The sequence below is a fragment of the Miscanthus floridulus genome, chromosome 4 (genome assembly GCF_019320115.1).
Source record: "Miscanthus floridulus cultivar M001 chromosome 4, ASM1932011v1, whole genome shotgun sequence".
Classification (NCBI taxonomy): domain Eukaryota; kingdom Viridiplantae; phylum Streptophyta; class Magnoliopsida; order Poales; family Poaceae; genus Miscanthus; species Miscanthus floridulus.
The window spans coordinates 102,589,463-102,733,641 of record NC_089583.1 but is presented as its reverse complement, the minus strand read 5'-3'; the positions used below and the strand labels follow the sequence as shown (position 1 = coordinate 102,733,641).

General features: G+C 43.3%; 7 protein-coding genes and 1 pseudogene across 9 annotated transcripts; 4 read left to right on the top strand and 4 right to left on the bottom strand.

The window, feature by feature from the left end:
- Positions 1–29,806: 29,806 nt before the first annotated feature.
- LOC136550187 (uncharacterized) lies at positions 29,807–34,331 on the bottom strand. Its single transcript, XM_066541675.1, has 8 exons — positions 33,759–34,331; positions 33,035–33,174; positions 32,727–32,826; positions 32,524–32,622; positions 32,074–32,421; positions 31,481–31,573; positions 31,197–31,403; positions 29,807–30,210 (listed from the first exon to the last, which is right to left on the bottom strand). The coding sequence occupies exons 1-8, from the start codon at positions 34,167–34,169 to the stop codon at positions 29,944–29,946; spliced, it is 1,665 nt and encodes a 554-aa protein (XP_066397772.1). The 5' UTR covers positions 34,170–34,331; the 3' UTR covers positions 29,807–29,943.
- A 12,574-nt stretch (positions 34,332–46,905) lies between these two features.
- LOC136552386 (pentatricopeptide repeat-containing protein At2g15980) lies at positions 46,906–52,065 on the top strand. 2 transcript variants are annotated; one of them, XM_066543933.1, is made up of 3 exons: positions 46,906–48,513; positions 51,475–51,625; positions 51,748–52,065. In XM_066543933.1, exon 1 carries the CDS (start codon positions 47,047–47,049, stop codon positions 48,436–48,438), a length of 1,392 nt encoding a protein of 463 aa, XP_066400030.1. In that variant the 5' UTR covers positions 46,906–47,046; the 3' UTR covers positions 48,439–48,513; positions 51,475–51,625; positions 51,748–52,065. The 2 variants fall into 2 exon arrangements, with proteins under 2 accessions (XP_066400030.1, XP_066400031.1); XM_066543934.1 differs by having other exon boundaries at positions 51,454–51,625.
- Positions 52,066–55,690: 3,625 nt separating this feature from the next.
- LOC136552385 (probable (S)-ureidoglycine aminohydrolase) lies at positions 55,691–61,231 on the top strand. Its single transcript, XM_066543932.1, has 13 exons — positions 55,691–55,890; positions 56,030–56,170; positions 56,955–57,042; positions 57,128–57,204; positions 57,614–57,653; positions 57,882–57,948; positions 58,861–58,946; positions 59,486–59,567; positions 59,849–59,905; positions 60,142–60,180; positions 60,316–60,386; positions 60,758–60,811; positions 60,903–61,231. The coding sequence occupies exons 1-13, from the start codon at positions 55,827–55,829 to the stop codon at positions 60,973–60,975; spliced, it is 939 nt and encodes a 312-aa protein (XP_066400029.1). The 5' UTR covers positions 55,691–55,826; the 3' UTR covers positions 60,976–61,231.
- A 2,377-nt stretch (positions 61,232–63,608) lies between these two features.
- LOC136550186 (putative casein kinase II subunit beta-4) lies at positions 63,609–67,153 on the top strand. 2 transcript variants are annotated; one of them, XM_066541674.1, is made up of 5 exons: positions 63,609–64,032; positions 64,721–64,939; positions 66,162–66,271; positions 66,354–66,516; positions 66,877–67,153. In XM_066541674.1, exons 1-5 carry the CDS (start codon positions 63,831–63,833, stop codon positions 67,005–67,007), a joined length of 825 nt encoding a protein of 274 aa, XP_066397771.1. In that variant the 5' UTR covers positions 63,609–63,830; the 3' UTR covers positions 67,008–67,153. The 2 variants fall into 2 exon arrangements, with proteins under 2 accessions (XP_066397771.1, XP_066397770.1); XM_066541673.1 differs by having other exon boundaries at positions 63,613–64,032; positions 66,354–66,519.
- A 3,766-nt stretch (positions 67,154–70,919) lies between these two features.
- On the bottom strand, positions 70,920–73,694 carry LOC136552384 (ATP synthase subunit delta', mitochondrial-like). Its single transcript, XM_066543931.1, has 2 exons — positions 73,260–73,694; positions 70,920–71,603 (listed from the first exon to the last, which is right to left on the bottom strand). Exons 1-2 carry the CDS (start codon positions 73,524–73,526, stop codon positions 71,259–71,261), a joined length of 612 nt encoding a protein of 203 aa, XP_066400028.1. The 5' UTR covers positions 73,527–73,694; the 3' UTR covers positions 70,920–71,258.
- A 6,364-nt stretch (positions 73,695–80,058) lies between these two features.
- LOC136550185 (regulator of nonsense transcripts 1 homolog) lies at positions 80,059–93,324 on the bottom strand. Its single transcript, XM_066541672.1, is given in 29 exon segments — positions 80,059–80,234; positions 80,338–80,454; positions 80,456–80,467; positions 80,596–80,667; positions 80,745–80,807; positions 80,880–81,253; positions 81,337–81,439; positions 81,525–81,599; positions 81,729–81,863; positions 82,613–82,690; positions 82,772–82,870; positions 82,977–83,090; positions 83,185–83,340; positions 87,341–87,469; positions 87,531–87,602; positions 87,691–87,833; positions 87,949–88,015; positions 88,090–88,161; positions 88,492–88,563; positions 88,649–88,771; positions 89,043–89,151; positions 89,476–89,594; positions 89,673–89,723; positions 89,801–89,896; positions 90,032–90,124; positions 90,210–90,260; positions 90,397–90,567; positions 90,665–90,916; positions 92,586–93,324. Coding segments are annotated over 29 exon segments (3,753 nt in total). The 5' UTR covers positions 93,177–93,324; the 3' UTR covers positions 80,059–80,090.
- A 1,941-nt stretch (positions 93,325–95,265) lies between these two features.
- Positions 95,266–98,951, bottom strand: LOC136552383 (ras-related protein RABH1b). Its single transcript, XM_066543929.1, has 6 exons — positions 98,547–98,951; positions 97,507–97,577; positions 97,331–97,419; positions 97,029–97,140; positions 96,027–96,117; positions 95,266–95,823 (listed from the first exon to the last, which is right to left on the bottom strand). Exons 1-6 carry the CDS (start codon positions 98,661–98,663, stop codon positions 95,677–95,679), a joined length of 627 nt encoding a protein of 208 aa, XP_066400026.1. The 5' UTR covers positions 98,664–98,951; the 3' UTR covers positions 95,266–95,676.
- Positions 98,952–132,788: 33,837 nt separating this feature from the next.
- Positions 132,789–144,179, top strand: part of LOC136550184 (NAD-dependent malic enzyme 62 kDa isoform, mitochondrial-like) — a 12,175-nt pseudogene continuing 784 nt past the window's right edge.

Here is a 144,179-nt window from a genome sequence, read left to right as displayed (position 1 = left end):
CTAAGAAATCGAGGGTAATACAAACTTCCCAAGGCTCTTCCACAAGATGGAAGCTCTTGGGCAATGCCTAGCTGGCTAGGGGCAAAGGTCCAAGAGTAATAGACACAAATCCAACTGGCTAAATGAAGAAATCGAGTGCTCAAGCTTGCCAAAGTGATGCTCTCACTCAATCCACTCTCCTTTCACTCAAAACCCTAGGGGAATCAAAGATTGGAGCAAAGGGTAGAGGAATGGGGAGTCTTGAATGCTTGGGGGCTATTTTGGACAAAGGTTGGTGAGTAGTGAATGAGTCAGTCCTGGTTAGAAAAGAGGAGAGGGACTATTTATACTCATAGTAGAAATCTAACCATTCAGATCTATGTCGGGAGTTTCGACACAGATCATGGGACTTCTGACCACCAAAGGAAACACTGTTCATGCAAAGTCATTACAAACACATCAACATCAGAACTTTTGATGTGCATGGTCTGCAGGGCAACTAGGTGACTAGGTGTTGGGACTCCTGACTTGAGTTGGGACTTTCGACAGTCAGGACTCCCAATGTATGTCGGCACTTCTGACAGGCGCAGTCAGCCAACTAGCTAAGTCTAGGTGTTGGGACTCTCGACTTGGGTTGGGACTTTTGACTGTTGGGATTTCTAACTCATGTCGGGACTTCCGACGGCCTGTAGTCACCGCACAGGCTAAGTGACTAGGGTGTCATGACTTCTGGCGTTAGTCATGACTTCTGATGGTCAGGGAGTTCCAGCTTACAGTCGTGACTTCTGACACCAAAAGTCACCAATAACTATTCTACATGCTCATGAAGTGCTAGAGTGTCTCTCTTTGATTTTAATTTTATACTTGAGCACTCTATCTTCCTTAGACCAATTAAGTTTGCATCCCTCTTTATAGTACGACATACCTAAACTCAAAAGGATAAAATGTAAACTTTGAAGATCCGCTTTGAGTTTGATGTCTTTTTCAACTTCAAGAATTGAGGGACACCATTTCATCTTTATCAACTCTTTAAATCTTTCATGGGACTAATTGCTATGACATATCTCATTAAGATCACATTAGTCCATAATTTGGATGTCATCAATACACCAAAACCCACATAGGGGGCAAATGCACTTTCAATCTTCCCCTTTTTGATAATTGATGACAACCAACTTAGGCTTTTATAAGAATGAAAGAATTTAAAGTTTTTGAAACCCTAAAAATTTATGAAGAGCTCCCCCTTGATGTATGCAAGAAATTAAATTTCAATGAGAATCATCTGTACATGATTTGCATACATCAAAACAAAAGCTCCCCCTAAATTTTGCAATCCAGTGGGGTGCAACAAGTGTATGTGAACATATATATATCCATGAAAAAGAGATGCAATATGACAAGTTATATTCACACAACAAGTGAAAAAGAATATGATGACCAAGATCTTAAAGTAGGAACTTGAAGCAATACGTGGCCATCCAAAATAAAACATTCATCATCCCAAGTAGAGACAAGCACAAGCTAATAGATAGATAAACATAACTTGTCCTACAATCATCCATCACAAACACATATATAGTTGTCCATCACATACTTGCCATCAAATGACATAGTCCAAACAAGCTAAAAAGTTTTAAAGTCTCAAAACTAGATGACCAACTAACTTATTACATGATACATCAAAGCCTAACACTCCCCCTTTGTCAACAAGTGCCAAAAGGGGTAGGCCGTGTGAAAGAAACGACTACTCATCCTCGTAGTGCTTATCATCATCATGGTCACCATCATCACCACCACCATCATTGTCGTCATCATCATCTTCATCGATGTAGTCCTCGTCCTCTGTAGTGGCCTTGCTCTTGCCATGAGGGTGAGAAGCAGCATCATCCACATATGCTACACATGCCTCATCATAAAGAGCCAAAGGATCACGTGGAGGTACAAATGGCGGTGGAGGAGAAGACTCAATACTAGCCCACTGCTCCAAACTGATAGAGCCTCTCTTGCATGTCATGCTCACGTTGAGCACTAGCACAACACTGTCCAAACATGTAGGTCATGAGGAACTTGAACTTGTTGGGCTTCTTACCAGAGGAGGAAGAAGAGAGTGGCTCAGCACTAGAAGAGTGAGAAGTAGTAGGAGAAGCACCATAGCGAGAGCGAGAGCCTGAAGGACCTTTGCCTATGGCCTTTGGCTACATCAGCTTTCTTCTTCAGTTCCCTTGCAGTTGTGATAGAAGTCTTGTTGGAAATCTTGAAGAGCTTGTGCTGGGAATCTATGGGCAACTAGATGCCTAATACTTTCCCAATCACATGCATGATGTAGGGGGCATAGGGAAGGTGCCTCACAAGATCCTCACTAGCATCATGTATCTTATTCAAATGTATCGACTGATGGAGAACTGCTCAAAATCATCAACAAAGCGCTGAAGCACCTTCTTAGAGACACTGCCATGCTTCGGATACAAAATCTGTCATAGGATGTTGTTCAGAACATAGTAGTAGAGCTTCAAATACATGGTCTATCCATCAGCTAGATATCCATCAAGGTACATGTGCTGATACTCCTCCAAAGCCACATCCTCATACTCAGTAAGCTCAGGTGCAGTGCGATCGATGTGACCCAAACAAAGAAGGCGAGAGAAGGTAATGAAATCCACCTTGTAGTGCTTGCCTTTTGTGGTCCAATGGATAATGCCAGTGGCACCAGTAGGGTCTTGTCATGGTGATAGGAAGGATAAAACTGACAGATGATCTCATTGTTCCAATGCTTCTAAAACTCTATCAGGTAGGATAGCCCTATTGCAGTGAATATCACGAACCATCTGCTCCAGCTCAGGCTCCTTGAACAGACCAATGGAATAAGCATCAATAACCTTCATCTGAATGACTGGTGGCTCCCTCTTCTTCAGAAACTTGTTGTAGAGAATGGACTCATAGTCATCAAAGTGAAAAGGATGCCAGAAATGGTACTCAAGGTGGAGATCCTTCTCTTCTTTAGCATACAAATTTCTGCCTCTCATGGACCTGATGTCCTAGACCCGGTGATGGTAGTCAACTGGTAGGGGAGGTGTCCAACCAGCCCTAAGGATTAGGAGCCATCATGGGCTCCCGCATGACTAGCAGATCTCCCATGAAAGCAATGAGCTCACTGACGAAGCCTGAGGCCATGACACGGGGTGTGAATTGGCAGAATAGCAATGGTGCGGCCAACATGCTCAAGAGCTTCTTCTTCATCATCAACAATGGGGTCATCACCAACATAGGCATGAGCTTGATGAGAAGAAGCTACAACAGATGATCCTTGACCATCACAAGTGATAGGCAGCATGGGAACCTTCAGCACCAGTATAGGGACACACTGCCTTGGTGCGGCCAGTCGGCTTGGCTACAGTGACACAGTCTTGGTTGCGCTTGGACCTGCTTTTCTTGGCAGCACAAGGGACTACCACCATCCATGGCTGCAAAAAACACGAAGCAAAACTAAGAGAAAAGGCAGAGAGAAAGCAACGAACATATAGACATGGAGTAGCATGAATTGATGGGTGACCTCGATGTCAGAAGTCATAGGCCAGAGCCAAAAGTCCCGATAGTCGGGACTTCCGACGAGGGGGGGACTCCCAACGCGTGAGGTCACGAATCCATTCACAATATGCCACATTGAGATAGCATCCACACAAGGAAGGTAGAGGAGGAGAAATAGAAGGAGAAAGGAGGAAAAAACCAAGGTACATTGGAGTTAGGGTACATGACAACATGGTTGTACCTTGAACAAGGGAAGGAGATGTAGAAAAACAAAATATGTAGGCCACAAGCAAATCGTCTAACATGAGCACCTCCATGAATGGAATCCCCACCATCGAGCCGAGGAAGAAGAGCAAAGCACGGGCAGTGGAGAGGGGCTGGAGAGGCTAGGAGTGCCGACAGGACCCCTAGTGGCACAGCCAGAAGGGATGGGGGCTAGAGTTCTCGGTGGCCAAGGGATGGGCTAGAGCTCCTGGTAGGGCATGATGTGGTGGCACGAGGAGGTGGCATGAGGGGGTGGCTATAGGGTGATGGGAGTGTAGGGAGGGAAGGGGGGAGAAATGACTGTGGTGAAATGGGCAGGGCTAGGTGAAAACAGAATTTTAACCCTAGGTCAAAGACGTGGCGTGGTTAAAAGGGACGATCAAAATGGTCGACTCAGATCTGCGTTGGGACTCTCGGTGTTGGGCTAGGACTTTTGGTGATTGGGAGTCCCAGCACGAGCCATGACTTTTGGCCATTGGGAGTTGCGACCTACGTTGGGACTTCTGACATAGGAAAACTGAAAAACTCCCAAACTTGAACTCACTACACTATGTAGGGCAAAAATATGATGGACACTAACATTTTCACAAGTGACTATATTTCATTCAACCATCACAAAGCAATAGTCACTCATGAAAATTATAAAATAGATTTTGAAAGTGTCACACAATATTTTCTCAATTCTTTTCTTCTAACTAGATCAAACAAAGTATGTGCAAGACATCAAGCCACGTTACAAGAATCAATGATATTTAGCTCACTCCTCAAAGCACAAAATCTTGACTCATCTAGGGGCTTTGTGAAGATATGGACTAGTTCCTTTTCGATGCTCATATGGTGAATTGCGATATCTCCTTTAGGCTTCATGGTCTCTCAAAAAGTGATGCCGGATGTCTATGTGCTTTGTTTGAGAGTGGTTTACAGGGTTGTTTGCCAATTTAATGGCACTCTCGATGCGGTAGTTGCTTGTCGTGCTAAACTATACTGGTAAGGTGATCTCTCCAAGTGGTTTGGATGCCCTGCTAGGTACCACACCCTAGAAAGAGGAGTCCAAGAGTGTGAGATCTGTTATCCCAAGGCCCAACTCCTTTAGGGCTCTAGCGAAGAGGAGATTCAGAGCGCTCCCATCGTCGATGAGCACTTTTCTAAAAAGCACTTTCTAGATGGTTACGTCGAGGACGAGGGGGAATCAGCCCTGTGTAGGGGATATCTGCCCACTAGGTCGGCCTTACTGAAGGTGATGGGGATCTCGGACCATGGGCGATAGCTAGGGTTGGCGGCAGTGACTTCTGAAGTGACGGCGAGCACCCATCGGGTGGCTAGCTTCCGTTCTCTTCTGCTCTTGGTGGAGGCAAGGCCCCTAAAGATGGTGGCGACCACCTTGTCATGGTCCTAGAAGGCATTGCCATTGACCCTAGGTGGTCAGCGGCCTCTAGCTCCATCATTGACATTGTTGTCCAACTTCTTGTCCTGGAACTCCTTAGCCAAACTGAGGCAGTTTTTCATCTTGTGCTTGGCGTTCTTATAGAGAGGGCACGGGCTATCGAGGATCTTCTTGTGCTGCTCATCATAGTTGTGCTTGGCGCAAGGTTCATTGATGGCAGCGACAATGTGGTCTGGCCGATGGTGGTGATTTTGACCAGTCTTGGGTCCTTCTGGCTGTTCACGGCCACTATCACGATGGTAAATGTGGTCGTTGTGGTGGTGGTCGTTGTGGCTGCGGTCGTCGGGGCGGTCATCGTAGCAACATGTTGGGTGATGAGTGCCTGCATCCACATTGAAGTGCACCTTGGCTTCCATGGCGTCGGTGTACTAGTTAGCGGTTGTGATCATCTTGCCGATCCCAGTGGGTGGCTTGCGGTTGAACTTGGAGCAAAGCTCGTGGTGATGGAGTCCTCAGATGAAGGCGGTGATGACCTCAACTTCCATGATGTTTGGAATAGAATTCCTCATCTCGAGAAAACATCGGATGTAGCTATGGAGGAGCTCGGATGGCTTCTGGTTGATGTGGTTGAGATCATGCTTGCTTCCCGGTCATGTACATGTAGCCATATAATTATCGGTGAAGACTTTTTTCAACTCTTCCTTAGATCCGATGGAGTCTAGGGCAAGGCTAGTGAACTAGTTCATGACTATTGGCGTGAGCATGATGGGAAGATAGTTCGCCATGACACTGGTGTCTCCTCTAGTGGCATGAACAGCAGTGGCATAAGCCTGTAACCACTATGTTGGATTCATCCTCCCCTCGTAGGGCTCGACCCTAGTGATTTTGAAACCACGGGGCCACTGAAGTGTTCGAAGCACCCTTGTGAATGTCGGGGGGCCCTCGGGGTTGATGATGTTGTCGTCTACTAGCGTTGCCATCGGCGAATGGCTTGAGAGCTGAGTCCATGTTATCGTACTCTTGCTCATACTCCTAGCGGTGGCATACTTCATCTTCATGGTGACCAAAGCAGCAGTTCGTCGATACATCATCGTGCATCTCAGGAGATTGTTGAGGTGCCTCGGATGTCCTAGTCGACCTCCTGGTCATGTTGGCAATGATGTTTAGCAGTGGTTGCACCTATCTCGACCCTAGAGGGGTTGCCTGTCGTCACGGTGCTGGTCGATGAAGTGACTTTGGCGGCGATCGGTTCTTGTGGCGACTGATCGGCAAATCGAAGTGGTGGAATATGAAGGTCTCTGATCCTGGTGGATCTCATTGACCTGGCAGTGCGCCGCTTTAAGCATGGCAGTGACCTTGGTGAGCTTGGGCATCTGCGTGAAGGGTTATGAGGATGCTACGCTAGCCAGAAAACAAAAATTTTGACCTCATAAACCAGGATCTACTGCTAGTTATAGATCATGGGATTACCACTAGACGCGTAGGTGCAGCAAAAGCGACTCAATGTAGTCGAATGCATCATAGCAGTGCCATGTAGTTGCGAGGTCATCCATCCGTCCATCCCCTTCGTGCGGTTCGTCCTTGTGCTCCAGATGCAGCACCTCCAAGGTATCCACACGTACAGGGAGGAAGCGTTGCGCCTCTAGACTGCTAGGTCCGTGAGGAGCAGCAGGTGCGGGCGTAGGATGGGCGGCAGCAGCTGCCAAAAGGCGTGGATTGATTTGCCCCATTGCCCCACCCCACATATTTATAGGCTTCCCTAATGAGCTCCCGAGTTGGAGGCCCATTAGTAACCCTAAGCCTTGTATAATTCGGATCCAATCCGAACTAGGCTTCCAGCCCCTTAAGCGTGCGACCCTATGGGTTCACACACACATAGACATGGCCCGAGTACTCCTACTTGGCCATTAGTTGATAGCGGCCTCTAGCAAGGCATGTCAACTCCTATGCGTATGCAAAGATCATATCAGACGAATCACCACAAAACCACATACTTGTTATCCCCTTGCCTCATGATATTTGGTCCAACTCATAGGTTAACACTTAACCCAAGCATGGCCATGCATTTCTTGATCTAATCATTAGAGTGATCTAGTGATATCTCTCTCATATATAGAGAGGGGCAAATTCTATCTTGATTGTCTATGTCTCATAGCATGTTTCCCGACAAACCCGAAAACCACCTTTATAACTACCCTGTTATGAAGTCGCATTTGATAGTCCCTGAGTAGGTTGTTTCACATCTTGAATACATACAACAATCTCAGGTCTATGGACATAACATACATGATGTGAATAGAGATAATAACAACATCTCACATTGGGTCAGTCTAGCCCCATGTCATACATGTGCCCACATTATTAGTTTGACATCTCTATGTCTATGACTTGTGAAACATAGTCATCAACTAATAATGTGCTAATCCATTATTCATGTGTGTCCACACACGAACTCTGACTAGGGACAACATTAGAATAACCATTCAAGTAAAAGAGTTTCACAAACAATTCACATAATTGCTAATCGATACATGTTGTCTTTAATGGAAATTCAATGAACTCATAATATATCATGGATATAAGACAATATAATCATCTCTATGATTATCTCTAGGGCATACTCCTAACACTATGGGTGGTGGGCGAGCTTGTTGGTGGCCACTGCCAGATTGGCGCTTAGAGTCTTGAAGACGTTGTGGCCGTCAACGCAGAGAAACTCTTCATCGAGGTTATGTTGGAGTGGTACTCCTTGCGAGTCAAGCAGCTGCTCGACCCTCGCAAGGATATTCTTGTTTGCTCAGGCATTATGCGCGGTTAACATTCTAGTTCTCACAAGCAGCGTGTTCCTCCTCGGTCTCACCGTTCTGAGGGGGGGCTGTCGATGCTGACATTGAAGATCGCGCCACCCTGGAAAAAGAGGGAGAAGGAGTTGCTCGGTGAAGGTTTCGGTGAGGGTCTCTATAGAGCCCTGAGGCTTGGAGCCCAGATTTTCCTCCAGGGATGGTCTGGAGGGATGTTTCGGGGCACCGGCCGATGTGTAGCATGTTGATGGCTGGTGGAGGCTAGACAGCAATCTGGTTGGTGAGTGGATGGGCGTCTCCCACCTGGTCGGCAAATTTGCCCCTCAGGGCATCTTGGTAGGTAACGGCGACAGTTGGTGAGCCCGAAGGGACAGAGCTGCAACTCCTAGAGTTTTTTGAGCAGCCTCCGATAGATTTGGATTGGAGGGTGGTCGGTGCTGATCCAAAGTGTCTAGAGCTGATTCAGTGATGGAGAGGCAATCGATGAGCTTTCAGACTAACCCAATTGATGGATTCAATCAGATCAGTCGTTGTTGATCTGCCTCCTCTGGTAGCGAGGAAGCAGGTGGCGAGTTGCTGATGAAGGCGACCTCGGAGGTGGTTCTAAGATCGGATCTACAGTCACAAGTGTGGGGATGATCAGCATAGAATTGATCTGCGCCAGGCTCGAGGAGCTCTTCAACTCCAGTCAGCGTTGATGATCTAGGAGATCGATCCGACCATGAAGATCTGGCTAGGCTATGGGAGGGACGAAGAGCCTATGAAAAAAGCCATCTTGTTTGACAGGAAATAGCACTGCAAGCCCCTACCTGGTGCACCAACTATCGACAAAATATCATCGGCAGTCCTCCAAGGTGTATCCCATGAAGATAGATTGATCGGTAGAGGAGCAGTGAGATCAAGAACAAGAAGGCAACAAAGACACACAAGTTAGACAGGTTCAGGCCATCAGTATGACCTAATACCCTACTCCTATGTTCTATTGGTTTGTATTAGTTATCAGTATAATATTGTGTGAGTTTGGAGGGGGTCCCTGCCTGCCTTATATAGTCTGAGGAGCAGGGTTACAAGTCGGTTAGATCTGAGAGATAACCGAAAAGTAATAACTGATTATTGGAATCTTGGAATCATATATATCCTAACAGATCTTGTAGTATCTTTAGGATATCTTCTAGATGTCTTGCGGGAGGCACCGAGTAGAGTCATGCCCCACTAAGGCTTCGTCTTATGGGCTGGGCCGCCCCTAGGGGCGCTAGCCCATGTGGTCCGCCATGGGTATCCGGGGTCATGCCCCCCACAAAAGGGGAATCTTGGTTAACTCACATCCAAAGTCCTTGAGGGTTTGCTTCATCCAAAGTAGTTGGGCATAGCATGCACCGTCCGCCACATACTCGGCTTCAGCAGTGGACAAGGCAATGGAGTTCTGCCTCTTAGAGCTCCAAGACACCAAGGACCTACCAATAAATTGGTAAGTTCCGGTAGTACTCTTTCGATTTACTTTGCAACCAGCATAATCCAAATTAGAATAGCCAAGTAACTCGAAAGTGGAGCCCTTAGGATACCACAAGCCAAGATTAGGAGTGTACACTAAATACCAAAAAAATCTCTTAACAACCATCAAATGATATTTTTCAGATTAGCTTGAAATCTTGCACACATGCATATGCTAAGCATAATATCGGGCCTAGATGCACAAAGGTAAAGGAGGGATCCAATCATGGAGCAATATACCTTTTGATCGATGTCCTTTCCAACTTGATTAAGGTCAAGATGCCCATTGGTTGGCATAGGTGTCTTGATGGGCTTGACTTTGTCCATGTCAAACTTCTTCAACATGTCATTGGTGTACTTGGCTTTACTTATGAACTTGCCATCCTTGAGTTGCTTGATTTGAAATCCAAGAAAGAACTTCAACTCTCCCATCATGGACATCTCAAACCTATTAGTCACAATCCTACTAAATTCCTCACAAAAAGCCACATTAGTACTACCAAATATTATGTCATCGACATATATTTGGCAAACAAAGATATCATTATTGACTTTGTGAGTAAATAGAGTTGCATTGGCCTTTCCTTTCTCAAACCCTTATTTAAGTAGGAAATCTTTCAAGCAATCATACCAAGCTCTAGGGGCTTGTTTGAGCCCATAGAGTGCCTTGTCAAGCTTGTAGATGTGGTTGGGGTACTTGGGGTCTTCAAAGCCTAGTGGTTGCTCCACATACACCAACTTGGATAGGGGGCCATTGAGAAATGCACTTTTTACATCCATTTGATATAGCTTGAAATCATGATGTGCGGCATAAGCAAAGCCTTGCCACCGGTGCATAGGTCTCCCCAAAAGCCAAGCCTTCAACTTGACTAAATCCTTGAGCCACCAACCTTGTCTTGTTCCTTGTCACCACACCATGCTCATCTTGCTTGTTGCGGAAGACCCACTTGGTTCCAATCACATTTTGCTTGAGCCTTTCCACTAAGGACCAGACTTCATTCCGAGTAAAGTTGTTCAACTCCTCTTGCATGGCTATCATCCAATCCGGATCATCAAGTGCCTCTTCCACCCTACAAGGTTCCAAAGGAGAAACAAATGAGCAATGTTCACAAAAACTTGCTAAATGGGAACTTGTAGTTACCCCTCATCGAATGCTCCCTAATATGTTATCAATGGGATGGTCCCATTGAATGGATTGATGCACTCTAGGATGTGGCACTTGAGTTGATCTTTGGATGGGGCCACCATCGTCATCATCATGATAATGATCGATTGGAGGATCACAACCATGTGCTTGTGGAGGGTTGACTTCACTTCTTTCTTTAGTGTTGAGTTGAGGTTGAGGTTGCTTATTGTTGACACCATCTTCATGAGAATGACCTTGTGTTTCATTTGATCTCCTAGCTTGATCATTTCTTGTTGTGGAAGCTTCACCATGTTCATCGGATGAAACATGATGAGTGGTTGGATCAAGATCAACATGCACAATATTGTCATAATCTTCATCTTCGATGGGCTTTACTTCACCAATTGCAAGCTTCTTGATGGCTTTATGTGGAGCTTCTTCATTACCTATAATCTCAACATTAACTTGCTCCTTTTGAGAGCCGTCGATTTCATCAAAAGTCATGTCTACCATGATTTCAATCAAACCGGTGGTTTTATTGAAAACACGATATCCATATTCATTAGTACCATAACCAAGCACGAAACCTTCATCAACCTTTGGTGCAAACTTTGAGCTTTTGGATTTCTTGTTAAGTATGAAACACTTGGATCCAAAAACTCTAAAGTAGTGCACCTTAGGCTTTTTACCGGTTAGAAGTTCATAGGCGGTCTTGTCCCTTTTCTTGTGAAGATATAAACGGTTAATAGCATGACATGTCATGCTAATCGCTTCTGCCCAATAGTTGGTTGGAGTCTTGTATTCATCCAACATTCCTCTTGCGACTTCAATGAGCCTTCGGTTCTTCCTCTCCACAACACCATTTTGTTGTGGAGTGTATGGAACCGAAAACTCATGCTTGATTCCTTCTTCATCAAGGAACTCTTCAATGTTGGTGTTCTTGAACTCCGTCCTATTGTCACATCTAACTCTCTTGATCTTGACATCAAACTCATTTTGGGCTCTTTTGCAAATTTCTTGAAGACGTCATGTACTTCTATTGGGTTCATAAACCCGAGGTCCCTCATGGACCGACTTCCCAGCAAAGGCTCGGCCCAACAGGCGACATTGCGAACAACACGCAACTCCTGGGCTAGCCCAAAAACCTAAATGATAGGCTAGAAGGGTAATCTAAATCTACAACCAAAAGGCATGGCCAAGGAGGAATGGCGCCCGCTTCCAACTCTGGCGCGTCTCTCCGACCCGAAGAAGAACAACGCTCGCTTTTGATTCTAGCCTACCTTCGGGTGGTCTCTCCGACCGAAAGGCCTAGCTAGAATACCACTTCTGACTCTGACCCGCTTCTTTGACCAGGAATGCGTTGAACCCCTACTTACAGCTCCTCTCCGACTGGCGCAATCAGAGCCGATTGGGACCAACCGACCAGGGACGCCCGCTCGGTGAGGACCAGGAAACAGATAGAGAAAGTAAGGCAGGGCACTCAAGTCAACCGCAATACCAAGGACCATGCCCTATACACCTGTAGGATAGTACCAATAGGGTATGTTAGAAGGGTACCCTGCAACCTTCCTAACATATCAGAACCCAAGCAGTGTTGTGGGCACCGACATTTTCTCTACAGTGTTGTGGGCACCAGCATTTACCATACCAGGCGAACATGGTAAAACCCCCCACATGCCTCTGGGCATCAATAGTATGGCAGGCACCGACATCTGTCATATTAGAAGAAGAAGATGCAACCTCCTACGTGCATCTGACATTAAATAGTATTGTGGACGCCTACCATCCTCTTGTACCCGCCAGCGTGGGCAACAAAACTTAGTAGCATATGTACTCTCTCCCTCTCACTTGTAAGGCCATCCCCTTCATCTATAAAAGGGGACACGCTCTCTTCCAATAGAGAGATCCCTTAGTTCACTTACATTGATTCATCCTCTATAACCTTAGACACTCTAAAGTTATATAGAGCACTCGCTCGAACACTAAGCACATAGTGGAGCTTCTGTCACTCTTGGCCCTTTAGACCAGAGTCTAACCAGACCTCTTGTACCCCCCCCCCATCCTTCTCCCTTCTGTTTGTAACCCCATAGCAAACTTCGAGCACCTAGTCTTAGGAATAAAGTCACTGACTGACTCAAACTGGACATAGGGCTTGTTGCCTGAACCAGTATAAACCCTATGTCATTGAGTGCTAGGCCACCTCCGATCACAATGTATAGCAAAACTACAAATATTTATGTTTTGGTCACTTTCTGCACCGATAGTTGACGCCGTCCGTGGGGAGGACACTGTACGTTCACACTTTTTGGTCATTGGATGGCCCACTTTTCTACCACATTCACCATGGCGGGCTCAAGCGATATGACTCGCTTTGGCTCACTGGAATTTCCTACACTCCCACCTATTGGGATACGGATTCCACCCATCTTCGAGCTATCCTAGGCCTTCCTCTTTGGAAGCCTAAACTTTGTCGCCAACTAGCTCGGCGTACTACACCTCCATGAGGTGGCAACCATCCTGGTGCCCACCGGAGGGGTACCCTCCGTCAGCTCTGGGACACCCAATAACTTTAATGACGAGGCACCTATGCTTCATTCCAAGCAAATGCTCTGCTCAAACCCCGCTATGAGTAATATACATACTGTTATTTACTCGCTATTTACTATCTTCCACTGATTATTCAGAGGGACCCCGTTGTCCCTGCTGCAACCGCCATGTGATCGGTTCCCCTATGGCCTCACATCCCCCATGGATGTGTATGCTCAGGGGCTCCGAAGGATGCTGGCACTGCCCCCTCTCATGTCCAAATTTGTGGGGATGGTGAGCTATGCTCCCACCTATTTCCTTGACCTCATGGATGATGATGTTGAGAGTGATGGCTCCAGCATCGGTGACATGGCACCTAGCCACCGTCCATCCTAGGAGTGCGCTATGGTGGATGCTCCGGGATAGCTGCCGGTGGTAGCAGAATCCTTGTAGATTCACACCCCTCTAGACCCTCGTGCGGGGACCCTCGTGCTCACACGAGAGCACAGCGAGGAGCTATGACAACGGTGACAGAACTAGCCGCCACCTACGCTGGTGCGCTCGGCACACCACACTGTGCCCCGTGCGCATAACCCAGTGAGCGATGCCTGGGGTCACGCCCACCAGGTCTAGCATAACATCATGGATGGGGGGAAACAATGCCTCACAGTTTGCTCAGGCTAGCCAGAACATCACCGTGGCGGCAATGCTTCTATGCGGCGTTCCCAAGCCAAATGACCCCTAGGAATAGGCGATCCACCAGAACCTCCGGGCACTGGTGGAAACCACCGCCGTTCAACAGGCGGAGCGCTCTACATCACGACACCGACTCACGACCTCTCTCCCCACCAAGGGAGTGGGGACGCATGAGATGAATCACTCCACCCGCTCACCACTACAAGCCACCGAGCGTGGCATAGGAGGCTGCATTTGTGCCCTGGCCTGACCTGGTGCTCGCTCTGCACCGACCGCCTGTACGCGAGCGGCTTGGGCCAAACCAAGACACTCGCAGTGTCATTAGCAACCAACATTAGTCTCGGCATGATGATGGTGTCCATCGAGCGACAGTGATGGCAGGTGACACAGACCCTAGCCAGACCATCGCGAGGAGTGGTGAAACACACCCTAGGTGTGGTCGCCGGCTAGATGACCAGAGTCCCAGCCCAGATGGCCTGGTACCACAGGCCTTTGGCCGACGCATACAAAGAGCACCATTCCCGTAGTGCTTCAATGGAGGCCAGGACAAAGGCAAGGCCAAGTGCAAGGATTAGGACAAGGGCCCCTCCATGCAGAGGGGCAAAAAGAACAAAAAAGATCATCGCCGATCGGCCAACTCCGTGTTGGTCGCCGTGACTGATCACATGGGCAAGCAGCCCTAGTAGGGCCTTCTAGACCACTTCAATGAGCTCATGGAGAGCCCATCACCAACCACGCCTACCCCGTCAAACACCTCTACAAGGACTGCTGAGCTCCTCATGTGCCTTCTGCGACAGGTCGGCGGGCCAAAGGAAGGAAAAGGCAAAGAAACAGCGGCCAAGAAATGGGGCGTAGCGGGCAAGGAATCCGGATGACTGAAGGTCCCTATATGGTGACTGAGGTGATCTGACCGGATGCCTACCGACTAAAGGACGATAATGGCAACGTTCTCACCAATACTTGGAACAGCGAACAACTACGTCGTTTCTTCCCCTAAAATTTAGTCTTATCATTTTTTACTTAACGTTTGCTCCTATAGAGCGCTCGACCTGAACACTTTCGGCCCGGGTCACTCAGGGGGCTCCATGGGGATGCAATGCCACCTCTCTTTTTACTATCATATGATAAAATACATTTTTCCATGAACGAAAGGGTAGTCCATTCCTTTAATTACCTTACATAACTTTGCTTTAAATATTCTGACTAATCGCACCCCGCCTCTACCTATAGGTTACGAGCGGCTAAGCCTCAGTGGGCCATGCCTAGGGCTCTTAAGGTTGCAACATATGGTGAGAACGGGCAGGTGCAAAAAAGATAAGAATAAAAAACAAAGTTATGCTAAGGTAAAAAGAAGGAACGGATGGGACAAGCTTCCCCGAATGAAGTAGTTCCATCACAAAAACAAAGTTACTATATTCATGAATACACAAAAACACTTTGTATAGGGGGCTCCCCCATGACATTATCTTCTACATTTGCTAAAGTATTTCTACTCTAAAACTTCTACTATGGCTCCTTGGCGGCATCGACTACCGGCTCGACCGGTGAGGGAAGGGACTGCTCGTCCTCCGACTGGGCAACATTTGGCTCGGCTAGAGGTGGGGCGACGTCCACTTCCAACCTAGGCTCCACGCCATCTGTAGGCTAGGGCGACGTCCTCCTAACGCACGCTTCTGGCCACGTCCACACGACGAGCATCCATCACCCACTATGCAGAGACTTGCTTGGCCACCAACTTTGCGTGTGGCAGCAAGATCTCCTCGAGCAATTAGATATCCTTTGTGCTCCAGCCATCGGCATACCCACTGTAGATGGTGGCAAAGTCTAGGTCTGGGTGGTATGTCACCACCAAGGTCAACACCCCCAACATCCCATAGAACAACCCATCAGTGATGAGGGCCTAAACCTCATCCGGCACCTCCGCTAGCCAGATGGCGGGCGCATTGGTACTTGGTGCCGACCCAAAGACCTCTGAGATGATAAGCTGGGCAACATTACGTATCTGGTCAAGTTCCCCCTTGAGAGCATGTTGCTCTTCAAGGGACTTGGCCAGCGCCTCCGCATTTTGTCTAATCGTTGCTTTGGCCATCTCTAAGTCCTACTCCAATAACTTCACCTTTCCACCTAGCTCTGAAAAAAGGATGACAAGCTCAAAATCAAGCTAAAGGAAGAAACCAACACGTCAAAAGCAAAAAAGGTACATACTGAGGCAGGTGTTCTTGAGGATGGAGAGTCCCTCCACCTGCTGAGTCACCTGCTCGCGTAGCCGGGCGTTCGCCTCCTCCGTTCCCATCACTCAGCCTCGAAGCACGAGCACTTCCTGATCTGCCTCCAACCGGGCCATTTGCTCTGACTCTAGGGCATTCCGCTCCATTTCCAGGGTCTCTAGGGATCTTTGGAGCACCACCTCGGTGTCCACCTAGGACTTCTATAGTGTCGCCTTAGTCTTCGCTTGGCGGGCCTTTGCCACCTCAAGCCCCTGCTCGGTGGCAGTCACCCATTCCACCGCAAGCACTTCCGCCGCCCGTGCCTCAGTCGCCTTTGCCGCCTAGTCCTAGGACTCACGACGAGTGGACTCTAGCTGGCGCTCAAGCTTGGCCATCCGTGCTGCTCCATCTGGAGGAAATAGGACTTGCGGCTCAACATCTCCTCTAGACCCTACAAAAATGAGAAGCAAGCATGCTAAGGCAACTGACGAAAGACCAAGGGGTCAAGGGACGAGCATGGGAAACTCACCACCATGGCATGGCGCAGGTCGACCTTGACCGCCCACTGGACGGACTCAACCCACTCCTGGGCCTCCTCAAGCTTCATCGATAGTTTGGCGAGATCGGACTCCATGGCGAATCCTCTCCCCCAAGGATGTCCCAGACCTAATACTCCTATGCATCTTGAAGGATGAATAGAACCTTCATTGGGTCCTTGGGGCAGGGCCACACCAGGTCAATCTCCTCTAGCCTGCTGGAGGGCCTAGCCTCCGACCGGACCACCGCTAGCTCCTACGATGGTGTCGGTAGCTCCACTGTGTCACCTGCTTCATCGTCAGAGGGGATCTCCACCACCTCGGTTTCATGGGCCACCGATAGGTGTTCTGACTCCGTCCCAGCTGCATCTCCCCTAGGCACCTCCAGCTCCGACTAGGAGGGTGAGCCATGTGGCCCCTCGCCCGGTGAGGCAGGGACCCCAGGTCTCCCTCTCCTCTTCCGCCATAGCCGGTGGAGGAGGGGTCAGGATACCTCCAATGTGGCCTCCGCCATCACCATAGGGATCATAGCCAATACCGTCACTACCGCTGCCGCTGTACTGGCAACCAACCCAAGGGGCGCCACCCCTAGAAGGGAAGGACCCACCGCCACCACCCTGCTCTCCCCATCGCTCACCACGGCATGCTACAAGGTGGGCCTCCAATCCTCCCGCATGGGAGTTGGGGCGATACTCAGCCTCATCAACATCTAGCCACTGTCAAAAAAGTATAGGTTAGTCACACTCCAAAAAACTCAACAGCAAGATTGAAAAGAAATAAAGAAAGGCATACTAGGATGTAAGTGGTACGACTCTGAAACCCTAACTCCATGTTAACAGGCCCGTAGGGCAAGGACCGCTCCTGGGCCATGACCCACCTCCCCTCACTTCAACCGAGGGCGGAGTCAACCCAACCGGCTCCTGCTTAGCACATGAATCACCACAACCTTCGGCTCAGGGCATGCCAACCAAAGCAGCAGGCAGGGCATCCTCCCGCTATGAGTCGCACGTTGGCGCCGGCCCCGATGATGTGTGGGTGTGAGCCCACTACTCTGACTGCCTACCTTGCTCCGCCACGCCTACGACAGCATCTGTGCTTGTAGCATGCTTCCTCGGCGCAGGAACATCGCCATGCCTCTCTGCCTCCTACTCGCCACTAGTGGATGCGGTCGTAGGATCGCAACGCTCCACTGAGGTCACAACGACCTCTTGGCTTTCCTCCTCTTTGGAGAAGATCATGTCATCCCCCACCTCTATGGGGTCTTCTGACTCGATGTCACTCCTATTTTCCCTGACCCGCACGCGTCGGGCGATCTCCTTCTCCTTCTCATGCTTCCACCGAGCCTCCTCGCCTTTCTTCTTCTTAGCATCCACCGCCTCCTTCAGGGCGGCTTGCTGAGCCACGCCCTCTAGCCCCTTAAGAAGGTGTGGCTGAGACTTATAAACCCCAAGTCCCTACAAAACAGGTGACTTAATCAAAAATAGGAAAGAAAAGGGAAAATAACACAGAGTAAAGAGAGGAGAGCATACCAGTTTGGACACCATCGCAGAGTTGAGAGGTCTAGGCTTTCCATCAAGGGTCTCTCTAGGCCTCAGCTATAGCACCCGGTCAAGGTGACTCCAGACCTCGTCGTTTGGTAGCTCCTCCGGTGACACACGGTCAGGGTCCGTCGGGCCATTGTACTTCCACATTGATCGCGTCCTCTCTACTAGCAGAGTGACCTGATGACGGAAGAGGGTATGGAACACCTGCACCCCATCAAGGCCATGCCACACAAGCTTCTGGAGCTCCACCTCGATAATCTCCACCTTCTTCTTCTGCCAGCTAGTGGGGCACCACGACCAGCTCTCTAGCTTCTCTGGCCTCCCATAGGTGAAAGGTGGGAATGATGCCTCCACACGGGTTCCTGATATAGAACCATTCCCTATGCCACCCCCGATTGGAATCACAGGGGGTGTACACGGGGTACGAGCCCACCGCACTCAGTTTCTTCTACAGCGTGAAGCCCCCCACTAGCATGATCATAAGTGGCTTCCCCTCCAACAAAGCTTGCCCAGAGAACATCCACCAGAAGAAGCCCATGTGCGGCTCCATCCCAAGGAAGGCCTCGCACATGGTGACAAAGCCAGCGATATGCAGCATCCCAATCGGATTAAGGTGCTACAGCTCCAGACCCCACTCATTGAGGAGCCCACAATGGAACCAGTGCGTGGGGTATCCTAACCTATGCTCATGGAAGGCAAGGAAGGAAACAACCTTGCCAGCTCAAGGTTGTGGGAAATCCTCCCTCCCAGGAGCCCTCTAGTGCGCCACCTCCTTCGGCGACAGAAACCCCTTCTCGGTGAAGGCATCCAGCACCAACTCCCCCACGATGGATGACCACCAGCCTAACATTTCACTCTGGGTTCACAAATGGATCTATGAGTTTTCTCCTCTCCCTTGCTCTCCCCTTTTCTCTCCTAGGAACCACCGCGACACTCAAATGCTCTTGGCAAGAAGGAAGAAAGAGAAGAGACAACAGATGAGGAATGGGCGAAAGAACGAGGCAAAACGCCTCTCCCTTCCCCTACTAAAAAAGAGGCACAATAGTTAGGAAAGGCGCGGTGATCGGGGAAAGGCGAAACGACGAGGGTGAAAAACCCTCTCCCTTCCTGCATTCAATGCAGATGGGATACGATGGGATGTGCCCTGACCGATGGTATGCACCCTGCCCGACGGAACGGCGCCTAGTCAGATGAGATGTGGCCAGGGTATGGCCCACCACTACCGCACGCTAGGCATGAGAAACAAGGCACCACTATGCGTAGGTGCCTCTCTGCCTTCCCAGGCAGGACTTGGAAAGACCCAAGTGATGGGATCTTCGCCATGAGAGACCAACGGGCTTCCTAAGTCGATCGGATGACTCAGGTGAATGCAGAGATACAAGTAAGGAGCAGAGGAATGCCCTATGTGGGCCATGCCAACCCTGTCATGAACGACAAGCGTGGATCCTGGTCGGACATATCCGATAGGAGCTCCTCAAACCCCATCACTCAAGTCATCAAGGTAACATTACCAACCCCCACTATTTCTTTATAAAAACATTCATTCATCTATGCACGCATTCATTCATTCCATACATCCAAAGCATTGCATATGCAGTCAAATGCATCACAACGCTCTGTGTTGCGTCATGAAGCGGCAATTGCCTTATTCAACATGAGCAACGACTGACCGAGGTTCGAGGGCCAGCCCACAAAGGGCTCGAGGCCACCTCGCATCAAATAGAGTCAGGGGAGAAAATGCAGATGAGCCTCGAGCGGCCCTTGCCAAGTCTGCCCCAAAGCAGATAGGGTCATCTCAACCTTCTCGTTTGATCCTAACCTCGCCAAACCCACAGAATCTCCATTGAGGAGAGGCCAGCGGGCCACCCGGGTCGGTCTTCGGAATGACCCAGGCATCTACTGGGTTGCAAGTTAAGGAGTAGTAGAGTGCCACATGAGGGCTATGCTAACCCCGTCACGAACAATGGACCCAGACTTCACTTGAACGTGCCCATTAGCGAGCTCACCGAGCGCGTCACTCGAGCCATCGAGGCAAATGACGTTAGCTCAGCCCCTCCAGTTGCAAGAAACCACAGACGGGGTAATGCACAAAACTCAATCTGACCCCAACCAAGCCCAACGGGGCTCAGGGGCTCAAGACACCCAAATGCCTCAGCTGCACTTGGGTCCACGACTCTGACTCACCTGATCCCACGGCACGCCCGACGCCTAGATCCATGACTCTGACTCGCCCGATCCCACGACGCGCCCGACGCCTGGATCCACGACTCCAACTCACCTGATCCCTAGATCCATGACTCTAATTCACCCGAAACCTCGGCACGCCCGACGCCCCAGTAGACGAAACTCCATCTCACCCCATCCCTCGGCCACAACCAAACGCCTGGGACCACGCTCCTGGAAATGATGGGCCAGAAACTAAAAATGGAGGCTACACCCACCAAAGTGCACACACTCATGCCCGCTAAAAACAAAACCCCCTAGGTGATTCCACCCGAATCACCCGAGGGCTCGGGGGCTACACCCGCGGGTGCGCTCGTGCGCACCTACTGATGAAACAAAACTTCCCCCACTGGCAACATGAAAAAACCCCCAGACGATTCTACCCGAATCGCCTAGGGGCTTGAGGGCTACACCCACGGGTGCACTCGCGTGCACCCGCCATCAAAATAAAAATCCCCCAGATGATTCTACCCGAATTGCCCAGGGGCTCAGGGGCTCCTGTCGGGTTCATAAACCTAGGGTCCCTCATGGACTAGCTTCCCTGCAAAGGCTTGACCTAGTAGGTGACATTTCAAACAATGCGCAACTCTTGGGCCGTCCCAAAAACCTAAACGATAGGCCAGAAGGGCGATCCAAATCTCCAACCGAAAGGCATGGCCAAGGAGGGATGGCGCCCGCTTCCGACTCTGGCCCGCCTCTCTGACTGGAAGAAGAACAGCGCTCGCTTTTGACTCTAGCCCACCTCCGGACAGCCTCTCCAACCAGAAGGCCTTGCTAGAACACCACTTCCAACTCTGACCTACTTCTCCAACTAGGAATGTGCTGAACCCCTACTTACAGCTCCTCTCCGACTGGCGCAATCAGAGCCAACTGGGACCAACCGACCGAGGATGCCCGCTCGGTGAGGACCAGGAAACGGATGGAGAAACTAAGGCAGGACACTCAAGTCAACCACAATACCAAGGACCATGTCCTATACACCTATAGGACAGTACCAATAGGGTATGTCAGAAGGGTACCCTGCAACCTTCCTGACATATCAGAACCCAAGCAGTGTTGTGGGCGTCAACATTTTCTCTACAGTGTTGTGGGAGATGACATTTACCATACTAGGCGAACATGGTAAAACCCCCCACATGCCTCTAGGCATCAATAGTATGGCAGGCACTGACATCTGCCATACCAGAAGAAGACGATGCAACCTCCCATGTGCATCTGACATTAAACAGTATTATGGGTGCCTACCATCCTCTTGTACCCATCGGCGTGGGCAACAAAACTTAGCAGCATACATACTCTCTCCCTCTCACTTGTAAGGTCATCCCTTTCATCTATAAAAAGGGGACGCGCTCTCTCTCAATAGAGAGATCCCTCAATTCACTTACATTGATTCACCCTCTATAACTTTAGACACTCTAAAGCTATACAGAGCACCCGCTCAAACACTTAGCACATAGCAGAGCTCCCGTCACTCTTGGCCCTTCAGACCAGAGTCCGACTAGACCTCTTATACCCCCATCCTTCTCCCTTCTATTTGTAACCCCACAGCAAACTTTGAGCACCTAGGCTCAGGAATAAAGTCACCGACCGACTCAAACTGGACATAGGGCACGTTGCCTGAACCAGTATAAACCATGTGTCATTGAGTGCTAGGCCACCTCCGATCACAACGTACAACCAAACTACAAATATTTATGTGCTGGTCACTTTCTGCACCGACAACTTCACTCTTGTCACGCAAAAAGAATGCCCAAGTGAAACGAGAATAATCATCAATAATTATGAAACCATATTTGTTACCACCAAGGCTTATATAAGCGATGGGTCCAAATATATCTATGTGAAGCAATTCCAATGGCCTTTTAGTTGTCACAACTTCTTGATGGGATGTTTAGCTCCAACTTGCTTTCTCGCTTAGCATGCGCTACAAATTATATCTTTCTCAAAAGAAACATTTGTTAGTCCAAGGATGTGTTCGCCTTTTTAAAGTCTGGCCAAGTTCCTTATCCCAACATGGGCAAGTTGATGATGCCATAACCAACCCATGCAAGATTTTGCCATTAAACAAGTCTCGAGATTTACTCTATTTGATGTGAAATCAACTAGATAGAGTTTCCCTTTTAAATGACCCATAAATGCAATAGAGGAATCCTTCCTTCTATAGACTGCCACACCCTTATCCATAAAGAGACAATTGTAGCCCATCTCACAAAGTTGTGAAATGGACAACAAATTGTATCTCAATGAATTCACAAGTAAAACATTGGAAATGAAATTATCATTTGAGATAGCAATTTTACCCAAACCGAGAACTTCTCCTTTTCTATTATCACCAAACACAATGTTTCCACTTTGGTCATGACTAGGTTGAAATGATGTTAACATGTCCTTCTCTTTGGTCATATGATTGGTGCATCCACTATCCACCACCCAACTTGTTCCACCGGAGGAATATTCCTACAAAAACAATTCAAGCTTTTGTTTTAGGTACCCAAAAGGATTTAGGTCCTAGGGGGTTAGTCACATAAAACTTAGGCACCCAAACACTCCTTATAATCTCCTTTCTCTTTTGGTCACCAACATACTTCACCACTATCTTGCCATCCTTGCCCCAACAACACATGTAATCACTAGCATAGCACTGTGGAAGTGGTGCTTGTGGCTTGGGGGCCTCAGATTGCTTCGTCTTGATTGTCTTGTTACTTGTAGGTTGAATCTTGGGAATGTAGACCTTGTTGTTGGCGTTGCATAAAAGCTCATCATGAGCAATGACCTTGTTGAACTTCACACAAGGCACACCATTGATCATGTTCCTTCCATTGGCCTTTCCATCATACCTATTGTAGCCAATGCCTTCCTTGATTGATGGGTGCCTTGATGACTTGTATATAGTCTTGTTGGATTGCTTTTGACACTTGCACCCATTCTTCAAGATCATCTTCAACCTATGAATCTACTTGTCTTTCTTCTCTAGCTCAATAAGGTTAGTTGCATATGCATTTACATCAATTTTATAGCATATTTTATAACCATTACTAGTGGAGACATTAGAGTCTTTGGTTGCCTTAGGGGAAGTTGAAGTGCTAGCCCAAAGAGTACTATAGTTTAGCTCAAGATTTTGGTTTTTTTCTTCCAAGCTTGTGAGGCTTTCTTAAGCTATACTCTTCTCATTCTTGAGGCTAGCTACTAGATAAATAACTGAGGAATGTTCCTTAGTCAATTTCCTAATTGAGTCATTGGCTAAAGACAATTCAACGGTTAACTTTTCAACCTTCATCTTTTCCTCAGCGATAGATGCTTCAAGTGCAAGGTTCTTGTCTCTCTCTTGAGTGATTATGTCTCCTTGCATCTCCAAGCATCTATCCCTCTTCTCTAATTTCTTCATTAGCATTTTTATTTTAGTGTAGGCCTTTTTACCAAATTTCTTTATCATGGTTGCTTCAAGTTCTTATATGTTCTCATCACAACTATCATACTCATCACTAGAGGGATCAGATGAGATATGTACCTTCTCCCCCTTAGCCATGAGGCAAGTTGGAGTGTAGTAGTCGTTGTCGACGAGGTTGGAGAAGAGCCTTGGTGATGAAGATAAGTTGGGGAAGAGTTTTGGTGGTGAAGTCGAGTCAGGAAAGATCATGGTCAGGTGATGAAGAGTGGTGGATGGTGATGTTTGTGGCTCCCTTCTTCTTCTCATCATCACTCGAGTCACTATCATTTAACTCCCACTCTTCACTAAGATGAGCTTCACTTCTCTTCTTATCTTTGTTCTTCTTGTCTTCATCCTTGTTGTGCTTGTGCTTCTTCTCATTAGGACAATTGGCTATGAAGTGACCAGTTTGACCACAACCATAGCAAAACCTCTTCTTGTTCCTTCTCTTCCCATCATCGTAAGTCTTCCGGTTGCTCTTCTTCTTTATGAACTTTCTAGAGTTTCTAATGATGAGTGCAACTTCTTCATCGAACTCTTTTTCTTCACTTGAGGAATCATCCTTCACTTTCTTCTTCTTCTCTTAACTAGAAGATTTGCCTTCATGAGCTTGAGTTGCCTTTAGGACTGCATTCTTGTTGTAACCCATTGCATTAGGATTTTGATTATGAGCATTGATTACATCTTCATCTAGACACTCATGATGCTTGAGCTTTAAAAGAACTTCTTGGGGTGTCATCTCATCATAATAGGGCCTCTCCATGATCACGGACGCTATGATATTGTTCTTGACTCTATATGTTCTCAACATCTTTCTAGCAACCTTGTTGTCATCCCATTCGGTGCTTCCAAGAGCTCTTATGCGGTTGACCGATGCCATAAGCCTATCAAACATGGATTGTGTTGTTTTATTTTGCAAGAACACAAATCTTTGCAATTTATCATGAAGTAACTCAATGTTGCCTTTCCTCACACTCTTATCTCCTTCAAATGACACTTTCAAAGTATCCCAAATTTACTTTGCACTTTCCATTACATTCACCTTTCTAAACTCATCTGAACATAGGCTTGACATAAGCAATGCTATGGCTTGTGCATTTTGATGGAGATTGTGCACTTATTTTGGAGTTATCTCTCTATCTTCATCAGTTGGAATCATCACACCAACATCCACAACTTCCCAAAGTCTTGTGGTAATGAGATGCATCTTTATCTTGTAAGACCAATCAGTGTATCTTGTTCCATCAAAGTGAGGTGGCTTGCCAATGTTAATAGAAGGAGTATGTAGAGGTGAACCTTTGATGAGTTGTCCATAGTCGAAGTTCATATTTGAATATATTCCCTTTCCATGAGCATGCTCACCAGCTCCAACATCACTAGGGGTATCTTTGTTTGCTTCATTTTTGCCACTTGTTGCATCATTCTTGCCACTTATTGCATTATCAACCTTCTTGCTTAATTCTTCCTTCATCTTGCTCATCTCATCTTGCATCTTTTTCATTTCATCTTTGAAAAACTTGACTTGAGCAGCCATCAACTCTTTAGCTATCTTCTTGGCCATCTCAGTGGCATCGGCTTGCGTCTTGTCGAACTCCGACATTGTTTCTTCTCACGTGGTGAAGTGCTAAAAGAAGACATTACTTTGATACCAATTGAAAGGATCTAAACAATGCCTAGAGGGGGGTGAATAGGTGTATCTAAAAAATTCTACATAAAACTCAAAGTCACTTGTCAGCAACTGTCGAAAGTCCTGACAGTTTGGGTCAAAACTCCCGACATTGTCAGAAGTTCTGGCGCAAACTGTCAGAAGTCCTGACACCTACGGGAAATGTACTACAAGTGCTAAAATGAACTTTGTGACTTCGATCACTTACAACACCACTTCCTAGTGGTAAGGTAACGCATTGGGGTTGCTCCTTTGATGCTGAAAGGTCACCACTCCGTAGATCAAGTCCAAACCCTAATAAAATCTTTGGGGAGGAAGAGACACACAAGAACAAAAGTGATAGCACAAGTCTCAACAACAACAAGCAAGCGGGACACAAGGATTTATTCTGAGGTTCGGCAACCCCACAAAGGAGCTCCTACATCCTCGTTGTTGAGTGACCACTAAAGGTCGAAGTCGCTTTGACCTCCTTGCCTCTCTCAAAGCAACCACAAAGGTCACTTGAGGTTTCCACTAAGAAATTGAAGGTAATACAAACTTCCTAAGGCTCATCCATAAGATGGAAGCTCTTGGGCGATGCCTAGCTGGCTAGGGGCAAAGCCCCAAGAGTAATAGACACAAATCCAACCGGCTTGATGAAGAAATCGAGTGATCAAGCTTTCCAAAGTGATGCTCTCACTCAATCCACTCTCCTTTCACTCAAAACCCTAGAAGAATCAAAGATTGGAGCAAAGGGAAGAGGAGAGGGGAGTCTTGAATGTTTGGGAGCTATTTTGGATGAAGGTTGGTGGGCAGTGAATGAGTCAGTCCTGGTTAGAAAAGAGGAGAGGGCTATTTATACTCATAGTAGAAATCTAACTGTTCAGATCTACGTCGGGACTTCCAACCTCTGAAGAGAAACACTGTTCATGCAAGGTCAAAGTCACTATGAACACGTCAACATCGAAACTCCCAGTGTACATCAGGACTTCCGACAGTCAAGACTTCCGATGCGCACGGTCTGTAGGGCAACCAGGTGGCCAAGTGTTGGAACTCCTGACCAGAGTTAGGACTTTCAATGGTCGGGACACCCGACGTATGTTAGGACTTCCAACAGGCGTAGTTAGTCAGCTAGCTAAGTCCAGGTGTCAGGAGTTTTGACTCACGTTGAGACTTTCGATGGCCGCAGTCACCGCGCAGGCTAAGTGACTGGGCGTCAGGACTTCTAGCGTGAGTCGTGACTTCCGATGGTCGGGAGTTCTGGCTTATGTCGTGACTTCAGACACCAAAAGTCACCAAAAACTATTCTACGTGCTCATGAAGTGCTAGAGTGTCTCTCTTTGATTTTAATTTTATACTTGAGCACTCTATCTTCCTCAGACTAATTAAGTTTGCATCCCTCTTTATAGTATGACATACCTAAACTCAAAAGCATAAAATGTAAACTTTGAAGATCTGCTTTGAGTTCGACGCCTTTTTCAACTTCAAGAATTGAGGGACACTATTTCATCTTTATCAACTCTTTAAATCTTTCATGAGACTAATTGCTGTGACATATCTCATTAAGATCACATTAGTACCTAATTTGGATGTCATCAATACACCAAAACTCACATAGGGGGCAAATGCACTGTCAGTCGCCAATCTATTGCATCACACATATTCACCTTGCGCCAGGGTCCCATCGTGCCGCACTCTCCTTGCGCCAGGCAGCGTTGGCCGCCTAGCCACTACCGCTGTAGGCCAGCATGACCACCGGTCGCTCATCGCCGGCCGTAAGCGCGCACATAGCCCGTCTCCCGTCCGCTCGCCACACGCCGGATCTGAGGTGGGGGACACCGGATCTGGGCTTAGAGGACTAGAATTCACCATTTCTAGCTCGTTGCCGGCCAACCTTGCTATCGAAAAAATAGAGATTGATGGAGGAAGAGGAGGGGAAGAGAGGAAGGATGGAGATGGGGAGCTGCTACGGGATGGCTTTTTGGCCGCCGTAGCGGGCCGGAGAGCGGCGGCGGCGGCGGCCCGAGGGGCGGCATGGAGGGGGCTATGGCGGCGGTGGCTCGGTCGCTCGTACGGAACGAATGACGCGGGGGGGGGGATGACAAGTTTTGACTCTAGCATGTTGAAGAACAAGTGATTGCTTTGTATCACTCCACACTGCCGCACAAAACCACCTCTGCTTATTCATTTATTTTGCAGTTGATCTCAAAACACACACGTATCTTAGAGTATAATTTTTTAGAGAAGGGAATATATTAATATCTCAGCTTCTGCATCGACTAATGCATATAGCTGTTCTTTATTACAAACACAAGTACGGTGTTCCACGCAATCTCAAAAACAAAGTTTTGAGTCAAAGAGGATAAAAGAAAAGTTTCCAAAATCGACATCTAAAAAGCAATTCTATTGCTAAATCTCCAACCGTGTCTTACAAACACCTCCATCGCGGTTGTCTCAATATTCCTACATCACATCTACATCATTTGGCGATCTTCCTCCTTCTATAGTAGGGACCAAAACCTGATCCAGTAGGTCCCCCTAAAGATGACCTGCAAATAAGATGGTGCTGGGATCTTGTCAAAAACTATTTCATTCTGGATTAACCATATCGCCCAACAAATCGCACCTGCACCCACAAGAATCTTAGATTTCAGTTTCCTATTTATCCTGTCTAACCAGCCTATAAACAAATTGTGTACGATAGTTGCAGGTGTTAAATTAAAGGAAACATGAACAGTTCGCCACACAAATTTAGCAAAATGACAGTCAAAAAGCAAATGTTGTATAGACTCGTCAGAAGAACAGAAACAACACTTCCTATCTCCTTGCCAATTATCTTTTGTTAAAATTACTCCCTTATACAAATACCACAAAAATACCTTGATTTTGAGAGGTAGTTTCCATATTAATGTGTTGTATGGTATAGCTTCGGCTCCTAATAAGGCTCTGTACATGGATTTAACTGAAAATAATCCTTCTAGTCTGTTAACTGCACATCCTGCAATCATAGCAACCACCTAGTGCCATGCTTGTAAATTAGCACCTACAAGAGATCTCCTGAAAGCCACATTTAACGGTGTCATAGACAACACTATTCTTACAGATACGCCTTTCCTCCTAATAATATTATATAGTGCGGGAAAGAGAGATTTTAAAGGACAAGGTCTTATCCACGAGTCCTCCCAAAATCGCACTTGAGACCCATCACCTAGATCAAACTTGCCCAACGAGAGGAACTCCTCCTTGACCTTCATGAGGACAGCCCAAAACTAGGAGTTCCCGGGCATGTATTGAACCTGTGTCAGAGTCTTGTCTTTTATATATTTATTTCTAAGTAATTGTTGCCAAACCTCAGCTCCATTCAATAACCTAAAAAGCTATTTGCTTAGGAGACACTTGTTATGAACATCTAAATTTAGGACTCCCAACCCCCCTTGATCTTTCGGCGTATATACTACCTCCCACTTAGTCAATCTACATTTTTTCTTGTGTTCATTACTCTGCCAAAAAAAAAATTATGATCTAAAATAGTCCAGCTTTTTCAGAACCTCTTTAGGCATTTAAAAAAAGAAAGCATGAACATGGGGAGACCGCTTAAAACAGAGTTAAGCAGGACAAGCCTCCCTCCTACTGACAACATCTTACTTCTCCAACAATTCAGCCTCTTTTGAAAACGTTCTTCAGCATGTTTCCGGTCCTTATTCATGAGCTTTCTATGATGCATGGGAATTCCTAGATACCTAAATGGAAACGACCCCAAATCACACCTAAAAATTTGTGCATAATCGTTTTGACTGACTTTGGTTGCTCGGTAGCAAAATAATTCACTCTTATGGAAATTGATCTTGAGTCCTGATAGCTGCTCAAAAGCACAGTAAAAGTTTCATGTTTTTGGCCCTCTCTAGATCATTAAGATGACAGTGTCATCTGAATATTAAAGGACTGAAAATCCCTGATCTACCAAATGCAGAACAACCCCTTGGATTTGTTCAACCTCTTTAACTCGTAAAATAAAAATAGCCAACATGTCAACCACTATATTAAACAGGATTAGAGATAACGGATCCCCTGCCACACTCCTTTCCTAGTTTGGAAATAATGGCCTACATTATCATTGACCTTTATTGCAACACTCTCTCTAGACATGACTTTTGAAATCCATTCACACCAAGTCGATGAGAATCCTTTTATTTTGAGGACCTATTGAATAAAAGGCCACTTTAATTTATCATATGTTTTTTCGAAATCTAATTTTAAAATCACACCATCTTGTTTTTTCCTATGCAGCTCATGAATCATTTCATGCAACATCACAACTCCTTCCATAATATAGCGACCTAGGATAAAGGCCGTCTGTGACAGCTCTATAAACTTGTCTGCCACTTTCAAAATTCTATTATTTAGCATTTTTATAAAAATCTTAGAGCTCACATTTAATAAACAAATTGGCATGTATTGTTGTATCCGGACCGTATCAGCAATCTTGAGTATAATGGGTGTTGAGTTTTAGTGATTTTCCCAAGCTACAAGACGGCAAGACCCAATTTACTACCACCACAGATGAACTCTCTAAAGTCCAGGAATTGATTCAAGGTTATATTTCTCCGATGTCGTCAGTCCGTTATCCACCCCTGGCTGGGTTCTTGATTGCTCCAGAGCATGCAGCGTCTGAAGGTACGAGTAGGAGGCATTTCGATTGGGAGGCGGGGGGCTTGGATTGCTGATCTTGCTTGCCAGGAAGCGCCTGATGAGCCCTCTGAGGAATGGAGCCATTGTGTCTGGCTCGTACTCCAGAAAATACATGATTCCTCCCATGCACATGCAGAAGAGAGCCACCTGCAAACGTTACCAAGTTACTGTTTTTGAAAAAAGTCGGCGCATGCAGGTTGGTTGATCCAGGATGCTATGAGAAACTTTACACTGAAAATGAAAGGTTTACAAAGAAAAAAAATCTAACATATACAAGATGTACTTCAAAGCACAAACATGAAAAGTTCAGACCCCTAACTTTGTATTGTCATCAGCAAGGCAAGAAATAATTAGCATGGTCTGATGTCATTTTGGAAAAAAAACAGTCAGCTCAGAGTTTTTATTCATACTCGTAAGAGTCAAGATCATGCTAAAATAACTCAAACATGAAAGATCCATCTGGTTTCTAAAAATCAATCCACTAGCAACTGCAGAATTTGAACCATACTTGATGCACAATTTTGCATCATTGTATAAGATTTTGTCAGATTTAAATGTTTCGCTTCCTTGCACTCTATTTTTGTAACAAAAATGAAGTTAACACCAAATAAAAAAAAAACTCAACAAGGTGGTCAACAAGTAACCGTGAAGCAATAACCATGCCATTGTGCCGCTACATCCAACTAACATTCAATTGGATCTTACCATACGAACACCACTGAGGAACCATTACTGGACAATAAATCACTATCTAAAGCTACTAGCCTATAAAAGTGTGCCTTGGTCCACCATTTGTGAATTGCACAGATTTTGAAACATAAACCAAGGGAAGACTACAACTAATTGTGCCTGGGGTGCTTTAAGCGTTATTCACCCTCTATAGCAATGAGCCAATGACATACTACTTGGCTCATAGCTGAGTACACTGCCCATAACTGCTTCAAACAAGATTCTGTACTACAAGATACTTCTCTGTCATAATGGCAAGCAACATAATGTGCTCTATCACAAAATTTTCAAATCCTTTTGAGAAGAGAAATATTGTTCACTTTACCTCTTGGATTACACTGAATAAAACTAAATAACTAGAAAACAGATTGCAAAGAAGTGAGGGGGGAAATGGGCAAAGTTACCTCAGCATTTTTAATATTTGGGAGCAGGTGGCGGTTGATCAATATATACCATAGAGAATCTCCAGCACGGGGAAGCACATAGAGGGCTAGCTCAGCCCTTCTAGCTTTCTTTTCCAAAATAATTGAAAGACCCGACATCAAACCAGCAAACCAATACACAAGTTTGTGGTCTTTGTTCGCAACTTTTCGGTGCAAACATATAGCAGCCTACCACCATGCAAGAACGCTATCAGAATCATGAAATAATTACGTGTGAAGTAACGTATGCTGCTATGTATGATTACCTGGAATATAGTGACAAAGGCAGACAAAAAGGTGGTGGAGCGAACTGCACCCACAAGAGCACGCCAACAAGTTGCCGTCGGCGATTCCAAGAACTAATGTTTTTATTAAAAGGATTGCATGAGTCAGTGATGTATACATCAGCAGTAAGCAAGACTACATATGGCAAACAGCTATACTATACTCCCTCCGTTCTAAATTATAAGTCGTTTTGACTTTTTTGGTTCATCCATTTTGCTATGTATCTAGACATATAATTATATCTAGATGCATAGCAAAATGGACTTACCAAAAAAGTCAAAGCGACTTATAATTTGGAATGGAAGGAGTACTAGTTTCGTTTAGTTGTTAGCACTTGGGAAAATATTTCCATTGACAGAAAAAAATGGTGCAAGCATATTGAGTGTAGCAAAATTCAAGCATGTTATGCAAACACAGTAAAAAGATAGTGGCACTATATAACTGCAATCATGTCAGGTTTCTGCTTGAGGCATAGTTATGTTGGAGAGAAATAAGTTGCACACAAATAATAGCAAGGACATATCAGTAGCTGAATCTTAAACAGAATAATGAAATAAAGTGGCTAGTGAATTACCTTTTGAAGATGTAGGACAACAAAGGGCACAAATGTCAATGAGAAATATAGAGGGAATGTTTTCTTGAATGTTGATGAAACAACATTAATATTTTGGGCCAAGCATGATGCTCTGTCAGGATGGATTACAGAACAGGGGATAATGGATGGATTTGTTGTTAAATTTATCAAATCCAGATTCAGCTTGTTTGATAAATAGGCTGACAGGGCAGTTAGATCTACAGGACCACCTCTGCAGCATTCTCTGACAACCTTGTAGACTGGTTCGGCTACTGGTCCTGTCTTAAGGATAAATTCTTGGTACGACTTAGGTAAGCTTTCAGGCCTCATAACAAAAGCATACATAACCTGGAAACATAATCCTGGTGATTACACAAGCCTTTCCCACCATAACAGAATCATATTCATATAAAAAGCAAACTATAGTGTTAGGTAGCTTCGTTTTGTTACCTGGGCACATGCCAATGAAAAAAGCAATGCATCTCCATGTCTCCAATGGCTTCCCCAAAAATGAAATTTGTTCTTAGATTTTGCAGAATTATATGCACACTGCAATTATTAAGCAGTAATAAATCAATACTGCCTGTATAATTGTTACTTCTATAGTTCTATCCATTTTCTCCACATGAACAAACTGTTTAACTGTTAATGACCTGAGCAAGCCTTGCTAGAAGATAAAGAGATAGAGTACGCCTCCTACTTGAATCATCCAGTGCTAGTATGGCCAATCCTGCCACCGAACCTGCTAATATTCTGCTCCATCACGCCCTTCAGTTGAGTCATGGATATGATTTAAGGAAAAAAATATAGAGAATAGCCTAGTATGGACCTATTAGTGACTACCAAAGGTTAAGTCCCTGGTTAGATGCATAATTCTAACAAAAAAAATGCTTCTAACAAACCACAACCAGAGCTCTGTGTTGCAAATATAGGCAAGGAGTCATAGCATATAGGCACTTACGCATTGTACGGTGTCTCCTTTTTCCTAAATCTCCTAAGGAAACATCGAAGTGCATGATATGATCCAGTGAATCCACCAAAAAGCAACCCTACCCGACAAGCTTCGTCTCTCACTATAAGATCTTTCTCCGAAACCAGTTGCTGTAAATCAGAACGTATTCAAAATGAGTATACTTAATTAAAATAATGAAACAGGGACATAGGGAGACATTAGTTGTGGGATAGTATTTGTAAATAATGAACCAGTAGGTCAGACAGTAGTGGCCAAACAGTATTTGTTTGGAATGGGGCGCGGACAGCCTCAAGGCACGAAATAGACCAACCCAATGCATACCAGAAAAAATTCTGTAGATATATATCAGTCAAAGCAACCAATTCAGCTCTGGCATGTACTGGCTACTAGAATATGCACTACAAATGCTGCAACAACTGGCTCAAATATTTTAAATTTTGTGATAGCTCAATCTAATAAGCATTGAGAAAGCGAAAGCTGTAACATCAGCAGTAGCAGCATGTAAACATGAATCCGGCCTTCGCTCGATTCCTTTTCATGACATTTTCATTAGCATGCAATATCGCCAATTCTCCTCCAATCAACCAATAAAATCAATGGTAGTAAATTTGCACAATCCAATCCCAAGTTCTCAACTGAATTCCCGCAGCCGATTAATCTGTCATCCCATCCGATCTAATTACGCCACGATGCGAAGTAACAGGAGGGGTACCTTAAGGTCGAGGAGCGAGCCATAGGACCTGCGGCGCACGAGCTTGAAGGCGCGGAGGAGGATGCCGATGCCGACGCGGACGCCGTACGAGAGCAGGAAGCTCTGGCACAGGTTCCCCGCGGCGTGCGCCGCGCACGACTCCCCGTCGTGGCCGCACCCGCGCTCTCCCTCCAGCTGCTCGTCCCCCTCTCCCTTACCGCCGCCGCCCTGGTGCCGGTGGAGCTCCTCGATGGCTTCCCGCAGCCGCTCCTCCGCCTCCCGCAGCCGCCGGGCCGCCGCCTCGGACACCGGCGGCTGCTGATGCTGATGCGCGGCCGCGGTGGGTGGAGACGGGGGCACCGCTGGGCGCGGGCCCAGAGTTGGCTCCGCGCCGGCGGAGAGGTCGAACGACGGCGTCGAGAGGAACGGCATCGCCGGCGACCTGCCGCTCGGGCCTGGGCCTGGGCCGGACCGGGCTTGGACTCAGGGGACTCTGGCGGGTCCCTTCGCTTCTGTTCTGAGGCCGCTCGCTTTCGTCGCCGGTCGTCTCGCTCCGAGACTTGGGCGGATGATATCTTCAAATTCTTTGATTTGATGATGCTAATAAAAGAGTGGCGGGGTCGTTACGGATACGGACTGTACGCCGGCATGGCATTGCACGGCACGGGACGGGAACGGAATTGTAGGTTAGGCTGTCGCCCTGCGGAATTGCACGGGACGGCACGGGACGGAGCAAAGCTATTGAAAGATGGACTCATGGACAACAGGACAAGATGATGTCCTACCCTTTCATCAGTTAACTAGCACATCAGGACCAGAATACTTTAGCTTTCATGAAAGAAGAGTCCGTCTCCCCCAACAACTATGTATTTTATGTAGTTTTAATATATAAAATTTTTTACACCGTAAAATTAAAATTCAACCGCCTCCATCCTCCTTCTATCTTCAGCCTTCTTCTACCTCCAGCCTTCTTCTACCTCCAGACAATCACAAATCATAAGATCACAGATCCATAGATCACCAGAAACAATTTTTTTCTATACAAGGACAAAAGGAATTTTCTCAAACTTGCAGCTCGTATATATATATATTCAACATCGATCGGTTTTCTCATGTAGATCGTGGACGATATAAACGAAGTGAAGACATGCAAGAGCGAGCATGTACGGCCCTGGGTGGCCGTCCGGCCGCAGGTTGGCCAGCGCCGTCACGTCGACCACCGCAAACCGCATGGTACCTGGACGAGGATGACGACGACACTTCCTTAACCTGTGAAAAGAGAGGGAGAGGGACAATTTTTTTTCTAAAACACATGTATGTTTTATAGCATTTCTATTAAAGAAAGGTGCTTAGTTCATGTTAGACCAAATGTCCACTTTATGGTCAAAATATGTGGGCAATTACATGAAGCATGACAAAAAGGGTGTATCTGTATATCCTACCAAAAGAAAAGTATGTGTACAGAATGCCGTTGTTGATTTTCTTTTTGAGAATAGTTAAAAGCAAAGTAGTTGTCTAACGTAAGGATAAGCTTTGATTAGTCGCTCTATAAGTACGAGCTCACTGTTCCATTTACCTTTGTGTATTTCCATTCACACGTGACATACCACCATATGGCCCGAAAAAAATAATTACTCCATTACATAAGCCACATCTAAAATTATTTTGTCTATAGTAAGAGCTATATCAAACGGGTCTTCAACTTACCCAGTTTAAAATTAAGGATATATTTGGTGCAAAACATCTACATTATCTCCCACTGACTATGTACATCATCCTCCACTAATAGTCATGTCATGCTGCTAACTTTCAACCTCTTAATGCAAGCTATCCACGCCTTCGCAACATAATTCCATTCTGATTTTCTCGTAGTTTCCGTAGCAACACGTTGGGTATCTTTTAGCTTTACCATTTTTCGTAACCAGGAGAAGTTATTTTACCAAACGTTTTTTCGTTTAGATAATTCGAAGCTAAAAAGATCTGCTCCACTATAGAAGCCACATCTAAAATTATTTTGACTATAGTCAAAGCTGTATCAAACTGCCTTCAGCTTACCTAGCTTAACATTAAGGTTATATTTGGTTTAGGTAAAAGAGAAGGATGGATAAGAGTCGAGATGGCCAAGATGCGTCGTGTCAAATGAAAATGACAGAGTTATCGCGCGACGGTCACCCTCCCATGCAAGTGCGTGACCCTGCTCGCGGCCGCCTCCCTCCACCGCTCTGCAGCCATCGACGACATGCCGCCTTGCTCGCCCTCCGCCCATCGACCCTGCCCTCCTCTAATTCGTCGCCTCCAACAACCAGCCAGCCGACGAGACTACCCCGCTCCTGCTCCTCCCAAATCGCCGCCTCCACCACCACGCTCTGCTCCGCTACCCTGCCCACCCACCATGGGGCCGAACTGCCATCGAGATCTAGAGCCAGGGGAGACGGCCAAACCCTAACCCGTCTCTGATGGAGGCGGCGACACTGGTGCCGGAGTGACGTTTGAGCGGTGTCGCAAACACGCAACCGTCGCGTGTTAGAGTTTGCGAAATGAAAACGAGATCGCCAGCTAGCCTTCCTCGCTGCCATTTCTCTCCCTCCGAGAGAACAACAGCCAGCTTCTTCCACAAATCTCTCCGTTGTTTGCTCCCAGCGATACAAAGCGGCTGGTAGCTTTAGCTACATGCCTCTTCCTCTTTGGTCTTGAGCTCCCTTCCGTTAAACAAACGCACATGCATCACTCCACTACTCAATGTTTGATGGTGCCCAAAAAGAAGGCGAACACACGTCGATGTAGGTGGCGGGCTCAGCCTTATCGTAGCTATCGTTGATGAAGGCGGTGCACATTGGGTTGACACACAGCAGCGCCCCACTAGCACATCTGGGTCGGTCGCGTCCAAGTGCAGGTAGTTACATGATAACTATTGGGAAAGGAGAATTTTAGTAAGGAAGAGCAAGATATGAGGAAGAACAACGAGAAGATGCACAATCTTTATTTGGTGCGCATGTGTTGCTACCCCAAACTAAGCATGCACGAGGACGTCGGTGAAATCAGAAGGGAAGGGGGCGGGCGGTGGGTGGGATGGCCGGCGATGCCACGGGATGGGGTGGTGGCGGCGGCGACATGATTTGAGGTTAATGTTCAGATTTTCCATGAAACCCTCCATGGCCGACGAGCTTAAAAATAAAAGGGCCTGACGGCGGTGGGCGACCTCCGATGAGCAAGGCGGTGCCACTGTCGTGCGCAATAGGCGGTGAGAGACAACCATGCGGAGAGGGCGGAGGTGAAATAACAGATGTGGGCGGCCGACGGCGTGGCACAGGCCGAGGTGGAGAGCGGAGGAGGGGGTTGGCGGGCTCGCGTGGTTCATCTAGGAAGAAGAACAGTTGAAGAAGATGAGTTGTGGCAAAAGATAAAAGGGTGTGACTAGCGCCCTAATGTCTGGATGCTAGCCCCCGTCCAAACACCCGCGCTACTGCCCTCGTCCCACGTCCCGCGCCTACCTGCCCATGTATCGCCTGCTGCTGCCCGCCCGCAAGCACGTGGGGCCTGCCCGTGCCAGTGGGGACCGCCTCTGCCTACACTTGCTTCCCGTGCCTGACACTAAAGATAGACAACAGAGAGACGAGGAGGGAGATGCAACATCCAATTTAGTTTTAAAACATCTAGATACAACAATTGCAATATACGTATGAAACACTTGAAAATCACCTGAAAAACGCTTAAAACTATTGTAAACATACGCAACATCCAGATAAAACACTTGCATCATATGGGTAAAAATGTATGCAACATCCAGATAAACACACTTCTAACATATGTCGGAAAAAATAGATGAAACATTGAGAACAGGGCTTGCAACATACATGTACAACCATTACAACATATGCAACATCCCGATCTACTTTTACAACATTCCATATAAAACACTTACAATATACCTATGAAACATTTGAAACACTTGAAACATGCGTTTACAATATGGGGGAGACCTAGGGCCCGTCGATTCGAGTCGTCTATGAAACACTTGCAACACACCTATGAAACATCTGAAACACTTGAAACATGTGTTTGCAACATGGGGGAGGTCGGGGCCGATCGATTAGAGCTGACGAGATCAGAGCCGGCGGTGAGTGGCGGTGCACGAGCATCACCAGCCCTGACGCGTGCGGGAGGGTGTGACCCAGCCAGCAGAGGTGGGCAGCATGCGACGGGTAGAAGAGAGGAGCAAGCAACGTAGGCTAGACAGTGCGCAACGACAGCACCTAGCACCATCACAAAAGCAGATGCGGGCGTGCTATAGAGTCGCGGTGAAGAGCGACAAAAGCGGTCGGCCGCGCTTGGGCGTGGTGGGGAGGAGGGATGATGGCTGGTGGGGCACGATGGAGAGACACGTGGTGGAGCACGCCGCGACAGTGCTGGCATAGCGGCAGCGGCCACGATGCAGCACGCCACGACAGGTGCGGTCACGGTGCAGGGGCACGGCAGAATGGGTGCGGGCACTATGGAGAAGCCTGAGGAAAGGAAAAGTGAGAGCAGAGTATTTTTATATTTTTTTAACAACACGATGTGAGTCGGTTGAGCCGTTCGACCGGTGTTGTGGGCCAATAACGACGGCGTCCGATGGATTCCTATCGCGACGCCATAGCCCCAACATTACTGAAGATAAAATCATGCGCTAGGTTACTCGTCAGGTCTCTGGGATGAGGGTCGCAGAAGATGCGGCATAATTCTGCGACGAAAGTAGTGGTTACAACTTATTGCCTCTTCCGACGACGGTTACAACTTAGGGCATGTTTGGTTCCCTCTACTAAAGTTTAGCTACTAAAACCAATGACTAAACTTTAGTTATCCCTGTTTGGTTCTAGTGACAAAAAGTGACTAAAGACCATTAAAGTAGTTCAACAAAAACCAAACTACCTCTAATGAATGCCCAAATCGGGGTGAAGGACCAGCAATAATGAGGGGTAATCCTTATTCACTTGGCACTTTAGCTTCATTTTTAACTACTTTTGGGTGACTAATGTGACTAAACTACTTTAGTTCCTTTTTAATCAGTTTGTTTAGTAGTTTAATAACTAAAGTGACTAAAATTTAGTAGCTAAACTTTAGTAGGAGGAAGCAGGCCCTTACAACTCACGTCAGACGTGACACGAGTCGAGAGGCCCGACCGAATTTTTTTATTTTTTAGCCCTTTTTGAAAAAAATTCACAAATATGTCCCTGGAGGAAAGATTTCAAAATATGGACCCTTAGCTCGGCGTCATCGTTACTGGCGTCGAGCTAACACGTATCGGCGCCAGTGTCCCTGGCGGCGAGCTCTTGGGCTCAAATCCAACATGGCAGTGACATGGTAGGAAAGCTCGGCGCTAGTCACCATGGCGCCAAGCTCGGCGCCGAGCTCGGTGCCGTAGATCTTGGCACCGAGCCTGCCTTACGTATGGGCCCCAATCTTTTCTCTCCTCTCCCTCTCTTTCTCTCTCTCTCACTTTTCCCTCGCTCGAGCATCGAGCCGCCACCGCCCACGCCCTCTCCCACACCCGGTCATCGGTGCTCGCATGCCCTCTCCCTTGCCATGCCCCGCGCCCACGCCGGACCACCACCGCTGCGCCGAACCTTCGTGCCCCGCCGGTCCCCTCACCGTTCCCTACGCCCGCCCCGTGCCTAGCCGCCTATGCCGCGTCACGCCCTTGCCTCGCCCGATGTGTTGCCCGCACCCGCAGCCGCCTTGGTCGTGCCCCGCCGTGCCGGTGCCGTGACCGTGACCGTGCCGCCCCCACTGACGGCCTCGGCCGTGCCCGCCATCCCACCCACGCCCACCGAGCCAGCCTCGCTGTGCAGAGCACCAGGCATCTCGCGCCCACCGTGCGCCACCACCGTCGTAGGACACGCCCCCACCAGCCTCGACACCTACAGCGCCTAGTCGTGCCACCGTCGGCCTGGCTCGTCGGTGACTCCGCTGCGACTCCGTTGACGTCCGTGACTTCGTCGTTGGATAGGTAAAAATTGTGAATTTATGATGTGCGTACTTAGTTAGCTTTGATTGTAGTGTAGTAGTTTTGGTATTTGTTATTTATTAGTTAATGTGATGACTCAGGTAGTTGATTTAGTTAAGTGATCTAGTGAGATATATATGTATATAGATAGAAACATAGATACATAGGTACATAGATATAATTAGATAGCTACTTAGATAGGTAGTTACATATTTAGTTAACTAAATAGACCTAGCTATTTAGTTAGTACACTGTATCTATGTATGTAGTTATTATCTTATTTATTTAGTTTGTAGTTAGAAAGTACTTGTTAGGTACTATCTATCATCTAATTTGGACTAAAGCATATGTTTTTCGTTGTGTTTAAACTAGATGGACAATCTAGTGATCATATATCATGGAGGCACCGTTGAATACAATCGCTATGGATATGCTGAGTTTGTTGACACGCAAAGCGTGCCTGTGCTATTCAATGATAGGCCTTTATTTAGTGAGATGGTTGCAAGGGCTTCGGGAGGAGCTGCATTGCCTTGGAGATGATGGCATTGTAGTTGAGGGTGTACTGCACCTAGGTTCTCCTCCCAACATCCTCAGGCGAATAATCCTAATTGGGTGTGCAGATCAGTGGGAGAACTATGTGAGATCGGCTATGAAGAGCCAGCTGTAATGTTTGGACGTGGTCGTGCATCGGGTGTTAGTTGATCCCATCCCTCATGGGTTTCCCCCCAATGGGTCAGCAGGCACACATTGACCCTCCCATCTCAGAACCTGATATAGATATGGAGGTTGCACCTATGGTTTCCTGATGCTCAATCTGCCTCCAATATGGTAGTTGGAGATACTTGTTAGAATCATTTTGTTGTGGTAGATCCTCCTCATGAGATCCCTTTAACACAGAATCATCCAAGTAAATGTCTTAACCATATGGTTATTGGGAGCTTACCCCTTCCTTACATCCATTTCTTTCATTCTTTCCTCATTTCTCTACTTATGTTGTAGGAGACATTCCTGAGAATGTGGATGTGTCCCCTGTTGCTGCGCAATTGCACTTTGGAGATGGATTCCGTGGCTCCAATAGTGTTGAAATTATGCATGATTCGGAGCCATATGAGATGGCAAGGGCTCTTGATTCTGATGATGATCGCCCTATTGGAGAGCTGATAGAGAGTGATGTTGAGATGCTGAGGCGTATCTTTCCCGATCACCATGATCTAAGAGTTCATGAGTTTAGTGATCTTGCTCATTTCGATCAGGTGTGTGCAGTAGGACATGATGATGAGCTCCTAGAAGCTCCTGAGGCTGGGCCTAACATGGTAATTGAGAATGGGAGGGTGTTCAATGACTTCCCTGCATTGAAGAGGTGGTTGCAGGCGTTTGTAGTGATACGAAAGAGACCTTACAAGGTCTTGCATTTATATGCAGAGCGCTGTTATACATTTGTGTGTGACAAGGAATGCTGCCCATGGAGGGTTTATGCAAGGAAGCAAAATGTCACCGAAAAGTGGAAGATCACAAAAGTTGTTGGGCCACACAATTGTGCTGACCATGAGCTGACACTGAGGCATCGGTAGTTGACATCTACCTTTATTACCAAGTGGTTGATGGGAATATTGTAGGGAGAACCCAACATGAAGGTGAGGACAATTATCAGGACCGTTGAGGCGTTGTATGGAGGTTATGTGATAATTTATGGTAAAGCTTGGAGGGATAAGGAACGAGCATGGAAGATGATATATGAGGACTAGGAGGATGGGTACGAGCAGCTGCTAGTACTTTTCAATGCAATCAAAGAGGTGAATCTAGGTATGCATTATGAGTATATCCCAAAATCAAATGCATGGAAGGATGGGAGGTAGATATTCTTCTGTGCTTTCTGGTGCTTTCAAAAAAGTTGGAGCAAGTCAAAACCGCATCAAATGCAGAAGGTAGACAACGGCTCATAGGTTTGATGAGGGATTTAGAGAAATGGACAAGACCTCACGACGCCTGTGGATGGAGGTATGAGTTTCAGTGCAGCAACATAGCAGAGTCATTCAATAAGTTGCTATTGGGGATACGTGGTATGCCTGTAATGCAATCAGTTCAATTCACCTTGTATAAGCTTGTTGTCTAGTTCAACGATAGACACGCACATGCATTGAAGTTGCGGAGTGATGGAGAGATATGGGCTTCGAAACCAAAGACACACCTAGAGAAGGCAAATGAAAGGGCTAGCACACATGAGGTTACATGCTTTGACCATGCCACAGGGACTTATCAGGTCAAGCATAGGGGCGGTACAACTGTCCGACGACGAGGTCCGAGAGTCGAGGATGCATGTTGTTGTCCTCTAAGATTTTAAATGCACTTGTGGTAAACCAATGTAGTACCACTTTCTATGTTCCCATTTGGTGGCAGCAGCTAGGCATCGCAATTATAATATCGAGAGCAGGATACCTCACGAGTTTAGTGTCGACACGCTTGTGCACATATGGAGCCCCCGTTTCATGCCTTTATAGGACCCTAGAGAGTGGCCTCCATATGATGGGCCGAAGTACATTGCAGATCCAGCTTACCATTGGAACAAGCGTGGATCAAGGAAGAGGACGAGGACACATGATGGTTATGGATCAGATATCTGGAAGAACGAGGTGTGGGAGAGGAACCCCATTTGTTACTAACCCCGAGCAGTACGAGTGCGGCAAGTGTGGTAGACTTGGCCATAATTCACTGAAGTTGTCATTGGCAGATTAGTGGTGCGATTATTGGTTGATTATATTATTTAATATTTATCAAATTCATTTAATTAATTATGCATGTAATTGTGTCAATTACTTGTACATTTCTAAGTTCAATTTTCATTGTATATTGAATTTCTAATTCATTGACTTTTTTGTAGGATGGCGCAATTCCACCTGCTTGACCCGACGTACTGAGGCAACCCATCGAGGATGTCTCATAGCGCAGGGGCAGGTAATAATCTATACATTTTGTTCAAATTTTGGTGAGCGTACATGTGTTCATGAAGTAACAGGAGACTATGTTTTATTCCATTTAGGACCTTTCGCTCCTTCATCCTAGAACCCACAATGGGTTCTTGGACATGTGGTACGACGACAGGTACACTCCTTTCCTGCAAAGAGCTGGCCTAGGATGTCATCTCTTTTCAGGTTCGTCAGTGGGTTGCCCTAAGTTCAACTCAGCGGCTATAACCGCGTTGGTTGACAGGTATTATATTCAATCATTGCCTCCATTCATGGCCATCGAGTCCTTCGACGATGAAGACACGGCGTACAAGCCAATCTACTCGTGTAGGAAGGCAGGTGGAGGCAGGACCGATCTTGGACAGAGTGGTAAGTCAATTGACTTATTTTTCTACGTTAAGTTGCATACCAATACATTAGGCGTTAGAGTTATCTATTTTAGTTAGTGCCACCTTCGATCCGTATCATCCTTATAATACGTTAGATTCTTGTACAAAAGAAAAGAAAATCTAATTGCTATCTGTTCAGAAGTATTATTACTGAGAACTTTGTTATAGGGCAATACACTCAAATGCTCCGTTGAAGAAACTGAGCGCATTCGACCGAGAGTCAGGGACGACTACATGCGTAGCTTCCTAGATATAAGATTCAAAATATTCTTTCAAACATATTATTAATACGTTAGATTCTTTCAGTTAACATAATTTTATACAACAGAGGCTATCATGTCGGCTACGCCGTGCGGCTGCTCGTTGTGGTTGCAGGACAGCCACGACGCAAGATGTGTACGTTCCTTCCACAGGCAGAGGAGGCTTAGGTTCCTTTAGCTAAGCAGCTATAGGGGACGGAGATGACGACGGCGACGGACATATTCGATCTAGAAAGGGAAGTTAGCAGCAGTTATAAAGACGACAGATAGGACAACAACAACAACGGTGCTGATTCATAGGAGGCACCCTATAATAATCCATATTCCACCTGCCCTAATCACAGGAACAAGGGTCCTTCACCGCCACCCCCGCCGCCACCACCACCAACAATGGGAGGCTACTTTAGAGAAGGTGCAACATAATTTGCTATGTGGCCACACTACTAGGACAACTTTATTTTATTCACATGGCACGTCTATGTGTTTGTTGTTTGGTTTAATTACCTAAGGCATCTTAGGTTTAGTCGAATGAACTCTGTACCCTAGTTCGATACATGATCTCACATGCCATTTTATGTGTTTTGTGTGTTGAAAAGACATAAATCTAGTCCACAGATTAAATGTAAATTCATTAGAACGTGTATAGTCTAATCGTATCGTACAGACTTGGGTCGAGACTTCCGACAGCCACAGTCACTGTGCAGGCTAAGTGACTAGGCAGTCAGGACTTCCGGCATGAGTCGTGACTTCCGACTGTCGGGAGTTCCGACACCAATAGTCACTGAAAAATATTCTACGTGCTCATGGAGTGCTAGAGTGTCTCTCTTGATTTTATTTTTATACTTGAGTACTCTATTTTTCTCATACCAACTAAGTTTGCATCCCTCTTTATAGTAGCGGCGGATCCTAAACCCAAAAATAAAAATAAAACCATTGGAGAGCGCATACTGAGTAATAGCTGCGACATATCTCATTAAGATCACATTAGTCCCTAATTTGGATGTTATTAACACACCAAAACCGACATAGGGGGCAAATGCACTTTCAAATCATCAGTCTGAAATATACTGAGTAAGCAACTCATCATCCGAGTATCCAGTCCTCTACCACAACCTTGTTGTTGTGGCTAGGCTCACCTATATTGCTCTAACCTGCGTGTCGCCTATAGTAAGCAGCCTCTGCGGCCTGAGTGAAGAACGCATCGTCATCCGCCTCCACCTGCAAGCCTGCCTCTGCTAGAGCGATGAGCTCGCTCAGTCTGCCAGTGTCGTTCCTCAGCCTCCTCCGCCTGCAAGCCCGCCTCTGCTAGAGCAATGAGCTCACTTAGTCTGCCAGTGTCGTCCTCATCCTTGTTCCCCCTCATCGGACAACACAATCGGTGATTGAACGGTACGACCAGCTCACGATCTATGCTCATCTAACTTCTTTTCCTCATACTTTGCACGAGCCACCTCTGCTGGCATATTCTTCGCTGCATCCAATCCCTACATGTATAAAATGCAATCAGTTAGAAATGTGATTATATTACATTTAAAATCAGGCAACAAAAAAAGGCTTTCAAGCACTCACTGGCATATAATGCAACAACATGCTTATTCAAGACCTGTATCTGTACTCTTGTCTCCTCCCTTGCCTTCTTCCTTGCCCTGTCCTCCTCTAACGTCATCCATCTCTCCAATCCTCATTTGTCAAGCCCAACATCGATCGGGTTACAAATACCGCGCTGTCTAGCAAACTCACGCATCTTTTCTTTATGATGTTTAATGAATAGGTTGACGTAGTCAGGTCCATATCCCAACTTCTGTACAATTACTTGCCTCCCCTTGAGTTCATCCAAGAACTTAGCTTGACCATCATAACATTCCCACCTGTATTTCCTAGTGCTCTATTCAAACGAAAAATTATATTATATATGTCTTAGCAAAACAAACTAAAATACGATTTCATGTTTACCACAAAAATAATGAACCTCGTCATAGTCAACCATATAGCCGCAATAATGGTCTATTCCAAGCTCTGAAGGGACTAGGCCATATTTAGATTTAACACCATATTCGCACATGACAGGGGGTGCTTTGTAAATTACCCTTTCTTTCTTCTTTTCCTTAATCTTTCGCGGTTCTTCCGGGCATTGGTTCTTAGGACCATACAACCACTCCTTGAAACGACACTTCGCCATTGAAAACACCTAAATAAGGTGACATTAGTACACACATAGAGCTAAACATTTAAACAGATACACTTTTCACTTACTTCGTGTTTGTTTGGACACACAAACTCCAAAGTATTCTCAGGGTTTATCACGATCCGATCTCCATATTCGCACAGAGGAGGTTTCTCGAGTTGTCTAACTGCGGCTAAGTGCTTCTCCTTAGCCGTCATTGACGGGGGTTAGGGGTGCAACCCACCGCTTGAAGTGCTCACGTGGATGTCTCCCTCTAAACTAATTGTCGAAAAGGAGGTACCTAGGGTCAAACTTGTCTACACCGTCGATACACTAAAAGAAAAAGCACCTCTCATGGTCCTACACAACGAGAATTCTAATAAAATATTAGTATCATACTTACACAAATAAAGAAAAAAGATAGTGGAAATAATTTCTTACATTAAAATAACTATATGTGTAGAAGCAACGCGTCGCTGTGTCCGGATGTTTCGATTGAAATACGTGGCCCGGGAAACCACAGTCACAGTTAGGGACAAGGAGGTTAGGAGGGACGGGGATATCTTTGCTAGACGCGCCGGGGTATAATTTTCGAGAACGACCCTGTTTTCGTCAAAACTCCTCCCGATACATTTCTTGCATCTAACAAAACGGATGTAATTTAACAAACAAAAATCAAAACATCACAAATTAATGCCAATGAGAACCATAACTACAATACAACCAATTTCATTCTAAGAACTGAAAGCAATTAACATTAAACCCTAAACCTAGGTTTTCTAATGTTATGCACAACAATGAATCCATAAAACATAACAAGATGCGCTGCGGTTACCTAGGTTTAATACAAATATTAAAAATTACATGAAACCCTAAGTCATGATGATTCTTAGGTTGAAAAATCCGACTAATATATACCGAATCGATACGAAAAAAACTAGAAGGGGAGCGATGATACCTTGCTCTCGAAGATCTACGGATCAAATCAAAGTTTCCAAGGTCTAATATGCTGATTCGTGAGGTAGGGCGAAGTGGGGAGAGAAAAAACCCGAGAGGGAGGAGAAAGAAGAGGAAGAAGGCTCGGGCAGGAAGGTTAAGGCCAGGGTTAAAACACAAGCTCGACGTCAGTCACCCTGGCGCTGAGCTCGGCGCCATGTCACCGTCACGTTGGCTTCGAGCCCAAGAGCTCGACGCTAGAGACGCTGGCGCCGAGCTAAAGGTCCAAATTTTAAAATATTTCGTTGCTGACATCGAGCTAAGGGTCCAAATTTTAAAATCTTTTTTTTAGGATATATTTATATATTATTTAAAAAAAAGACTAAAAAATAAAAAATTCAGAGGCCCGAGAGACACTAGCCGAGATCCAAAACTACTCAGCTACTCTCCGTGGGCCAGTGGTCGTGTCACAGGTACCCGAGCTGCTTCGCGCCTTCGCCAGCACGACGAGCTCGACGGGGACCGAACACGGTCTTCCCAGACCCGATCCTGGTCGTCTGATTACTCATGTAGAACCAGGCAACCAACGCACGCCACGCACCGGAGGGTTCTCCATGGCCGCCGCCGCCGGCACACGCTGCCGAGACCCCACCGCCGACCCCACGTCCCAGTTCTTCATCGACGCCGCCCATCCGTACGCAGTCGCTGCAGCCACCGCGCTCACCTCCCACCGCACCAAGTCCAAGTGGTCCCACCTCTCTTCGGTCCCCGTCCCCTCCCCACTCCCGGCCTCCGCCGCCGCCGCCGTGCTTCTCCTCCTCCGCCACCGACCGCACACCGCGCTCCGCTTCCACGCCTTCGCCCTCCGCCGCCTCCTTCCTTCCCGCTCCCCTCCTCCTCTCGTCTTCTCCGCCTCCGCAGCCCACGTCGCGGCGGCCTCCCGCCTCCGGGGCGCCGCCCTCGCCGTCCTCGCCTCCGCCTCCCGCCACTACTCACCGGCCCAGATCTTCAACGCCCTTGCCGCCACCTACCGCCGCTTTGCCTCCGCCCCATTCGTCTTTGACCTCCTCCTCCTTGCCTACCTCCGCTCCCGCCGCGACGCCCTCGCCGCGGCCTCCGTCGCCCGCCGCATCCTCGCTGCCGGCGCCCGGCCGCTCCCCTCCACCACGGCGGCTCTTCTTCGCTCCCTCCCTTCCGCCACCGCGGCCCTCGACATGTATCATCAAATCTACACGCATCCAAGTCCACGGAGCAATCACCTCCTACTGCCGACCGTTCACACCTTCAATTCCCTCCTCCTTGCTTTCCACCGCGAAGGCAAGTGTGATGGATTCAAGATTGTGCTCCAGGAAATGGGCAAATATTCCTGCAAGCACAACGTGTGCACCTACAGCATCATGATGGCTGAGTACTGCAATGGCGGACATGTGGAGACGGCACAAGCACTGTGGGATGAGATGATTCAGGAAGGGATCCAGCCTGATGTAACTGCGTACAACACAATGATTAGTGGATATTGCCATTCTGGGGAGGTAGGGATGGCAGAGGAGATGTTTAAAAATATGTTGATGGGCAGGATTGATCCAACTGCCACAACGTTCGAATGGTTGGTTAGAGGGCATTGTATGGCACGGGATGATGAGGCAGCAATGCTTGTGCGTGCAGACATGAAAAGGAGGGGGTTTGGGTTGGCGCCAGAGACTATTGAGGAATTGTTGGATGGATTATGTCAAAATGGGAGGGTTGAGGATGGCTTGGGTGTTTTGCGAGAGGAGATGAAGAGGGAAGAGTTTGTGCCAACTCGGAGGAGTTATGAGGTGTTGATTAGGGGGTTTTGTGATGAAGGGGAGGTGGAGGTGGCAATCAAACTCCAAGCAGAGATGGCTGGAAAGGGATTCAATGCTGGCAGCGAGGTGTACCATGCATTTATTAGTGCCTATGAGAAGTCTGAAAACTATGAGATGGTGGAGAAGTTGAGGAAGGAAATGGCGGTAATGGGCACTTAGGATCTGATATTTGGCTTGGATATTACACAGTGATGCCTGGATTTCAGCCTGAGCTTATTGCAGTTGAGAACTCTGGTAAATCACCTGACTATCTTTACACCACTCCTCTTCCTTTGATTAAGTTGCTTAGTTTAAAAACCAGCCATTTGTTATCTTGAATTTGTTTATTCGTGTAGTTTTTGTTCTTTTTTCTGCATGGCATACAACAACAACAACAACAACATAGCCTTTCAGTCCCAAGCAAGTTGGGGCATGGCATATTATAATCATTTATCTCAGAAAATTTGACGTCTAGTCTTGAAACTTGAAACGTCAAATCATCCGAATTGGTGCTAACTTGTTCTATAGGTGAGAGGTGTGTAAAGCTTGTATGCTTCAAACTGATGCTAACAACTGGTGTGGAAACATCACGTTAGAGCAGGCATTAGTTCCATATTCTACCCAGTCACATTCATCTAAATGTAAGCGTCTGTTGTAGTTGTGTGGTTGGCATGAATATTTATACCTGTAAATTGTGATTCATAGATGATGAACAAATAACAATCACTTAAACAATATAAGTATGGTGCCAAATGCTATTTCAGACAATACCTAAATGTTACAGCACTTAGTTCTGATCCGTGTAGGATATCTTAGAAAAGTTAGTAAATTCTGTAATAGTTGAAAGATAATTCTCAATATCACATATCAAATGCCCTTTCTGGTTCACTTCTCTATCTTTGCCAACTGCCCCAATTGCAAATTCATTAGCCAAAGGACCCCAGTAAAGCTATAAGCCTATAACTGCTGCCAACAACTATTTCACATTTCCTCCCAATGGCATGGATCACAACAGCATAGATACTGCAGTCGTGGCCAGGTTATGGGTACCAACTCATTCCAGAGTGGTGCAACAAATTCTGAATTCGATGAAGGAGTTCACTCCTAACACTATCCTGGCGATTGATGTTGGAGAAGTATGACCGCTTGATATGCAATAGGATAGTTAGTGTCTTTTAATAGATCTCTTTTGTGCTTTTGTTTGGTGAACTGGTGCCCCCAATCTGTTGATCTCTGTAAACATTTGCTTTTCATAAAAGCAGAGATATTCTCCTTAAAAAACTCAGTCCAGAATGGTGATATATGAATGATCTCTGGAGTTTATAAGGTCCAGGTCCAGGTGTCCAGCTAGAGACTTTTCACTTTGCTTGAAAATGTTGTAGTATTTTGTGTTAACTTGCTGTTTGGTATATCGGGGAATTAAGTTGATGAGCCACACTATGAAGCTATGGAGAGAGTCATCGAGCAGCGCCTGCGAGGAACGATGCAGATATCAACAAACCAATTTGGTTTCATGCCCGGAAGGTCAACCACAGAAGCAATCTTCTTAATAAGACAAGTTATGGAGCGGTTTAGAGAGCAGAAGAAGGACCTCCACATGGTTTTTATTGACTTGGAGAAGGCTTATGACAAGATACCAAGAAATGTTATGTGGTGGGCTTTGGACAAACATAAAGTCCCATCAAAGTACATGACCCTCATCAAGGACATGTATAACAATGTTGTGACTAGTGTTCGAACAAACAATGGTAACACAGATTACTTCCCGATTAAAATTGGACTTCATCAAGGGTCAGCCTTAAGCCTGTATTTCTTTGTCTTGGTAATGGATGAGGTTACCAGGAACATATAAGGGGATATCTCTTGGTGTATGTTGTTCGTTGATGATGTAGTGTTAGTGGACGAAAGCCAGACGGGAGTAAATAGGAAACTAGAGTTATGGCGGCAGACTCTTGAGTCTAAAGGTTTTAGATTAAGCAGAACTAAAACCGAATACATGAGATGCAACTTTGGCGGAGCTGCACAGGAGGAGGGAGATATGAGTTTGGAAGGTCAAGTAGTGCCTAAAAAGGATATCTTTCGGTATCTAGAATCGATGCTACAGTGGGATGAAGATATTGATGCGGACGTTAGCCATAGAATCAAAACAGGGTGGATCAAGTGGCGACAAGCTTCTAGCATTCTCTGTGACAAGAGGGTACCACAAAAGCTAAAAGGCAAGTTTTATAGACCGGCGATTAGACCGGCTATGTTGTATGGAGCAGAATGTTGGCCTACAAAGATTCGACATGTTCAACAAGTGAGTGTTGCAGAAATGCGTATGTTGCGATGGATTTGTGGTCACACAAGAATGGATCGAGTTCGGAACGATGATATACGTGATCGTCTAGGGGTAGCACCAATTGAAGAAAAATTTGTCCAACATCGTTTGAGGTGGTTTGACCATGTCCAAAGGAGTTCTAAGCCAAGCTAATAATATGATGAGAGGTAGAGGAAGACCGAAATTAACATGGAGAGGCAATAAAAAGATATTTGAAAGCTTGGGAATATACCTAGAGATCTATGTTTGAATAGGAGTGCTTGGAAAACAGCTATTGAAGTGCCTGAACCGTGACTTGGGGCTCTTAGGTGGGTTTCAACTCTAGCCTATCCCAACTTGCTTGGTACTGAAAGGCTATGTTGTTGTTGCTGTTGCTGCTGCTGTTTGGTATATGCTTGTTAAAGCTCAGTTACTCACTGTATTGTGATTGTCTTGTTTGCCTCTTAACAAAATCCTGAGAACAAATTGAGAATTAGTAGATCAGTACTTAACTGCAAAACTTTTATAGTTGGAATTGATTTCCAGTCTCTAGCGAAGTAGCAATAGCTGAGAGAGCTAAACTTGAGCTATTGTGTAATCGAAAATGGAGGCACCATTGCGGCCAAACTTATGAGCCAACCTCTCATCAGCATATTCCACTGGCATAGTGGTAGAATAAGTCCAATCGAGTATGCATCGTATTATGTCAAAGTTAAATGTCTCTAGTGATAAGGTGCAGAAGTGTGGCTTTATGTGGTGGTCCGCACGCCATATTCCTGATGTTTAACAGAAACCATGTAGTGCTGGCTAATGTTGTTCTAGAGTGACTTATTTGAACAGACATATTAGAAATTCTGTCATCATGTAGTTTACATGATATGTTGTTGATATGGAAGGATCATATGTTCTTCCTGCAGACAGCACAATGGAAAGCACAGGACAAGCAGCATCTATCCCCAGGTAAATCCTTCTCTTCGCCAACAACCTTGTGAGAGGGTTCTCAGTCGTGGTGTTGCTGAATAAGGGGCAGATGACTAGATGAGGGCACTGGGCATGCTCAGCTTTCAGGTAAACTTGTTGTCTTCAATCCCCCCATCTTTTTACCTTATAGAACCCCACAAACTTCTCTTCGCATGTCCTTAGTTGTTACACATAATACTGACCCCAGATCCCATTTCGACTCCTTGTAGGCAGTCATTATGTAATTACTGAATCTGTCCCTCGTCCTGCGCCGGACAGAGGGAGGTGAAGCTTCTCACAGCAACAGCACCACGGTCCACAACTGTCTGCCTGTTTGGGAACGCTTATACGAGAATCGATTTTAATCTGATCAGGATTTTCATGATAAGCTGCGATATAAAGAATCTGCTGTATAAACAATTGAGAGTGTTTGGCAATCTTGCCCATAGATTGTCTGTTCCTGAGTGTAAAATGACATGTATGCCCCTTGAGGCTGATGACACCTCATTTGTTCACTGAATATGAGCTAAGGACAGTTATGGTACTAATTTTTTGTGTTTGCATAATTAAAAGTTTGTTCCAATAACTAATGTTACACAACATGAAATTAACACAAGTCTGGACAAATTGAGATGGATGCAACAGTTAATCAACCAACCATAGCTGTGGCTATAGCATCACGCAAAGCACTCATATCCATGTCATCTCCAGAAGCACTTCCTTCACCTGAGCTGGATTCGGGTCCATTTGTACCATCTTCTTGGATATGCGATTGAAAGTCAGCATCATTTATGTTATTATCTCTAATGAAATTATGAAGGGCCATACAAGCAACTATAATTTTTTATTGCTTGTTCACCAAATATTTAGGGCAACTTTAAGAGAATGCGCCATTTCATCTTCATGACTCTAAATGACCTCTCAATCACGTTTCTCAGACTTTGAATGCGAATGATTGAACACCTCCTTCAATCCCACCAGAGTACGACCATGTTGCCATTCAGAAACATGGTACCTTTGTCCCTTGTATGGTGCAAGATACCCTTTTTTTATTAGGATATCTTGAATCGACTGGATAATACTTTCCTACATTTTTAATGTACAAGTTAGTTAAAACACACCTCAGATCCTTGTACATTGCAAAAAAAAAAATGCATTGGAATGTAAATGATTTATACCTTCGGGAGGGTGTGGGAATTAGTTCCTTGTATGTGACTAGAGTATCCAATAAGACACGACTATCATGCACAGATCCGGGCCAACCGGTGACAACAAATATGAACCGCATATCAAAGTCACATACTGCCATTACATTTTGCGAAGGATAACCATGGTGGCCAATGTATTTAGGTTGCTCATGCAATGGAACAGTTACATTTTGCGAAGGATAACCATGGCGGCCAATGTATTTAGGTTGCTCATGCAATGGAACAGTTAGTATATGTGTGCCATAGATTGCACCAATGCAATATTTGAAATGAGGCCAAAATCTAGCTTCTTGTAGCTTAGGATGTATAGAACCAAAATCTAGCTGCACAGACTATGTCCCTAACCATGCTATGCATATATAATTCGTCCATTTGCAATACAAAATCAAACCTACAATCCATACATCGGTAAAGACAAGTACCTGAATAGATCTTGGACAAGGGATGGTTGAATCCAGCATTAGCTTGCAGACTTTGAGTCGGAGCAGAAGAAAGGTCGGAGCAGAGGAAAGGGCGACGGGGAGCACGAACGGAGCCGGCCTCCACCGAACGGAGAGATGTGGTCACCTCCGAGGAAGATGACGGGGAGAGGGCTAGCTACCAACCGAGCAGCGGGAGTGGCGCCACGAACGTCACCGACGAGCGGACAGGGAGAGGTAGCGTGACCCAAGGCAGCGGCGGCGCAAACCCTAGCGCTGGAGTCAGCGAGCGCGGACTGGGGAGCGGAGGGGCAGCGGGTTGAAATAAGTCCGCGGTGGGGAAAACGCACCCCTTCGCTCGCGGTGCGAGAAACGCACGGCCCAGTGCATTTGGGATTATTTCTACCTCCCGCTTATCTGAAGAATCTAAAATAATCGAAGGTGTTTGGGTGGGATTATCACTTATTTTTGCCTCGGTTATGATTTTAAGCGGAAACAAACACGCCCTGTGTCTGGCCTAGAGTTGTTATTTGAAGTCCTGCTACTGCTCCTGGCCAAGGTGCTTATCACACTGTCACCTCTGCACCTTATGGTGATCCCTCACCAACTAGCAGCTATCCACCTCTTCATAGCCACTTGAACACCTGCCACCCAGGCTCACACAGTCTCTCCGCACCCCTTCAGGGGCTATCCCCCTCCGCTTATCCTGTGGAACTGCAGCGATTTCATCAAATGGATTCGCAGGTCAACGGGCTTCGCTTCTTTGACGATTATGTGTTGTGCGCACTTCAAGCATGTCTTTGTTGCTCTATCCTCTTTACCTGTCAGCACAACAGAGAGTCTTGTATGTCAGAGTCACTCGGGGTATTTAGCCTGGTTTGCTAGGAGAGTCAGTCCGCCTGCCTATCTTGATCCTAGTTGCACCAAAGCAGTGGTTGCCTACAATTGTACCTACTTCTCTGACTCTGTAGTTGGATGGCCTGCTAAAACAGATACAACATCGAACCAGATTGTAATTGGAAGCCTCCACCAAGCCAAGCCAATATATGTATCAGTATAGATGGTTCCTTCTCTGAAGCTAGTATGGCCGGGTGGATGGGGATTCATGATTCGTGATGATGTGGAAGAGATGCAAGCAGTGGTTTCAGTTGCAGGAAAGCTTCGAAGGGTGAGGGATGCATGCAAAAGTGGAGGGCAGCTATGGCTGCTCTCCGTCAGGCAAAAGAGTGATGTATGACAAGGATTATCCTTGAGTCTGACGCTCTGAATTTGGTGACTGCACTAACAAGGCCCACTTTTGATCATTTTCAATTCGGTGTATTGGCGATATAAGCTTTGCAGTCTGCTGTCGATGAACTTCACTGAAAACCAGGGTCATCCATTGTCTGTGCGAATGCAATTCAATTGTTGACGCCTTACCAAAATACAGCTGTAGCCTAAGTAGGGATTATGCACAACTATGTTTGAATCAATTCCTCTTTTTTTTTGTAACCGTTTTGGTGGCCAGCAGTTTAGCTGTGCCTGTAATGCAATTGATTTCTCCCAATTCCTGCTCCAAAGGAAAAAAAAACACTGACCTGCAGTGTAGTGTACCTCAAGGGCGCTGGACAGGGTAGTGTACACTCAATTGTGCCCAAACAACCAGGGCCTGTTTGGATCAAAGAATTCTCAAAGGAATTTTGAAGGAATAAATTCTAAAGGAAAGGAATCACTTTTATATAGTGTTTAGGAATGCTAAGTTTCTTTCCAAAGGAAAGGAAACTATAATAGTGCAAAACATAGGAAATAACAACATCCGCTCCAACTTAAGAGAAATAATCTCTGCTCTCCCTCTCTTGCTATGCTTGCTCATGTTCCTATACTTATTTTTACATTTCAAACAACTCAAAATATCCATTCCTTTGTTTTGAAATCCTATAGATTTTCACTATTCACCCTATCTCATTTCTGCAGGGTTTTTCGTACTTTTGTTTTGTATTCCTTTGTTCCTAACAATTCAAAGTATTTTTTTTCACATAAATATGCAAACTAATAGGTGCCACTAATTTTTAGTCCGTGCCCTAGCTAACACCAACCGGTGAATCAGCCGATGTGAACAGTAGGCGTCCATGAACCTATCAGGTGAATCAGCCGATGTGAACTATAGGTGTCTATGAACCTATCAGGTGAATCAGCCGATGTGAACAATAGGTGTCCATGAAACTACTTTTGGGATTCAAATACCACCCGACGAAACTTTAGCTGATTACAAATATGCCATACATTCTGGTGGTGGATCGTTAGTCATCGGTCACTATATGTAGTCCCGTGTTGAGTGTGTGGTTGATAAGGTAAAGTATTATATTTCGGTGAAACCACGGTAATCAAGAGAATATAAATAAATGGTTAGATTAAAATACTAGGGCATCATTTTTTTTTTTTTTTTAAAAAAGATCACTTATATATATAAAAAATAAATCCAGAAAAAGGACGATAGATGCCATCCAAGTCACCCTGTGGCCCACAGCCCACCACCAAACCACTTGTCCACGAGTGCGCTCATCTCGTGACCTCACACTGTGTCATCCGCACTCTTCCCGAGTTCCCACCTTCCTCCCTTGTGCGTTCCTCCCAGCCATCACCGACTCCGCGCCTCCGCTGCCTGCCTGCTTCCCACAAACATCGCCAATTCCTCCGCACAAAATGATGAGCATCCACCGTCTCCGCCCCCTCGTCCCCTTCGTCCTCTTGGCGTCGCTTCAATGCGGTAATGGCGCCAAAACCCTAACCCGCATCCCCACCGCGCTCCGCCGCTGACTGTGGCGTCCGCACTTCGCAGTGTCCACTGGGCCAGTCCTCGCTCTTGCCTCACTCGCTTCGCGGTCTGTCGCTTGATCCGGCTGCAGGTGCGGCGGCGGCGGCGGCGGCTGGATACGGAGGTGGCGCCGAGGGATTCTGCTCGGCGGAGCCATCGAGCGAGTGCTCCGGGGGGCAGCCGCTCTACTGGAAGGTCACCCATCCCACCCTCGCGCCCGCGCACCTCCAAGGTGCGTAATCGAGGACCAGCCTTGAGTTGCTCGTTTTTGGAGTGGCCGGTGGTGTGTATATTTGCTCTGCGTGGAGCTTGGAGTGAGCTTCATAAATCGAAATCCAAGATTTATTGGCCATTCATAGCTGCAGCCTTGTAATAAACCTTGTGTTTTATGGACATATATCACATCCTTTGTTTATATGGTAATAATACGGGTGTCACTGGCATCCAATTGGTGATCTTATGCTACATGCTTTTAGAGTTTTTTTTTCGTGGAGATGAAATGAATTGGCTGAGATATTCTAGTATCTACATGAGAAATTTACTTCTTGAATCTGGAAAGCCTCAGAGCTGAGCGGGTGGAAAGTGGCTGGCCCAAGGGCTCTTAGGAGCCCAAGCAATTTAATGGGTTAAGATGATGGTTAGACTCAATGATTGGGCCTAGTTGACTTGAATGCCGAGGAGCCCAGGCAGGTGGTCAGGGTTACTGGATCCACCAGAGCCAGCGTTCTAGAAATGCCAGTTCTCACCACTGTTATAGATAGATTAATTAGTGATATGATCATATGAAAATATTTGACCTTACCTGCATCCTGCTAAGCATTCAGAATAAGCAGATATGTTTTTCCTGATAATGCTCTGATCTGCATACCTAGAATGAAAGCTTGTTTGCTTATCTACTTTTTTGCTTCATTGTTTATTTTTTATAAGCTAAGTCTTGTTGTTTCCACAAATACTGATGCTCCTAATTCCAATCATTATTTATTCCATCTAATGGTGATCCTTTTTTGGAACTCTAGATTTACCTGGCTTTACACGTAGTGTTTTCAAAAGGGATCATGCTTTAATAACACCAGAGAGTCATGTATTCAGTCCTTTGCCTGATTGGTATGACTTCCTTCCACTTACAGTTTCTATTCACTTTCTAAAGCTATGCTAACATCATGTATTTTACAACCTACCCTCTGTTTAGGATCAATACCTTAGGAGCATATTTGATCAGTCCAGCTATTGGTGCACACTTCACTATGTATCTGGCAAACATGCAAGGTATGCTGTTTGTCCCATTTGCAAAACCATAGATAGAAATATGAAATATTTGCATATGTTTTCTTATATATTCTTTTTTGGGGACTTATATGACAAGACCCGGTACCGGTAGCAATATTTTCTAGTCGGTGGTCATGTTGCACATAGTTCGATATGATTTGATCTCATTATTATTCAACAAGTTTCAATTATGCTCAGATATGATTTTCTACTTCTATAAAGCTAGATATTTGTTTCCTACCATATCATTGAAGTGGCTAGGAATAAATTAAAACATGTGGTTCTATCTGCACTGGGTACGCCCTTTATGTGGTTCTATCTCTTTACATTAGTACATGTTATTTTTAATTATTACTGAAATGAGTAGTTGGATAATGACATATTCTGAAGTAGTGTTTGTGGGGTGCAGATGGTTCAAAATCAGCCCTACCACCGAAAGATGTTGAAAGGTTGGTCCCTTAACTAACACTAGTTAGAATAACAATAATGCATACGTGTAACTACTACCTTTTTTAATAGTACAAGAAATGGATCACTCTAAGCAACAAGTGCTGTGCGCACTTAGCTAAATGTTTCATTCTGGCAGTATCCAGCTCTTAGTTTGGCTTGGAATTGTCACCATTCCATTTTTTTTTTTATTGAGGTTTCCGCTGCCCTTATTGTGAACGACTTTCCAGGCTTGTTTTTGTACTACAAGGGAGCATTTCGTTGACTGTGGGGACTGGAACTATCCATTCTCTGCTGGTAAGGCTTTATCAGAGTGCTTGTCTTTTTTTCTTCTTTCTAAATCTTTAATCAAAGTAATTCTGTATATCTATACACTCAATTCTCATACACAACTCTAAGCATTGGGGTTTGAAAGAATACTAGTTCCATTATATGATGGATTCATAAGGCTATAAAGGCATAGTTTTTGGTTTATTTATGCATAACTTAATGCACCACTATGTTCTAAGGGCGAACCCATTCAGCTTTAGTACACTTTTTTTTTTTTTTGCTTGCAGCTTCTGTATCTGGAAAATGTTACTTTAGTGTTTATGACCATTCAATATGTTACTTCCTCCATTCCAAATTATAAGATATTTTGGCTTTTCCAGATACATATTTTTCGCTATGCAGTTAGATATACACTATGTCTAGATACATAGTAGAAGCAATGTATCTTAGAAAAGCCAAAACATCCTATAATTTGGAACAAAGGGAGTACCAAGGAAGAGTATCCAACAGTGTCCTCAGTTGATATACAATTTTATAAGTAACTGAAATTTTCTGCTCCTGGTTTGCCTTTTCTTTTTGTCATAGGATGCCGTAACTTACAACATCATGTAATTAGTCCTACATATGTTTCAGATGCGGAAATCCTTGTTTGAGTCGCCTAGACCCTTATTCTTGTTCTTAATATAATGATACACAGCTCTTCTGCGTATTTGAGAAAAAAAAAGTTGCAGAAATCCAAGGCTGATGCAGTCTATCAGTTTTTTAAGAGATATCTATGAGAGATTGTAAATATTCAAATTCAGTAGCTTTCCTAAATTTGTATTCTCGTGCTTTAAATAGTTTCTCAATATTGATTATTTCTGGAACTTATTCCTTGTATACCCACTTTGCATAAGTTCTGCTGATTCTGCACTGATGTGGCTTACTAAATAAGTGCAGGTGGATTCCTATGCATATCTTCCTGCAAACACAAAACATTCTGTGATCTCAGATGAACCAACCACTCTTGTTATATTCGAGAGGAGGTATAATAATTTCATGGAGATGCTACAGTTTTGCTGATGTATAACTGTAGAAATTTGATTGCTTGTTACCACTTCTATTTACATAATTGCTGAAATCCTGTTGTTCATCTGTCTATTTACTTCATCAATTGCTGGCTCAGTCACTTGTGTTGGACGCTTAGACTGGTGTGAGGTCATGGTCGTTATAACCTAGGTCGTGGTGCGAATGTAACTGTTTTGGGTTGGTAGGAGCAGGCTTTGCCTCTCCTCTAATCTTTTTTCTTTAATGAAATGACATGCAGCTCTCCTACATCGTTTGAGAAAAAAAGGTGTACTAAAATCCTCAAGATTTGGATTAAGTTTCTTATAGAAATGGTTGAACTTTAGGAAAACTAATAAAAAACTAAAGCATATGTTGGCTGTTTCCCTTCTCTTTGGTTATGGATATTATATTTGTTTAACTCAGATGCAGAAACTTTTCAGTTAGCGCTTCAGGTTCTTTTTTTCATTTTTAATAAAATTAATTACACTAAAGACCTTTCTCAATTCTATTCCCTTAGGTACATTGCCATTGAGGATTCCCATCCTGATCTAATTGTCGGTTCAACAGATAAGCAACCCCTTCTTGAAACCCCGGGAGAGGTACAATTGGCCTTATATCTGTCTGTGCATCATCATCTACTCTGTGCACCCAAAAATACTTGGACTTCCTACCATTTAGGAGGCCCGTTTTTTACACCATGCACATCAAGTGGCATAGTAAAATTTGTTTCCTTTTCTTTTTAGAATCAGGATGTTCAAACGTATTTATGGCTGCTTTCACTTTTTTTTTGTAAGATAATGAATCATGTTAGTTATTTTAGCTGTCATAATCTCAGGTCCTCAGTGCTGACGTAATTTGTTGTATCTTGTTTCTTAAATAGGTATTTCTACTGAGGAAGCTGCTACCAACTTCTCTGTCCTATGACTTTAATATCCATGTAAGTTTGGTCACTTTATGCTCATTATTTTACTCAATGTATCCCACATTATTACACTTAAGACAGGCACATGACATGCAGCAGCCCAAGCATCATTTAAGCTCTTTCTTAACCGCATATAAATTACTCACTTAATACTGAGTTAGAGACATTATTTGGAAGGGCCTGAAAGTTTGTTGCCTTTTTCTTTTATCTCATATGATGAGCATTGTCTAATATCCTTCTCTCATATGCAGATAATGGACTTTCAACCAGGCGAATATCTCAATGTAAAGGTTTGTAGAATTTGAGCCTTTGAGGCGTTTGGGCTATAATTGACTACTGGTCTTGCTGCATGAATCATGTGATGTTGTGGCACTATCCGTACATCTGGCCCTGAAGCTTTTTTTTTTTTGGTTTATTTCTACCAGGAGGTTCATTATAATCAACATGGACTTCTTATTTTAGAGGGGCAAGGAATATACCGACTGGGGGAGAGTTGGTAAGTAATTTAAAATCCTCCTTTTGTTTTAGTTTTGTTTTCTTCATGTTAAGCTTTTTAACCTTGTGCAACCTTGGAATAGCAGCCTATGTTCTGTATAGAAACTTAAATATTTCATATAAGATTCTTTGCTTCGCTGTGGTATAACTTCTAGAAGACATGAGCTACAGAGATTAACAACCCATTTATCTCATTAAACATATGATATGTGTCACCCCTTTACGCCTTTTAGTGTATTCTTTGCTAATATTTACGAATTATATGCACAAACTGCATGTGTTCCTTTTTTCCCTATTGAAGTTCTTAACTTTTGTTTACATATTATACTTAACCCCAATAAATTCTGAAGACCACTTCTATTGATTACACAGGTATCCGGTGCAATCAGGAGATACCATTTGGATGGCACCGTTTGTTCCTCAGTGGTAAGTGTATGCCACCTTCGTGTTTGACATCTACTGACTTGTCTTTTTTCTAGCTAGCTCATGGCTGTTGTCATAAACCGTAACGTTCCAGGTATGCTGCCCTTGGTAAGACCAGGACGAGATACTTGCTGTACAAAGATGTCAATAGGAATCCATTGATATGATCGAGAAACCAGAACAGTAAGGCAATAAATCAAATGGTGAGTTGTGCTAGGTATGAAGAAATTCAGTGGGAGGTGATCAGAGGAATGAGAAAAGGAGATCTTATTGTATGTTGAAAAATCTTGAAACCAAATAACGTGGGAAGTTGAATGTTCACTTGTGATGTTCATCACTGCCAGTCTTTGGTGACGGGTGTAATTTGAATTGTGATGTAACATATTCTGGACGGCAACTAGTTAAGCCTTGTTTGGTTCTCAAGTCCATGGACTAAAAGTTTTAGTCTACTTTAGTCCATCAACTAAAAGTGAACTAAAGTGGTGTTTGGTTCCTTAAACTAAAATGGACTAAAGTGGAGAGAGAAAGGGCAATAAATGAGAGGCATGGGTGTCCCCAACATCTTTTAGTCCAGTTTTGTGGATTAAAGGATTTTAGTCCACTTTTAGTCAAGTGTTTGGCTGTTTAGTTAAACTAAAATGTAGATTTTAGTCCAAAATGCTTTAGTCCATGGGAACCAAACACCCCCTTAGATATGTTGTGGCATTTGTGAATGGCTAATCCCATGAATTTAGGTGATGTTTGGTTTAGAAATGATACTGCAAATATATACGGTATATATCTAGGAGGAATTATTACAGGATAATCAGTTTTTCATTTTGTTCGGTTCTAGTCAGGCACAGGTACCGCCCGAGCCCGACGATTAACGCTGGATTTGCACTGGCCTGGGACCCTATCCAGGGGACTTTTATACCCACGTGAACCAAACAAATTAAGGATTCAGATTTTAAACTGGTGTGGGACTTGATTACGCACAAAGTGCACCAAACAAATTTAAATGATTCAGATTATGCTGTGAAAAAAAACGTCTCAAAATTATTGAGCTAAGCACTTTCTATGTGTGGATCTAAAAATTAAGCATGTTCCTAACGCAAAGATGCGTGCATCAAGTATATGGGGGCAGTGGTATGGTAATGGCAAACAAATATATGTAAAAATAAAAAGTAGGTATTTTTTTAAAAAAAAGAAGAGATAATTTCAAACATGCGTATTATATTTATAGTGGAAATAGAAAATAAAAGATAAATATAGTTCTATGATAGTTCCATGTTACAACTTACATCTATATATACTCTCAACTAGGACTTTCTATTTCGAAGTGGAGAAGATTAGATCCAAGTTATGATAGCAAATCTAGATGAATACGGAGTAAACATCATGATCATGACTATTATCTTTAATTTGCCTGCCCTTTTAAAAGGAAACCGAGATGTTATTTTCTTGCATATATCAGGACATGATAAATGCAAAAGGAGATGTTTGTATTTTATTTTTTTTACTACGCATGTATCATTCTTCGGTCCCAAAAAAAAATTGAGCCATACGATTAGAACGGAGCTAGAGCAAATTAAAAAAAACACGCTTGCTTTTGTGGATACTAAATTTGAGCCATACGATTAGAACGGAGCTAGAGCAGATTAAAAAAAGCACGCTTGCTTTTGTGAATACTTAGATTTATATCATGAGGCAGACGAGCTCATAACTCGGTTGGCTCATAACTCCCCACCTCTGCATGCGCGGTTTGCGTGTTGTAAAAAAAAATCCCTAACCACATGTCTAAGGTCCGGACCAATCTCACGTGGGTTGCGATGCCGTTGTGTATGGGTGAGACAGAGGTTCTGGGGTTTTCTCAATCTGTATGAAAATGTCTTCTTCTTAAGCACAATGTTTGGGGGCTATCTTACGTCCCGCGGGTGGAGTTTTTTTAGATTTATATCATGAGATGAAGTATTGGTCTTCTTCTTAAGCACAATACTCGGAGGCTATCTTACCCTGTGAGTCAAGTTTTTTTTTAATTTATATCATGAGGTAGAGTATTTTATGTGTGTTTGACATGCCCCTAACTAGAGCAGATGTTCGCAAAGATTCTTAAGCTAGACTTTTCTACGGGTCTGGCATACAATGAGCTAGATCTTCTATCCATCCAAATCATATCTATTTCGGTTCTGTTCGCTTGAGCTTATAAGCCAGAATCAGCTTTATTTTTTGAGCCATGAAACAATATTTTTCTCTCCCAACAAATCAGCCGCAACAGCAGTAAATTCTGCCGAACAAAGCCTTCGATGATTCGTGCTACACATATTTTCTTTTCTATTTTGAGGTTTATATAGCATAATAATAAAAACTACCAAGTTGTTCAAAGAAAAAAGAGAGTCAAATTGAAGTCCTTTAAAATACTCAGAACTATTTTCGTGCAATGATTTAAATTGATGCTTGGCTAATCATCATCCCACCACTCAGCTGAACCTGACTAATTAAACACAACCAGCCAAAGACATCTGAAACGAATTAATTAACTAAATAAACATGATAAACATCTTTTTTTTAATCGCGAGGAACTCTGAGGGTGCGCTTTTTTTTTTTTTTTTTGAAAATAACACACTCTGACCTGTGGCTGCACTTCAGGAGGATATAATTAATAAACAAAGTTAAAGCAAATCAATGCCGGATTGGATTGCAACGGCAAATCGCATCACATGTCCAACAAAATATCTGGAGCTGTACGACATTCCATGATCACCGGCAGCTGGAGTAGCTGCTTTGATTCCGACCCCTGTTTCCTTTCCTTTTTGCATTCCCACCCGCCCATCCCCTCAAAATTCGCAGCGTGTCCCTCCCTCCCTGCGCTCGTGCTCGCTCGCCCCTTTCCTCCACCCCGGGCGCAGCAAAACCCTAACCCTACCGTCGCTCGCCCCGCGGCGCCTGCCAATGGCGCGCCCCGTGTGAGTGTGCGAGAGAGGGGGAGACCTAGAGCCCGCCGCTACCCGGGGAGGAGAGAGAGAGAGGAGGGAGAGGGTGAGAGATGTATAAGCAGGGGGGAGCGGGCGGAGGGGCTGGGCTGGACCGGAAGCGGATCAGCGACGCGCTAGACAAGCACCTCGAGAAGGCGGTCGCGTCGCCGTCCACGTCGAGGGGGTCGGCGGGCGGCGGTGGCGGGCGCGACCACCACCGCCTCGTCGTGCCGTCCTCTGTGTCGTCCATCCCCAAGGGCCGCTGCTCCGAAGGTGACGTCACGCGGTCTTCTCCTCCTTCCCCCTCTCAGTTTCAGTTTCAGTTTCAGGTGCCGCGTCGTGGTCTCGTGGCGTGCCGCGAATCCGTGCCTATTTTGGTGCGCTCATGAGGCTGTGGTAGCTGTGTCGCGTTTCGGTACAGTAGGATGCAGGTGCGGAAGGAGATTGGTTTGGCGATTGGGGTTGCGAAGTCGTGGTGCACCTGCTCCGCACATGGTTGTTGATACTCAATTTTGAATGGCCGTGGCTGAGATTTTTGTTCAGTTTTTGCCCTTAACATGTGGGATTGGCACTTGGAGCTTGCTGACATTGTATTGATCTGGGGAATATTGAGTTTCGAGTGTGTTGAGTGGGCTCTTACTGGTGGCCGCATTAAGTTCCAAAGGCTTGGTTTGATTCACTCAGATGTTTTTCTGTTTGACGCAGTGTTTGTTTAGAGTGATACTGATATAACTGTGGGAAAAAAAGGAACTGTGTGTAATACTAGAATATGCTTTTGAAGTTGACATATGGTGTCATGTGATGTAGAACATTCTACTTTATTCCTGTTGTTACAACACAGATCTTGTCAATTACAAAAGTTCTGCTTGCTGTTGCTTTATGGTAGGTTGTATATAATGTTCGATTTGCATCGTAATCCATAAGCATGTGTGCATTGACATTTTCATCCTTAATATTCCAGGGGAGTCTGATTCTGATAGTGAAGCCTCAGATGTTAGCGGCTCTGATGGAGAAGACACCTCATGGATTTCATGGTATTGCAACCTAAGGGGGAACGAGTTCTTCTGTGAAGTCGATGATGACTACATTCAAGACGACTTCAACCTTTGTGGCCTCAGCAGCCAAGTTCCTTATTATGATTATGCTCTTGATCTCATTTTAGATATCGAGTCATCTCATGGTAAGTGTTCTACATAATTACTCATGCACATTAAACCTCATGATCGATGGATGTATGTGAGCCAAACATACACTAATGCTATAGAATTGAAAATCATAAAAGCTTTGCTGGTAGGATGCAGAGTCCCATAATGGGGCTCTGCATTTTCTGTTCCTAACAGATATCATGCTTGTTCTTATAAACAGAAAAGGTGAAAGAATAGCTGTATATTTTGATCCGTCCCTACAACTGTTCTTTTCAATCAGATGTCTTAATCTGGACATACAAGATGTTGCAGAATGCCATGTATCAAACTAATTATTAATCTAGTTTTTGGACACATCTTGAGAGCACTATTTTTTTTCCTGCATGAAATGTGTTACACCCAGCTCCATTCAGTCCATCATTGGGCTGGCAGTAGTGGTTTGACCGAACATGTTCAGTTCTAGAGTTGTAGTCATCTTTTCTAGCCTTTAGATGTTTTGATCTGGTAGAAATATAAGATACTTTAGAATTCCATGTTTACAACTAACAAATTAATATATTTTCCCAACATCCACAAGTATAATGGATTCTAGTGGACAGAGGTAGTACTTATTTATTATTTCTAATATCATCTTCATGAATTTTTGTAGTTCAATGTTTCTGTTGGTGATTTTTTTCATTGAAACTATGGTGCTAGGTATCACATGATCAATAAGAGTGAGTGGAAATTTATATCTGAATTTGGTCGTTGCTAGCGTTTGGTTTAAATATGGTGCTAGGTATCACATGATCAATAAGAATGAGTGGAAATTTATATCTGAATTTGGTCGTTGCTAGTTGTTTGGTTTAAATATGTTAGTCATTTTGAATAGCTTTTTTCTATATGTAACATGTAAGGTATGTTTGGATAAGTAGGCAGAGCAATTAGCAATCCACGTGACCAAACCATTAGGTGTAGTTTGGTTTAAATTGTAGTCATTTTGAACATTTCTTTTTTCTGTATGTAAAGTGTGTTTGGATGTCGGTGGGGAAATTAGCAATCCATGTGACTGAACCGTGATATAAGATATATCTTTTACTATTACTACTCTGTTTTACCTTTTTTATATAATTATTACATATTTTATTTATGACTCTTGTTGGGTTCCTTCTCTAGCCTACACCAAATTGCTTGGGATGAAAAACTTTTGTTGTTGTTGTTGTATCCCTTGGTTACATATCCCTTTTAGTGATGTTCTTCAGTTATGTAATTGTGTAGGTGATATGTTCACCGAGGAACAAAATGAGCTCGTAGAATCAGCTGCAGAGATGCTTTATGGGCTGATCCATGCACGATACATTCTGACCAGTAAAGGACTGGCTGCGATGGTACATGTTCTGCTCTAACTGGTGTACTCAATTACTCACACTTTGATGTAGTATTATTTATTAAGGTTGCTTTCTTCTGCAGCTCGAGAAGTATAAGAACTATGACTTTGGGCGGTGCCCGCGTGTTTACTGCTGCGGTCAACCATGCCTACCAGTTGGACAATCAGATATCCATCGATCTAGTACTGTGAAGATATACTGCCCCAAGTGTGAAGACATCTACTACCCACGGTCCAAGTACCAAGGCAGTATCCTAACCATACTCTTACCAGACTGTCTTAGTGCGTATGTGTTTCAAACTTTGACCTCTTCGTGAGAACCTAAACCAACGCTATTTTTGTACCAAGTATGACACTGAGAATGGGCTGCCAATGTTCTCATATGTGTTTGCACCTATTCACCTACAGCTCTTTGTCGGTTGGAACAAAAAACCGTTGAACATGAAAACTGTCCACAGTGCCCACCAATCACCATGTGTTTTTCAACTCCCATAGATTAATATAAGTACCTGAGATGCGTTAGCGCTCTTCTGTGCTATTGTGGTTCTGTAGTTGCAGAATGTTTGCCATTTTGTTATATCCTGCTATTTTCTTAACCTTGTTCAGACATCGACGGCGCATACTTTGGGACAACGTTCCCTCATCTGTTCCTGATGACATACGAGCACCTCAAGCCGCAGAAGCCCTCGCAGCGCTATGTTCCTCGTGTCTTTGGCTTCAAGCTCCACAAGCCATGAGCCTCACGTATTTGGCTTTTAAGCTCGACAATCACAAGATGTGGCACACTGGGGGGGAAGACGGGAGTTTTGCAAGGTCAAGGTCCTTGAAGACTACATATAAGAGCGCCGTTGGCAGATCAGTGGATTGGTAAAATTCTATCATGCTGCAGTGTGCTTGTACCTTAGCTGGCTGGCGGCCTATCCAACATTTGAATGTAGCTCTAAGGATATCAATGTTGTTGTAACCTAACTGCAATTGTTCTTTGATTAGTAAACCAGGACCCCCTACAATGTAGAATATGGGCATTATTTATGGCTTTGCAGAAAATCGTTATGCTGTCCTAGCAACCCTTTACCTATTTGGTTCTCGTAAGATGGTCTTTGAATTTGATAGTTTACAATTATATTTTGAATTGTGATTTGTGATGGATGAGCCATCTTCATTGCGTGCGCTCTCATTTAAATGCTAGCTAAGGCTTTCATTGCCTGCACTTTCATTTAGATGTTTGCTAAGGCTGAGCCATATTTTTAGAGCTGCTGTGCTAAATGAATGCACTATCAATGCGTTTAATAGTATTTCTATTTCATGAAACTAATTTGGTACTTTAGATGTTAGTGTATTTTCTTAATAAAATTTATCAAAAATTTATATAGTTATAGGATAAAATAGGGTAGATTTTTTGTTGCCATCGTTATGGTAGGAAAGTACCAACCATATATAAGGTAGACTGATGAGCTAAGAAAGTTCTGCCACGGGTGCAGTTCGACAGCGAGCTAGTTTATCTAGACATTCATATAACCTTCTAATAGACAAAATTGTACTCTATCTGTTTCAAATTATGAGACCGTTTTGACTTTTTTAGATACATTATTGTAACTATGTATTTAAACATAGTGTATACCTAAGTATATAGCAAAAACTATGTATTAAAAATGCCAAAACGTCTTATAATTGGGAATGAAGATAGTAGTAACCATTAAAGTATCAATCATCGGACAGAGTAATGTAGCTATTCTCATTTACACCATATGGTGTATTATGCCATTATACCACTTTATGACTGCTTACAACCAAGCGTTGCCTTCAGAAGTCGTTAATTAACTAAGAAATCAACTCCTGTAATTTGCAAGTTTGAGATCCTTATCACACTTGATTTTATCATACTAAGCATACTAAGCATGATTACAATCTAAGAAGTGAACATACAACACTTCAGGGCATTGCCTTGAACAACTAAGGAATGAAAACTAAGTGACTTACATCAAGGTGGTTGTCATACATACACATGACTATTACGCGTTGTAAAAGAGAGAGGGATGCTTAGGTGTCTGTCTTGGGTTTAGCTCAAGGATTGCTGAAGTTCTGGTTCAGCCGCAAACTTGGCCTTCGACTCAGGGTAGCCCCTTTGGTCGCTTCCGTTCCTACATGGGTGTAATTTTGCATAAGTTAAACATGGGGCTATCAATTGCAATGCTCATGCATGAACAAGATAGAGCATTAAACATAATTCATAATGTAAGTAGGGACAATAGGTTGACACTTATGGTTAAAGGCTTAGCTTAATTGGTTGTTGTATTGATTTGCTCGACCATCCTAAATGAGGCATTGGACCTCCCATGACCAAGGGTTAGGCCTGACCCAGATGGCATCAAACCATATGTCCAAGACTTAGGCTCTAGGATTTGGTTAGTATATGGAAGCACTCTGATTTGGAGCGTTTGTGTGGACCATCCACTAACATATGCCAGGTTGTCCGTAGGTATAGGTCAGCGGTGTCTAGAGGTGGTGTCTCGCTGCATGATTTCTTAGACCATTTGAGTGGTGAGTCGGATTATCTACCTGATCAAGATAGAGGTTATGTGTCTCTAGGATGCTCTGGGCTATGATGGTGGACCGCCCAAGAGTATGCTTGAACCATGCGTATATGCAGGATCGAGTCTCTAAGCTTATACATAGAATTTCTAGGGTTAGCGGAATCCGAGTTGAGTCTGTGGACCATCCGTGAGCTCTAGACATAACTCACATGGCTCTAGTGGCTCAACTTTGTGCACATCAAACTTTTGGTAAGTACCATCGAACCAACAGGGGATTTAGGATGCCTCAAAGTGTGAGTTTTGACTAGGTGGACCACCCAGGCGTCGAGGCTCACTATCTAGCTTGCCAAGAGCAGATTGGGCCATGCCTTCCAAGGGGGATTGTTCCTAGAGTTTGCTAGGTCCCTAACACATTAAGGAGGTGCAATGGTCAACTTGTGCACATGTGAAGTTCTAGTCATCAATGGCTATCCTACCTTGTTCACAAGAATAGATGGCAAACTTAGGTTTGGCTTTACTAGCTCGGTCTAGAGCTTACAAGAGGTCTTAGACCTTGAGCATGGTGCCCAAGATATGGAGTAGAGGGCTTGGATGAGCTTCTCCTCTCCCTTCTTGTCTTCATCCCCACCAATCTCCTCGAGGGTAGGAGTGATTCTACCCTAACAATGGGGAGAACCTTGGTGATTTCCCAATTGTAACCCTTGGTGCTCCTTGTTTCTTGGCCTCTTTTTCCTCTTCCTTCATTTCCCTTTCTCCTTCTTGCTCCTCCTTGAGCTCTTGCTTAGAGAGAGGGAGAGAGATGTGTGTGGTAGAAGTACACTGATGTGTTGAGCGAGGACACTTCAGCTGACATGTGGGCCCTAGAGGAGTTAGAGGTGGACAACTTATAAAATTGCATGGACTTCCTCCTTGAGCTCTTGTTTAGAGAGAGAGAGAGATGTGTGTGTGTGTGTGACAAAAGTACCGATGTGATGAGCAACTTTGACTGACTGATTGTCATTATGCCATGACAGATTTTGTAGGTCCAGAGTCGGACCATCTGTCCACCACAACTTTGACTAACTGACTATGCTAACTTGCAAACATGGCAACTGATGGACCATTCAAACAACTATAATGGGCCATACAACGATTCAAAAAATGTCATGTTTGTTCAACTATACATAACATATATTATGCAAATAGGAGTTTAACATGCCCATGCCTATAATGATTATGTACAGATCAATGAATGTATGCTAGGTCGTTACACTAAATAAACAACAAATGACAAGACGATTATGCATAAATCAATGAATGCATGTTAGGCCGTTACAGTAAGACATTTTCAAGAGACTTTCTTAAACTCTCTCCCTCCCTCCCTCCCTCTCTCTCTCTCTCTCTCTCTCTCTCTCTCTCTCTCTCTCTCTCTCGTGTGTATTTCATCCTCTAATATATTTTCTATATCTTGTGCGTAAAGAGCTAGTACCGTTATCCATCTTTAGCTAGCAAACAATCCAAAATAAAGGATAGATATGTACTTAGAGATCTACAGAGAAGATGTTGAAAGGTATTTTTTTCACTAAAATCTCTACTATCAATTAGGAACTCTTGGAGTTGCCCTAAATACACAATAAATGACAAGCCAAAGAAGACCTAAGGCATTTCTCAAGCTAACCTCGGGCTACGCCGCAAAATAGCTCAACGATACGCCTAACCCACCCTGATACTTCTGTTCACTATTTATATATATACACAAAACAAAGTTGTGCATAGTGAAAAAAAGATGCACTTCTAAAGGATGCATTTCAACACTGCCATCTTGCTTTGCCATACAACTACTCCCTGTGTCTCGAAAAGGATGCACTTCTAACTAAAAAGCTTAGTCAAACTATTCCCATTTTGAACATTTTTAAAAAATATATAATATTTACTAGATCAACTAAGTGTCATTAGATTCACCATGGAATACATGTTTTCATAGTATATCTATTTGAAACCATAATTATTGAATTATTTTCTATAAATTTAGTTAAATTTACAATAGTTTCACTCGATTGGATCTAAAAGTGCACCCCTTTCAGAACAGAGTAGGCACTCGGAAGATGGCTGACTCACAAGAACCAAGACATCTCATGCAGTAGCATAACAGTAGTTTATATTTCTCTTAAAAATAGACATAATAATATTTAACAATTTACTGGAGCTATGGAGGAACATCAATTTCATCTGATCCAAGGCCCCAACTCAACGGAAAAAGAAAGCAGCTCCGGGTCTTGAGCTCATAGTTAAAATATTCACCAGTACAAAAAGAAATCCATGCAGGATTCAGGTAACAAGAAACAGATATCCATGTTTTAGATGGAGTATAATTTATTTAGGATCATTCCCTCCATCCCATGTCCATGAGTTTGCAAACTTAAACTCACTCTAAAATTGTAGATGAAAAAGATAGACAATTTAAGATGCCACCAATTAACCGGTCAATGCAGCATTGAGCGCACTGTGAACATCGACTCCGATCTGAGCCTCAGCCTTCTCCAGGTCCGTAGAGGCCGAACCAAGCTTGGCAGTGAAGTCTGCGAGACCCTTCTGAACCAATGCTGGGTCGATCTGATCCACAGGGACAGCCTCAACAGCCACAATATCAGCAATGGAGTTTGCATGAACGAAAGCAAACCCACTGCTCACAAAGTACTTGGTCACGTCATTTCCCTCGTGTACTGAGAGAACACCAGGCTTGAGCTCTGCAATTGTGGCAACATGGCCTGGCAAAACACCCATCTGACCAGTTGTAGCTGGTACAATTACCATGTCAACCTGAAAACAAAATCACATCAACCAAAAGCAACAGAGGATGAAAAAGGTTGTCAGGGAAAACTGCCACAAGAACCATATCATAACTACACAAGAAAGCAATAAACGCCAGAAACTAATTCCTTGTCGGACAGATAATGATAGTAAAACATGACGGAAGAGAACATGCCCTGAAACCTATGAACAGTATACATCACAATGTAAAGAGTTACATTTCCATACAGAGGTTTGCATGACAAGTTGACAACAAATAAGCAGTGCAAAATGGTCTTGATGCAAAAACATGACGAGAAGATTCAGTTTAAACAAAAGCATGGATCATACTAAGATCACCCTTCTGTCCAACAGTACCACAGAAAGCACTTTGAACTATGCACCATACAGCATTTTATAAGTATAGAGATGATGGCATACCATGGTAAATACATGAGAACAGATGAAAGGACAAAGCTATATTCACTAGTAAGAAACTAGGTTGCAAAAAATAAGCCATTCTATTCACAGCAAGAACAATCCTCACAAGCAAAAGCAAAAAATGATGAACCAAAAAAGAAGTCAACTGTTTATGTGATTTTTAGGGTGCGCTTAAGTAGGAATTTGGATCTTAAAAAATGTGGGTTTTGGTGATCTGGATAACCTAAACCAAAGATATGACATTAACTACTACATGTCAAAGTAATAACCTTGTTAAGGCACAAATGTACATGATAAGAATCTGTCTAAGCATGATAAGAATCTGTCTAAGTTTGGCTCACTTATCCTTGATTCACCGCATCAACTAATTATGGATAGAAAACGGAGCAACTAACCACACATCCATACATGACAACAATCAGACATAACTCTGTAGACGCCAATATAGAAAAAGTGCAGAACACATAATAGGATTTCATTTGATGTAGCATGCTAGATAGAATAAAACTTCGATTATATAAACATTAGAAAACACTTAAAGGAACCTGAAATGTGGATATACACAATCTTCAATCCCATAAAACATAAAGAGCAAAGTGCATAAAAGGAAGCTAAGCAGGCATGTACTCCTATTTTGAGGGCTTAAAGATGTTCAACCAGGATGCTCTGAAATTACAGCAACTCGTGTGCATCCACTAAACTCCAAACAACTGCAAGCGTTATCAGCAGCAATCACTTTGTAATCAGTAAACTTAGACTCTGACACTTCTATACATATATCAGTTAAACTGAATACAACCGAAACCATTTATCTCACATTGGCCTATCCAAGAGAGGCAGTTCAAACTGCCCATGGGCCCCGGCAACCGAAGACCAACACAAACAACAAAATTACAAAACACCTGATTAATTATCCAACATCCTCTAGCAATTAGAAACTCTGTAGGATCACATTGCATCGCAAACATTTGACCTCAACAAAACAAAAACGCAGGCTAACGGCATTCATTGCACCACCTTACATCGAATCCACAACCGCTATCCAAAACACGGACTCCGGACGGAGGTTCACGTCAACCCGTGAGAACCAGATCAAGGCAGGGGCATGCCTCCTCAAAATATCCCCCCTACAGGACCAACCCAATCCCCAGACCGTGCAGACCACAAACCCTAGAAATCACCGTACACACAGATCTGGGACCAGAAATGGCGAAGGGGCGGGGGCGGCCGGATGGGTCTATATACCTCCTTGTTGGCGATCTCGGACTTGTAGGGGAGGACGAAGTTGACGGTGAGCTTGGTGGGGATGGTGGCCGGCGTGGGCGGGCGCGGCTGCATGAGGGAGAGGGGCGTCGTTGGGGGCTCGATGTTGGGGGCGACCTTTTTCCACGCCTCCACGAACGTGGAGTCCTCGGCGGCCTCCGCGGGCACCTCCGCCGTGGCGAGCGCCCGGCGGGCGATGGGCGCCGCAGCGGTGCGGGAGACGAGACGGCGGGCGGCGTGGCGTAGCATTTTTTTCCCTCTCCCTCTCTCACTCGTTTTCCTCTCTCCTCGCCTCGCCTCGCTGCCCTTCACGGATTTTGTTTGACGGAGGATGCGGCCGTGCGGAGTAGGGGAGAGCTCAGCTGGGGGTTCAGGCGATTTGGAGAGGAGAGTGGGGAGACCTGCGCCTGCGGTTGGGCTGGGCTGTGTTGTGCTGGACCTGAGCGAATTTATATTTGGTCTGGGCTTTTATTTTTGCTTAACCCTCCCCTCCCCTGTACGGGTCCAGCGGGTGCGGGTAGAGGGCGAAGTGCGAATTTTCACCCATGGTTTTTGGGTTTGGGAACCTGTGACTCATCGGATTTGGTTTTGCTTCGAACCATGGATTTCCATGAAGGTCTAAAATAGATCATTTTGAATCAAAATTCCTGTCTTGGTGTCGGGTTCATAAATCCGGGGTCCTTCGCGGACCGACTTTCTCATAAAGGCTCGGTCCAAGCAGACAACGTGCAACCTATGGGCCGGCCCAAGTACCTAAATGACAAGTCAAATGGGCAATCGAATCTCCGGCCGGGAGACCTGGCCGAGGAGGAACAGCACCCGCTTTCCGATTCCGGACCCACCTCTTCGACTGGAGCGCTCACTTTGGTCTCCAGCCCGCCTCCGGACGGCCTCTCCGACCGGAAGGTCTAGCCAAAGCACCACTTCCGACTCCGACCCCATGTCTCCGACCGGGGTACGCAAAAACCATGTTCACTGCTCTTCTCCGACTGGCGCAATCAGAGCCGACTGGGACCAACCGACCGGTGCCGCCCGCTCGGTAAGGACAAGGAAACGGGCGAAGAAAGCAAGGCAAGGCGCACAAGTCAAGCCACGATACCAGAGACCATACCCTGTACACCTGCAAAAACAGTACTCTGCAATCTTCCTGACACAAAAGTGTCGTAGGCGCCGACATTTTCCTATAGTGTTGTAGGCGCCGATATTTTCCTACAGTATTGTGGACGCCATTAACTCACATACGGTAAGGCTCCCCCCACATGCCTCTGGGCATCGACAGTGCTGTGGACGCCGGCATTTACCGTACCAAGTGAACATGGTAAAACCCCTCACATGCCTCTGGGCAGCAATAGTATAGCAGGTACCGACGTCTGCCATACCCGAACAAAACGACGCAGCCACCCACGTACATCCGACATCCAACAGTGTTGTGGGCGCCTACCATCATCCTGTACCCGTCGACGTGGGCAACAAGGTTTAGAAGCATACGTACTCTCTCCCTCTCACTTGTAAAGTCATCCCCTTCATCTATAAAAGAGGATGCGCTCTCTCTCAAGAGACTCAATTAATCCAGGTCAATTCATGTGATTTCAGATTCATTAGATCAATCAAGTTCACTAGTTTACAACCACAGAACCGTCAGGTTCGAACCTCAAGTACACGCTTGAACACTTAGCTCATAGCGGAGTTCCTGACGCTCTCGGCCCTTCCGACCGGAGTTCGACCGGACCTCTTGTACCCTCCATCTTTCTCCTTCTCGTTTATAACCTCACTGTAAACTTCGAGCACCTGGGCTCAGGAATAAAGTCACTGACCGACTCAAACTGGACGTATGACACGTTGCCTGAACCAGTATAAACCCTGTGTCATTGAGTGCTAGGTGAAAGGTTCTTGTTTGGTTTTGGTAATTGAGTGACAACTTAGGTGGACTAATTGTGTTTATATGAGATACATAGATGATTAGTCTATAAGTACATGTGTGTGAGCAACATATGCCATGAAGGTGAAAATGACTTGGAGATGTTGCAAAGCTCACACATGTGATGATGAAGGAGCTTAAATGCACATGAGACATGACATTGAGTCATGTGATCAAGGCGGAGAAGATCAAGACAAGACTTGGCTTGATGGACCGGTTGCAAGCGTGAAGGACAAGTCGAAGGCTTTAGAGTGATGGACCGCGTGGCGGTGAAGCTTGAGCAAGACTTGGCGCCGATGGACGATGGCAACGGTGAAGAGCAAGTAAAGTCAAGATCGATGAACCAATATGATCATGTGATGATATGAAGTGGATCATATCATTGTTGATCGTGTTGGTGCATGTGTTGCATCAACATTGAAGGAGATGGAATGGAATGCGCAAGGCAAAGGTATAATTTAGGGCATTTCATTTTACCGGTCATAGGTGTGTAGAGAAGTTTATGACCGGGTTTAGGATAGATGGTCGTACTATCAAGAGGGGCAAACTTGTTTGCATATCGGTCATCTAGTGTTATTCGAGTGATCTAACTTTGCATTGTCGCTAGGATCGAGTGGCGTGGCAAGTTGAGTGGCTAACATCCTTTGGGAAGTGATTGTGAAAAGCTAACACACATACACATGGTGGTGTACATTTGGTGGTGTTGGCACATTTACAAAGGAGGTGGTGTTTGCAGGGGTGAGATGGGTTTTGGGTCCCTCTCTCCCTCTCGCCGAGCTTGCGAGGTGGGATTCAGCGCTTTCAGGAAAATGGAATGCCTATTTTCTATTGCGTCGGATGCAATTCTTGGTGGTTAGCTCATTGGAGCAAGGGTGAAGATGTTAGAAGTAAAAACGAGTTGGTCGCAAAGATGCTGGCGTCGGTCAACTGACCGGACGCTGGATCTGAATGCACCGGATGCTGGCAGGCTGTGTCCGGTCAGGCTGACGTACGATGACGCAAAAGCTGGAGTGTGACCGAACGCTGGCTGCGTCCGATCAGGTGTGACCGGACGCGTCCGGTCGAGGTCGGTACCTTACTGGAAACGACCGGACGCTGGGGGTTCAGCGTCCGGTCAGTTGAAAGCTGTTGCGTCTGGTCAAGTCAAGTGACCGTTGGAATCGGGACACATGGCCGTCTGCGGGCGACCGGACACTGAGGTCCAGCGTCCGGTCAACACGACCGGAGCGTCCGGTCGGCCCGACCGTTGCCCAGTGAAGGGGTAACGGCTAGTTTAGCCCTTGGGGCTATAAATAGAAGTGACCTTCGGCCATGGCTGGCGTAGAGCACCTTGGGGGACTTTGTGTCCATGCTTGAGAGTGCTTAGGAGCCCTCCATCTCACACATACTTGATAGCGATCATCCGATTGTGTGAGTGAGCAGTTCTAGTACGATTGCATCGTGAGGTTGCATCGAGTGGCACTAGGTGATCAAGTTGCAAGCCGGTGGTGCTTGTTACTCTTGGAGGTTGCCACCTCCTAGACGGCTTGGTGGTGGTCTCCGTCGAAGCGCGCAAGAAGCTTGTGCGGCGCTCCGGAGAAGTGCTTGTGAGGGGCATTGTGCTCGCCCCGCGGGAGCCGCGAAGAGCAACTCTAGTAAAGCGTGTCATTGAGCTACCCTCACTCAAGGGGTAGGTTCTTGCGGCGCCCGACGTGCGGGCTTAGCGGGTGATGCTAATTAGCCGCCGAACCACCAAGTGAGCGGTCGACACAACGGGGACTAGCGTGTTGGCAAACACGTGAACCTTAGAAGAAAAATCATCGTGTCAACCTTGTTCTTCCCGTTGGTTTGCATCCCCATTACACAAGCTTACAATTACTTTTATACATATTAAGCTTGTGTAGTTGCTCTTGTAATTAGATAGCTTATGTAGCTTGCTAATTACCTTCTTACTTGTGTAGCATAGAAGTAGCTCCCGTGCGTGGTTAATTTGGTTTGTGTAACCTTGTTAGTCACATTGCTTAGTTTGTGTAGCTAAGTATTTGCGCTCTCTAATTAGGCATTGGTTGCCTTGTTATTGAGCATTGCTAGTGAGCTTAGTTAGCTTTGTGCTTTTGCTTACTAGCAAGTATAGGAGCTCCCTTGTTGCTTAAAATATTAGTGGTATAGGTTTGTGTAACCTTGCTCTTAGAATTGGTTAGGAGAGCTCTAACTAGCCCGACACCTTTGTTGCATAATTGTTATCTTTGCAAGGTGCTAGTGAACATATATAGTGGGGTATAGTCTTGGCTAGACCGATAGTTTTAATTCCGCATTTGTATCGGTTAGCCGACGCGATTAAGTTTTAGAAAAGACTATTCACCCCCCCTCTAGTCGCCATCTCGACCCTTCACTAGGCCACCTCTGATCACAACGTACGGTAAATCTACAAATATTTACTTGTTGGTTATTTTCTACACCGACGGTTGTACTTCCTCCATTCTAGATTATAAGACGTTTTGATTTTTTCTATAACATTGTTTTTACCATGTATCGTGTATATCTAAGTTTTTTTAGGAGAGTGTATATCTAAGTACATAATAAAAACTATGTATCTAAAAAAGCCAACAAAAACTATGCATCTAGAAAAGCCGAAATGTCTTATAATTTGAAACGGATGGAGTATTAATTAATTGTTTAGGTAACCTATTAATTTTGTTCTAAGTTGAGTCATGAAATTGTATGTTGTTTGTTGCCTCTTGTTTATATCTATGTAATATACATGTGTTGCCAAAAATTTCTTATTGCTCTTATTGTACTTCATGGGTGAAAATTCACCGGGTTTAGCATTTAGGGTTTAGGATTTCGGATTCCGCGGATCCACCGGTTTGGTGGCTGAGTGAATTTTCATTTGAATTGGTGTTCGGGTTCGGATTCACCAAGACTCCACCCGACCCGAATTCACTCCATTGCCATCCCTAACGGTAGTTGAACTCACCGAGTGCTCATGGGTGCCACACTCGCTAGAATGTAGGCGAGACACATGTGGATCTCACCAGATCAAATCTGAAATGAACAAGGGTCGAGTGCGGAGCCCCTAGGAGTCCCGCCAAACGGGCACTCAGAGGGTACTCACTCCACTTGGGGGCTTGGGGGGCCAAGAGTCTCTCACGTAGAAGCCAAAAAGGAATACAACTATCACTATCGCCTAGAAAGAAGTGGATGATTTCGATGACTCTTTAAGGACACAGTCTTGAGTCTTTAAATCTGTGTAGTTGTATGGACACGGTCTTTCAAATCTATACATAGTTGTAGGTCTGCTCAAGTGGTGCATGTGCATAGTGTTGGTATGCTATAGTTGTATCTAGATGAGAGGTATAGAAGAAGAAAAAAAAAAAGAGGCTATAAGTTGCATGGATACAAAGCATAGGTAAGAAGTTCGCTATGTGGAGTGAAATCAACAAAAGCTAAGGCTTAAATATAGCCATAAAAAACCAGGATTTATTTCAGTTCAAATAAAGCCATAGACCCATATTTGTTTTACCTTGTACTCCTATTCCAAATTATACATAATGTATATTTAAGTGCATAGCAAAAACTATGTATCTAGAAAAGCTAATACATCATGTAATGTGAAATGGAGTATTATTAAAATGTAAAGCAACAATAAAGCCCTTTTAAATGGATAACTGGGTTAAACAGTCTTAGAACGCCCACAGGCCCCAGCTTGAGAAGACTGCTTGAGGTGCTTAGATGAGGATGAAAAATTATCTCACAGATCTAAAATTATCCCGTTTGATCTCAGAACAAGACGTAAGCTATAAGCTCAACTGCGATGCAGTTGCTAATCAGAAGGTAGCCAAACATAAAGCTGTGGCCTCTATAAACTCATTTCTCCGATCTGGAGCCATGGCAACAGAAACTTCAAACACAAGGATTTCATTCCAGAGCTGACCGCTCACAAAAGTGCTACTTGCTGAAAGAAGTTGAACAAATATGTGATGCACCAACGCATGAATATTTCCCCGAACAGAACATCCAAATTATAAAATAAATCCCACTACGATCAGCCGTTCCCCACAAGATTTCAGTATCAAACTCACTTTCACAGAACACTCCCAAATTTCCAATCATCACAAACTACTTTTACCATCACCTAAATCATTTGTGGCATAAATATCAAAACTATATCGGAGGCATACAAAATGTAAACGTAAATATCTTGCCATGTGCGATATCCGAAAGGGTTGGCCACCCCACCTATAACACCTCTATACAAAGCCACTCTACAGGGCGTCTTCATGGTACCATGGAGGCATGCAATTGCTGCAACTTGACCTTCTGAGTGGCAGCAAATCCTGGAATATTCACATCGTACCATTATAGGCCCCGATTGCCTTTCTATACAGGTGAGGGATGAGGGTAGTGCCGTCAACCTCTCTCGATGCACAATATGACCCCCCTTGTGGTCAAAGCGGGTAGTGAACTACAACGATCAAGAACATGATACGTTGCAATCCTTGTGCTCCTCAACACTGGCCGTTGGTCAATAGCCATAGCCATCTTGTACAAGCCTGCCCTGATAAATATCCAATACATAGTGTGCCATGATATGCTTGTTCCCATTGCTTGCATCTGATGTCTATGCACCATCGATTCTGAAATAGCGGAGAAGGGCACAACATGTGGGCCAAAAGATGCAACCCACCAAACTTCCAAAATGTGGCTTCACCCTATCACAAGCTTTCATTATCACTTGGGGAGGAGGTTGAAGAGACTGTGGTTGGGTGTTATAGTGAGCATATGATTGAGAGTACAAGGGGTTCATCATACTCTGTAAAAAAGTATTACTAGTTATATATATGCAACAAGAGAAGGAAACAATGGATTAAGAATTTAGAAGACATATATATGCAACAAGAGAAGGAAACAATGGATTAAGAATTTAGAAGACAACCACCTGCGACTTGTAGGGGGCCAGCGGCAGCCATTCCATAATGAATCTGAGACGACTCATCTTGTGAGGGATCATTATATCCCGCTTGTGTAAACATTCCATGAGATCCATGGGCCATGTGATCCTGGATCAAATCAACAGGTTTAGGAGCATACAAGTCCAAGGGACATGCAAAAATGATTAGGTTACTTGATATAACGACCATGCACTAATATCAACGCACAGACCTGAGATACAATGTCATTTGTTGTACCAATATGGGAGTAACCAGGATGTGCATTTTGGTTCATGTAACTCCCAGAGTATCCAGATTGGGGTGCTTGAGTAAACTCAACGCCATAACCAGCCCTGAGAAGCCTGTCGATGGAAAAAAAAAAAATTCTATGAGCCAACAAAGAACTAAACTTCACAACAACCACATAATTTGCTTGTGTATATGAATCCAGAAAGAGTAAAAAATAACATGTTGTGAAATGTATAGAAACCTGGGTAGAAAATTCTGCAATGTTGTATGGCACATGTGATCCTTGGCTCTTAAAATCGTCTACAAAGAAGTCCTAGCAAACAAGCAAAAGAGTATTGTATCAATAAAGAGTACAAGATAATAATGTCAGGCATCACTTATTGCCAATACCTGAGACATCCCACCAATGGAAAAAACATCACGGAATGTTTGACTTAGTCCTTGGACAGGCATCTAAGTTGAAAAGAAAAATGTCACTATGTGACTATTGTTATTGCATGTGTATTATAAGATAGGAAAGCAAACCTGTGTCATTAATCCAGTTTGGGACAATTGGGCTCCACCAGAAGGCTGACTACTCGGATTCTCCATGCCAGTGTAATTAAAGTTTGACCCGATGCCCCCCATAGCTTGCATGGAGTTCTGTTGATGAGCAAGGTGGCCACCAATAGGCCCACCAGTATTTGAACGAGGTGCCCCAAAGTTTCTACTTCCAGGTTGATGCACCGGTGGAACAGCTCCAATGGGCCCATGCAAACCCCGGGTCGGAATCGCATATGGTTGAGAATGTGGAGCCCCAGGAAATGGAGGAAAAGGCATACGAGGTACAGCATAACCTGCTGGGTGCACACCAGGCTTATGCACCCCATTTGGAGGACCATAAGGAACAAATGATTGTCCTGCTTTTGAGCAGGGAGTCAGAGGGTGAACCGTAACTATCTATGTAAAACAAATACAACATGAATAAGTAAACTGTGCATACCTTTCCCCCTGCCACTTCTCTTATCTGCTGCTTGGCTTGAGGCCCCAGCCCCATGCATAACACCTTGACCACCGCCCAGGAACAACCTCTGGTCATTATATATCTGCTTACCAAATAGCATTGATTGAGATAGAAAAACAAACATGACATGACACCTTGCAGTAGACATCTGAGGGCAAAGCATTCACCTTTTTTGGCTTCTGAAATTGCACCATACTCTGCTTTAAGTTGTTCAAAGGCCCTTCTACCAAGCACTCATGCTCCTAAATACACAAGCTATGTATGTAAAATTCAAAACAGAAAAAAATAATATTGTTCTTCACTGGTCATACTGTTAATAACAAAAGAAATAACAGTAACAACAATCCCAAATCAGCGTTCAAATGTATTACCTTGTAATGTGTCAACAAGCTATTCCAAAGTGGCTGCTTGCTTAGTACTTTTGGATTACCAAGAATAACTATGCCATAACGTGCACGAGTTAACGCAACATTTAACCTGCGCGGATCATTGAGAAACCCAATTCCCTGAAAGAGCATAGAAGGCATAAATTTACACAACAGTTTGCTACTTAAGCACAAAGAGGCAAGGGCATGTTTGGCTGCCTGCCAGGATTGTGCAATGCAGTTTGCCCGTGTTTGGTTGGTTGCTCGCAAAGGGTCTTATACAGGATTGCACAGTGCTCAAAGCAGGCCCAAAGCAGCATTACCTAATACGCCAGATTTGGTCATATTAGGAAATGCAGATTTGCACAAGCCGACGGGCACACAAATGAAACTCTCACCTACCATAAGGCACACCAGATTTGGAGTTGACTACATGCAACACGATGTAAGCAACCTAACATAATTTTACCAAACAGGGCTTGCCTGTGCAGGAAAACAAAACACCAAGACATTGCATATGTTTATGTCGGTTTGGGTTCTGCTGCATAAGTTCTAATGCAGGCTAAGGCTCATGCAAGCAACCAATCACACGCTAAGCTACAAACATGACAGTACAATGATTGCAAATGAAAATGACGAACGCCGCCGAGATAAAAAATAAATGAACAATGGATACCCCATCCAGGAATACTCCACATCAACATAGCCTTGATAGTTTCATGCATCAACTGCTTATACTACACACACACAAGGAACTCCATGCTATACAAAACTGACAGCTGCAGATTGACAATGGCCATTCATCATGATTAAATTGGCAAACCACCACATAGTGACATAGTACTTCTACATCATAAACATCAAATGAATAAAACCGCAAAGAAGCATACCTGGTGCTCATTGCTTCTAACACAAGACAGAATAATGTAGTCTTTCTCTCTACCCTGAAATGAGTCTACACTAGCAACCTGCAAGAGGTATAAAACTTAACCAAAGCAACCTTCTATAAGACGGATTAAAGCTATGTTTTTGCAAGTTTTATGGCCGACCTCGATTTCCTTGTAAAGTTGTTGGCGAAGAGAGCCATTCCTTGACATGTAATTTACGATGTATGCCCTTTGTCCTTCATAAGGTGTGATAACTCCAATCTGTGTGTTAAAAATGCACGAGTACAGGCCGTCTCAGGGATTTTGACTTCATATAAACTAAAGAATATCTGGTCATGAGATGATCAGACACAATGAGTAAAAATACCTGGCTTGGTACAACACCACTTCTTAAAAATGTTGTTACAATTTTTTCAACATTTGCAGCTTCAGTTCTATTGAGATACGATGTCCCACTAGCACTGATCTCTTCTTGTCCCATCTGCAGAAATTTGTATAAATATGCAGCACATCCAAATAAGGAAGAGTTTGTGTATGAAACATAATAATATTTCGATAATTATCAAAGAAGCTACCTGCACATAGAAGAACATAGGCCGATTTGGAACAGGCCAAGGAAAATCAATTCCAGATGATTGCCTCTCATTAACAGTCACTCCATTTTGCAGTGTGCCTTCATAGAAGCAGTTGGATGGAAACTCTGAGAGGCAAGGATGCATTCTATACTGGACCTATAAATCAGAGATGATTTGAGTTAGAATTATCGTTGATGGTATGGAGTTATCAGCTCACTTCTAAATGTAACTACTAATCATGGCAATGCCATTGTTTAAAGTTTTGACATAACTTAACAGATTGATAACAGCATGAAAAATCAGATATTAACATCACCATGAATTCATTTATGTGAAGTACAAAAAGCTCAGGGCCATAGATTGTTGACACACAATAACCAAGTAACTCGATGGTTCTTTCAGAAAATGTATATTTTTACTTTACCATCAAATATATATTCCATATAAAAAAGGTTAGGTGCTCGCATGACAAACACAGCGCTATGTTAGGCGTGGCGAGCCAACGTTAAATCTAGCCATTCTAATGGAGATGAAACCCGAAAGAAAATCGTTGGGGCGTAACCCTCTTAGCGACGCGCCATATCAGAACCCGGGTATGGTGTTAAATGAGCAAGGGTCGGGTCGTCACCCCCGTGACGCGCCGTGTCGCGATCTGGGCACGGTGTCAAGTGATCAAGGATTGGGTCGTCGCATCCTTAGTGGCGCGCTACATCGGCGCCCGAGTGTAGTGAGAAATGAGCAAGGGTCTTCACATCTGATTCGACGGGTGCGAAGGGTAAGAAAGCTAGTCAAACCAACTAGGATCCGTTTAGGCAGTTGGAATGTAGGGTCGCTTACAGGTAAGTTAAGAGAATTAGTTGATACCGCGATTAGGAGGCGTGTAAATATATTATGCGTTCAAGAGACTAAATGGAAGGGTCACAAGGCGAAGGAGGTGGACAATACAGGTTTCAAGCTTTGGTACACAGGGACAGTTGCGAATAGAAATGGAGTAGGAGTTTTGATTGATAAGAGCCTCAAGAATAGTGTGGTGGGAGTGAGAAGGCAAGGAGATAGGATTATCTTAGTCAAGCTTGTCATTGGTGATATGGTCTTGAACGTAATTAGTGCATATGCCCCCCCAAGTAGGCCTCGACGAGAGTGCTAAGAGACAGTTCTGGGAAGACTTAGATGGCCTGATTAGAGCTGTACCCAGTAGTGAGAAGCTTTTTATAGGAGATCTTAATGGGCATGTAGGTACTACAAGCGCAGGTTTCGAGGTAGTTCATGGAGGTTTTGGGTATGGTAGTAGGAATCAGGAGGGGGAGGAAGTTCTAGACTTCGCGGTAGCTTTTGACCTGATGATAGCCAACACTTTCTTTAGAAAGAGAGAATCTCATCTAGTGACCCTCAGTAGCGGACAACACTCTAGCCAGATTGACTTTGTTCTCACAAGAAGAAAGGACAAACGAGCATGCTTGGGTTGCAAGGTGATACCAGGGGAGTGTGTTGTTTCTCAACATAAGCTTTTAGTGGCAGACTTTCGTTTTCAGGTGCGTGCCCGTAGGGATAAACAAGCTAAGATTGAAAGAACAAAATGGTGGAAACTGAAAGGGGAGACGTCAGAGGTATTCAAGGAAAGGGTTATCAAAGAGGGCTCTTGGAAAGAAGAAGACATAAACAACATGTGGGAGAAGATGGTAACCAACATTCGGAAGGTGGCCTCAGAGGTGTGTGGAGTAACCAAAGGAAGCAGAGGCGAGGCTAAAGATACTTGGTGGTGGAACGAGGAAGTCCAAAGGGCTATTAAGGAGAAGAAAGAGTGTTATAGACGCATTGTACCATGACAGGAGTGTGGACAACATAGAGAAGTACAAGGTGGCAAAGAAGACTGCAAAGCGAGCTGTAAGTGTGGCAAAGGGTAGAGCGTACGAGGATCTTTACCAACGTTTGAGTACGAAGGAAGGAGAGAAGGACATTTATAGGATGGCTAGAGTTCGTGAGAGAAAGACAAGGGACTTCAACCAAGTTAAGTGCATTAAGGATGAAAGGGAGCATCTCTTGGTGAAGGAGGATGAGATCCAACATCGATGGCAAGAGTATTTTGATAAATTGTTCAATGGTGAGAATACGGACACAACCTTTCAGTTGGATGACTCTTTTGATGACACCAATAGGCGTTTTGTACGGAGAATCCAAGAATCTGAGGTCAGAGAGGCGTTGAAAAGGATGAAAGGAGGTAAGGCGATGGGACCGGATGGTATCCCAATCGAGGTGTGGAGATGTCTCGGGAACATAGCTATAGTATGGCTAACCAAGCTGTTCAACCATATTTTTCGATCGAACAAGATGCCTGATGAGTGGAGGAGAAGTATATTGGTACCGATCTACAAGAATAAAGGGGATATTCAAAGTTGTACTAATTACCGGGGAATTAAGTTGATGAGTCATACTATGAAGCTATGGGAGAGAGTTATCGAGCATCGCTTGAGAGCAATAACGCGGGTCTCTATGAACCAATTTGGTTTCATGCCCAGAAGGTCAACCATGGAAGCCATTTTCTTAATAAGACAAGTTATGGAGCGGTATAGGGAGAAGAAGGACCTACACATAGTTTTTATTGACTTGGAGAAGGCTTATAATAAAATACCAAGGAATGTTATGTGGTGGGCTTTGGACAAACATAAAGTCCCAACGAAGTACGTCGGGCTCATTAAGGACATGTACAACAATATTGTGACTAGAGTTCGAACAAGTGATGGAGACACGGATGACTTCCCGATTAGAATAGGACTACATCAAGGGTCAGCTTTGAGCCCTTATTTGTTTGCCTTAGTAATGGATGAGGTCACAAGGGACATACAAGGGAATATCCCTTGGTGTATGCTTTTCGTGGACGATGTAGTGCTAGTTGATGAAAGCCGAACAAGGAGTGAATCAGAAACTGGAGTTATGGCGGGAGACTTTGGAGTCCAAAGGTTTTAGACTACAGTAGAACTAAAACTGAGTATATGAGATGTGACTTCGGCACTACTATTCGGGAGGAGGAAGATATTAGTTTGGAAGGTCAAGTAGTGCCTAGGAAGGATACCTTTCGATATTTAGGATCAATGCTACAGAAAGACGGGGATATTGATGAAGATGTTAGCCATAGAATCAAAGCAGGGTGGATGAAGTGACGGCAAGCATCTGGTGTCCTATGTGACAAAAGGGTACCATAGAAGCTAAAAGGCAAGTTTTATAGGACGGCGATTAGACCTGCTATGTTGTATGGTGCAGAAGTGTTGGCCTACGAAAAGACGACATGTTCAACAGATAAGTGTCGCGGAAAATGCGTATGTTGCGTTGGATTTGCGGTCATACAAGAAGGGATCGAGTTCGGAATGATGATATACGTGATAGATTAGGGGTAGCACCAATTGAAGAGAAGCTTGTCCAACACCGGTTGAGATGGTTTGGACATGTCCAACGGAGACCTCCAGAGGCACCGGTGCGTAGTGGAATCCTAGGCCAGGATAGTAACGTGAAGAGAGGCAGAGGAAGACCGAAGTTGACTTGGGTAGAGGCAATAAAAGGAGACTTGAAAGGATGGAATATACCCAAAGACTTAGCCTTATATAGGAGTGCTTGGAAGACAGCTATTCACGTGCCTGAACCTTGATTGCTTCTGCTGGGTTTCAACTCTAGCCTACCCCAACTTGTTTAGGACTTAAAGGCTTTGTTGTTGTTATTGTAAAAATCTGACACCCCCCTCCGTCCCAGAATATAAGCATTTTTTGTTTTATCCTAAGTGAAACTATCCTAAATTTGACCAAATTCGTAGAGAAGAGTATTAACACCTACCATATCAAAGAAGTAAATTATGAAAATAGTTGCATAATGGATCGAACGATGTTCATTTGATATCATAAATATTATTTTTCTTTTTACAAACTTGACCAAACTTATGACAGAGGGAGTACAAAAACAATAGTTTCCAAAATGTCTAATGAGAGGAATAATTATCTCTACAGAAACATGTAAGTAACTGCTAGAAGCCTAGAACTAATAAAACAATAAGGCAAGAAAAATCATAGCCTTTATACATGTGGTGCCAAAGTTGCAGGATGAAGCAGGGAAAGAATAATAACACCAAGGTAGCGCTGTTGAGGCATAATACATCAGATGCAAGTATTACCTGTAGCCTGAATGGCTTCACTCCAAGGATAACAAGGCGTTCAAAGAGAGATTGTGCTAACCCTGCACGGGCTGCTTTTTTGCACATGATGACTGGACCCAGTTGGCAATGATCTCCGACAAGGACAACCTACAATTGCAAGAGTATAAATAAAGGATAATAAAATAAAACAAAAAAATTATATTTTTACCTGCTTGACACCAAGCACCAAAGGAATAAGACATTCAGGTTCTGTTGCCTGTGTGGACTCATCAATAAGAACCTGACAATAAAGTTCACTGTTGCCTCAGGATATATTACACAACAGGAATCATTGTTAACCTGAGACAGCAGGAGGTGATAATAATTACTTGTCGGAAACGGAAGTTTGAAAGACGAGGATCTCCAGCACCAACACAGGTGCAACAAATGACATCGGCACTCTGCAGTATCTCTCTTTCAGTGGCACGCTTTAGTGCCTTGTACTTCTTCTCATCACTGCTGGACAATTCACCTGAAATAGTATAATATGCTTGTAAGAATACTCACTCAATAATCTCTGCACATCACATCCCTCAAAAATGCTTGATTGTCGCACAATGGTATCACAATACTTAAACATGGATTACCTTGTTCATCTTTCAGTTGTTGTAGCTTGTGCAATTCACTCTTTTCAGAGGTATCAAGGTGCCTAACCTGCAAGATTTTACATAAGCATCAGTGACATTCATAGAAAGATTAATTTCCATAAAAGCAACAAGACGAAGTACCTGATAATGAAGTGTCAGATGCTCAACAGGAGATGAAACAGCTTCTCTAGATTTTGCACACAACCTAACAACCTGTAGCACGAATCAAAATTAATAACAGAAATCACTAAATAACGAATCAATATCAGGACAACAGCACTAACAGAAGTTGGATACTGAAAAGGTGGTCACGGCGGGTGGAATGGAGAATTCTGTTATTTATCATGCTATGATTATTCACAAATTCTTAGTTGAATATCATTATCACATACTACTGGAGTACTCGTGACAGGTTCACAGTTGAGTACTGCAGTCAACCATACAGACAATACTCGGTTAATCCTCCAAACAGCTTTGGCATACAACTATAAATATAAAACAAGTTGGAGAACTGCAGAAATTTAAATAAGATTTCAATGATACCTTGAGACCGGTTGAGCTTATCTTCTCTGCCAGCTGATCAACAGCAACATTACTTGGGGCACATACAAGAACCTACAAATTTGACAAAATTAGAGGCCAGACAATTCTCCCTATATATATCACCAAATCAAACAGCATACTTTTAATAATCCTATACCTGTCCTTGACCTTGTTTTGCCATGTGATACACAATTGCAGCAGATGTGACAGTTTTTCCGGTGCCAGGTGGACCTTGAATCAAACTAACTGGCTTCTGCAGGACACTTTTAACTGCTAAAACCTGAACACACACCAAATAATACAGAAGACAACATCAGATCAAACAGTCAATAATAATATACATACACAGATCATAACAGCAGCAAGCTTGCGAAGCTGCACCCAAAATTAAAAATGTATAATATTCACAGATTGTCCCAGAACAGAAGACAACCATGTTAATCAAAGGCATGAAGTACCATGTTAAAAGAAGACAAGACAAGCAAAAAAAAGATAGGAAACATAGTACAAATAAGATAGGATATATATATATATATATATATATAATGTACCTGGGAAGCATTTAGTTCTGGAAGTCCAGGTGCACCAAAGCGTCTTGGCAGGGTATTACGTATTATTTGATGCTCAACTTCATGCCCCAAAAGGTGATGGTATATGTATCTGTGTGAGAGAACGGACACAGTAAACTTTGTTAATAGTGATACAACTATAACAAACACTACAGAAGAGCGGAATTATACAAGAATGAATGAACTAAATTAAATCTTATTACAGCTACTAAGAATATTCTGCAGTGTGCACGTAGTTAACCAATGAAACAGTGTATGTATCAGAAACAATCAAAGAGTTCGCCAACTAATAATATTTGAAGTGCTTTTGGATTTGATGAAGTTATTTTCTATCGAAGAGTCTTGTTCCTCTATCAACTTTATAATGTCAACGACATGTCGTAATCCTATTCACAAGATCACATATTGAACTCACCCACTGACACTTGTCTCATCCACAGCAAAAGTTTTCATCGCTCCTTGCATCCTATCAAAACTGGTACTCTTCCAAACAAAATCCACACTGAATCCAACGTTTAGCTCAGTAGGCACCCCCTGAAATCCAGGGAAAACGTTACAATAGGCTGAGCAAATGCTAAAAAGAAACATGAGAAAAAACATACCGCCTTATACCTGACTAGCACGAAGCTCAAGTGCCACCTCCTCTTGTGCAGTGAGCTTAATCTGAAAGAACAATGTCCTTAGCACAGGCACAAAGATAAAATTGGCCCAATTAAGATTATCAACGTGCTTCTAATTACCACATGTCCCACAGATTGCCATGTGGGATGTGAGCTATCACCAGGATATCTCAAGCGTAGCTCATCTCCAGGCACAAGCCTCAACTCATTGTCTTCCTAATATACATAGTTGTTTCCCATGTGTTAGGCAAAAGAGTATCACGAAGCAATACCAAACATAGTCTACAACAGATCACTATATAATGACAGTATTAATTCATTAATCCCATACATTTCAGTTATTGAACAAACCTTTGGAAAGACAAAGTAAGCTACACGCTTCTTGTTCAACCCAATATCCCACCGGACAGTTACATTATCCTTGCTCTGTGACTCTTTCATCATCTGTAACAACATATAAAACAGTAACACAATTCAGTTTTGTGCTGGAAAAGATAAGAAACATGATCTCGTAATCAGAACACGGTACCTTGTCATAATCGGCCTCAAGCTTTATCAGTGGTGCAAAAACATTTTGGTACTGGCAAAAAACCGGGGCAGGATATGCGTTAGAATGCTAGGTAAAAATATGTGCTTCGACAGATTGAGTGTAGAAGTAAAGCACCAACAAAAAGTAAGCTCAAGTAATAGAATACAGAACTTTAGAAAGTTTTAACCTGGTAAGCATCTTCATACTTCAAAACAACTGACTGAGGTTCATCATCTACACCGGGCTTTTCAAGATCTTCAAGAGATGCATCAGGATTTGTCTTCCAGAGCTCTTCCACTTTGTTAATTTGCTGAGCACTAATTTGGCGAGCTCTTAGCTGCTCCTGCTCTGAAGGTACCTGGAAGAAAGTAAATTGTTCAACCATCAGAAAGTTACTAGCCATGCACAAATGCATGACAGACAGACCTAAGAAATCATCATGAAGAAACACTTGCCTTTACAAGCCACGACAAGAAACATCTGTCATCGATAAGTGGGCACCACTGGCTGAGATCCCAATTCATATCCTTCAGTGCATTAACACTTAAACATGGCTCTCTGCATAATAGAACGACAACATTCTCCGACTTTGCTGAGATAAACCCAAGAAGAAATACATTCCGGCAACCACAGTTGTAGCATTCGAGAATTGTTTCTCCCAAAGGGCTATCCTTGTGAAGGCACACTTCCTTATGCTTTGCCCTCACCTGCAAATGATACATATATGGTTATGACCCTGCACACAGCATTAATTTCATTTAAATAGGTAAAAGGTAGGTGGATTATTGCTGCAGCAAGCATATGCTTAAGAAAGAGTGATCTAGCCTACACTCAAGGAATTCATTTGTATACAAAGCTTATGGTTGACTACAGGTAGCAAGTATATGCTTATAATAGAGTAGGCCAACGGTTCACTGTTAGAGCATTGACATCGTAGATCAAGCTAGAAATTCCGCCTCATTGCCAAACCACTGGAGCTTGATTCACATATACATGTTCGTTTCAGGGAGTAGAATCATATAATCATTCTAGAACTAGATAAACTGAATAGAATATCATCACTTTTCTCCCACCCCATTCTCTCCATCCTTCATTTGAATCATTTCACTTGCAAATGGACCCATGCCTCAGCTTTTGTATTAAGCATTTTCTGCATGTACTTGTACCAGTACTTGGTTTGCTTGGACAAGCACCATAGCACAAAGTGGTGGGCATCAATGCCAGAACAATGGTGTACTTGCATGCTGTGGGTGGCCTTAAGGATAGTAAAGTTGCTTATGGAACACCACAGAGCTTCTCAATAAGGAATCAGGGTTGCAATATAATAAGTTGAACAAACATAGGTGTCACAAAATAGGCTTTCAATGGTAAGGGACAATTTAAAAATAAAATAAAAAAGATATAGCCCTGTTGCCGTCAAACCATTATGTCCTACACTCCTACTCTTATACGGTTTGAGATGGTCTTCACTGAAAATATAATTAAACTGCTAGCAAACTAGTTAGACGATGGTATCAGCGACATCTTGCAAATGAGACTTAACAATTAAGACCCTAGCTACCAAATAGGAACGAGATGGTCTTAACTTCAAATACAGTTAGCTTCCTAACGAACTGTTTAACAATATTGCCATGGAACCTTTGCAAATGGGTCTGGACAATTAAGATCCGAGCTACCAAAATAGGAATCACATTCACAAAAATGTAGCAACCACTCCAATAGCGCAAAAAAAAATCAAAATTCAATACTACACAGCAAAACCAAACACGCACATCTAGCAATCGTCGCATTCCCAACAACTCCAAGAGATACAACAAGTATACTCCACACTTGCTTATTCTAAACCTAATTCAAGAGATAATTAACATGACATTCGCCTCAAAGTTATTTTATCTATATAATTACTTCCACCAGAAAACGTTCCAAGTATAAAGGCACATAAATGCAGCGCGGCCACCAGGATTATAACAAATTACAGCAAGTAGATACACCGCCACTATCACATACCATAAAAAATACAAAATCTAACTAATAACTGATCACCTCCTTAGCCACTCCCACATATATATAATACAAAAAAAAACATGCTACCACAACGTCTGAACATTAGTTTACTAATAGAGCCATCAAGTACAGCCCAATAAACTAATAAAGCATGATGTCTTCTTTTAACGACCAAAAAAGCCTAAAATTGATGCAAAGCGGTAGAATTTTGTGAGACAGAGCTCTCACTCAGTTCGGTTTCTAAGCAATTATCAACAAATTTGTAAGACATAGCTCTCACCCGTTCAATTTCTAAGTAATTATCAACAAATTAAAAGCAAGCTCAGTAGTCTTAATCTTAAATTCTAACAAAGCTATGTCTATGTGACAAACCAGGTGGTTGACAATGTGGGAGCCAGAGGTGTTCCCCCGCGAGTTACAGAACCACTTGCGGCAGGAGGGCACGTTGCACCTCGCCACGCACGCAGGATTGTGGATCCCGCAGTACCGGCAGGCGTGTTCCACGAAGTCTCCCTTGCCGTAGTCGTACCCGTCCTCCCCGGCGCCGGCTCCTACAGGCTCCTCGAAGCTGAGTGCGGCAACCCCGGAGGCGAGCCCATCCGCCGCAGCCGACGAGCGCGCCTTGGAGGCGGACCGCGGCGACGGCGAGGAGGAGGAGGCCGGCGGGATGGGAACGTCGTGAGGCGTGAGATCGGGTTCCGGGGAGGCCGCGTCGGACAGCGGCGGCGGTGGGGCAGGCCACGACGAGGACAACGCGCCGGCGCCTGGGACGGAGGACGTTAGCGGCGTGGATCGAGGCGGCGGTTGGGAGAGCTCTGGGAAGTCGGGGTAATCGAAGTCGTCCCCCTGCGTGTTGAACTCGAGAAAAGTGTAGGCGTCGCCGGCGGCGGAGGCGTCCGGCTGCGAGGCCGTCTCATATAGGTCAACCGCGGCAGCGGCGGAGGAGGGCGGCGGCGTCGCCATCCCCGCCGGTTAGGGTTAGGGTTTTGTCGCTAGCGGAGGAACGAAGGTAGGGCTTGGGAAGACGGGGCGAATCGGGGAAGGAAGGGGAGAGGACGACTCGGGGAGGATGGTGGTGAAGAGGGTGGGGGTTTGATTTTTTTTTTTTTGATTTTTTTTTCTTATAACCGTGCGGGGTGGTGTTTGATCTTTTTTTTTTTTTTTTTTTTTGGCAGAGGGGTGGTGTTTGATCTGGGGAGGCTGCTGGGTGCACGAGAGAAGTGGAGAGGGACCGGTTCCTACGAGTCTACGCTCCGTCGATCCGACGACTGCGTGTTGGTACGCTGCGTGACAGCGTGAGCCGGTGAGGGACTTTTTTTCAGGCCATTATACTGTGGCTGGTCGCTCGGCCCACCGGCCTGGTGTGCGCGTGTGGCCCATCTAGATGCGCTGTTCAGCCCAGGAAAAGAAAAGGTGGAGGTGGGTGGGCCCAAGTGGTAAATGCCCTGTTGTTTCCCATCGCTCTGCATTCTGATGCGCTGTTCATCCGAGGAGGAAAAGAAAAAAGTGGCGGCCGCACACTCATTCATTAAACGACCTCTAACTAGTGTCTTCTAGTCTCGAGATAAGCACTAAGCTATATGTCACTATAATTGAAAGTTTTAGCTCAGATTTCTCCTTAGGATGACAAGTCCTAATATCACCACTCTATGAATTGAACAACAAAAGTAAATGCACAACAGTAGAGAGTGAAAATGCAGGTGATCTATTTAGATATGCAACTAGGTTTTTGTCAGGTGTGTCAATATCTCTACCGCTAAAGAGTTATGCAAGCTAGATTCCAAACCTATCACTGGCTTAACAAGCTAAACTAGGAATGTAAAGCACACAACCTAAATACACAAATATAAATTTGGAAGCTTAAATAAGATAGAAATGCAAACTCCTGTTAATGACTCCGATATTTTTACCAAAGTATCGAGAAGCACACGTTTTCCCCTAATCCTCGTCGGAGGTCCCTCGCAAGGGCCAAGCTCTTGGTCGAGTAACTCCGTGGATAGCCTAGAGTCTTCCCCATGAGCAAATGAGTCTCCAAGATGGTCCCTCCCGAGCTGCTCTCTGTTGTCTTCACCGACAAGTTTCCGGCCAGACCACCGTGGGCCTCTTTTTCCTCCGATACATGGTGGCGGATGCACCACAAACGTGGTTCGCATGGGCTCATAAGACTACAAGCCTCCTCTGACGTACAACAATAGTGCGCACAAGCAACGAGTAGTGAGAGGTGTGCAAACCTCACTAAACACTAGGCCTAAACCTAGAGTAAGCACATAAATAGTGGTCTAACTAACATAAGCACTTCGCAAAGCACCTATGCTCCACATAGTGAATCCTTAAGCACTTTAGTGGCTAGGGCAACTAGAGATGAGCCTCAACTCACACTACAATTCCTTGAGCTCTACGCACTCTCAAATAGTCAAATGGCCAGTTAGGGTGGTATTTACTGCTAGGTTGTCAAACTACAAGGTATTTGGCTTGTTTAGCTCGAGCTCATTAAGTTAATGAGCTAAAATGCTAACTTGACTCATTAGAAAAAAGTAAACGAGCCGAGCGTGCTAGCGATCCACGAGTTTTTTCGTCGAGCTCTACTAGGAAGGAGCCCAACCTTCTCAAGGCTGCGGAGCAGGTGCGTACACTGCATAAGCAAATACAACCAAGCTGAGCATACCCGAACAGCTAACACTCTGTTCTTCAGCACTACTTTTTAGCTAAAGAATAATATTTTTCTCTTACAAGAAATCAACACCAACGGCAGCCAAAATTCAGCAAAACGAACATGCCTGAGACTTGTACCAAAGTGCCCTTGATAGAGATGCAACCAATCAAACCCTACAAGCTCCGCAATGACGGCACAGAGAACTAACACAGCGGGCGTTTTGACTCCACTCCCCCAACTCGATTAATATTTCACGTGTTATTAGGAAAGCAAAACGTTACGACGCATGGGGCCTTTTTGACTCCACTGCCCCAACTCAATTAATTATTCACATGTTATTAAAAATCAAAAGGTTTGAACGATATAAATTTAGGATATCATGGTTTGAACGATAGGATATCATGTGGGGCTATTGCCGTGCTGGCCTTATTTTAGCTTACAAAAATTCCAAATTCCAATACATGTTTGGGACACATAGCAAGCATGACTCAAGCTAACTGCAACAAGACGGAAAATATATAAGTTCAACATGAACCAATAACTAGCTCTAATACCCAACTCGAATGGTAGAAGTTTGCAGTGCCAACCCAACTATACACTGTTGCTAGCTTAGGCCACCGAGGAAATAACACTAGAGAACTCATAAAACGTATCGTTCCAATGCAAATGGTCCATTCACCGGGTAAAGACTATGGTGTGTTCACTGGCTGAGAGGCAATCAACTCTCCTTCCCGAGAGAAGCATCAGTGATAACACGTTCTGATGCTCAGGGTCTCAGAGATCATGAGCAGCAAGTGTCAGAGACTGCAACTAACAACTGCATCCCCCAGCCTGAGCCTGAGACTGGGACGAGTTTGCATTGCCGGACCTCAAGTTCACATCAACCATGTCTTCCTGCTTCGCTGATGAGAGTGTCTCCATTCCAGGAAGTGCAGCAGCAATTTTACGGAACAGCGCCTGCTCACAAGTTTGTGGTGGTCAGTGCAAAACAAACAAGTCGGTTCACATATAAAGTTATAAACACATACAGACAGGCAGAAAAATGAAGGCCTTTCCAAAGAAAAACACACTACTCTGAACTTTAGAGAAAAAAATCGCATGCTCTATGAACCCAACTTATGAAATAAGACATCTAAGCAGTTTATATTTCTGAAGCATACCTTAATGTTAAACCCAGCTTTAGCACTGGTTTCAATAAACATGACACCAAGGTCCTTCGCCTTGCCTTCCCCTTCCTCTATCGAGACTTGTCTGTTCCATGAGATGCAACAGAATTTCAGCAAGAATATAAGAGTGACATACTTCTTCAAATTACATAAATACCTCAATGACGACTGATTCTACAAGACAAGTGGTAATTTAGTTAATTTAGCTAAGCTGGAAATAATCACTTAAATACAGAAGACCTAGAAAGTCATAAAAGCAATGGGTATACCAATAGATGTCTGATTCCAGTTCTAGTGACAAAAAACAAAAAAACAAAAAAAAACGCTCATACACAATGAGTAAAGATATATAGCATATGCTAAGTAAATCTAGGATTAAAGAAAGCAAAGCTTCCAGCTTTTTGCTAAATGCCAACCCAAGATCTGTGCTTCAGAAGAATGCTCTAAATGCCTCACTGAGGTTGAGCCCTGGACCCAGGTCCCACTTGATATACTCAGCAACCAGCACATGGGATTCTTCTGAATCACAAAGTTAAGGGTGATATCCACCTCAAAATTCCTAGGAAATTCAATCCAAATAAAAAGGGCGTACCAAGTGCAGAGAGCTCCCGCTCTGTGCGGGGTCTGGGGAAGGGTGTCAGTGGCAAGCCTTACCCTCGCCTGTTCAATGCGAGGAGACCGCGACTAGAACCCGGGACCTTCCGGTCATAGGCGGTAAGACTCTACCGCTTGCACTAGGCCCGCCCTTCAGGAAATTCAATCCAAATATTTTGAAGTTATTTTTTGCTTGGTATGAATTTTGTTGTCAGTATCAAACGACAAGGCAAATAAATGGGAGAACTAAACTGCCAATTTTAGAACAATAATAGATGACACAGAAAAACATCTGGAGAATTATATTTGACATGAGAGAGACCAAAGAATTTAAAGCCAAACAAAAGATACATAGAGCAACCAACAAAACTACAGAAATCAGGCAAGTGTAACACCACCAACCTCTTGTCAACAAGGTCAGTTTTGTTCCCAACAAGCACAATGATAACATCACTGCCCCTCTCAGTGCGAACTTCCTCTATCCACTTAGATGTATTTAAGAAGGACTGCCTGCCTACACCATGAAACAAATAAAGGTAAGAACAAACTAGTAAACGTTTATGTCTTAAAAGATAAAAGTTCCTAGTCATTGTTGCTACTGATGTGCACCTGATATCATTTTTTTCTAAAGTGTGTGTGTGTGTGTGTGTGTGTGTGTGTGTGAGAGAGAGAGAGAGAGAGAGAGAGAGAGAGAGAGAGATTACTTGCAACATCGAATACAATGACAGCAACTGAAGAGTCTCTGATATAGCTTGGAATTAAACTCCTGAACCTTTCCTGACCAGCTGTATCCCTGCAAAGAAAACAAAACATGCATAAGGTCAACAGTCTGTAGATCTCAAGGGGGCATACAGGCTAACAGATACAGTAGTCACCATACCAGAGTTGGAGTCTCACAGTTCTATCTTCAAGGTACATTGTCTTTGACAGGAAATCAATACCAATTGTAGCCTGCATACCAAAGAAAACAACTTTGAGCAAACCTGGATAGACTAACCAGCATTACTGTACAACAAGCCAAAATTACAGGAATTAACTCAACATAGTACTATAGTAGTAATAGTCTGCTGAGTGCTCAAAATAATCACTCAAACAACCAATACAGTACACCATAAAATAAATGCAAAGAGGCAGTCAAAATCAATTGTGACTTACATTTCTTAAGATTTCCAAATCATAAATAGTGCCTAAAAAAGTTAGGTTGCCATGCTAGTGCTTACTGTAAAGTGCCAAGCCCATAGATAGGACAGAAGTCCCTTGTGAAAGTAGCATCCTAGTAATACAGAAAAATACTTTGGCTTCCTTACATTACAAGGGCAAGAATTCGGTGGCAGGCTATTCACATCACAATCTCTGTCCCAATACACAGATTTTGGCTTGGGCATCCCAGAGAACAATGTCAAGGACCTGTGATCCAATCAGGCAATCCTACCAATAATATAGCATCACCACTGGGTCAGGCAAGCCCAGATTATAACGGTAAGCCTCACACGTAAGTGATCCAAACAGGCAATCAATCATACAACCACCTCTTAAGAACAGTGCAAAAAAAATTCGCCTCACATGTAATTGCAACGATAGTAGAGGCATAAATAAGGCAATTCATCCTCCTTGATCATGCGTCATGAGCATTCCATTGTTTGATGAAACAGCATCATCATAGACCCAGATAAAAACAAGGATAGATACGGAGTTATGGTTTTTACGCCTAACTACCGGAACCACCCCGATCCAATCGGGCGCAGGATAGATCACCCAGCCCCGGATCACATCGACCTACCGATCCTCCTGCGCTGGATCTGGCCCGCCCAATTGGATCCAACCCACTAACCCAGCCCCGACGCGGCGAGATGACACGAATAGCAGGCGAGGGATCGATCGAGATCGGAGCAGGGGAAGGAAGCGTGCGGGCCGCCGTACCTGGTAGGTGTTGTCGAACTTGTCGTACATGAAGCGGGTGATGATGCTGGTCTTGCCGACGGACTGGTCCCCCAGGAAGACGAGCTTGTACTTGGCGAGCGCCGACACCGGTGCCATCTCCGCCGCCTGCTCCTCTTCCTCTTCTCCCTCCCACGGCAGGCGGCGACGAGGTCAGGTGAGATCGGATCCGGCAGCGGGAGAGGGGGATCTCGCTCGCTCGCTAGCTCGCGCGGTCGGCGTGTGTGTGACCGCCCCCCTTGTCTCTCTCTCCCCCCGCGACCGCGAGTGTTGCGCTCCCCCTTCCTTCCGCTTGCGCGTCTAGGCGTTGCCTCCGAGATTGGTGCCTGCCGTTTATTACTCCTAGCGCTCGCGGAGAAGGCGGCCGGACCGGAGGGCAAATGGCACGAAAGCCTTTTGTTTTGCAGCGCTGATATGAAAACGTGGTACAGCACTGAAGGATCCGGTGTCTCGGGCTGGTCACGGCATCAGCCATCAGGCACGCAGCACGCAGGTGTGGGCGTGTGCGCTGCAGCTGCAGGCAGCAGACCACCAGCCAGTTGATTCGACTTTCACTTGGCTATATAGAACGCAGGAATTATTATTAGAAATTGTACACTTTTTTTAAGTTCATTTCCATAAGAAGAGTATAAGAAATTGTACCTAATATGAGATTTTAGCTGCATCAAACGGTTGAAATTATCAGATGTCATTTGAGATGTGAGCACCTTTTGGAAAAAAAAGAGGAAGAAGATGAGAATGAGACGTGAGTAAAAGTATACCACAAAAGCATCATCTATGAAATGTATGAGATTTTTTTGCTGTCGTAAGTTTACCATAACAAATGAGCTTCATTTGATACACTATGGAATGTACTTTATTGTTTACCAGTTTGGTTTAGTAGATGTTAATACTATTTACTAGTAATAATTTGATCAAACTTAAAATGGTTCGACTTATAACAACTAGACATCATTTATATTTTATAATAGAGGAAATAATAATGATAAGATAATACTATTACATCTCATCAAACTTATAGAAGATACATAAAGTCTAATAGAGGTGCAAGTAAAAGGATGCCTACATGTAGCTGTGGTCAAGGCTGGGGTTGTTAGGAGAGGGAACATTATCAAGGCACCTGAGCTTCTTTAACTAAAATGATAAGACGAATGAAGGGCACTATGTGTTGTCAAGAAATATAAGTATGTCAATTTGGTTAGGGAGGGACTTAATCGAAGTATAGCATACACTTTTCAACCCTGCTATTCATTAAAGGGTGTAGGCATTGCGTAGTTTTAAAAATGATAAGACGATTCACAATAAAACTTATTTTAGTTGAAGATTAAATAAAGAAAATGAGAGCTCGATCTTAAGACCATTTTAGTTAAAGAAGCTCAGGTGCTTTGATGTGTTCGAACCATTTCCCCTTTAAACCGGGAGTCAAAGTCTAAGCTTGGAAGAACGAAGGGTTGTGTAAGTGTAATTAAGCTCTAACTGTGGGTTTTGGTGATAATTACTACGTAATTAGAGAACTAATGAGATTTATCAAGTTGACAAACAGGTGATAGACAAAAGAGAATGTTACACGAAATGGTGGAGCCCCTAATTACAAATGATCGCGGCAATGAACTCAATGGCGTCTATTTCTTTTAAAATTTTGAATTTGAGTATAGAAAAAACCATACTACAACGGGGATACAATGCACAAGCTTGAATGTGCAACCAAGTGCGCATATTTCCATCTAATACATCCTCAAACCTTCAGCCAAGTGAAAGGTCCTAATGGCTAGAGGGAGGGTGAATAGACTAATAAAAATTTCTTCAACAACACTTAACAAAATGGTTAGACTATTATGAGGCGAAGCAAGTATTGCGCTAGTCTACTCAAAATGCAAGCCACCTACCATAATTCTAGTTTAGATAGTATCTATTCACTCGATAGCTATGACACTACCCTATGTTAGTGTGTTCTCAAAGGCTAACTAAAGAGTCACACTAACCAAGCAAGCAAGCTCTCACAACTAGCTACACTAAAGAGCTTGTCAACTAGTTTATGGTAAAGTAAAGAGAGTGATCAAGAAGGTTATACCGTCGTGTAGATGAAGGAACCAATCAATCACAAGAGTGAATAACAATAAAGACCAATCACCTCGGAATCAAAGATGAACACAATGATTTTTTATCGAGGTTCACTTGTTTGTCGGTAAGCTAGTCCTCGTTGTGGCGATTCACTCACTTAGAGGTTCACGCGCTAATTGGCTTCACACGCCAAACCCTCAATAGGGTGTCGCACAACCAACACAAGATGAGGATCACACAAGCCGTGACCAATCCACTAGAGTACCTTTTAGCGCTCCGCCGGGGAAAGGTCAAGAACCCCTCACAATCACCACGATCAGAGCCGGAGACAATCACCAACCTCCGCTCAACGATCCTCGCTGCTCCAAGCCATCTAGATGGCGGCAACCACCAAGAGTAACAAGCGAAACCCATAGCAAAACACGAACACCAAGTGCCTCTAGATGCAAACACTCGAGCAATGCACTTGGATTCACTCTCAATCTTACTATGATGGTGAATCAATGATGGAGATGAGTGGGAGGGCTTTGGCTAAGCTCACAAGGTTGCTATGTCAATGAAAATGACCAAAAGTTATGAGCTACAGCCGGCCATGGGGCTTAAATAGAAGCCCCCACGAAATAGAGTCGTTGTACCTCTTCACTGGGTACTGATCGGGGTGACCGGACGCTCCGGTCCTACTGACCGGACGCTGCTCCTCAGCGTCCGGTCGCCCGATGACGGCCACGTGTCTCCTACATTCAACAGTGAACGTTTGATCTCAACGGTCGAAATGTTGATCGGACGCTCCGACAGAGCTGACCGGACGCTGGACCCTCAGCGTCCGGTCGTTTACAGTAAGGGTCCAAAGCGTGTTTTGCCGACCGGACGCGTCCGGTCAAGCTTGACCGGACACAGCCTAGCGTCCGGTGCTTAACCCTAATCACTGTGCCGACCGACAACACGACCGGACGTAGCCCTTTAGCGTCCGGTCGTAGAGCGACCCAGCGTCCGGTCAGTTGACCGACGCCAGTATTATTACGACCAACTCCATTTCACTTCTAACTTCTCCACCCTTGCTCAAATGTACCAACCACTAAGTGTATCACCATGTGCACATGTGTTAGTATATTTTCATAAATATTTTCAAGGGTGTTAGCACTCTACTAGATCCTAAATGCATACGCAATGAGTTAGAGCATCTAGTGGCACTTTGATAACCGCATTCCGATACGAGTTTCACCCCTCTTAATAGTACGGCTATCAAACCTAAATGTGATCACACTCTCTAAGTGTCTTGATCACCAAAACAAAATAGCTCATATGGATTATACCTTTGCCTTGAACTTTTTATTTTTCTCTTTCTTCTTTCCAAGTCCAAGCACTTGATCATCATCATGGTATCATCATCATGTTATGATCTTTATTTGCTTCACCACTTGGAATGTGCTACCTATCTCATGATCACTTGATAAACTAGGTTAGCACTTAGGGTTTCATCAATTCACCAAAACCAAACTAGAGCTTTCAATCTCCCCCTTTTTGGTAATTGATGACAACCCTTATACAAAGATATGAAATAAAATTCAATTGAATCCATGTTGCTTGCCCAAGCATATTTACCATGTGTAAAATGATATGGACAAGTTTTATGAACCCCAAATGGTAGCAATTGCTCTCCCTACATATGTGCTAAGAGTTTGGATTGTGGCTTGCACATATGCTTAAATAAGAAATATAGGAGTCAATGTCTACCAAATGATGCTAAGGTATAAAAGATGGACCTTTGAAGCGTGATACCAATCGGAGTGCACCAATATACCATCCTTAGCACCATGGTTAGCTCAATACCACTTGGAAACAATACTTTGAAAAGAAAGTTATCTAGTGATTTTATTTCATCATTCAATCTTACAACTAATACTTGTGCCATGCAAGCATGGATGTTTAAATTTAATACTTGTGCCATGCAAGCAAACATATGAAATGCACATTCAAATGCATCATCCAAGTTCATGAGCTTGCTCCCCCTACTTATGTGCTCAAAATTTTAGTTGATCCCTTTCTTTTTTCACTTTTCTCCCCCTATGTCATATATCAAGTATATCTTTATGTTTCTCTCCCTTTATGATATTTCTCTCACTTTTTCACTATTTTTTACTACTATCTTTGTTTCTCTCCCCCTTTGTCATCAATGACCATAAAGGTTCTAAATATAGATAGTATTACTTATAGGGTCGAGATTATCAATGTCAATCAATGGGGTGAGGATCATTTTCCCAAATTTGGTCTAGTCTAGATCATTTATCAAAGATATTTAACTCAGGTTTGATCCAAGGACAAGCTTTTTACACCTCCAAATAAGGGTTATCTTGTACCATGTTGAGTTAAATACTTATAGCTCATTTTCTAGATTAAACACTAGGTTTACAAGCCCATAAACATGTCATATGCCATCACTAGATCAAGTCAAGCATAGAAGCAATAGTGATACCATATAGACATCAAAATCATTTGATTTTCATGAATGAGCCTAATAAAGTAGAACCACTTGAGAGGTCCTAATAAAATTAAAAATGTGACTAGATGCACTAATCATATCCTTAGCAAAGATGTATGTCATGCCAATCAATTTTTACCTTGGATTGCTCGAAGGAGAGGCATATCATATGAGTGGGGGTGCATCAACACATATTTGAGAAATCCAATATGTTCAACTCATTCCTTAGCTTGCAAAACCTTTTCTCATCCAATGGCTTGGTGAATATATTGGCAAGTTGATCTTCGGTGCCTACACTCTCAATGCAAATATCCCCTTTTTGTTAGTGATCTCTTATGAAATAGTGGCGGATATCAATGTGCTTTGTTCTTGCATGTTGAACCAGATTGTTGATTAACTTGATTGCACTCTCATTGTCACATAGCAATGGCACTTTCTTGAACTTGATTCCAAAGTCACTCAAAGTGGCATTCATCTAAAGTACTTGTGCACAACAACTACTGGCGGATATGTATTCAGCTTCGGCGGTTGATAATGCAACACTATTTTGCTTCTTTGATGACCATGAAACAAGTGATCTTCTCAACAATTGACATGTGCCCGAGGTGCTCTTCCTTTCAACCTTACATCCCGCATAATCCGAGTTGGAGTAACCAACTAGCTCAAACTTTACTCCTTTGGGATACCACAAACCAACATTTGGAGTATGCTTCAAGTATCTCAACATCCTCTTTGTAGCCTTCAAATGACTTTCTTTTGGTGAGGCTTGAAATCTTGCACACATGCATATACTAAACATGACATCCGGCCTTGATGCGGTCACATAGAGTAGGCTTCTAATCATGGACCGATATAACTTTTGATCCACCATATTTCCACTTGCATCACTATCCAAGTTGCCATTGGTTCCCATTGGTGTGCTAATGACTTTGCTATCACATATGCCAAATTTCTTGATCATGTCCTTGATATACTTGCCTTGACTTACAAAAGTAACATTCTTCAATTGTTTGATTTGAAGACCAAGGAAGTAACTCAACTCTCCGATTATGGACATTTCAAACTCATTAGCCATCATCTTTCCAAACTCATCACAAAATTCTTGATTGGTTGATCCAAATATGATATTATCAACATATATATTTCTCCAAAGTCAAGACCTTCAACTTGTGTATAGCTTTGTGCTATCAATCTTGCTTTGTTCCTTACTACTATCCCATCTTGATCTTGCTTGTTTCTAAAGACTCATTTGGTTCCATCATATTGTGTCCCTTTGGTCTCTCTACTAATTCTCATACTTAATTTTTTGTGAAGTTATTCAATTCTTCATGCATAGCATTCACCCAATCAACATTCTTCAATGCTTCATCTATCTTCTTAGTTCAATAGATGACACAAATGAGAAGTATTCATAAAATGATGCCAATCTTGATCTTGTTTGTACACCTCTTAAAATATCACCAATGATAGTATCTAATAGATGATCTCTTACAACATTGGTTGGTTGGAGGATTGAAACTTGATTGCTTACACTTGCTTGATTATTGGGTTGAGATGATGTACTAGCCACTTGATCTTATTCATTATCATGAGAGTCACTTGCACTAACTTGATTTGTATCATCTTGCACATTTGAGTTAGAGAGCACTTGCACTTGATCATCTTCATCATCATTCACTTGCCTAGGCATCAATTCACCAATATCCATGTTCTTCATGGCATTTGAAAGTTGAATGCCTCTAACATCTTCCAAGTTCTCATTCTCTACTTGGGAATCCTTGGTTTCATCAAATTCAACATCATGAACTTCCTCAAGAGTACCACTATCCAAATTCTAAACTCTATATGCTTTGCTTGTAGTTGAATAACCAAGTAGGAATCATTCATCACATTTCTTATCAAACTTGCCCAATCTAGTGCCTTTCTTCAAGATATAGTATTTGCAACCAAAGACCCAAAAATATGCAATGTGGGCTTTCTACTATTCAAGAGCTCATATGGTGTCTTTTCTTTCAATCGGTGATAATAGAGGCGGTTGCTACAATAGCAAGCCGTGTTGATAGCTTCGGCCCAAAAAGATTGACTCACATTGTACTCACTAAGCATAGACCTTGCCATATTAATGAGTATTCTATTCTTCCTCTCAACAAGGCCATTTGATTGAGGTGTGTACTTGGCCGAGAATTGATGTCTAATTCTAAATTCATCACACAACTCATTAATTCTAAGTGTTCTTGAACTCACTACCATTGTTACTTCTAACTCTCTTGATGGTTGTTCCAAACTCATTGTGAATGCCTTTGAAAATTATTTGAATGTTGCAAACATATCACTTTTATCCACTAGAAAGAATACCCAAGTGTATCTAGTGTAATCATCCACTATCATAAAGTCATATTTATTACCACCGATGCTAGTATATTGTGTTGGCCCAAACAAATTCATGTGCAATAACTCAAATACTTTACTAGTGCTCATCATGCTTTTCTTAGGATGGGTGTTTCCAACTTATTTACTGGCTTGACAAGAGCTACAAAGCTTATCCTTTTCAAACACAACATCTTTCAAGCATTTAACTAAGTCATGCTTAATCAATCTATTCAATTGTTTCATTCCAACATGACCAAGCATTTTATGCCATAACCAACCCATGCTAGACTTAGTGAACAAGCATGTAGATAATCTAGCTTCACTAGTATTAAAATCAACCAAGTATAGATTCTCATATCTAAAGCCTTTGAAGATCAAGTTAGAGCCATCTACACTTATGATCTCTACATCATCTACCCCAAATATGCATTTGAATCTAAGATCACACAATTGTGCCATAGATAGCAAATTGAAGTTCAAGCTCTCTACTAGCAACACATTGGATATGCTCATGTCATTGGATATTGCAATCTTATCAAGCCCTTTGACCTTGCCTTTGCCATTATCACCAAAAGTGATACTATTATAACCATCATTGCTATTGGTGTTGATTGAGTTGAATATTCTTGCATCACCGGTCATGTATTGAGTGCACCTACTATCAAGAACCCAATGCCTTCCTTTGGCTTTGTAATTAACCTACAAAAGAAGATCAATTCTTTTTAGGTACCCAAACTTGCTTGGGTCCTTGAAGGTTAGTCACTAGGCTCTTTGGTACCCAAATGGCTTTCTTCTTTGAGCCTATCCATGGTTTACCAATGAACTTGGCCTTTACACCATTTGTATCCTTAGTAAGCATATAGCATGAATCAAGCTTAATGGAGGATACATTAGTATTTTTGCTCTTGTTTTTGCATTCTTGCTCTTTGTGACCCACTTGCTTGTAATTAGTGCAAAACCGACCATTGTTCTTCATAAAACTAGTCTTATGAGGAGTAAAGGTCGCCTTGCCTTTCTTAGGGGTATAGCCCAATCCCTCTTTGTAGAGAGAAGCTCTTTGGCTACCTAAGCACATAAGCAAGCAGTCCTCACCACCATAAGCCTTAGCTAAGGTGTGAGTGAACTTAGTGACCTCCTTCTTGAGGTTCTCATTCTCAACCACTAGTGAGGTATCACAAGTGAGACCATCACTACTAGATGAGATAGAAGTGGAAGTGCTACAAGAAGGGTTAGTAGGAGCAACAATGATAGGCATAGATAGTGATTCATTAATTATATCATAAGTTAAACCTACATTGTAAGTTTCAACATGCTTCTTTTTATCTTATTCATTAAGCAAAGTAGGAATGAGCTTTTTCAAGCTTTTTATGAGCCTTACCAAGCTTCTCATGGGCTTCTCCTAGCCTCTCATGAGATGCATTAAGCTCATCAAAGGCTTGCTTAAGGGATTTTAGTTCCTTACGCAAGCTTTTGCATTCCCTTCTCTTGATATCAAAGTATTCTCTAGCATCTTCTAGCATGTCAAATAATTCATCCTTAGTGGGTTCATCATCATCACTATCACTATCACTATCATTTTCATTTCCATGTTCATTATCATCAACATATTCTTCATCACTTTCATCATCACAAGATTGTACCTTAGTGGCCTTAGCCATGAAGCATGATGAAGATTCAAAGAGAGAAGGCTTCTCATTGATAGCAATGCTTGCAATAACCTTCTTCTTGGTAGTCTTATGATCATCACTATCATCATCATCATCACTTGAGGAAGCATCACTATCCTAAGTGACTACATATGAACCACCCTTCTTCTTAAAGGCCATCTTGTCCTTCTTCTCTTTTTTCCCTTCTTGTCCTTCTTTTTGTTCTTCTTGTTGTCATCATCATTGTCACTATTGTATGGGCATTGAGCAACAAGATGATCTTTGCTTCCACACTTGAAGCACCTTCTTGACTCTTCTTTATTCTTGGATGAAGACTTCTTTCTTCTAGCATGGTAGCCCTTCTTCACCATGAACTTGCCAAATCTCTTGACAAATAGAGCTAGCTTCTCATCATCATCATCATTCCATGATTCATCTTCTTCACTTGATGTTTCTTGCTTTCCTTTGCCCTTGGATGATGTGGCTTTGAATGCCACGCTCTTCTTCTTCTCATCCTTCTTCTCATCTTTCTTCTCCTTCTTTTCTTCCTTCTCATTATCATCTCTATAAGTATCATCGGTCATTATATCTTCCAACACTTGGTTTAGTGTTATGGTGTCCAAACCGCTTCTTACTACAATGGTGACCAATGTACCAAATCTTGAAGGTAAGCATCTCAAGAACTTATGGGAGAAGTCCTCGTCTTTCACCTATTCTCCAAGTGCTTTGAGATCATTGATAAGCACTTGAAGCCTATGGAACATCTCTGACACACTCTCATCATCCTTCATCCTGAAGCTTGTAAACTTTTCTTTGAGAATGTAAGCCTTTGCACCCTTCACGGCTTGAGTGCCCTCAAATGACTCTTCCAACTTCTTCCATGCCTCATGAGTCATCTCAATATTTTTGACTTGCTCAAATGTTTTTTCATCAATTGCATCATGAATAGCACTTAGAGCAATGTCATTGTTTTGGAGGAGTACTTCTTCGGCCGCGGTGGGATTCTCTGGATCTTCAATCTCAATTTTGATTTCTACCACCTTCCAAACCTTTCTATTGATTGACTTGATATAAGTTGTCATCTTAGCCTTCCAATAGGGATAGTTGGAGCCATCAAATTGGGGATGGCTTCTTTGTGTTATTGATTTGAGCTATTTTTACACTGAAGGTTGTTAAGCCTCAAATCACTGGTGACCTCAGGCTCCGATACCACTTGAAAGGTCCTAATGGCTAGAGGGGGGTGAATAGCCTAATAAAAATTTCTACAATAATACTTAACAAAATGGTTAGACTATTATGAGGCGAAGCAAGTGTTGCGCTAGCCTACTCAAAATGCAAGCCACCTACCACAATTCTAGTTTAGATAGTATCTATTCACTCGATAGCTATGACACTACCCTATGTTAGTGTGCTCTCAAAGGCTAACTAAAGAGCCACACTAACCAAGCAAGCAAGCTCTCACAACTAGCTACACTAAAGAGCTTGTCAACTAGTTTGCGATAAAGTAAAGAGAGTGATCAAGAAGGTTATACCTGCCATGTAGATGAAGGAACCAATCAATCACAAGAGTAAATAACAATGAAGACCAATCATCCTCAGAATCAAAGATGAACACAATGATTTTTTACCGAGGTTCACTTGCTTATCGGCAATCTAGTCCTCATTGTGGCGATTCACTCACTTGGAGGTTCACACACTAATTGGCTTCACACGCTGTGGGGGTATTAACCCCTATACCCTTACGACTAGGCTTGGGCCGGCCCAGACCAGGGGGTCTGGCCCACTAGAAGACAATACGTGGCCCGACTAATCTATTTGAAGCCCCGTGCAAGGAATCAAGGTAGATTTGGAGATCAAGCAAGATCCTAGTCGGTTAGAATAGGAATCCTTATCCGGTCACCTATGATAATTGTAACTAGTTCGGATTAGTTTTTAGATCTGTAACCCTGCCCCCCAGACTATATAAGGCGAGCAGGGGACCCCTTCTAAAAAAACATCTTTCATTGACATATAGCAATACAACCAGACGTAGGACATAGGTATTACGTCTTCACGATGGTTGAACCTAGATAAAATCTCATGTTTGTCTTGCGTCACCATCTTATTTGTAGCTTGCGCATTTGTCTACCGATAATCTACTACCTTGGACATACCCCTAGGTAGACTGTCGACCATATTTCATCAACACACACCAAACCCTCAATAGGGTGCCGCACAACCAATACAAGATGAGGATCACACAAGCCACGAGCAATCCACTAGAGTACCTTTTGGTGCTCCACCAAGGAAAGGTCAAGAACCCCTCACAATCACCACGATCGGAGCCGAAGACAATCACCAACCTCTGCTCAACGATCCTCACTGCTCCAAGCCGTCTAGATGGCAGCAACCACCAAGAGTAACAAGTGAAACCCACAGCGAAACACGAACACCAAGTGCCTCTAGATGCAAACACTCAAGCAATGCACTTGGATTCACTCCCAATCTCACTATGATGATGAATCAATGATAGAGATGAGTGGGAGGGCTTTGGCTAAGCTCACAAGGTTGCTATGTTAATGAAAATGGCCAAAAGTTATGAGTTATAGCTGGCCATGGGGCTTAAATAGAAGCCCCCATAAAATAGAGTCGTTGTACCCCTTCACTAGGTACTAATTGGGGTGACCGGACGCTGCTCCTAAGCGTCCGGTCGCCCGATGGTGGCCACATGTCTCCTGCGTTCAATAGTGAATGTTTGATCTCAATGGTTGACATGTTGATCAGACGCTCCGACAGAGCTGATCGGACGCTGGACCCTTAGCGTCTGGTCGTTTATAGTAAGGGTCCAAAGCGTGTTTTTGCCGACTGGACACGTCCGGTCAAGCTTGACCGGACATAGCCCAGTGTCTGATGCTTAACCCTAATCACTGTGCCAACCGACAACACGACCGGACGTAGCCCTTCAGTGTTTGGTCGCAGAGCGACCTAGCGTCTGGTCAGTTAACCGATGCTAGCATCATTGTGACCAACTCCATTTCACTTCTAACTTCTCCACCCTTGCTCAAATGTGCCAACCACTAAGTGTATCACCATGTGCACATGTGTTAGCATATTTTCACAAATATTTTCAAGGGTGTTAGCACTCCACTAGATCCTAAATGCATATGCAATGAGTTAGAGCATCTAGTGGTACTTTGATAACCGCATTCTGATACGAGTTTCACCTATCTTAATAGTATGGCTATCAAATCTAAATGTGATCACACTCTCTAAGTGTCTTGATCACCAAAACAAAATAGCTTCTATGGATTATACCTTTGCCTTGAGCTTTTTGTTTTTCTCTTTCTTCTTTCCAAGTCTAAGCACTTGATCATCATCATGGTATCATCATCATGTTATGATCTTTATTTGCTTCACCACTTGGAATATGCTACCTATCTTATGATCACTTGATAAACTAGGTTAACACTTAGGGTTTCATCAATTCACCAAAACCAAACTAGAGCTTTCACCAAGGCAACAAGTACACCATCTTTCAACCCTGTGCTGTGTGGGAGATGCACCACTACCACGCATGGAGAGAGACATTGCCACAATGCAGCACTACCGTAGCTAAGCCGCGGCACTGCCATGCCTTAACTATGATCGTTGGGACAGAGGTATTTATACCTCCTCTCCTTCCTCCCAATGGCTCTCTCTCTCTCTCGCCCTTTCCTCAACCAGACATATTCTAGTGCGACCTCAGCTCTCTCTTTCTCATCTCCATTAGAGACCCAAAGCTCCCCTAAGCTTTCTCTCTTGATTTCCTTTCAAATCCATGTGAGATTAAACCTCCAGAAGTAATTAGAAAGCTGATTCAATTGTTCTTCAACTCCTAGAGCACTTGGTTTGTGTTTTAACCGGTGGATTATGTTTGTTACTCTTGGAGATTGCTCCTAGTTGGCTAGGCGTCGCTTGGAAGCTTCCAACTTGTGTGTGGCTGCTCCAGAAAGTTTGTAATCACCTAAGCATCTAGTAAGAAACCCCTCATCTCAAGGATTCACTTCCTTGACTTATAATTTTTGTAGCCCTAAGATGGCTTGTTTATTAGGGTAGCTAAATATCCATTAAACCTTTAATATGAATAAAAGAAGAATATTGACTTATGAAATAAAGCACTTGTTAGGGTGAGCTTGACACTTGATTTGATAGAGCTGATAGTTAGCTTTGTATCTTAGCCATTAGAGCTAGCTTGTTAGTATAGCCTATGTGTTCTTATTTTAAGAGTTGTTGTTGTTTAAATATTAAATTATTACATCATCATCGCATGCATATAGAGAATGAGTTGGCAGAGATTGTGACCACCGGCAAGCATGAGTTCGAGGAGATCATCGAGGAGTACGAGGAGGAGATTCTCGTGTAGGAGGAGGTCCTAGAGCCACCACTGACTGACGTAGTTGACACCGCACCTGCCCAAGGCAAGCCTCGGTGCATAACCTCTATTTTTCATATACACCATATATATATGTGTGTGTTGTGCATTTACGTTGCAGGAGTTTTATGGAAACCACATACATATATATCCTAAGAGTCTTGCTAGTGCGGGTTCGAGTAGTTGCTATGCTTAGGTTGTCGGTAGCGTGAGTAACCTGTCGTTACTCACAATAGATGATTACTATTACTCTCATAATAAAACAATGAAACAAAAATGGAGACCAGGCAGGGATATGGTATGGGTATTTGTAGGTGTAACAAGTTATGTCCCATGGCCACATGGCTTAGCTTGGTTACACTATTTTCCTATCCATATCGATTGGGAACCGTCCATTGCTGTGGATGGTAGTCAGGTCATAGACTTATTATCCTGAGCACATACTTGCTTATGGGAGCGGGAAGGCTCATTGCACTCTTATCTTGGGTTTCGGCTCTTTTTGAACCAACTGATTGGAGGCGGGGAAAGGTGGAGGTCTAAGCACCATACTGAGACCGCATCTCAAGTGTGGGGGCTTAGAGTCCAAGTTTGGATGGGGACCTAGATCCCTTGATAGGAGTGGAATAGGTTGGTCTTGTTTGTGCCTGGGGTATGAACGGAGCGTGTGTTTTAGGGTACCCAGCTCGAATACATTGGTTCGCGAATCATTGTTTCTATGAGACGGTATGACTTGGTTATGGTCTAGCACCATAGTAAGAACTTGAAAGATGAAAGGTGGTAAAATGGTTCTGATTGCTCAACTCTTGCTTGAAGGCAGAATAGGTGCTTACCTAGAATGGTTAGCTAATAAAGTAATCATTACTGCTAATAAAACTTGACCTTAAGGATGCACTATTGGTAATGCTTTTCATAAACAAAAAAAAACAGCGAACCATATTGCCTATCATATCGAGAGTTGGGAAAATATTCCCACTAGTCGGGTAAATCTTATGAGTACATTGTGTACTCAGGGTTTATTTTACCCTGTTGTAGGTGCAGCTTGAGGAGTTAGCTCTTGTGTGGAGGATTCTTCTGGTGGGCACAGATGGATCCATGTATCTTTTCTGTTAGATGATTATTACATTTTGCTGTTTAATTATCGCACTCTGAACTCTGGCATTGTAATAAATAATTTTTAAGACTCTACGTTGTATGAAATGGACTAAGTATTATAAGCTCATACTAATTATTGGATCCTAGATGTAAAACATGGATTGTTTCGAGTTCTCCCTTTGGGTGTACTCGACGAAACTGCCCATTTTAGTCCTATTTTTAGGGCGCTTAGTGTCTAGTGAAAGACGAACGTCTCCAAAAGTGTGTTATTCTAGGTGGTTCTGCCACAATCATGACCACCGAGCAACCATTGAAGCTAATTCACATGGATCTCATAGGACCGGTCGCCTACCTAAGTATTGGAGGTAACAAATATAGTCTTGTTTTTGTTGATGACTATTCCTGTTTCACTTGGGTATTTTTTTTGTATGATAAGTGCCAAGTTCAAGAGAAGGTGAAGATATTTATTAGAAGAGCTTAAAAGGAGTTCGGTCTTCCAATCAAGAAAGTAAGAAGTGACAATGGGGCCGAATTCAAGAACACTCAAGTCAAGGAGTCCTTGATGAAGAGGGCATCAAGCATGAGTTTTCAACTCCATATACCCCTCAACAAAATGGTGTAGTAGAGAGGAAAAATTGTACACTCATTGACATGGCAATGACAATGGTAGATGAGTATAAGACGTTGGACATTTTTTGGTGTGACACCGTCAACACCGCTTGCCATGCCATCAACTGCCTCTACCTACATAAGAAGTTGAAGAAAACTTCATAGGAGCTTCTAACCGGTAACAAGCCTAAGGTGTTATACTTTAGAGTGTTTGGGTGTAAGTGTTTCATACTTAATAAGAAACCCAAGACCTCTAAGTTCGCACCTAAAGTTGATGAAGGTTTTTCTTCTTGATTATGGATCAAATGAGCATGCCTACCGTATTGTCCACAAAACCTCTAAGAGAGTTGAAATAGCGATAGATGTGACATTTGATGAATCTAATGGCTCTCAAGTAGAGCAAGTTGACTCAAGTGTTGTAGAAAAGGAGGATCCACCATATGAAGCAATCAAGCAATTGGCTATTGGTGATATTAGACCACAAGAAAAAGAAGCCATTGAAGTGGAGGTTCCTCAAATTGTTGCTGCATCGATTTCCGCTGACGTACCTGATGCTGAATAGCAGCAGACCCCTGCTATAACTCCTAGATGTGGCAGTGTCATGCCTGAGAGCGGCAGTGCTACACCTACACAATTAGCAGCAGCTGATTCAACTCTAGCTCGTGGATAAGACCTACAACCTATATTTGAGCAAGAAGATGATGAAGATACAGAAGATGAACAAGAAGCCATTGAATAGCCAAGGCTAAGGCAAACAATACAATGGGATCATCCCATTGACAACATCCTTAGGAGTCTTCAAAAGGGGGTAACTGTAACATCCCTAATGTTATGAGCTTGCTTAGCACCGAGGTTTAGGTCCGAGAGGGATTAGCCAAACAAGTTTTTGAGTTTTAAAAATTTATAACACACGTGAAATGATAAACAAATTCTATGTGACTCACTTTAGTGGTTGGGAAAAATCAAAATAAATATTATTAACTAGTGCTCTTGAGAGCTCAAAAATCAAATTTGACGTTAAGATAAGCTCTTTTCGTTAAGTCAGCAAACACTTGAACTATTTTTAAAATATCATTTTTGGTGAATTATAATGAGCAAAATAGTTAAATGGTGCTTAAATATTTTGCTCCTATGGGTTAGTATAGGGTATGGACTATTGCATGAAGTGTTTGTTGGTTTAAGTTAACAAGGTTTAGACCTATTAAAAATTACAACAAAAGAGTTAATGGTTACTTAGCCCCAACCAAAATCCTTAACTTTTCTAAGTATGGAAAAGTAGTAAGATAATGCTATTTTGACATTTAATTTTTATCAAAAATATTTAAACACTAACTGCATGTTTTGGTATTGTTGATTGCATCAAAGTGAGTACTTGAGCATGGCATAGATGGTTGTTGTGTTGGGTGTCATGCTGCTCTCATAAAAATTGCCCAAACCTCCTTAGAACGTGCTGTGAACCCTGATTCGGTGCTCGGTTCATGAACCGGTGTTAAGCATGACGAACTCATGTTGGCACCTCCCTATCTCCCTCTCTGGTCGCTCTCTAGACATGAGGTTTGCTTTGTCAATTGGGTGTTAGTATCGACTTTAGGTTAGGGGAATTAGTTGAGCCTCGATCGTGATCATTAGCAGCTTTTGCTTCGCTTTAAAATGCGTGCACGTCACCAGTTGCTACCTCTTGGCCCGAGTTCACTGTCACCACGTGCATGGGCGCTGCTGGCACTAGGCTCAGACCATGGTCAAGCTACTATAGCTGGCTAGTTCACATGCCCGGTGATGCCGTGTAGCGCCTATGGCCTGGCATTGGTCTGGTCCTAGCTGGCTGCAGCTGGTCCCACACGTCCATCGCACACCGTGGTTGCAGCTATATCACGTGATGGACATGGTGCTTGCCCTACCCCTCATCCTACCAACCCCACTCAGTTCCTTAAGTTGGAATCTTGCCGACGTGATGAGTCGAGGGTCGGACGCAACGGCGATGGATGTTTCCCTGCCTCCTCCTGTTTCTGCTAGCCGATGCTACCACTGCCATCAATTGGAGCCGCCTTGTCTTAATCCACTTGAGCTCACTCGTGTGACCTCCCCACAATCGAGCTGAGTGTAGAGCCACCGCTCTTCCTTTCCTCCTAGCACCAGCGGCTGCGCCGTTCAATTCCTCGCTCTAGTGGGTAGCTTAGGAAGTAGGTTAGTTGTCTCCTTCCCCTCAAGCTCAATTATGCCCTACCGACTAGCAATTTGGCCTTTTGCTCGTGGCTGGTCATGGGCACCGTCGAATCGATAGGTTGGGAGGAAAGGCATGTTGGAGTGGTAACAGTTCAATTGGTCGTAACCCTAAACTCACTTTGACTCCCTCTATCCATGCTCGCACTATTTTGGCCAAGTAACTCATCGCTGACATGGGGACGCGTTGGTGTCCGACTTGGGGCGTCGTCGTCGTGCCCAGTCGCACGTGGCTAGACCACCTTAGCTTTTCCTTGCCTCAACCATCACTACAACACGAATCTTGATGAGCTACTAATGCTTCTCTATGGCAGAACCTCATAAATTATATGACCCACATACACTTGTCACTGTCCAATGACCTTTAACAACTATGCATATGTTCCTGGTAACTTAAGAAGTCTATCGGGTGTCCTCGGGGAACCTCGAATCATCCATGATTTCCGAGTAGGATCACATTACAGAGTCATTGTAGTATTACAACATTTATTCAAATATATACATCAGAGTAAAATAGCGGAAGTCTTACGATAACATAGTTTACAAACTAGTTGTTTCAAATCTTACAAACTAAGTTCGATAAGTATTACAAACCATAGTAGTAGTGGAGTTCATAATTAACATAAACATAACACACAAAATAAGCATCCTGCCCAAGGATCACACATTCACTTATCGTCATCGACCTGAACAACAGTCATACAGCAAGGTCCAAAACAGACCTGCTCATGAGGCTCACCTGCAACAAGGGTCAATGAACCCTGAGTACAAAAATACTCAACAAGACTTAACCAAAATAAAAACTAAGAAGACTTAGGAATGCAGGCTCAGGGATTCAAGGTATGGCTTTAGCAATAATTAAGTTCTTTTGCGTAAAAGCTCTTTAACAAAATTTTAGTATTTCAACATTTAAACTTCATCAGAACCATATATGAATCCGCCATGATCCGTAATGAGATCATGGACTTCATATTAAACTCCTTCTAAAATCCAGCTCAAGTTTCAGTTATTAACTATGATGATGAACAGTGAGTTGAGTCTCCATAATCGAGGAGCAATGATGATTCGAACCGATTAAAAACCCAGCTAAGGATTCCAGACTACACGACATATGTAGGTCCCCGACTTACATATATCAACCTACTCTTAGGTCTCCTAAAACAAGAACGGGTCCACGCCACCCGAGAATACAGTACTCCACCAATCCTGCCCAATGCCACGTGAGTACATGTTATTCTCGCCATCTCTCCACTCCTAGTGCGCGATTAGCCATTCTCGTAATAGAATCGCCAAGTTAAGGCTTACCGAAGTATGTGGTTAGTACTACAAAGTCTCATCTCATGCAATTCAACAACGGATGGACCTTAATCAACACAGGCGGAAAGAAGCCGCTCACAAGACCTCCATGTCTTGTGGCTCTCACACACCGAGTCCGCCCGGTCTAGATTTATTACTTCCATGCTCATATCTCATGATAACATAAGTAACCAAAGATTCATTTAAAATTCTCAGGTGACAGGTAATTACCTGACTAAGCATGACTAAGCATATCTAGACATTTACGATTAAAATAGGTAATCAAGGTAGATATAGAAAAACAAGGTTGGTAATGCACCAATTAGGTTTCCACTTGACTCCTAATCACTTAATGCAGTATAGAATAGCAAAAGCAATAAAATTTGTAAAATACAAGGTAGGGTTAAATGCATCTGGGGCTTGCCTTCGTTGACGGAAAAGTTAGGTTCCTACGATGTTCCACAAGTATCATGTCCGACCTCAACAGGCGGATTAACCTCCTCTGCAACTTGATTAACTACCACGTGTTCACCTTCGTTCACTACACGTAGTAACAATGCTATGTTTAACATGATGCGGAATACGAAACATGATGCTCGATGATGTATGCAAAATTAACAATTCGGATACAACTTTCCTTCGCGGTACAGTTGCAAGTCAAGCTTAACTAAATCTTTTTCATTACACATACATCACTTGCCAAGGATCATTATCAACTAATGACCCAAGGTCATCACTCAATCCAAAATTCCAAACAAAACCTAAATCATTAAAGGTTACTATTTGCTTTTATGAATTAGTTATTTAATTCAAAATTATGAAATAAATCAACTTATTCCAATTGAGCTCAAAATTTTAGTAAAGATTCATCACATGATAAGTAAGTGGCAAAACAAATTTTATAATTTTTGGATAATTAATTAAGCCTAGAAAAATCATGGAAATCTATTTATTAATTAATTGAGCAATTTTCATCACATTCAAAAAGTACTGTAAATCAATATTTCATATTTTTTCTAAATAATATTCATCACAGAGAGGTCACACAAAAATTTTCATAATTTTTGGAGCTCTAAATAAATCTACACAAAAATAACAAAAACATACACTATTCATTCAAATCTGAAAAACAGAAATTCATTTTGAACTACACAGTCGCAGACATATGGGACCCACTTGTCATCCCTAACCTTCAGCTTTGACTTCGACGGCGACAACGCTGACCGACACAAACTCACCGACGATGAGTCCAACGGCGACGGCCAAGGTACCAAAACAATCACCATGACTAGACGCATTGATTGAAGGCATTAACTTAAGCTATTACAGCATGATTCAAGGCTGACGCCGCCCATGGCGGATGCAACAGTACGGTGGTGCTACGCCGGTAAAACAAGGCCGGTAGAGATCAAACAAAAGGCATGGGAAGGTTCAGCAGCTCACCACGAACACGTTGGAGCAAAGAATGAGACCTGAGAAGCTACGGTGACGCGGGTCGACATTGACAGTGGTCATAGCGGAGCAGACTTCGTCGACGGTGGCGTTTCGGCGACTGCAGTGGGCAAAACGAGCAAGCAACAGGTCATAGAGCATCACAGGAACAAGACGGAGCTAACGGCATACCAAGCACGAGCAGAGACAGACCATGGAGCTCTGGCCACAGTGAAGCGCGCTCAACGAAGATGCTGTCGGTCGCGAGGAAGAAAGGCTGCTAGTGTTGGTTTCTGGTGGACTCAGGCAACCACAGTTGGTCGGATGGGTTCGCAAGGAGGAGATGGAGTTGGAACACTACTTTGCCGAGGTTGGTTTGCACTGAGGAGGCGAGGTGAGCTCAACGGAGCTGAGGCGGCGGCGTCGAGAAACAGATGAGAGAAATGAAAGGTCGACGACGACGTCTGATCTTTATAGTGCGGACAAAAGAGCGAGGAGACAACATATAGTGACCTTTACCGCACTAGTGCGAAGCCAAGGGCGGCCACAGGCATGACTGGAAGACCGGAGAAACAATGCCGGCGGTGGGGCGGTGGTCGTGGTACTGTTCCTCCAAATTATAGAATTGCCATCCATTTTAAAATTCAATTTACTCCCAAATTTGTATAACAACACAAAATTCTCCAAAAATAAAAGTTGCTCAAAATCTAAAGTTCTACAACTTTGCTTTTATAACTACCCCCTAATTCGGTCTATATTTTGAAATGAACTTTTGAATTCAAATAGGGGACATTTAACGAATTATGTCTTTTCAAATTACTTCAAATTTTTTATAACAACTTTGAAAACTCCAAAACAAACTTTGTATAACTTGACAAGCTCTACACTTTTGCTTTTAGGCTCAACCCTAAAATATGCTTAGATTTTGAAATGAGTTTTCAGGGTAGGATTTAAATACTGAAAATCAGGGTTTTCTTGAAAATGCAAATTCAAACCAAATTTTGAACTGGATTCAAACAATACCATTCAATACATACCACATAAATGTAAACTTGTTTAGTGTATGCATATCAAAGTTTTCACCAAATACCAAATGCTTTACAATGCATATGATGACATGTCAGGTTTTAATACTTAAACACCCGAGGTGTTACATTCTCCGCCATCTCTACATTTCTGTGAGGGCGTAGGCTCACCGAAACAAGTTGCACCGCCACCACAGGTAGCCACGCGTCGCTGTAGCCCACGATAGTGTGCCTTTAAGTCCCTAACCGCCGCCCATCTTAGCATGTTTAGTCGTAGATGGCGACCGACCCACTAAATGGGTCCGTGTAGGCCCTTGGTGGCCAGCGTGGACACCCAGTGCCGCCGCTCACCGCGCCGCCATGCACGGGATGGTTGGGGGTGTGCAGTGGGGAAATTTGGAAAAATCCAGGGGGTTAAGTGAATTTATTAGAGAAAGGATGAAATAGTATTAGGACCTAGTCGTGGTTTGGGAAAATTCCTGAGGGCTTTATTTGCTAAAGTGCCAGGGCGGGCTCCCCACCGTGGACTGTCATGTGTGTGGGCCGCGCTCCGCGCTAGGCCGCCAAGCTGCTAGGCCGAATGGTGGCCACTAGCCCTTTTTCCTTTTCTAAGTATTTTCTAATTTAGTTTCTAAGGTAAACTTGTAAATTCAATATAAAATTGTGTAGTTAACCAAAAATTATGAAACTAATTTTGTTAAGTTCCTAAAATCATGATCTATCTACTAGTATATTTTGTTCATATAGTTTTATAATATTTTCTAGAGTTATCGAATTGATTTGAGATGCTTAATATTATAAAATATAAACTTAAAGGAATTTTTGTGATAAATTGGTGATAGTGTTGGCTCTGAAGCTTTCACTAGTAAATTCCTAACATTATTAGATGCTCACTGTAATTTTTATAGCTTCATAATAATTAGTTTGTTAGATAGCTAAATGAGCCCTAGTTCAAAAATATATGTTTAAGCAATAAAATGCCAAAAAACCTTGGGATTTTAGAACTAAAACATTTTTTCAGAGGCGAAGCCTTACTTGATGATGTGGATATGTAGACTAGTACGTTAGTCATTAAAGTTAGCTCGTTAGCTTGTGGAGCATAATCATATTTTAGAGTTGCAGTTGTCGTTGATTATTTATGTCTCTGTGTTGCATCCATGTATATCATAATAGGAACAACGATGGATCATAGAGTCGACCAAAGTAACGGAAAAGATGATGCCTTGATGATCATGTCATTATGATGGAATGCTAATCTTTGGTTCTATCTTGCCTAGGCAAGCCTCGATGCATAACCCTAATTATTCTACACTTTATTTTATGCTTGTGCATTAAGTCTTAAGGAGTTGAATGAAACCACTTGCATATATATATCCTTACCATATGAGTCCTACTAGTATGTTAGGATCATGTAGATGGCTATACTATAGGATCTGGTAGAAGTCTAGTGATTACCTATCACTCACGAGAGTTAGGAATGATATTATTGATGTTATTATATTACTACCACATGGAATATATATGAATGATAATTGGAGACCGGGCGGAACGGTACTTGGATTTGGACTTGGTTAGGCATTCAAGCGAGGCTTGGATTGCACTTGTTTCGCTTGTATCGATTGAGGACTATCCGTTGCTATGGATGGTAGTCAGGTCATAGACTTATTATCCTGAGCACATACTTGCTTATGGGAGCGGAAAGACTTATTACGCTCTTGTCATGGGTTTCAGGCTCTTTTCGGACCGACTGATTAGAGGCGAGGAAAGGTGGAGGTCTAAGCACCATACTGAGACTGAGTCTCAACTGTAGGGGCTTGGAGTCCATGTTTAGATGGGGACCTAGACCCCTTGATAGGAGTGAAATGGATTGGTCTTATTTGTGCCTAGGGTACAAATAGGGCCTGTGCTTTAGGGTACCCTAGCTAGGATACATTGATTCACGAATAGGTCGTTTTCTATGAGATGGATATGACTTGGCTATGGTCTAGCACTATAGTAAGAACTAGAACTTAAAAGGTGATAAAATGGTTCTGATTGCTTACCACCTGCTTGAAAGTAGCATAGGTGCTTACATAGAATGGTTAGTTAATGAACTAATGATGACTGCTAATAAAATTGAATATAAGGACGCATGTTTAGTAATGCTTCTACAGATGCAATAACCCATAAACCAAATAAGCCTTGCATATCCTTCGAGTCTTTTATTTTCCTCCTATTAGGTAAGTCTTGCTGAGTACAATCGAGTACTCAAGGTTTTATTTCCTCTATTGCAGATGATCGGAGGATACTTAGAGCTGACTCTTTGTGTGTGAAAACCTCCTAGTGGGCTCAGAGAGGATTCCTTTTATGCTACGACCATAGTATTTATTTATAACCCTCACTAAAAGTTTTTATAAGAAAATATATAAAATCTGCTAGCATCTCTGATATAAAAATATCCACTATGTTAATGCTCCACCATATCATTAAATTAATCTTTGCTCCCTCTGTAACTCTGATAACATTCTTATATTTCGCTGTTATAATCCACTGAGGTAATATTCTACTACTATAATAAAGTGATGTAAGAAATGATTTTGGAATGTTGTAAGTTTTATTCTCTTATTTATGATCCTGATGAAAAAATATAGATTTTTGAGTTCTCTCTTGGGATAGTGCTCGATGGAACTGTATAGTTTAGTGTCCTCTCTTGGGTACTTAGTGTCTAATGGAAGACTAGTACTCATGGGAGGCATTAGATTATACGGTTCTACCATAGTAACAACTCATTCACATTTAGCAAACTTTTACTAATATTACTCGTTTGTTTTCCTCTTTAGAATCTCTTAAGGTAGAACAAGCATTTAGAGACCTGGATTGGGTGATGGCCATGCAAGAAGAACTCAATAACTTTGAAAAAAAATCAAGTATGGACCTTGGTGGAGAGACCCAATACCAATGCCATTGGGACCAAATGGGTCTTCCGCAACAAGTAAGATGAGAATGGTATGGTGATAAGGAACAAGGTAAGATTGGTTGCTTAAGGTTTCACTCAAGTAGAGGGCTTGGACTTTGAAGAAACATATGCATTGGTGGGAAGGCTTGAAGCAATCCAAATGCTTCTAGCCTATGCTGCTCATCACAATTTCAAGCTATATCAAATGGACATGAAGAGTGCATTCCTCAACGGTCCTATTCAAGAACTTGTCTATGTTGAGCAACCACCTGGGCTTTGAAGATTCCAAGTTCTCCAACCATGTTTATAAACTCCAAAAGACGCTCTATGGTCTTAAGCAAGCACCAAGAGCATGGATATGAATACCTTAAGGAATTCTTGCTTAAACAAGGCTTTGTATAGGCAAAGCCAATCCTACCATTTTCACTCACAAAGTTAGTAAAGATATCATTGTATGCCAAATATATGTCGATGATATAATATTTAGGTAGTACTAATCATACTTTTTGTGAGGATTTTAGTAGGATCATGACGAAGAGATTTGAGATGTCCATGATGGGTGAATTGAAGTTCTTCCTTGGATTTCAAATCAAGCAAGTGAAGGGTGGAACTTTTATTAGCCAAATGAAATACACCCATAATATGCTTAAGAAGTTTGACACGGTGAATGCCAAGCCCATCAAAACTCCTATGCCAACTAATGGACATATTGATCTCAATATTAAAGGGAAAGCCATGAATACCAAGGTATATTGTTCCATGATCGGCTCTCTACTTTATTTGTGTGCATCTAGGCTCGATATTATGCTTAGTGTGTGCATGTGTGCTAAATTTTAAGCTAACCTAAAAGAGTGTCACTTAGTGATATTAAGAGAATCTTGAGATATTTAGTACACACTCCTAACCTTGGCTTATGGTATCCTAAGGGCTCTAAGTTTGATCTACTTGGGTATTCGGATTCTGATTACGTCGGTTGCAAAGTAGATCAAAAAAGCACTTCGAGGACATATCAATTCCTTAGATGGTCCCTTGTGTCTTGGAGTTCTAAGAAGTAAAATTGTGTAGCTCTTTTCACCGTCGAGGCCAAGTATGTTGCAGCCGGCGCATGCTGTGCTCAACTACTTTGGATGAGAAAAACCCTTCAAGATTTCAAATGTCAATTTACCAAAATTTCACTCTTGTGTGACAATGAAAGTGCCATAAATCTAACAAACAACCTCGTAAATCACTCAAGAACTAAGCACATATATATCCAACATTATTTCTTAAGAGACCACAAAGCCAAAGAAGATATCAAAATTCGTTATGTGAGCACCAAAAAGTAACTAGCCGATATCTTTACTAAGCCTCTCGATGAGTCAAGGTTTTGTGCTTTGCGTAGTGAGCTAAATATACTTGATTCTCATAATGTGGTTTGAACTATAGCACACCTTTGAGTGATGAACTAGCATGGATAGGAGAAAAGAATTGAAAAGGTTTAAATATTGTGCTTCAAAATGTTTATCAAAAGCTACAAGTGCATTATGATCATTATTTGTACTGATTATCTGCTGTTGATCATAGTGTGCTTGAGATATGTATCCATATCCTATATAGATAGAGCTATTTAATTAGTAGCTAATTCTCGATGTTCTAGGGAGTGTGGCTGTTTCGTGCCTACCGTATGGCTGTGCCACACTGCGGCAGTGCCGCGTATGTCAAGCGACAGTGCCGCACTTTGAATTCCAATTGGAATTCGGCCCACAATGGCAGTTACTATGGGGCCCATCTTTCCCTTTATCTTTTTCTAGCCCTAGGGTAACTCCCTCTCTCTTCCTTCTGCCTGACGCACCACTCTCCCTCTTCGTCTCGCGTGTCCGCGCTGCCTCGCCGTCACCATGCCTCTGTGCCGCACCCCGGTGGTGCCGCACCGGCTACTAGCCTTCCTCGTCATCGCCAATAGCTGCTGAGGCTCTTGGGTAGAGCCATTTCCTCTCTTTCCTCTCCAATTCATGAGAAAGTCAAGGTGAAACCCTAATCCATTCCGATCTATGTCATGGAGTTCTACTTTGATTGGAAAATGGTTTCTAGTGGCTGTATGATTAGGGTAGAAGCAAGTTTGATAGATGAATTGAATCAAAACACAGATTCATTGGTAGAGCATCATCTGTACCCATAGTAGTGCCGTATGTTGGGTGCGGCAGTGCCATGCACAACAACATGATTATGCAAATTTAGATGGTGTTCTATCGATGATTCTCTATTTTAGTTGGATTTGTGCACCAGATTTATTTCTATCTTAAACATATAGCTACTTTACATATACCATAGACAACTCCATGTGTTTATTAGGTCTATTTCTTTCTGAGATTGTCTAGTGGTTTAGAAGAATAATTGAGAAATAGTCTAAATATTTGAGAAGAAATGAATCATGGGAGAGGTGAAGCACTAAGTACGGCAGTGCCACCCCTAGGGTGTGGTAGTGCCGCACCTTCTGACCAGTTTTGGTTCATGGTGCTTTCCTAACTCAAGATTTGAATTATCTCATCTATTCGGAGTGTTTTACAAGTGTTCTTCTATACTCCTTATATATAGTTTTTTATTTGGACCTATATTTATTTGCATAGATGGCTTCCGAAGGAGATGATGACCGAAGGGGGAAGCGAAAGATGGCCGAGCCTCATGACAAGGATCCTCCTTGATGTGGTCATGGGAGGATGTAGTAGGTAACAGTACCGCAGCAGGTAGAGGGGCTGCTAGAGACAGGGGAGGAGGGATCAGTTGATCTAGGAGGAGGAGAACTTAGAGAGGGCTAGCCACACCATCCCTCTTGGTGCTTGCCTAGATACACCACCTTACCTTGAGGAGTTTGACAGAGGCTATATCAAATATTATCTAAAGGAGGTGATCTTGAGATGTCCAGCTGATACACATGCTCATTCCATGATCAATTATGTGAGAAAGCAGAAGTTGGTGGAAGAAGCATGTGAGAATAACCCATATGAGTAGCCAAAGGACTTGGGGGATTGACTACATAGTTTGGAATGAATTTCATTCCAACTTCTATGCCTCTATGATCTTCAACTTGAGGAAGTCAAAAATAGTGAAGATGCAGTATGTTGACTAGGAGGAAATGAAGGAGAAGAATGAGCCTGAATTCAATAGAGTAATTAGGGCTTGTGGGGACTTTGGTCTCACTGATCTCATGAGTTTCAGATATAATTGGAATGAGGAAGTGCTAGCTTAGTTCCATGCTACCTTCTTCTATGATATCTATACTGATGAGATACACTGGATGACTGAGGGACAACACTACTATGTTGACTTTGTGATCTTCAATTGGATCCTTGGTTTTAGTGAGGAGGAGTGTGGATTCACTTATATCCATGATGAGGCTAGAGTAGAGATTAGAGACATTGCATACATGTGGATGGGCTGGAGAAGCGCAGATGGGAAAGTTTGTGGCTTGCAAAGCTACTACTACATCTTGAACAACCTAATCAGGCACACTATAAATCCCAAGGATGGAGCAACTTTAGATCTTAATGGGCATGTGAGAAATGTGCTTGCTAGGTTTGCTCCTGAAGGTGATAGGTTCAATGTCCCTCGATTCTTGTGGCATGAGCTGAGGATTGCCATGGATGATGGGAGAAAGGGGCTGCCCTATTCTCACTATCTCATGTTCATGATTGAAAAGGGTCACTGGTTACAAGTTTGACAAGGATGGTCTCCACACCATCTATAAGATTGAGAAGACCCAAGCCTCAGGTGCTAGCAAGGCAGTGAGACGCTCTCCTTCAAGTAAAGGACATTCCTGAGTCCTCTCACTCTATGTCTCAGTAAGGAAAAGAAGATAGAAAAGTTTGGGAAATGGATCAAGGCCATTTTCGCTACTTGTACCTATGCAGCGAGGACCGCTTATGAGGACCGATTGGAGAACTGTGAGGTGAATCGGGAGGCTAGAGAGCATGCATGGTTGCCACCCCTTCCTCTAGTTGAGTCACTATCGAGGTTTGATGACCTCCCTAGTCTCTTCAACATGGATTCAGAGGATACTAAGGAGGAGGAGCAGCAGGAAGAGGAGTAGCCGGAGCTTGATCCTCACATGTCCTTGGGTTCGACCTTAGTGTCTTTGAGGAGGAGCACCAGACTGCACTCGCCATACTTTGACCACCCATTGCCAAGGGAGGGTAGGTGGTGTCCTCCGATGACGACGACGATGATGGTGGTGGTGAGGGGGCTGGTGGTGATGGTGAGGATGTCGACTGGGATGACATCCAAGAAGATGATGAGTGAGTTCATTGACATTTCTTCTTTCTTCTCTTTTTGGTGCTTTATGCCAAAGGGGAGAGAAAATTAGAGGGGATCAACACTTTTTCAATACCATGGTGGTTGCTAGCAGCTAGAGCTTTATGTTCTTATCCATTGAAAGTAGTCTGGGGATCAGTCAAAACTCTATTTGTGTAATATTACTACCTATGTACTCTATATGTGTGGGATATGGACATGTATTAATTTGTGCTGTAGCTTGTGATATAATTGTGCTAGAATGTACTTCTTTATATGTGTTACATGTTGTATGATGCCTATTCTTACCTGTGCTGTTGAAGCAAGTGCAGCAGTACCACACCTAGGCTCGGTAGTACCTGCTTTGTGGTAGTGCTATGGCTATGGAGCGGTAGTGCCTGCACCCAGCTGTCACAGCAATCTTTGTTGTGCATGAACTATCATTTGCATCATGTTTATATATTTGACATAGTATGCAGCATCCCTATAGGAGCATGGATGTAGGGGGAGCCCCATCACTTTCACCAAAAATGTGAATCCTGTCCTATTATGCCAAATTTGAGAATTCAACTCTCCATTCACATATTAAGGAGAGGCTCTACACCCATGGCTCAAAAAATCTCAGTTATATTTCATATCTTTTGTAAGCTCTAATTGGGTTAGTCACCGATCACCAAAAATGGGGAGATTGAAAGTGCAATCAAGCCCTAATTGTGGGATTTTGGTGATGATGACCGCGCTAATTAGAGAACTAATGAGATTTATCGAGATGACAAACTAGGAAATCTATGTTCAAGGATGTTATACGAAACAGAGGAGCCTTTAAATTCTTTTATATTTTGAATTTGAGTATAGAAAAAGTTGTATTATAAATGGGAACACAATGCTTAAGATAATATATGCTACTAAGTGCTCAATGTATCATATACATCCTCAGTTTCACAGCCAAGACAGCCATTACTTTACTCTTACTCTTACTGTCTTGCCTGGTGCGGCAGTGCCACACCTAGAGAGAGGCACAACCGCTAAGCGGCACTACCATACTTGGGTCAGTGGCACTGCCGTGACTTAAGTGACCGTTGGAAGGCAGGGGGTATTTATACTTTCCCCTTCCTCTCCAACGTCTCTCTCTTCTTCCACCTCGGTTCAGACCGACGAAAACAGACAAGTTCTCATCTCTCTCTTTTCCATTGTTGCCCTTCAAGCTCTCAAGCTTTTCCTTTGGTTTCTTCATCAATCCTTGAGAGAAAAAGGTCCCAAACTCGATTAGAGAGTAGATCCTTTAATTCCCCAACTCAAAAGAGCTTGCCTAAGTTCACATTTTGGCTAGAGGTTCTGTTTGTTACTCTTGGAAGCTTGGCTCCTAGCTAGCTAGAGTGTCGCCCGTGGAGCTTGCCAATTTGTGTGGCAGCCTTGAGAAGTTTGTAACCAACTCTTGAAGCCTAGTAAACTCACCCCTCATCTCAATAGTTAAGTCTCTTGACTTAAGAACAAGGAAGAGTTAGAAAGCCCTAAGCCTTAGTGGCTAACCTTAACAACATGGACTTAGGCAAGTCTTAGTGGCAAGCTGAACCACTGGGATAAATCATTGTGTAACCTTGTGCTTGATTTACTTCACTTACATTTCATATTATTGTTGAGGTGGTTTCTAGGGTTTGTGGTTGATCTACTTTTATGTGGTGTTCCTACCACTTCTAGCTCTCGATCTGTAAATCTCATACCTATAGGAAGCTAAGGAATTTCTCCTGATCTAAGTTTTCATTCACTAATTTTGAACTGTGACTCAAAGTTATCTGCAGGTGCGACAGTGTCGCTATTCTAGCCCTGACAGTGCTGCGAGGTCAGAGCGGCAAGTGCCATGGGTGAAATTTGACATCTGCTTGAGTCTTGTTTTAACAGGCCTATTCACCCCCCTCTAGGCTAACCAGAGATTCCTACACTTTGGTTTAAGTTTTACTCCCTCCGTTCCTTAATATAAGCCATATAGTTTTTAGCATCAATATTAACATACAGCTTGGGGAAAGATGTTAGACCGAGGAAAAAAGGAAAATCAGGCCATCTTCTCTCTCTCCAATCAGATTGCATCCTAAATCTAAGAGATTGGTTGGGGCATGTGCTATGTACGGCGGGAAGGTTTCCTAAACTAATCAGTGTGGGAGCTGATATGTACCTATATTTTGGAATTTTCTTTAGAAATCTATATGGCTTATATTAAGGAACGGAGGGAGTATTTTAAATAAGGGCCTATTCACCTCTCCTCTAGGCTAACTAGAGATACTACACGTTGAAAATTGCTCACAGTAAAAGTAGGGTGAATAGGTCATCTTCTAAAATTCAAAGTTGTAGCGGGATTTAGCAACTCACAGATGTTGCGAGTTCTAATTGTGACTATGATAACCTGACACAATGGAACAAAAGGAGAAATTAAACTATGCCTATGTGATTTCAGCTGAATCCAATTGCCACCACATGTTCTAAACAATGTTTTTAAGCCTTCCCATAAACCACGTGTAATGGCTGAAAAGGACTAAGATGTCATTTGAAAAGGACTGAGATATCTCTAATTGTGGCTGAAAAGGACTGATATATAACTCACAATTCAAAATGCACCGGATTAGTCAACCTTCGGAAGTTCCAAATGTTCAGAAGTTCAGCATTGATAGAATAACTCGAGATGGAACTATGCCTAGAGAGTTCTAGCTCCAACTAAATTTGGATATACAAGTTTAGAGATATCGACTAGCAAGCCCACAAAAGCACTTGCGCTCACAAACATGTACAACCAAATAGATCGAGTGTGAAACACAAATCAAAGCAAAAACTTGAATTAATGAAATCAAAGTGAAGACATCAATATTTGTTGCCCTAAGTTCAGCTCCTTTCGAGGAAGGACTTACTTCTTCATTGAAAAAGCCTTGAGTGACCACCAAAGGTTAAGTTAGTTGGGTCTCTTCCAACTATTTTTCTCGATCCACTATCTTGACTTTCCCTTACAGAGACAAGATTGATGTCTAAATAGATTTTTCTTTAGTTCACCACAAATAGTGCACAAATTGCTTAACGAACCTCATAAATGTTCAAGGATTTGATTGATCACTCTTGTATTCACAAACTACCAAATTCTTACCCCCATAATTCAACTCATAAAATCTCTTTTGAATTCTCACACAGAGGGATTACAAAAAGCTAGAGACTTCATCTTTAGTTATGGTCAGTGGGGAGGCACCACCAATCCTTCCAAACCAGGGGGTGGGGTATAAATATCACATACTCAGAAATTAGCTATTATGTTAGATCTAGAACTTCCTGGATTTAATCAAATTAGTCGTTGGAACAAGTGCATAGGTCCTAGAACTTCTGAAGAAATGTCCAAAATTTTCAAAGAAACCTTTGAAACCTCTGAAGCTCAACAGAACAATATGGAAAATGCTAGAACTCTCTAGTCAATGACACATCATAGGTTACCCCCATGTTTACACCAAAATTTAGAAGAAGAGTCGCTAGGGACTCGAAAGCTCCCAAGATCATGTCATCAAGGAATCAATCGTGTGCAGGTCGGTATCAGCTGATTCAAATGCAAAACTGAAATAGGCTTTCTTCAGATAGTGCCAGCGGATAATGGCAAAGGCTACTGATCGACGTCGGGACAAGACATAGTTGGACTCTACAAAAAGAAAAAAGATGAAGTCTAAGTTATCTTAAATTATGAATGTTTTCTCTAGGGTCAAAGATTGTAATGAGTCGTGCTGAGATAGGAGTCATACGCAGGTCCCGGGTATAAATATCAAAGCCTAGCTATTGTAAAAACACACAATCAATCAAATACAAGTTACTTACTTTTTCGGCTCCGGCCACCCCTTAGGAGTAGGAGTATAGTAGATCTCGACGAGTTCTTCAGCAAGTAGGGCTGCATCGATCTGGTTGACCTCCACTGCTTGTCTATAAGTACTATCATGGCTTATACCTCTGTGCTTATACCTCTGTTCATACGGCTGCATCGATCCGGTCGACCTTCACTGCGACTCTGATATAAGTTAGTTATCGACTCTTGTCTAGTTCAAGTAAGACTGCATCGATCCGGTCGATCCTCCACTGCTCGAACTAGATTAAGGTCAAATTATCAGCTCTATCTAAGGGTGGCGTTCCTTCGGATAGATTTATTAAGTTATCGATATTGTTTATTGCTTCCATTATTTATTTAATTACAACAATATCACTTCGTCTAATTGAGATTGATCTAGATCTGCCTTATATCTTTTTTAACCTATCGTTTGTTAATCTAAACTGATCTAATCTACACTTTAAACGATGAGTTATGTTTTATCGGCTGTTTTATATCAATCTTGATCGTGCATAGCGTACAGTTAAGGCGTGTCTGATCTCGAGTAGGTCTATTGGCTAGCGAAAACCGTTTCATGGTCCGTTATCACGGTCTATGTGATTCTGTCTCACACCCCACTGTTAGCACCATGGAGTGGGGATCGTTATTTGGTAGATATGTTTTTGAGAAGGCATGATTTTAACTGTGCGCTATGTCTGAATCGACTGTTTTAGCCGATATCGAGTACTTTCACGAACAGTTTACGTCATAAGACCGTTGAAGTAGCGATAGGTTGAAAGATGTATTAGCCCCATGATCTTATTGTTGTATTATGCCTGCATGATTCTGCCTCATGCCCCACTGATATTAGTAATAAGTTAGGATCGTCGAGTCTATTGTTGTTTCTACGACCTGCATGATTCTACCTTATGCTCCACTGGTCATAGTGATAAATGAGATCTAATATGTTTATTAGATTTATCTTTATTAAATGGTTGAATAATGATGAACTATTTCTTTTATAAAGGGATTCGGTTACTTGCAGTTATTAGGCTCAGTATAAACTAATTATTGTTAATATCTTATTGCCATTGACCAATATTTATTTAAAGAATGATATTCATCCTGAACGATGATCGATTCTTCTTACACAACCCCATGAGCTTTAACTGATTTATTCTTATGAATATGCTGGAATCGACTATTTAGTCGATCTCCTTTCATATTGGCTCTTAGAGTCCGCACATTCAGGATTGTCTGGCAACACCGGCATGTTCCGCCTTAAATTACTGATAAACTTTCTCTCCTTGTCAATTGCATGGTCAAATTGACTGACACGTCTCGGAAGAAGTGTGCAGGATTGACCACCCCTGCGCTGAAGCTAGGCGGATCTTCAGCTCCATCGAGCTGACTCTTTTGACTTGCTCGTATGCCCTTGGCACGGAACAAAAATTCCGTGTCGACACCCCTATGTATAGATTTTTGCACCAACAAGATAAGTGCACCTATCTCATAGTTTGCTATAGATTCACCATTATTTAAAGATCTTATTTATGACTATAGCTAATATTAAAAATGATAATATTTTTTCCTTCAGCTTTTGCTCCACGTTCCTCTGTCACTTACTTCTCTTCCGTCCTCTTAATCTGTCGTGCCTCGCTCTCACCGTTCCCACGAAACCTTCATTGATTCTGTACCACTCATGTCATGCTCTAAGGGGCTGTTTGGTTTGAGCCCGGGACCTAGGGAGCTGCACCCAGGCACATGCATCCGACCCCAGGCGTCCAAAAACCAACGCTTGGGATGCATGCCTGTGCTAGGCAAATTTGCTAGGGCGTCAACCAAACTAGCCCTAACTGTTCGAGCCCATTTATATCGCGGCGCACCTGTAGACATGTGACTTGATTTTAATGTTTCTTAAACTCATAGTACATCAAATAATAGGCAACATATTTAAACTGATCTAATCTCCCATCAAATTTCTGTATAAGATTAATATTTTATTGCACTACCATTTATTATGAGTCATGAAATTTATTTTATTTAAAATTAGACTAAGTCTAACTAAATTCACCAAAAAAAAGACAGTTATTATCTCATTATTATTGGCCCGAACGGTACACATCAAATCGTGACTGACATGTTTGTTATAAAGTAGTAGAAAATTCACGCGTTTCACTTGGATTAAGGCGAACTTTGTTCTTTTCAGGCTACTAAGTCTCGTGGAAGTTTTATTAGAGTTTCATTTATATTTAATAAGCTATCACATAAACATTTTGATGATGTGGCAATATTTTAAAAAAGAGAGAAGAAATGAGTTTCGTACGGATGAAACTATCTTGATAAGATTATTAATTCTATGTGAGTCATGAAATTAAATAGCTATAAGACTATAGAACAAATTAATTTTTTCATTAAAGCAAATGTTTCATCTCTGTTTCATTTTAATCATACGACAGTTTAAAAAACATCATCATAAAACATGTCATTGAGACTGACCTTATACAACATGTCATTGAGACTGACCTTGTACAAAGGTACGTGTGACCGTTTTGTGATTCAGCGCGCGCGCCTGACCGGCCGAAAGCCGTTCTCGTACGAACAAGTGCGGACGCGGGCAGATCTCGCTCCTTCTCGGCGGCAGTCCGGCGTCGACGAACCAATCCGGGCAGGCAGCCAGTCAGCCTCAGCCACGACCAGTAAAGCCTCCGGCCCCGGGGGCCCCGCGTCGCCCTCCCACGCGCTGGAGAATTCGGGCAAAAGGCAAAAGCATCGTCGGCACTACAGGGAAGAACGTCTCCACTCCTCCGTACGCCGATACCCACTGACGCCGCCGTCCGAAGCCTCCCCGAGAAACAGGAGCCGGCGCGGGGATGGCGTCCATCTCGCGGAATCTCCGGCGATCCCTCGCCCCGGACCGCCTGCGCCGCCTGCTCCTCCTCTCCCAGCACCCGCGGGAGTACGTGACGGCGGAGTGCCACCGCCCCGTCGTCCTCCACAAGCGCGGCCCCGACATCCTCCACGACCCCTGGTTCAACCGGGTACGCCTCGGTTCCGTTCCGTTCCGTCTGGGTGCTCTCGGGCGAGCGGGCGGGCGGGCGGTGGTGCTCCCTGTCTAGTTCGCGCTCTTGGGGGGTTCTGAACTTCTGACGCTGCTGGCTGCTGCAGGGCACGGCGTTCTCGATGACCGAGAGGGACCGCCTCGGCCTCCGCGGCCTGCTCCCGCCCAACGTCGTCTCCTCGCAGCAGCAGATCGACAGATTCAGTACGTGTGCCCCGTCCTGACGAGACGCTTCATTGCTTACTCTGGCTTTTGAGGTTTGCTACCTGCTGCATGAATCGCCGCGGATCTAATTGGATCGGCCGCTGTAGTGTGGAATGGTTTTCGACGAATGTTGTGCTTGGCGGTGTGTTGGTGTCAGATTGTCCCCTGGGGCTTAGTTCAGCTAATGCTCCAATTGGTTAGCATGGTTAGCATTAGGAATATCTTTAGAAGCTATGGACAAACAGAAAAGCTTCCCTAAAAGTTTACAATCAAGCAGTATGACATATTTATGGAAAGCTTAAGTGAGGAATTTGCACATTCTTATCCACAGCTAGAGCTAGAGCCTAGAGGAGATGCATCACTGATGGGTGGTATTCTAGCTGGGTTTACACTTAGTAACTATGTAAGCCATTTGGGAAAAGCATTATCACTGAAATAGACTGTAACTGCATTCTGCATATTTATTTATTTTTTAAAAATCTAATTTATACTTTGGTTACAGTGCTTGATCTTCAACGGCTTCAGAGATACGTTAAAGATGGGCCATCTGATACTTATCCACTGGCAAAATGGCGCATCCTTAACAGATTGCATGACAGAAATGAAACGATGTACTACAAGGTGTGTACCTTCACAGTCTGCACATTCATTTAGGCACATCCTTTTCTTGTTGATGTTGCATGTTCTGTTAAGGAACAATATCTTTGGTTTACGCCCCCAATGTGTGGTTTATGCACCTTTTGTGTTAACTTTATTGCCTTTGCGATATCAAACATAACTGATTGAGTACTTGTTAAGTTCTGTTTCCAAAATGGTTGCCTTACATTGTCTCATTTTTAAATAGGTACTAATAGATAACATTGAGGAGTATGCGCCTATCGTTTACACACCAACCGTCGGGCTTGTTTGCCAAAACTACAGTGGTTTGTTTCGACGGCCTAGGGGAATGTACTTTAGTGCAGAAGATCGTGGGGAGATGATGTCCATGGTGTACAATTGGCCAGCTGATCAGGTATGGGTCAGTTAAGTGCTTGCCCAGTGTCCACTTACTAATTGTCTTCTGTAGTTGAGCTATTTCATTACCTTCAAGGTATAGTACAGTTGTGTTAAGATATACCTTTCAGTCCGTTGCATTTTGGAGATCTAAAAGGACAAACATTTGCTGAAGAACTTTTCTACAATTCCAATTAAATGAAAAATGGTCATTTGGTCAATCTGTTTCAGGTTGACATGATAGTGGTGACTGATGGAAGCAGGATATTGGGCCTTGGTGATCTCGGGGTGCATGGTATTGGCATTGCTATTGGAAAATTGGATTTATATGTTGCTGCTGCTGGAATAAATCCTCAAAGGGTATGTTGATTGGTTCTTTAGGACTCTAATTTCAGATTCTTCCCCTCTTTCCCATCTTATTTTCAGTTCCACACTAAATAGGCCATTTTTTGCAGCCAAATAACAAAATATTCTTGTGATATACACTTCAAAGACTGGAATTGTTCTTTCGTTGCTTTGGTTTGGAGTAAATTTGATAATTTAAAAAAGTCTCAAAGAAATATGCCCATGGAAGATATTCATCAAAGACCTATTTGGCATCTGAGTGGATTTTTCTTTATTGGGAACCATGTTCTTAATGAAACGTTAATAGCTTGTAGAGTACACTAGTGTTATCTAAAGTGTAACTCTCAAGTAATCTACTGTTATTTCTTTACTTGCTTACTATTGGTTTTCATGTGGACAAATAGATACTTGTCTTTCATGTCTTTGATTGCTTTCTTATATTTTTTTTCTAGGTTCTTCCTGTTATGATTGATGTCGGAACGAACAATGAGAAGCTCCTTAAGGATCCTCTTTGTAAGATCTTGCAGTATTTATTTATCTATCAAACACCTAGTTTTGTTTTCACATATTTGTCATATCAAACACCTAGTTTTTATTTCACATTATGGCCACTTTCTAACTGTAAAGGAGAAGATCATGTAGCAAGTGCCGTAGATATCCATGTTTTCTAACACATATAGTGGCACCTGTTCAAATTAGTTACACTTGATACTTAGCAAGATATCAAGAAAAGTTGTCATGTTATTCTAATTTTTCTTAATTCCTTATCATACAGATCTTGGGCTACAAGAGCACCGCCTTGAGGGAGATGAATATGTCTCAGTTATTGATGAATTCATGGAAGCTGTTTTTACTCGCTGGCCTAATGTTATCGTACAGGTGCTATTTTGACATTCTATGCTTCATTTCATTAACATTTTCATTACGTGAGGCTTTATCCCGAACCATATCACAATACTTATCTTGTATTTTTTTAGTTTGAAGATTTCCAAAGTAAATGGGCGTTTAGGTTGTTGCAGCGTTACAGAAAGACTTATCGCATGTTTAATGATGATGTTCAGGTCAGTCCTAATTTCTGCAAATTTGTTCCTAAGATTTGCCGCATGTTTGTGCCAATAGCCCCTAGTTTTTGGTGATACCATTGCACAATATTTTACCAAGCTTTTAGAAGTGAAATAGAGCTTGAGGTTTTGACCTTTGACATCATGGTTAAAGTACTCTAGTTAGTATCTTCCATTGTTATCTAGAAGAGTCAATGTGTTGCTCTTGAAATGAGTATTCTTTGTGTATACAAAGGGAACTGCTGGTGTCGCAATAGCAGGCCTTTTAGGAGCTGTACGGGCACAAGGGAGGCCAATGATAGATTTCCCAAAGCAAAGGATTGTTGTTGCTGGCGCTGGCAGGTCCGGAACGCTCTCTGTCTTCAATCCTTTTTTTTTTCACTTGGTTTAAAATTAGAATAACATGCTAAGTGGTTCACAGCAACTCTGTGTTTATTTTTCTGACAACTTAGCAGTTAGCATATTCACTTCAGAAAGAATCTTGGAAATACGAGTAATGTTAACACTGCTGTGCAAAAGAAATATTACCTCTACATTATTTCATTCTTTACAGTGCTGGTATTGGAGTGGTGAATGCTGCAAGCAGAACCATGGCAAGAATGTTGGGAAACAATGAGGTTGCTTTTGAGAGTGCGAGGAGTCAATTCTGGATAGTTGATGCCCATGTAAGTTGGATAACCAAGAACCATTTAACGATTCACACATTTGCAGGGTTGCCTATTATTTTATACTATCCACTCCTTCACCACTTGCATTTGGAATGATAATCTTAAGTAGAAAGAAAGGCTTGGGAAGTCACATGCTCTAAGAAATTTAAATGGATCACCACTGTTGTATTTATCATGTCGTGTCATTGAGAGTGCCTCTTGCTCTATAAGAATTGATTAGCTGTGCCCAATCATTCAAAATGTAAAGTTGTCTTTGTTTTTGCTAAGTTTTTTGGACATACTAATTTTCTGTACTTTTATGAACTCATAACCTGATTTGCATTTTCCCTTGTGTAGGGCCTAATAACAGAAGACCGAGAAGATATCGATCCAGATGCACGGCCTTTTGCTAGGAGAAAGAGTGAGCTTGGTCACCAGGGCCTAAGTGAGGGGGCAAGCTTAGTTGAAGTGGTACTGTCTAATCTTGTACATGGTGCTTTTATAAGCATGATGCATTGTGAGGTTACTAATTTTTAAAGGATGAACTACCACACTTTGTGAAGGAATATGTATTCCCAAAATAAGTTTCTAATATGGACCCGGTTCATTACTGCACTCTTTATTGAGTCATGCTCTTTTCCAAAGAGACCAAGTATGAATTTAGGTTTGAAAAGTCCCCCTCCACAGCAAATACTAAGGAGCATTCATTGCTGACTGTTGTGATGCAGCACCGCATACAAAATGACGACACATGACTTTTAACTATTATGGAAAGATAGATGGCTGGGGGGGCATACCATGGCTGAAATAGCTCCTAACCTGTTCAAGGCAGTCCCAAATCGAACAGCCAAGAGAAGGACGGTGGCGCAAGCCTTGCATCATAATAGTTGGGTTCAGGATATTAAAGGAGCACGTACAGTTGTGGTCATGCTTGAGTACCTTCGTATTTGGGACATTGTGGATGGATTTATTTTGCATCCGGAGATTCCAGATCAATATAGATGGAAATTAACACAGGACGGTTCCTACACCAGTAAATCAGCTTATGCAGCCTTCTTTGAGGGAACCATCAAGTTTGGGTCTTGGAGAAGGATCTGGAAAACTTGGGATCCTCCGCGCTGCAAGTTCTTCATCTGGTTGGTATTTCACAACCGGGTCTGGACAGCCGATAGACTTGCGAGGAATCTGCCCCATCCTGAGGCTTGCCCATTATGTGATCAAGAGGATGAAACAATAAACCATTTGCTAGTGGGCTGTGTTTTTGCCCGGCAAATTTGGGCCCTGGTTTTGCATCAGTTGGGAATGCTACAATTGGCACCACATCCTACTGTGATTCGTTTCTCAGGGTGGTGGAAGAGAACAACTGCGGCTGTCCCTAAGGATTTGCGTAAAGGCCTCAACTCCTTGATAATTTTGGTGGCTTGGGAGATTTGGAAGCATCGCAATTCTTGTGTCTTTGATAAAAAGAGGCCAAGTGTTCAGGAAGTCCTTAGGGCTATTAGCTCGGAGGGTGGGCTCTGGTGCTCGGCCGGGGCCTCCAAACTCCAGGAGCTGGTTTTCAGGTTGATGACTTCTGGAGCTTAATGCTTGGAGAAGTTTGGTCGTCCTTTTTTCCTTTTTGTGTGGCGAGTCTGTAACCTAGTTCTGGGGAGTGGGGGGTGTGTGTTGGGTCACTTGGACCTTTGTAATTTTTTCTCTACCTTAATGAAATGACACGCAGTTCTCCTGCGCTGTTCGAGAAAAAAAAAACACAGTTTATCTGTGGTCTAGAGCTAATGCCATTTCATGTGGTGTTAGACTGACTCAGATCATTAAACCTCACCCAACTTAGGGTTTTCTGTTATTTCTGTTTTTTCTAGTCTTTCTGACCCGAAAATACAGCAGGGGAGACCCCCACTGTAAGAGATTTTTATTAATTTTCAAAAAGAGGAAAAAACTGTACAAATTAAAGAGGGGCTAAAAGAACTAAGCCACACAACCAGCAAGAGGGCAGGAGAAACTGCACTCCAGAGAAGCAGAAGAAACTAGGAGAGGGGGTCTAAACAGAGGAGAAAAGCATGTCGTTTTTCTTAACAAAGTCTAAAGGCTTGAAGTTTGGCTTCCTCATAAAAGGAGGTTTTCCAAATTAAGCTACTATGTTTTTTCTGGTCTGACATGTTTTTAGATTTTCTTTTCAAGATTGGCATTTATGAAATATTACAATTATCAGCTTATGTATGTATGTATATTTAGCATTAAAAAATGACTTAACAAACTGGCCTTTAGCTTATGAACTGAACATCTGGTATGGTTACCTTGTATGTTGTGCAGGTTAAAAAGGTGAAGCCTGATGTCATACTTGGATTATCTGCTGTTGGTGGTTTGTTCTCGAAGGAGGTAAGAATAGTTGCATGTTACTTTCTGCTTATTCCAAAGCATTTACTCTAATGCTATAGTATTAATATTAATTCATGCTTACTGGGCAGTTACTCTTTTCACCCTTCTACTGGTTTCCTTATTGCAACTTCATTTTCATAAGATAAGTAGGGGAGAGCACTACTGACTTTTTTCCTTGAACCAGCAGTAGAGCTGCCTGTTATTATTAAGAAGGGAAAGGTACAAAAAGAAAACAAACCCCATCAGGGCCTAACATGCAGCTCTCACCCCACACTCACAGAACTCAAAAAAGGAAAAACAACCTCGTCAACTGGAGCGATGCAAGCAACCCTAGACCAATAATTAAGACTCAAGACCAAAGGGATTCCAACTCAATGGCACCGGCAGAGCGCCACAGAGAGGATGATGAATACCCTGGACAAGCTGAGGAATGTTATGATTCCTCCCTTCAAAGACAAAACCATGACTATGTTTCCACAAATACCAAACCACTAACATGACCAAGGAGTGTGAAATCAGGCCTTGCTGATTTTTCTTTACCTCATTGTCTTATCGGACGTAATAAGCGAATGATGGGGGATCTCCAGTTAAGAGCTGCTGGCTCAAAAGTTAACTTAAAATTACAAGATCACAAACATAACCAAATCTGCAGAAAGTCGCCTTTTCCGTCTATTCTTAGTGCCCAGCTATGTGTATTATACAAAGACATCAGCCAATTAGATGAAGTCCAAATTAAGCTACTATGTGCAAGCATAAGTCCTCATTGCCCATAGATCTCCATCTGGCTGAAGTGCAGGCCTAACTGGAGTCTCACCACATTTTTTTTTTGCACGGTGACCACGAATAGGCAATTGCGCCCCCCGCAACCCCCCCCCCCCCTCCCCCCCCCCCCCCCCCCCTGCGGGCCATGCTCTGCCACTGCCTCATAGTTGCAACATAGAAAAAAAGTTCCACATAATATTTGGAGAAAATTGAATGAATCATTTTCTGTACAGTTGGTGCGATTTTTTTTAAATAGAGTAAAGCACAATGTAGGTTCCTAAATAAGTCGGTAAGCTACAGAGCTGCACATTTTAGGTCCTTCAACTTGTATAAGTGATCAGGTCAACAAAGGTCTAACTCATACCAATATTGAAACTTAGATATCGTATAATGTCTTTAGCTTGATCTAAATTATTTGTCTGACTACATGATATTCAAGTAAGAAAAAACACTCAACCCAAGGGGAGAGACATCCCGAAGGCATTGCTTGAAAGGCCTAGAAAAGTTACCCAGAAGCCAGCTCTTACCTGTATGGGCACTGCTGTCAGCATGTCACAGTCCTTGTCTTGACCCCTTTTGGGGAACACAGAGGGGCCTTTTTTTTTCAAAGAACCAGGGCTCGGGCCCTTGTTAGTAGCCTCACAGCTGCAGGACTTACCACCATGCTACAAGTATGTTCTCCTCTTGGTTCTGGACAATATGATACTAAAGTAAGGTCAATGGAAAACTGATGTCTTTGTAAGTTTGTATCCTGAGAAATATTTATGTATTTTAAAAAAAATCTACTACCTTCCCTTTGCTATTACTGATCAAACATGTATTCAAAGTTTAGCTTCACCAAACATTTGCACTTAAGTCAGATCCGAGCCTGCTCTCACATGGTTAAGCAAGTTTTACAACTGAAATATGCAGTTCTCGAGTTTAGAGATCTAGCGATTTATTTGTGTATGAGTTTAGGGTACTAGAATGCACCTTTGTCAAATAATACATATGAGTTATAGCACCATTGGCATTTGTACTAATATGATAAGTGGATTACATCTAATTTAGCCATTGTACTCACCGTTTTTTTACTTTGAAAAGCTATAAGGTATTGAAGTGCATGCTCATAATGGGGTACTTGTACCATCAGGTTCTAGAGGCACTAAAAGATTCATCCTCTTCGAGGCCAGCAATTTTTGCGATGTCCAATCCAACTAAGAACGGTTTGTGCCGTGTAATTTCCATCTGATGTTCATTATTTGCTGCATCTCTTATCTGATTATGTACTCATTCCATTTTGTAGCTGAGTGTACACCTGGGGAAGCATTTTCAATTCTAGGTGAAAAGGTCATCTTTGCTAGTGGGAGCCCATTTGATGATGTGGATCTTGGTACCTCTTTCCATTAGTAGTCCTTGTGACTCATATTTATAGGTAGGATATCAATTTTTCATATGTTGACTCTCAGCCATTAATGCATCTTACAGGTGATGGGAAGATTGGCCACTCCAATCAAGGGAACAATATGTACCTCTTTCCTGGGTTAGATAATTATCATTATCATTATACACTATGCAATCGGGTTTTGTTCTTATGACAGTTATGGTTTCATTTTTTGCTTCTTTGCTGTGCAGAATAGGGCTTGGAACCCTTCTGTCTGGTGCTCGGGTTATCTCTGATGGAATGCTGCAGGCTGCAGCAGAACGGTGACTCCCTTGACCTCTTACCATTAAACCTTGTAACACAAATACACAATTGGGCTATTACTTACATCTTTAACTGTAAAATTTACTGTGTAATTTTTCTGTAGTTTGGCTTCATACATGAAAGAGGAGGAGGTTCTCGAAGGGATAATTTATCCTCCAATCTCCAGGTTTTATAATTCTAATCTGATCTTCCTGTTTGTGTTGTATGCTATGCCTTCTATTCTAATATGTCCTACATGCAGAATACGTGACATCACTAAGGAGGTGGCAGCAGCAGTTGTGAGGGAGGCAGTAGCAGAGGATCTAGCTGAGGGATACCGTGACATGGATGCACATGAGCTTGCACGACTCAGTGAGGTGGTTAATCTCTTCATTTCCCAAGCAAATTATGTTATAGTCTTATTATGGCCTTTTTTCACCTTGAAGTCATGGTGATGCAGGAAGAAACTATTGAATATGTCAAAACGAACATGTGGAGTCATGTCTATCCAACAATAATATACAAGAAGGACTAGATAGCTCTATTTGCTATTTTTGCATATGTTCAATGATCATGTATGATATACTTTAGGCTGCGTTCTGGAAGGTACTCCAGAAGTGTAGGTACGTTAGTTATAAGCAAAGCAGCTTTCATTGTTCATTGACCACACTTTTAATTGAATTTAGGACACGAGGCCCTTTGGGCCAATAATATGGGCTATAGTTCCTGACGTACTCCATCGTGCTGAACATTTCCCATCTCAAATATCAGCTGTACCACTACTGGAACTGCACTCCAATCTTTCTCAGATGTTAAAATCCTGTGTGTAACTTTGAACACAGACCAATAACAAAGCCATAAATTTGCCAGAGGAAATCTGTTCTGGCTATTTGCTTGCCAAAATCGTTTGATGGTTATCTCTTTCCTTACAATTTATTTGTTTCATCTGAAATATCAGTTCTGAGTTTTTATTTGTTGTTGTTGAGGTTAGAGAGGATGAAGTTACTTATGTTTTTTTGCTATTGATATTTGAGAAGATTTTTACTTTTTTTTTGGGAGCTGAGATTTGAGAAGATGAGATTAGAAGAATACACCAGCTATATGGCTCATCCGTGCTTAATGAGCTCTATGACTTGCATGATCTATGCACAAATTGGGAGCAAGTCCTACAACCTGGCAAAAAAATGTTGTTGACACATTAGCCAGAAAAAAAAAAAATCTGAATTGCATGATATGGGGTGTTTGGTTTAAGAAATGGAATGATCCCATACCCTTCTCATTCTCACATTCCACTCATTTTTCTTCTGTTTGGAGAATGGAATGAATTCGAACTCTTAGCATGCATGATTAGTATTAACATAGAGAATAAAACAACCGCACAAAAAAATTTACGGGACAAACTCATGATGCACCCTCCTGTTTAGAACGATGTCATTCCTCAAACCTAAAGTCTTTGGTAAGTTTGTTCATCAATTGTAAAAGTCAAAATTGAAAAGCAAACCCTTCAAACTGGTCTAGAGCATGGGCAACTTCCTAAACAACGAGACCCTAAAACCAGATCCACCTGACAGCGCATGCTTCCTAAGAAAATGAAAAAACTGAGGCACAGTGTACACCTGGAGAAGCATTTTCAACAGCAGCATTGGAATCCCATCCATTCAAAACCAGAAGTTCTCAGCTTGTAACTCGTGAGCAACCTAAGGATGACATCTCAGGATGGACACTATAAATACATGGCTCGGTCTCTCATCTTATATGTACAACAATACACAATCTTCTAAGCCTTTCATTCGTCTCTGTACCACAGATGTCTCTTCCACTCCGTCATCTGCCAGGTCTGCTTCATCTCATGCTCATATCCCAGGCTACTGCAGATGGAAACTTCACGGTGTCAAAAGCAGTATATTACACCAACTCTGATATAAGAGGGACTGAAGCAGCAATACCACAAAGAAGTTGTAAAAATCGTTAAGAAAGTAAGCAGCAATACTACAAAGAAGTTCTCTACTCTCCCTCTTCTGTCCTCTCCACCTAACTTTCACCAAGTTTATAGAAAAATACACCAACATCTAAGATATCAAATTAGTTTTTATTTTTTTCTCAATGAAACATGTCTTGCTAGTGCATTTTGGACTTGTAAAAGTTAATATATTTTTCTATAACTTAGTCAAATTAGTTGACTTAGGACAAAGCTTAAGTGATCTAATTTGGAGGCAGTATGTTACTAGGATTCTGCATAAATATATAAGTGAACCATACAATATCAAAGGAAAATTATGCTTCTAACAAAAAATTTTTCAGCTGGAGCATGTGAATATGGCACATTTGGAGCAACACTTAACAATGATGATGTTTCTGCGTCAGCAAATCTCTACAGGAATGGGGTAGGCTGTGGTGCTTGCTACCAGGTAATGTCATTCTGCAAGTAGCAAGTGGTGTAAAACTACTGGAACTTAACTTTCTGTTCACACTAAACTTGTTAGCGATTACCAACAGGTCAGGTGCACAAATCCTTACTACTGCTCCCAAAACTGCGTGACAATTGTGATCACAGACTCTGAGGCTAGCGATGGGACTGACTTCATCCTCAGTCAGCATGCCTTCGCTGGGATGGGGCAGAACCAGAATGCTGGTTCAACCCTGATGAACCTTGGTTATGTAGGAATTGAGTACAGGAGGTCCGTGCATAATAAACTTGTCTAAAACTCTTGAGCAGTATGACTATTTTTTTTTCTTCACAAGGCAAAGAAACTGAAAATTACAACATAATGATCCAGCATGATGACCTTATGACACAGCTAACATATTGAAATTTTAATGGTTTCACTCCACTACCGGGTTCCTTGTGTCTACCCAGGAA

Excerpts from the sequence above, each read along its gene's own strand:
- LOC136550187 (XM_066541675.1), bottom strand. The coding sequence starts at position 34,169 with ATGCCGTTCCTCTCGACGCCGTCGTTCGACCTCTCCGCCGGCGCGGAG. Across the intron at positions 32,623-32,726 it reads TTCTAGCAAGGCTTGCTCAG|TGTGCATATAATTCTGCAAA; the intron begins GTCATTAACAGT and ends TAATAATTGCAG. Across the intron at positions 31,404-31,480 it reads CCTTTGTCACTATATTCCAG|GCTGCTATATGTTTGCACCG; the intron begins GTAATCATACAT and ends GCATGGTGGTAG.
- LOC136552386 (XM_066543933.1), top strand. The coding sequence starts at position 47,047 with ATGGCCGCCGCCGCCGGCACACGCTGCCGAGACCCCACCGCCGACCCC.
- LOC136552385 (XM_066543932.1), top strand. The coding sequence starts at position 55,827 with ATGATGAGCATCCACCGTCTCCGCCCCCTCGTCCCCTTCGTCCTCTTG. Across the intron at positions 57,205-57,613 it reads GTATCTGGCAAACATGCAAG|ATGGTTCAAAATCAGCCCTA; the intron begins GTATGCTGTTTG and ends TGTGGGGTGCAG. Across the intron at positions 59,568-59,848 it reads TTCTTGAAACCCCGGGAGAG|GTATTTCTACTGAGGAAGCT; the intron begins GTACAATTGGCC and ends TTTCTTAAATAG.
- LOC136550186 (XM_066541673.1), top strand. The coding sequence starts at position 63,831 with ATGTATAAGCAGGGGGGAGCGGGCGGAGGGGCTGGGCTGGACCGGAAG. Across the intron at positions 64,033-64,720 it reads CAAGGGCCGCTGCTCCGAAG|GGGAGTCTGATTCTGATAGT; the intron begins GTGACGTCACGC and ends TTAATATTCCAG. Across the intron at positions 66,520-66,876 it reads ACGGTCCAAGTACCAAGGCA|ACATCGACGGCGCATACTTT; the intron begins GTATCCTAACCA and ends AACCTTGTTCAG.
- LOC136552384 (XM_066543931.1), bottom strand. The coding sequence starts at position 73,526 with ATGCTACGCCACGCCGCCCGCCGTCTCGTCTCCCGCACCGCTGCGGCG. Across the intron at positions 71,604-73,259 it reads CCGAGATCGCCAACAAGGAG|GTTGACATGGTAATTGTACC; the intron begins GTATATAGACCC and ends TTTTGTTTTCAG.
- LOC136552383 (XM_066543929.1), bottom strand. The coding sequence starts at position 98,663 with ATGGCACCGGTGTCGGCGCTCGCCAAGTACAAGCTCGTCTTCCTGGGG. Across the intron at positions 97,578-98,546 it reads AGTTCGACAACACCTACCAG|GCTACAATTGGTATTGATTT; the intron begins GTACGGCGGCCC and ends TTTGGTATGCAG. Across the intron at positions 95,824-96,026 it reads AAGCTGGGTTTAACATTAAG|GCGCTGTTCCGTAAAATTGC; the intron begins GTATGCTTCAGA and ends ACTTGTGAGCAG.